Source organism: Dermacentor andersoni, unplaced genomic scaffold (genome assembly GCF_023375885.2).
Source record: "Dermacentor andersoni unplaced genomic scaffold, qqDerAnde1_hic_scaffold ctg00000039.1, whole genome shotgun sequence".
Lineage (NCBI taxonomy): Eukaryota > Metazoa > Arthropoda > Arachnida > Ixodida > Ixodidae > Dermacentor > Dermacentor andersoni.
Genome location: NW_027314752.1, coordinates 2,815,822 through 2,960,000, shown reverse-complemented (window position 1 = coordinate 2,960,000; position 144,179 = coordinate 2,815,822). Strand labels below are relative to the sequence as shown.

General features: G+C 44.9%; 2 protein-coding genes and 1 long non-coding RNA gene across 23 annotated transcripts; 2 read left to right on the top strand and 1 right to left on the bottom strand.

Annotated features, from left to right (window-relative positions):
• Positions 1 to 29,049: 29,049 nt before the first annotated feature.
• LOC126528210 (uncharacterized) lies at positions 29,050 to 61,833 on the top strand. Of its 16 annotated transcripts, none has more exons than XM_072285743.1 (6): positions 29,053 to 29,260; positions 32,771 to 33,058; positions 41,830 to 41,906; positions 43,168 to 43,219; positions 48,434 to 48,500; positions 56,126 to 57,719. In XM_072285743.1, exons 1-6 carry the CDS (start codon positions 29,222 to 29,224, stop codon positions 56,170 to 56,172), a joined length of 570 nt encoding a protein of 189 aa, XP_072141844.1. In that variant the 5' UTR covers positions 29,053 to 29,221; the 3' UTR covers positions 56,173 to 57,719. The 16 variants fall into 16 exon arrangements, 7 of the variants coding, with proteins under 7 accessions (XP_072141849.1, XP_072141846.1, XP_072141847.1 ...); XM_072285744.1 differs by lacking the exon at positions 56,126 to 57,719 and adding an exon at positions 52,028 to 52,110 and having other exon boundaries at positions 29,130 to 29,260; XR_011891307.1 differs by lacking the exons at positions 29,053 to 29,260; positions 41,830 to 41,906 and adding exons at positions 29,269 to 29,358; positions 35,337 to 35,421.
• On the bottom strand, positions 48,533 to 87,150 carry LOC129383789 (uncharacterized). Of its 6 annotated transcripts, none has more exons than XR_008611669.2 (5): positions 68,828 to 69,013; positions 58,944 to 59,126; positions 55,519 to 55,915; positions 52,074 to 52,496; positions 48,533 to 50,433 (listed from the first exon to the last, which is right to left on the bottom strand). It is a non-coding gene; the product is annotated as an uncharacterized lncRNA (long non-coding RNA). The 6 variants fall into 6 exon arrangements; XR_008611670.2 differs by lacking the exons at positions 48,533 to 50,433; positions 52,074 to 52,496 and adding exons at positions 81,176 to 81,340; positions 86,987 to 87,150 and having other exon boundaries at positions 55,469 to 55,915; positions 68,828 to 68,968; XR_011891310.1 differs by lacking the exons at positions 48,533 to 50,433; positions 52,074 to 52,496 and adding an exon at positions 86,987 to 87,143 and having other exon boundaries at positions 55,469 to 55,915; positions 68,828 to 68,968.
• A 49,379-nt stretch (positions 87,151 to 136,529) lies between these two features.
• On the top strand, positions 136,530 to 138,031 carry LOC140214367 (uncharacterized). The gene has a single exon (XM_072285740.1). The coding sequence runs from the start codon at positions 136,536 to 136,538 to the stop codon at positions 137,814 to 137,816; it is 1,281 nt and encodes a 426-aa protein (XP_072141841.1). The 5' UTR covers positions 136,530 to 136,535; the 3' UTR covers positions 137,817 to 138,031.
• Positions 138,032 to 144,179: the final 6,148 nt, after the last annotated feature.

The window sequence follows — 144,179 nt, the reverse complement described above, 5'->3', positions numbered from 1 at the left end:
CGAAGAAAAATGATGCATAGTACATTTCACATACATATTCTATGCAGAAGGTCCGAATTCTAGAAGCCACGAAATCCGTGGAATCAACGTGCGTGCTCTTGAATGAATTGCTTTTAAAGCTGAAAAAATGAATTCAGGGTTTTTGGTTGCTAACACCAAACTCTGGTGAAGATGTACACCGTAGCGGGTGAATCCGGTACTGTTTTTGCAGGCCTGGGCTACCTTGACGTGCACCTTTGCTTAGCCATATTTCTCAAATTTGCTATTCCGGAAGTGCTGACGGTTACAAATGTATTGTGCACTGCTTCATTACGGAGTGAGCAGCAAAAAAAATAAATAAATAAAGAAGTGAGACAAGAAAGACAAACAGGAAAGCGCCTGTCCTGCCCTCTTTCTTGTCTTATTTTTTTCGTGTTGCTTCAGTCTAATGAAGCCTTACCAAGAAGCTCAGATTCAGACTGCAGACCATCTTTAGGTTTATGTGTACCACTGTCCGCGAACTTGCGACGTACGCCGGGTCAAAGTGCTTCTCATGTATACCCGTACACTCTTGGTTTCCATGTTCAAGAGCATCCTACGAACCATGATATTGTCACGTGGTGGTGACGTTAAGAACACAGTAGCAATACTGTGAAAGACGAAACTAACCTTTATTGGGCGAACCTGTGCCCACAAAAACAGGCTACACTTATAGCACAACGATAGCGGCGAACACGCTCGGCGATCGTCGAAAAACTGATCAGCGGGTCAAGCGCGTCGGCTTTTATACAGCCAGTCATCGAATGTTCCAGACTAATCGTTGGGACCCGTATGCCTTCTACAAAATTCTACACCATTCGCGTCAAGCGATGAAATCATATAACACAAGGTTCGGCGACAACAGACAGCGGATAGAAGCATCCATAACTTTCCAGAAACTTCGGATACATGCAGGCGCGTCCCGCGCTGTGCGATAACATTTGTTAGGCGGCCAAACGTGGGCGCCCGATAAAGATAAGTACACGTGTCATTACCCCCCTCTTAAAAAGCATCGACCTGATGCTGCAAACAAACGAAAGTAATAAAAAAAAGAAGCACTCGTAGCAAAGAAAACAACAAAGGAAGTTCGTCAGCGTCCATAAAAGGGTTTGAGGCGCACTACGTGGACCACTTCAGATCGTGCGCGGCGTCGCTGTGAATGCGAAATGCCGTCTGGCACGACCTCATAGTCCAGTGCGCCAATACGTCTGATGACCTTGTATGGTCCGAAATAGCGTCGCAGTAGTTTCTCACTGAGTCCTCGTCGGCGTATCGGGGTCCGTACCCAAACACGGTCGCCGGGCTGGTACTCGACGAAGCGTCGTCGGAGGTTGTAGTGTCGGCTGTCGGTCCTCTGCTGGTTCTTGATCCGCAGGCGGGCGAGCTGTCGGGCTTCTTCGGCGCGCTGGAGAAAGGTAGCGACATCAAGGTTCTCCTCGTCAGTGACGTGCGGCAGCATGGCGTCGAGTGTCGTCGTCGGGTTCCTGCCGTAGACCAGCTTGAACGGCGTGATCTGTGTTGTTTCTTTCACCGCCGTGTTGTAAGCGAATGTGACGTACGGCAAGACGGCATCCCAGGTCTTGTGTTCGACGTCGACGTACATCGCTAGCATGTCGGCGAGGGTCTTATTCAGCCGCTCCGTAAGACCATTCGTCTGTGGGTGGTGGGCCGTTGTCCTCCTGTGCCTTGTCTGACTGTATTTCAGAATGGCTGGAGTGAGCTCCGCTGTAAAGGCCGTTCCTCTGTCGGTGATGAGGACTCCTGGGGCGCCATGTCGCAGCAGGATGTTTTCGACAAAGAATTTCGCCACTTCGGCTGCGCTAACTTTCGGCAATGCTTTAGTTTCAGCGAAGCGGGTGAGGTAGTCCGTCGCCACGACGATCCACTTATTTCCGGTTGTTGACGTCGGAAAGGGTCCCAGCAAGTCCATCCCGATCTGCTGGAATGGTCGGCAAGGAGGCTCGATTGGCTGTAGTAATCCGGCTGGCCTTGTCGGCGGTGTCTTGCGTCGCTGACAATCTCGACATGTTCTGACATAACGGGCGACGTCAGCGGTCAGGTGCGGCCAATAATACTTTTCTTGTATCATCGATAGTGTCCGGGAAAATCCGAGGTGTCCAGCGGTCGGATCGTCATGTAGGGCGTGCAATACTTCTGGACGAAGTCCTGACGGGACAACAAGAAGGTAGTTGGCGCGGACTGGTGAGAAGTTCTTCTTCACGAGTAGATTCTTTTGAAGCGTGAAGGAAGATAATCCGCGCCTAAATGCCCTGGGGACAACGTCGGTGTGCCCTTCCAAATATTCGACGAGGCCTTTTAGCTCCGGGTCTGCCCGTTGCTGTTCAGCGAAGTCTTCCGCGCTTATCATTCCAAGGAAGGCGTCGTCATTCTCGTCGTCTTGCGGCGGCGGGTCAATGGGGGCGCGTGATAGGCAATCGGCATCGGAGTGTTTTCGTCCGGACTTGTAGGTTACAGTGATGTCGTATTCTTGTAGTCTGAGGCTCCACCGCGCCAGTCGTCCTGAGGGATCCTTTATATTCGCTAGCCAACACAACGCGTGATGGTCACTGACGACTTTGAATGGCCTGCCATAAAGATAAGGGCGAAATTTAGCTGTAGCCCAAACGATGGCGAGGCATTCCTTTTCGGTCGTAGAATAGTTGCCTTCCGCTTTTGACAGCGACCGGCTAGCGTAAGCTATCACCTGTTCGACTCCGTTTGTCCTCTGGACTAGAACGGCACCGAGGCCTAGGCTACTGGCGTCAGTATGGATTTCTGTATCGGCGTGCTCGTCGAAGTGCGCAAGTACCGGCGGCGACTGCATGCGTCGTTTGAGTTCCTTAAATGCATCGGCCTGCGGCGTTTCCCAGTTGAACTCAACATCACACTTAGTTAGACAGGTCAACGGCTCGGCGATGCGTGAAAAGTCCTTGACAAAGCGCCTGTAGTAGGCACACATGCCAAGGAATCTACGCACTGCCTTCTTGTTGATGGGTTGCGGGAACTGTGCGATTGCAGCTGTCTTTTGCGGGTCTGGACGGACACCAGATTTGCTGATTACGTGGCCTAGGAACAGAAGCTCATCGTAAGCGAAGCGGCATTTTTCCGGCTTCAGAGTAAGCCCTGACGACTTGATGGCCTCTAGTACTGTCGCAAGCCGCTTGAGGTGATCGTCGAAATTTCCGGCGAAGACGACGACGTCATCCAAGTAAACGAGACAGGTCTGCCACTTCAATCCTGCTAATACCATGTCCATGACGCGCTGGAACGTTGCAGGCGCCGAGCACAGTCCGAATGGCATAACCTTGAACTCGTAGAGGCCGTCTGGGGTGATGAAGGCGGTCTTTTCGCGATCCCTTTCGTCGACTTCTATTTGCCAGTAGCCAGACTTGAGGTCCATCGATGAGAAGTATTTAGCATTGCAGAGCCGATCCAATGCGTCGTCTATCCGTGGGAGGGGGTATACGTCTTTCTTCGTGATTTTGTTCAATCGACGATAATCGACGCAGAAACGTAGGGTTCCGTCCTTTTGCTTCACTAGAACAACTGGAGACGCCCACGGGCTTTTCGAAGGCTGGATGATGTCGTCGCGCAGCATTTCGTCGACTTGGTGTCTTATAGCTTCGCGTTCTCGCGTCGAAACTCTGTAAGGGCTCTGGCGGAGTGGTCGAGCGCACTCTTCGGTTATTATGCGATGCTTTGCGACTGGTGTTTGTCGAATCCTCGATGACGTCGAAAAGCAGTCTTTGTATCGTCGAAGCACACTTCTGAGCTGTTGCTGCTTAATCGCGGGGAGACTTGGATTTATGTCGAAGTCTGGCTCGGGAACGACGGTCGTCGGGGTAGATGCGACAGAATCCGAGAGGACAAACGCATCGCTGGTTTCCTGAATTTCCTCGATGTATGCGATCGTCGTGCCCTTGTTGATGTGCTTGAACTCCTGGCTGAAGTTTGTCAGCAACACCTTTGTGTTTCCTCCGTGCAGTCGAGCGATCCCTCTTGCGACGCAAATTTCACGGTCGAGCAGTAGACGTCTGTCGCCTTCGATGACGCCTTCTACGTCAGCGGGTGTTTCGGTGCCGGCCGAAATGACAATGCTGGAGCGAGGCGGGATGCTCACATGATCTTCGAGCACACTCAACGCGTGGTGACTACGAGGGCTCTCCGGCGGTATCGCTTGATCTTCCGACAGTGTTATCGATTTCGACTGCAGGTCGATGACTGCGCCATGTTGATTCAGGAAGTCCATGCCGAGAATGACGTCTCGTGAACACTGTTGGAGGATAACAAAGGTGGCAGGGTAAGTCCGGTCATGAACGCGGTAATTCTTGCCGTGCAGATTCCAGTCGGCGTAATGAGGTGTCCTCCACCTTCTTCAACTGGGCGGCAATGTGTCCACTCATTACGGAGTAATCGGCCCCTGTGTCGACTAAGGCAGTGATTGCGTGGCCGTCGAGAAGTACGTCGAGGTCGGTGGTTCTTTGTCCGGCGTTGCAGTTGGGTCTTGGCGTCGGATCACGGCTGCGTCGCGTTGAACTGAAGCTGGGACGTCGCGTCGTCAAGCAGTCTTTCGTCGGTGCAGTCTTGGCTTCCTGACTTCGTCGGGACGGCGGCGTGTCGTCAGTAGGTCGTCGAGATGGCTTCTTCGTCGTCTTCGTCGGCGGCGGAGGATCTTCGTCAGAACAGCAACCGCACCTCCATCGGTTGCTGCTTTTAGTTTTCCGGATATGGGCTCGCTGACCGGCCCCGGGCTGGGCCAGTGTATGGTCGGCGCTGCGGCGAGAGGTAGCGGCCTGGTGATGGCGAACGCGACGGTCGTCGAGTGCTCCACTGAGTAGCGGCGAGGTAGTCGGCGATATCGCGAGGGCGTTCACCTTGCTGCGGGCGCGGAGCGTTGACGGCGAAACCTCGCAGTCCCATCTCCCGGTATGGGCATCGGCGATACACATGGCCGGCTTCTCCGCAGTGATAGCAGAGCGGGCGGTGGTCGGGGGCTCGCCAAATGTCCGTCTTCCTCGCGTATGTGCGCTAGGCGACGGGTGGGCGTGCTGGCGGCGGCGGCGGACGACGGAATTGCGTCGTTGCAGGGCCCTGGCGTGGTCGCGGAGGGGACCTTGACGGCGTGCGACGGCGGCGTATGTCATCTCTTCTGGCTGGGGCTGCGGTAATTGTGGTTGCAGCTCGGGAACTCCAAGCGATCGGTGCACCTCTTCTTTCACAATGTCGGCGATCGAAGCCACTTGGGGCTGCGACGAAGGCAGGACCTTGCGCAGTTCTTCGCGCACAATGACCCTGATGGTCTCCTGAAGGTCGTCGGAATCCAGTCCTTGGATAGCGTACTGCGGCGTGAGCCCCTGGCGGTTATATTGCCGGGTGCGCATCTCCAGAGTTTTCTCGATCGTCGATGCCTCTGCAGAAAACTCAGCTACGGTCTTCGGCGGGTTACGATTAAGTCCTGCGAAAAGTTCTTGCTTGACACCCCGCATCAGGAAGCGGACTTTTTTCTCCTCTGACATTTCCGGGTCGGCGTGCCGGAAAAGACGGGCCATCTCCTCCGTGAAGATCGCGATCGTCTCGTTTGGCAGCTGCACTCGGGTTTTTAGTAGTGCTTGGGCTCGCTCTTTTCGCACGACGCTTGTAAACGTTTGCAAGAAGCCGCTTCGGAACAGGTCCCACGTCGTTAAGGTGGCTTCTCGATTCTCGAACCAGGTCCTGGCGGCGTCTTCCAGTGCGAAATAGACATGCCGCAGCTTGTCGTCGCTGTCCCAACTGTTAAACGTAGCGACCCTCTCATACGTCTCGAGCCAGGTTTCCGGGTCCTCGAATGTTGATCCGCGGAACGTCGGAGGTTCCCTGGGCTGTTGCAGCACGATGGGGGACGCTGGGGCTGCCATTGGGGTTGCCTTGGCCACAATCTTCTTGGTCTTCTCAGGTAGGAGTCCGTGCTCCGGGGGCAGCTGTTGAAGACGGCGGCTTGCTCGATGCTCCGGGACTACGTTGGCGTTCTCTTTGCGGTCTGGGCTGGGATCACGGCTTGTCGGGGGCGTCCCGTACATGAACGAACTAGCACCTCCACCAGATGTCACGTGGTGGTGACGTTAAGAACACAGTAGCAATACTGTGAAAGACGAAACTAACCTTTATTGGGCGAACCTGTGCCCACAAAAACAGGCTACACTTATAGCACAACGATAGCGGCGAACACGCTCGGCGATCGTCGAAAAACTGATCAGCGGGTCAAGCGCGTCGGCTTCTATACAGCCAATCATCGAACGTTCCAGACTAATCGTTGGGACCCGTATGCCTTCTACAAAATTCTACACCATTCGTGTCAAGCGATGAAATCAGATAACACAAGGTTCGGCGACAACAGACAGCGGATAGAAGCATCGATAACTTTCCAGAAACTTCGGATACATGCAGGCGCGTCCCGCGCTGTGCGATAACATTTGTTAGGCGGCCAAACGTGGGCGCCCGATAAAGATAAGTACACGTGTCAATATCGACTCTTTTCGATGAACATGGAAACTCTGTCTTTGCAAATGCAAGGCCTGCTGTTGCAGACTGGTGCGAACCACTTCTCGCTTACAATCCGTCTCCAGCAGACAACGTCACAGCTCGACATGCAGACCACCCTTCCATCTCTTGCGATTCAGACTGTTCGTCTGAATTTTTAAGTGCTTACCAAGAACGACAATGATAGATTCCCCAATTGTGAAGCGAAAATTGCTAAACTAATAGCTTACCGTCTGCCCGCGGCGCTTGTCGGCGACCGCTTCGAAGGATCGACGAACGCCGTCTGCTAGAGCACGCGGCGCGACTGAACTGTCGGAGCCATTATCATCTGTTATTAGTCTGTTATTATCGCCTGTTATTAGAGTCATTAGCGCCTGAGGGATCTTAATGATTATAGGGAAGGGCAGAAACACTGAAAAAATTTGTTTTAATTTCTTTCAACGCACTTTGGGCGCAGTTACAATTGCTTACATGTACGAATTTCCCGTTTTTTCAGCCTCCTAACGTGTGCTGCCATGCAGCGGTGCGGACCTGAAACACCACCAATAGTGAGACGCGTTTCACACCAGCGGCCCCCGCGTCGTCGGAGCACCTGTTTTTACACCGTGATAATAACTATCGGCACTGATAACGGTTCACTATTAGCCCCAAGAACGAACTACAGGGGCGCTGCGAGCGCCGCTTGCGTGACGTCAGGGTACAGACTCGCGCCTGTCGTCTGCTGCAGTTCGGATGGTGTCGGGGCGCCTTGTCCAGTACTTTCGTTTGTTCGGCCTCGTTCCCTCTGCTTGTATACTTATGGCGGTCGTCGCAAATATATTTTTACGACGTCTTCGTTAGCGAAAATTTATTCAAAGCGCTTATTTCTGAGAAGACAATGCAGTTCTCAAAGGCAACGCTTCAGTGCCAGCCGAAGGAGCGCGCAGACCAACTCATTGCGGGTTTTTCATGCGCGGATCGACAACCGCAAAAGCATAGCATATAAGGATATAATAAAACATAAGTTATAATGCCATACCTTCCGCGGTGCAACAAGTAGGTCACAAACGCTGGCTGTATGACTTCTACAAGAGTTTCCTTGATAGTTCATGGTATAATATTGAATTTTCGCATTTCTTCGCAGAAACGCTCGGTAGTAACATGAGGACTTAACACTGCAGTTTAAATTCTACCAGCGCCACTTGCTCCTTTAACTGCTCCTAAAAATTAGGCGGTCACGTGTTTATATCAAGTGGCGGTAATTTGAAGTAAACCTAATTGAGGTTTACGCTGTTTGCAGAATACAAAAAAGGAATGTACCATATTATATATAATGAGAATTTATAAGCTATTCTTTGTCATCTGTACATGATCATCATCATGTGGGGTTCATATGGGGTTCTTCTTCATCGCCGCTTGTGGGGCTGGCTCTCGAGTGTGATCTGTGCTGTGGGCGTGGTCGGTTCGCCGTATCCTTGACGCGGAATAAACGTCGTAATAACTGCTGCGTCACAATATTGCCTTTTCCGTGCTACACGTTCAACTCACTTGAGAAATATGCTGGTGCTTGTTGCTTGAAGAATATACATGGCGAATCTGTTTGGCGAACTGACACAGGCTTCTCGGCCCGATTATTTTAGTGAAATATGCCTTTTGGACCATATGGCTGCAGCCAGAAAGAAGCCGAAGCGTCATTTATTAGAAGCATGGGACATAATGAAGCTATAACTCTCCGGTGGAGTGGAGGGTCAAAAATCAAGTGAAGTATGTAAGGCTTGTGGTTTCTTCCTTATGAAAGTCTGCTAGGTTCTCTTTTTTGTACTGACGAAGCGAAGAGTTATCCGTTTGTATAATTAAACAATGCTGGTTTGAGACATAGTGACGCAGAAGGTGCTTGAATTTTCCTTTTCTAGGCAACCTAAGCTGCGCAGTACCTCGAGAATACTTTAGCCATTGCAATTGGCACTATAAAAAACTGCTTTATGGTTTCAATTCAATGTTGCAGTGAACTAATGGGTTTCGCGAACAATTCGTGCCTCGCCATAACGTAGTCGGTTGCTACCGTCGTGTGAGGGGTGTACCATATGTACCATATGTGAGGGGTGTACCAAATGCTATTGAGGGCCTCCATGAAACATTTTATCGCTTGAAATTGATTGGCTCTTGATGTTAACTACGAGACTTGTCTTTCAGGTGATTGCTACTATGGTATTTGTGAATTAACTATGTAAATACTCTACAGGACGCGCCATCGTGTTAGCAGCCATGAGCAATGGAGGCCTGTTTCAGACAGCAATGAAAGTAGCAGCAAACTTTTCATAAGAAATGCCCACCTAACTCTTTTACGCATTAATAAAGTGGCCACATTTGAGTAGAACAACTCACCAGAGTAATAAGAATCATGACAGTTTCGCTGGGCAGTGTCTTTCCAGCACGGATAACATGTTGACGCCAATTACCAAGATTTTTCTCCCATGTAAAATGCAATATACCTCATGGCTAAGTACTAACGGAATGTTCAGTTTTTAGCGAAGCATCATACACTACTTCGCATGTTGAATTTGCAGACATTCTTTCTACGGAAAATTTATGGACAGACACGGCGTATATTTTTTGCAAGACCAGAAGACCCTTTCAACGCTGCATAGCTTGCGATATCCAAGCCGCAAACTTTCTCGACTCACGCGCTTTTGAAGGAGGAACTGGGGTTCAGGCATGGCAGCAGAAAGAAGCCGACATATCCTTCAATACGTACGGCTTGAGCCACCCATACCCCAAGCATACACGAAGGGAACGAGCGCGCGCGGCAGCCGAGCGAGCCGGATCCAGCTAAAGCCCCTCCATACGGCGGTGGCGCGTGGATGGAGGGGCTTTAGATCCAGCGAGCGGCGTCCTGGCCGTGACGTCACTCGCGAGAGGGCGCCCCTACAAATTCTCGCCGCTAATGACCGTATTCACTGCTGTAAATGGTTTATTTTCTCCATCTCCAGTAAATCAATAATGCGAATTTTTTTCAGTATTTATTTATGTACAACAACTTGAGGCTATGTATATACACTGAATAACATGGAGGAGTGTTAAGTGACTGAAGAATTAACTGCAAGAAATGTTTTGCTTGCTATAATTTATTTACATCTTGCAGCATGGATACAGAAGCACGCATACAATTAAGAAAATGTTCTCAATTCTTTCGTGTTTTCCCTCTGCAATGAATTTAAACATTTGACACATAGCCAGTGTCAGTGTCAGTGTCAGATTTATTTAAAGAAAACGAATGCCCATCTAGCTAACATGAAGTCTTCTTCTCTATATATATAGAGAGAGAAATGTAATTTCTAAGTTTCTTCCTGTGCATAACATGAATCACTACATTTAATATTTATAGGCGAATAGAATTCAAGCTTTAGGGTATGGGCGTCTTGCGCTGGAGTTTGAGGTATAGTAGCGGCGCCTGGAGGCGACGCGGGAAACGACATCTGGGTCATACCAGCTTGGGTCGTATTGAGCCCTGGCTGTGGCGAAGCACGTTTTGAGGCCGAGTTTTGCGTCGATTCGCACTGTTTTCTGCCCTGTTGCGAGTGCGAAAAGGCTCGTCACTTCTCACAGACCATGCCGACCACGCTGCGAGCTCGCCGCAGCCTATAGTTTAACGAAAACGGACTCTCCGTGTGCCGTGGGACGTAATGCTGGGAGCAGAAGGAATCGGTGACGCCGATCCGGAGAGACCTATAGCCCAGCCTCGAAAAGGCGTCACCGTCATTACTTCTGCGTCGTGGGCTGCCATGAACAAGAATTTAAGGCCTGAATCCCAACATCAGATTCTACCATTTTCCTTCAAGGCCTCACGAAGGAGGGCGTCGGGCGCGCTGCATAGCTGCAGTTCGTCGCGCTGAGTAAGCAAAACTTGGCGCCATGCTGACTGCTTCGCCTGTGTTGAAGCTTGCTTGATTATCTGTGTTCTAAATTTCGGTCTTTTGCACTACAGTCCCGACAGCAGACCGACATAGCAGCAGGCATGGCTGGTAATTCACGATTCGAGACCCGGCCACAGCGACAATTAGCAATTCGACCGATGCGAAGTGGTGAAGTGACCAGGTGCGTGCAAATGACCACAAATGGCCGGGCTGATTCGGTGACAATTCACTACCCCACTACAAACAGCACAGGTTAGAGAGTTAAATGTGCTCATACTTGACCTCAAGCCAGCATGCTGAGGCAGCGCAGCAAGGTAATATTGATTAGAGCAGATCGATGTTCGAGCGCTGTCATTAAAAGCTACATCAAGCGAGCAGCGCACGAGCTCGCGCTGCAGCGCGATTAGCACGTACGTGCGAGCTCATATGCATTGCATCAGTTATTACCAGTTACTAAAAGGGACAGATGGCCGCTACTAGAACGCAGGCATAACTACATGTTTAGCGGCATGCAGTCAATAAAGATTGCAGGAGGCCTGCCGTTTCGCGGCATGTCGAAAGACCGCTGCCGTCGCGACGCGTACGATCATGCGCTCGAGCAGTTCGTACATCGCGGCGCGTACCGTCGTGTGCTCGAGCAGTTCCGTACACATGATGTCGGCTTATCGATGCTGTGGATTCATTTATAGCAAGCATTTCCTCGCGTTTGTGCGCCTGAATCTAGCAGCGTGCAAACCTTACCTGAAGTTCCACTTCGTACGCGACTCGCTTCACTTGCGATTGACACCGCGCGAAAACTTCGCCGCTTAATTCTTGAACGGCGTACACGTATTCGGCACTGCATAATTTCTTGCCTTTACGCAGCGTGCCACCCCTGAAAAAATCTTCGGCGCCCGATATTCACTGTAGGCCGTGATACAACACAACCGAAAGTGGCGGGTCCATATTGTGAACGTGCTTTCCGAAGCAGACGACCGAGCTTCGTACGACCCATTTTAGGACAGAGGGCGCTTTTTAGCACCTTTTTCGCAGCGCCCCCTGGGCAATGCAAGAGCCCCATTGTGAGAAACTCTATGAGCCCCAGAGCCCCATCGCGTGCTCCGACGGAGTGCGGAATGTTCAGCCCACGACCTACTGAACTCCAGACCTGCACAGATCTCCCTCCTCCAGCACGCTTGGTCTAGTTCGCCCCTTATGCCGCTAGGGAAAGAACGTACGAGCAGAGTGGCGCTAGTTATAACCTGTTCGCTGTCGTCTGCTTCTGCGATCTGTTCAGCGCCTGTCTTGCCAATTCGGCAGGCACAAAGCGCTTGTATGGGCGGTAAACGAATAAAGTCACAAATATACAAAAGAAATCATATTTGTGAATGCTTTGCGTTTAAATAGTGAAACTAGAAGAGGAGGAGCGGTGCAAGAAATGTAAACAACGAGCATAGGTGGCAGCTGCAATGCTATAGATCGACGGCATAAATTTCCCTTTGTTATCCTCCGTAAGAGACGAGAAAAATTGTTTAAAAAGATTCATAGGATAATCTAGCTTTTTTTAGTTGATTACAGATAGCCTAGTGTCGTAGATGACATTAGGATTTACTGCTGTGTGCCGTAGTGAAAGGCAGATGATCTGGTAAAAGTATAGTAAAAGTATTCACGAGTAAGTCCTCCGCCCGAGATGTGCAATAGGTTGATCGATTCTGTTTCAAGGAAAGGTGAGCATATCTTGTTTTTATTGTCGTTGGATGTCTAGCTCAGTAGAAAGCTTGCAAAAAATCAAGCGATCCCAGTGCTTTAAAACGTGCTGCACTGCAAGCCTTAAATCGTGTCACGGAACTCTTTTCAAACTGTAAAGCTAGCTTTTCTGCGTGGTACGGCAGCAGCATAACGGTGGTGCTTAAGATACGTACGAAGTGAAGCTGGTGTGCATAATTCACTTTTTGAACTCACGACGCATTCACGGACAACTTTTAAGAGTTAAAATGAGTGGTAATAGTTCTGTCGTCGAACATTACGGTGGTTTCAAGTTTCTAAAGAGCGCAGAAGCGAATTTTAAAACGTGTACAATGAAACTGTTGTGTACGTTGCGAACTCTATACACAATTTGATTTACAATAATCTGCTTGAAAAAGGCAACAGGAGCGGTTATTTGACGCTATTTTAGAGAGCAGCGGACTACACGCTCCGTCATTTTTTAGGTTCGGGCAGTCAACTTTTGGAGCCAAGTGACCGTTCAAAGCCTTGTGACATCACTATCACTGTGTTAGCAAAAATTATCAACTAGACAAGCAGTTCGTCACAACACAACAGCTGCCGTACTAATTACAATGCCGCACAGCCACCCACCGCGTAGCAGACGAACAGGTTATAAAAGCGCCTCCTACGGCCGTCAGTTGAACGAAAGTGGGCGCAAGCTGCTCCCATAGAAGCCGGATATCTGTGCAGATCTGGAGTTCCAGTAGGTCGTGGTTCAGCCACCCATACCCATATGACTTAAATCACCCAATTAAACGAGACGTTCATTTGAGGGATCGCCAGTAGTTTGTGCGCAGGCGCGAGTGAAAGTGGGCGCGAGAGAGAAAATCTGGAGGCTTTTGCTCCTTGAATATATGACTCTGCCTAGGCACTACGGAGGAGGTTTAGCGCGTGTTGTATGCGTTTGGCCATTCTATGGTTTGTCCGCTAGAGTCGAGTTCTGACTGGTGTTGTATAAGTCGTGGGTCGCTTTTTTCGTCGCGACGATAGATTGGATATTTTACAGGCACTACTCCAGGAGGGCACAAGTAACCGCGCCAAACGGAGGCCTCAGGAGAGCACCTGAGGTTAAAGCAGGCGGTGCAGGCCTGATTTCAAGGAGATGTAACGGGGTGATCAAAGTTGGAATCAGGGCGGCCCGTTGGTTGAGGCCGCGGAGGCCGAAGCGTGCCAGGGGGTGTTCGCATAAAAAATTGACTATCCGCGATAGCGGACAGCCGATCTTTTACATCCCTGGCACGCGCAGGCCTCGGCAAGCCTCAACACACGGACCAGTCCGGGTTCTAGCTTTGGTGTCCCCGTTGCCGCTTTGGTGTCCTGGAGCGCCGCCAATAATGCGAAATAATAACACGTTGTTACAATTAGTTAAAAAAAAACAAGATTGAATAAATATAATTATAGTCTAGCCGCCAACTTGTGACGCTAAGTCCAGCACTACCGCGCACAGCGACTTCTGCAACACCAGTCAGAACTTTGGGTCTGAAGGTACGTCGGACCGACTTTCTCGCCCCTACGGCGCTCTTGCTGGTTCAGTCATCGTCAGCGGCGGCCTTTCAGCCACTTGCGTCCAACCGCGGTTGCTAAGGCGCTCTGGCTTCTCGATTTTCAGTATATGCGGCCTGGGCTTTACTACGGTCGCTACTGCTCCCACAGAAACATCTGTGATGTTATTTACATCGCCGTAAGGCGCGAGAAAGCTACGATCCGGCTGCTCCACCTACTTTACCACGCCGGCAGCAAGCCTTGGTTCCTTAGTCTATGAGCAAGCGTCCGAGCAATGCCGGCATGCCTAGGGACAAATGCTCAACAACACGCGCTGAGAAGCATCCTCCGTAGTACCTAGACGGAGTCATATATTTTAAAGCCCCTCCATCCACGTGCCACCGCCGCTTTCTTGGTCGGCGGTGGCGCCTGCGCACAAACGACTGGCGCTCCCTCAAATGAACGCCTCGTCTGCCTAGGCACTACGGAAGACGTTTCTTTAGCGCGTGTTGTATGCGTTTGTCCCCTAGACCTGCAGGCGATCGAGTTTACGCTCTGCCGCTGGCTGCCCGCGCGGTGAGGCAATGGGTACGGACGCACCATTTGGTGATCACTGTGTCTAAAGAGGCACCTTAGCAAAAAAAACTGATAGAAATTTCTACAAGTCTGTTAGGAATATGTTGTACAGGTCCTTCTATGAGTCTGACATATATTCCTACCTGACCCATAGAACACTTTACCAGACTGGTAGGCAGCAGATAGGTCTCATTGTGCTGCCTAAAAGACCAAATAGGATGATGTACGTATCAGTCTTTTAAACCCAGATAGAGATCATCATACAACATACAGAAATATAATTAAGGCACTGATAAAGCATGTTAGAAATAGCACACACACCGGTGCCACGCCTGAAGAGATGTTTTCAAAAATGAACTGACTATACAAACCCGAACACATTGCCTGCCACGTGAATAGATTAACAAACAGAGTTGGGATATTAGAGCATCAAATGAAAATGAACTGTGTAAACTGTTCAATTATAAAAACTTCTTGCAGCTTGTATGCAGATATATTATTCTAAACATGTTTCAACATAAATTAAAGCACACGTTTTCAAAGCACAGCCGTGTTACTTAGTATGTGAAACTACATTGGGGAAGTTGCATGAGAAAAGTATCAGTCAATTTTTGTAGCAGGTCTGCTCCAGTTCTTTTAATACAAAATTGCATTTACAAATTTTGCGAGACCGATGTGTAACATTTAATGCATATCCAAAACAGGATTACTGTTGCAATAAAGTTTATTTACAAAGGCAAAACAAAGCATTTTCAAGACTGTGGATACTAACTGCAGCTCTAACATGTCAGGCTAAGTTTGTGAATGCCATAAATTAGACACTACCAACGTGATTTCATTAAAACTTATTTCTGGGCTAGTTGGTGCATACTTGATTTGAAAATTATAACAGCGCTAACACATGCATCCACAAAGGAACAAGGACGAGGCACAAGCAACATGACTACCAACATGACTAGGGTTTATTTTACACTCCATTATCTAAACAATGAGCAAGCAACATTAGCCACATATAAACAAACACCTATAAGAGCTAGAAAAACACAGACTGAAGTACCAACATCACCATGCCCATTCGTGCTCACAGATGCTGTATAGAACGCCTCGTCTAATTGGCACATGTTTTTATCATATTTCAACTTCATATGAAGCTATTTTATCCAGACTATGCCCTTTTGCATTCGTCCCAAAAGTGTTGTGATATGTGACAGAACACAAGTGAGCTTGTGTAAAAAGAACAAACTGGCATGCCACACTGACAGGAAGCAAGGAAACAGGACAAGCATCGCTATTAGTACAAGATCTACAGCAACACATCAGAACATGACAATACAGCAATATTATTTAAGCAAAAGTGAGTACGGATCTGAGAACTTATTCAAGTAAGAACATGGATTTAGCATTATTAAAACCACATATTCACGAACAAGAACAGCCAAACATCAAGCACACATATTGCAATATCGGAAGACACAATTCTTCACTGGGTGCTAGTTCAACCACTGCACGTCGAAATTTGTAAGAGCAGCTTAACCTGTGTTGCCTTCAGCATGCAACAGCAAAGAAGACTATCAGTAACAGGCTTCATATATAGTGTTTGGAGTCTTTGATTCAAACCGTAATACACTGTTAAAATAAAATTTTAGAGTTTGCTTGTTTCATTCACAAAAAAGACAGTGTCTTGGTCATGCTGCCATAGTTAATGGATAAACTTACACCAGCTACATTGAGTCAAAGGAGAAAATAACAAAGTGAGAAAGACAGATGCATGGTGTGAAAGTGATACCGTTGTATCAAGTAGCACAACTGCTTACTTAAGGCATCATTCAGCCACATGCCTCTGCATACAGACTGATAAGCTTTACCTCTTCACCATCTGCTAGTGAAGCACTGTTTGTTCACTGTGATCACTCACTAAAAGGCAGTCACTTGGTTAAGTAGGGACCTTCGCTACGTGTAAGGACACCGACCCGAAATCATGCATAAGTCTTGTAAAATAGTGTCATGTTTTGGCTACTGCGACTGTTCATCAGCATGCAGCTGCATCCCTACTGCCAACATGCAAACCATGCAATTCCCCAAGCACTTCCTCAAGAAGAGTACAATGATGAAGAGTGGGAAATTGGGCTAGCTGGTTCATTAGGAAAACAAGAAGCTATCGCAACAAAAAATAAAAGCTCTAGAATTTTGATGGCTCTGGCTTGTTTAATATATCCAAACATCAAAAAGCTGATTCTTACAGAATGTTGCAAATTTAAGTGTGGTGCACTGTCACCAACTGCTATTTTTTAAAGCTATAACCTGTTATTACCAGATAGGTATTCATGTACCATGGCTGAAGACATACTATTCATCGTTACCATGTCTTGAGCACGGGAATAATTAGTCTCTTTCATAAAGGTTTGGTATTGTCGATACAAAAATATTGTGGTCTATTTCTAGAAACACATAAAGGTGCATAACTTCGCTGCGTGTTACGTAAACTAGTGGCTCCTCTCTTCTGACACAGACTGAAAGGTGGTTTGCATGGAGAATTTCAACAGGAAATAATTTCTGGCATTGCAGAATGATACAAGAATTCGCTCCAGTAAGAATTCTGCAAATGAGAAAAAGCAAACCTGGGAAGCTGACAAATGCACTGTTGTTAGTCTTTATAGTCCAAGTGTACTGGAGAGAGTGGAATGTTCGTCGGTTGAGGACCATTCGGTAATATTCGGTGACACTTGTTGAGTCACAGCCACGGTTGTGGACTACAGCCTGTTTTTCACTTTCATCCAAGTTCAGGCACAGCTTTCCAGTGCCAAACAAAACTGTCTGCTGACCAGCTCTCCTCTCCTGTACAGCAAGAAAACTGACTGCTTCTGGTGAAAGATGTAAACTAGCTTTAGCTGCCTGTAACTTTCAAGCAAGTACATAACATTCCAATATTTGTAAAGGAACACCATTAGCTCGGCTGGCCAGTTTCACAAGAAGTCCATTTTCGCCTTCAAATACAAATGAAGAATACAGCCAAAGAGGTCCTAGTTTAGCCACGTCATTAGGAAGAAGCAGAATTTGGTGTACATTCTATGTCATTGTACCCAATTCATACAAAGACTGTGTTCTCACAACAAACTCTGAGAGAAGATCGGATGATCTCATTATGTCATCTGAAGCGACGATGTCCAGTAGAAATATATAGATACCCTCCACAAGCAAATTGAAATGTCTGACATACTTATCTGGCAAACAGCCATGAAGGCATGGTAATGAATAATGAAGAACCCACCACTCCCATTCACTAGCTTTCCAGATTGTGAAGTCTGACAATCTTCGTGGTGTACGTGTGAACCAATTAGGTAGCTTGATTGCCAATAACCTTCTGTTTAAAGATGCTAAACTTTGTCGTGAACCAATGTAAACATCTATTCTCTTTTAAATGTGATCACATTTTTATTCTTTTTAAGCTGTTGTATTCTTATTAATCAGGAATCCGACTCCTAGTTCTCGTCTCTCCGCTAAGCCCCGGTAGCACAGGACGTGCCCGCTTTTTAGCACTGTATATGCTTCTTTTGGCCTCCTAACTTCACTTAGCCCTATTATATCCCATTTACTGCCCTCTAATTCCTCCAATAGCACTGCTAGACTCGCCTCACTAGATAACGTTCTAGCGTTACACATTGCCAGGTTCATATTCCAAAGGCAGCCTGTCTGGGTAGAGTATATATGTTGTTTAGGTTTGTTTCAATAATCTTTCGTTTGCAAATCCTGGGCTTCATATTTGATTTATATGTATTGTCTTTTGTGATAATATAAATACATTATTTCTGACTCGCTTTTTTGGCAATCGAGGAAGCTTGCTTCTCCTTGAAGCACATATTACACCTATACAACACACATAGATACTGATAGACTATAGATCTGGCAAACTAATACCAATACGCTATTACACTAATAACAAGAATACACTAGTAGACTTGTACAAGCAGAATAGCACAGATACGTGCAGAATAGAACTAAAAGAAATTTTATCAGTTTATTCTATCAGCTTTTTGCTATGGCAAGGTTCTGACTGGTATGTGTTGTACAAGTCGCGGGTCGCTTTTTTCGTCGCGACGATAGATTGGATTTTTCACAAGCACTGCTCCAGGAGGTCACATGTAACCGGCAAACGGAGGCGTCAGGCGAGCACCTAAGGTTATAGTAATTAAAGCACGCGGCGCAGGATCTCCAGGGCACCCAAGTGGTAGCGGGGGGATCAAAGTTGGAAGCAGGGCGGCCCGTGGGTTGGAGCCGCGGAGGCCGAAGCGTGCCAGGGGGTGCTCGCATAAAAAATTTGCTGACAGCCGATCTTATCCACCCTAAAGCCCCTGCATCTACGCGCCACCGCCTTAATCCACCCGTAGCATTCGCAGGCATCGGAGAGCCCCAACCCACGGACCAGTCCGGGTTCTAGCTTTGGTGCCCCTGTAGCCGTTTTGGTGTCTTGGAGGCGCCGCCAATAATGCGAAATAATGACACGTTTTTGTAAGTAGTAAAAAAAAAACGTTTGAATAAATATGATTACGTCCAGCCGCCAACATGTGATGCGAAGTTCAGCCCTACCACGTCCCGCGACTTCTGCAACACCAGTAAGAACTTTGCGTCTGAAGGTACGTCGGACAGACTTTCTCGTGCCTGCGGCGCTGGTGCTGGGTCACACGTACCGGCGGCCTTTCAGCCACTTGCGGTTCAACCGCGGTTGCTAAGGCAAATGAGAAAAAGTCCAGGCTTTCCATATATGCGGTCCGGGCTCTACTACGCTCGCTACTGCTCCCACAGAAACATCTGTGATGTTATCTACAAGGTACACCGAGCGATGCCGGCACGCCTAGGGACAAACGCCTACAACACGCAGTACCTAGGCAGAGTATGGGCAGAGTCATATGTTCAAGGAGCATAAGCCCCCAGATTTTCTCTCTCGCGCCCACTTTCACTCGCGCCTGCGCACAAGCCACTGGCGATCCCTCAAATGAACGTCTCGTCTGCAGGCGGGCGACTTTGGTTACAATGCTTTTATAGAATAAAGGACTGCTGTCGAAGGAAGCCTAGGGCCGTCATTTTTATTCCATGGGGCCGTCGTCGGGCCTCCCAGGGCCTGTTCCATTGTCAGTCCCCGTTGTCTAGCTGCCCGTGCAACCTCAACGCATCTGGAACAAAGGTGAAAGTACTTCTCGGAGTGTGTCACTTACCTATACTTTTGCCCACACTAGAATGTAGGAACAAGCGCGTTTGTGAATTCGTGCGGTATAACGTGGTCTCGAAATTTCAGATGGCGCGAAACGGTTGCTGCAGTCTTGCAGAGATCGCAAGATCATGGATTCGTGCCTTCGATGAGCACTTCTGCAGTTCTTATGCGCTGCCCCTAGCTGAAACCACAGAGTACCACCGTTTGCAATGTGCAACAGGCGTGTGTTTAGTCGCGATGGGGAAAAGGTGCCTCTTCCCGCGCCCTCACCTGTATATGCACTGAACTGTCAGTGCTGCGAATGTTTTCTCCACCTTTATCTGATTACTATAGGCTATGCGTCTTTTATGTGGATGTCACGGGATGGTTGTGATATTGTGCACAGCCGTGGTCACGCACATTGCTGCATTTCATTCCCTTAAGGCCCAACCACACGCAGTGAATCGTGCGCGCCTGGCTACGCGTCACGCGTCTGCGAGGCCGTACGCGCCTGTCCTACGCGTCTAGAGAGGGCAGACGCGCAGGAAACGCGCGCGTCAAGGAGGTCTTGATCTTGGGCGTCATTTTGAGCGTACGCGACGGAAGTGGCAGCTTGTGCACCGACGTCACGTGGGCCGCATGTACACTTCCGGCGGTTCGGAAAGGTTGTTGAAGTTTCAGAATGGTGCGGAGACGCCGGGAGTCGCTTCTGGTTTCGTGTCGATAGAGCACTGAGGCTATGGAGGCGATCAACAACGAAGCGCTGATCGCCTGCGTTGAGGCTCGACCTGCGCTTTGGTAGAAGGCGAAACACAAGCGCCACAAGAACAAGCACATGACGAGGTGGTCGTGGAACGTCACGCCCAACGCTGTCCAACAGCTAGGTGAGTGCTCGGAATTTTATACGGGCGTCATACCGGAGCAGTTTCAATCGCGATCGAGCCCGATCGGGATCAGATTTTGTGATCACGATTGCCTGTACTGCGCAATCTGCGTAGAACCGATCGTGATCAAGAAATTTGATCGCGCTCGATCGCGATCGAAAGCCTGTGCGGCACTGGTATAAGCTGCCTCTCTCATCAGCCGACTCGCAGGTGTCTAAAACGCGTTTCATCTGTGCAGGTGACGTTATCACAGCGCTGCAGAAGTGATGGAAGTCCGTGGGGAATAAATTTCTGCGCCTGGGAAGACGTTTCAGAAAGAAAAGAGCCGCGCCGTGCCAGACGACGTTCAGGACGACGTCATCTGGCTGTTTTTCGACCAGATGACGTTCCTGCGCTACTCAGTGGAGTGTAGACTGTAAGTGATCTTGAAGTTTCCATCGTAGCCGGCGTGTTACAAATGAAACACGGGATTCTAGTGCTTTCCCTTTACCACTTTGACCGGCGATGCCGCATGTTTGTATTATAGCTGGCAATGCACTGCACTTATGGGAATCGACTCAAAATTGTGCTTACACAAGTAAATCGACGCGCAGTATGCATTATATTCAGCGTTATCTAATTGGCGATAAAATACTTGTGCGGCATCGCTGCTCCGATTATCGCATATTTCGTTAAATGTGATCCGGTATGGGAGCATATAAGCAGTGCAAGGATAGCTTTGTATATTTATTTATTTAGGTACCCACAAAGCAAGTTTGGCTTTGCAGTGGGGAGCAGAGAAAGCAGAAATACAGGTACAAAATAACAAGTAAAATAGCACATAAAAACTGAACAATAAAGCATAAGACAGAAGTACAGAGAATATCACATACAATCTAGCAGGATGAATAAAAAGGGCTTGCATGATGCACACACAAAAACAAAACACAAAAGATGCAAGTAGTTTCTTTTGATTCTGTGCACTGATCCTAGAAGGCAGCGTGCAAGTCAATGGTCAGTATTTAACCGAGTATTGAATGTTGCTATATTCACGTGTGTCTTGGGCACTGCAATGAACAGCTTTAATTTTGCATTTTGTTGCTTGCCAGCAGTGTGCAAATTGGTGCTTCATCACAGACCCTCAAATATTACCTAGCTTGCTTAGGGATTCATTCAGTGTCATCATGCTGTAGGAATAAATGCACCATAGTACTGATGACATAGTCAGCTGTGTAATTGCTAATTCTTCTTTTTGTGTCTGCTCAGCAGTGTCCTTACCTATTTATCAGCCTGCAGTTATTCTGCAGATCCCAGGTGCTGTGGTTACTGGTTTAAGCGAAGCTTTCACTATGTTTGTGGAGAACGCTGTTCCTGCTTAGCAAAATTTCCAAGGAAAGACTAGATGATCCAGCTAAACACTTTCGCACTGTGCAAAAAATGATTATTGAAATTACATGCCAAAACTACAATCTAGTTACATTATTATAGTTGGTATTTGCACTACATCCAGTACTGGTCACTCGTGCAAGACAGTAGCCAGTAGTCAGCTGGGATGACAATGGTTCAACGACTGCATTAATGTCATTATGAGGCATTCAGTAAGAGCTACTTGGCAAGACAGTAGGAGCAGTGGTGGGAAAGTCCGGAGAAGAGGCAAAAAAAGCTTGGCTGTAGGAAACCTTCTGGAAGGGTTTGCTCGCTAAGATCAGCTTTACTGGGCCATAACACCCTTTACAAGGCAGACGGCAAGAAGACAAACATTATTATACGTAACTTCCTAAATACAAACAACAAATGCACTGACTACCACGTACACAGCTTCACACTGTGTTTAGACGTACATTCAGTTAAGAAAAACAGTTTAGAATGAGATGAAGTTTACAAACAAGTGAAAGGAAAACAAAGTTACAAGCCAAGAACGTTTTAAGTATAAAAACTAGAACAGGAGAGAGCCTTATGCTAAAGCAAGACCTAACAGTACTACTACTCTATGTGTAGAAAGTGCAAGCATAGGTCTTTCAACATGAAATTTATTACGTGGTTTTACTGAGTAAATGTAGTGGAATGCTTCCTGCTAATTATTTCAAAACTGAAACATTCCAAATATCATGCACTGTTTTGAGTAGAAGTAATCACTAGGCTTTAGGCATGCAGATCTCATAAGAACTGCTTAAATGCATCACAAGCAAAAACAGAAAAAGATACTAAAGCTACACTTACGCGCATGCTGAAACTGTTCATTCTGGTTGTGTAGGCAAGCCACTTTTATCCTTACAAAACTGATTCAGAGCTTTAGTGTACTCTAATACAATCACACACTAAAACAAATGTGGACGGATTTGAGCCTTCATATATTTTTGCATCCAGACTGGCACATTATTTACACATTGACAGTATGTGCAAACCTTATTATGCTCACATGCAGGATGTCCGCCAACCTACCACCAGTGCCCCCATCAAGTGAGGAGGGAAGTGCTGCAGACATCTTAACGAAAAATGTGCCAGTTTTCCGATTTGGCAACACTTGAAGTGCCATCACCGTCAAGTGAAGAGTCACAAGCACCAGCATCAACTCTGTCTTCGGCGTCGCATGAGTCTGTGGAGTCTCAGGACATTTTGGAATCTCTTGAATCACCCATGTTTCAAGAAGTTCTGGTTCCTGAGGCTTCTGAGGCACACCACAGCAGGCCACAGCCACAAGCATCACTGGCTTCAGCAGGCAGTCACAGGCTGGATACGTTGGGAAGCATTGCTTCTGAAGTGACGTCGAGAGGGAGGAAAAGGAAAAAGAAAGATGAGAGTCAGTTAATATTAGAGGAATTAGGCAATGTTTCAAGTGCAATCAAAAGATGCAAACCACAGGACGACCTCAAACTTTTGCCGTCCCTCTTCTCAAACACATGAGAGAGGTCAGTGAGGATAAGCATCTCGATATGAAAATTAAATTGATGCAAGTAGGAGAGTAATTCAAAGATTAATGTTTTTTAATGTATACTTTTTGTATAATAAAGCCAAGAGACAATGAAACAAAAGGAAATCATTGATTAATTTAATTACTTTATATCGAAATGGAAAAATAAGGAGGAAAATGAAAGTATATGAAAAGGTAGCTTCCCATTGATGAGAGACGAACCCACAACCTTTGAATTATGCTTGCATTGCTTTACCAGTAGAGCTGCAGCAATGGCTATCCCTCTGCAAACTTTCTTGAGCCTGTATGTGCATGTACTAGATCTCACCCTGGTAGTGTTAGCCAGTGTTACTCGTGCAAGAACACTCCAAGAGCCTAATCTAGTACACATAAACATTCTAAGAAATTGATGGTGGAATAGCCTCCAGCTCAACTGGTTTTCGGTTTAGCTTCCACCAGTGGCAAGTTATATTTTGTCCACTTTCATTTCCCTTCTCCTTGTGATGTCGACATTAAAAATAAAACGACAGTCATTTTCCTTTATGCTTTCTATACGTTTTCTTGTCTGTTGTTGACATACCACAGCCCCTCAGCTCTTCTTTTTTGTTCATTTTACATTGTGTTGTACCCATATTTTTGTGCAGTATTATTCAAGAATTTCATAAAGTTGATATCTGTGGGCCTGGTTGGTTGGCCATTGCTGCTGTAGAGATGTGGGAACATGTTTTAGCAACACACCTACGATAGAGAAAGAAGCACTGACTTGCAACTAAAGGTTTGTTGTTGCAAGACAGGTGTTTATCGCTTTCATCTGTCTTTGCTCATTCATGCTGTCTTGCAGCAATGAACATTTTTGAGTTCACCACCTGTGCATGTAGAGTAGAGAGATGCCTGTACATGCCTATAAATAAAAAGAAATGTAATGAACCTTCAACCAGTCCCCACTGAAAATTTTGGTTATATACTGCAAGTTGTAAAGCCTGTCGGGGCGTTCTATAGCAGCGCAAGCATTTTCAAATTGTTTTATTATTTTTACAAGAGGTAGCAGAAAGGGAAAAGTCTTGCCACCACATAGCCAGGAGGCAAGGTTCACTGCCAAAATAGACAACCTCTACCTCTCCCACAACTATCATCCACAAGCCACATTCCTTGCATTTTTTTTGTGTTCCATGGCGCAGTTCCAGAGTTGGTTTTGCATGTTCTGCATTGGATGTTTGGCCAAAGTCTTTGTACGTAATCAGTGACATTGAAGGCAGTGCGTAAATGAGACATTCATACGTATGACCCTGCTTCTCTGGCAGGAAGCAGGGCTACCTGATGGGAGCCGTGAACAGCATGTGAGCTTTAAAAAATTTCTTAAGCTGAAAAAAATGTAAGAAATTTCTGCGGCTGTCGTGCTGTTCTGCAGTTGTTTAATACTTTGCAGGCACGATCGCCACTATATGACTTACACACCACTGCAGAGTCTAGCCGCCTCAATCCCCACACAGTAAGTCAAGGCAACGTCTTTTATGTCTTACCGGGATGCCAAGTAGCTTGAATGCAAGTTGAAAAAAAATTAGTATGCATGTCTCAATTGTTTGAATACTAATTATGATGACATGATTTTTCTTGACAATGGTCTACATGGCTGTGGGGGCCCTTTTCAGGTGACATACGATCAAAATTCATTTGTGTAGGTTAGCCACCACCTTTGTTTAATACTACATGTGCAAGCATACCTCAGTGCATGTTTTACAGGTTGCGCAAGGTCAAAAGCACTGAGGTAGCTTTTGTGCGATGCCAGTCGATGGCAGTTTTTTTTAGAGTTAGCCGTAACTGTTACACTGGTGATGCAGTAAGTGGAAACTTTCAGTCTCTGTGATCATGCGATAATTTTTTTCTTGTATTTCTTTTCACGCGCATTGTCAGTACCATCATTACTATTTCTCGTTTTGTATCAGCATTTCGTGTCCCATTTTTTTATTTGTTTATGAGTTAATAAATAGTTAGTTGTGTATAATTCTGTATTCTGTGGAAAGAGAGAAATAAAGATGATTATTAATATATTATTATTATTATGTATTAGTATTTTTTATGCACGCTCATTGTCAGTCGTTTCCTTCTTTCTTTTGTTTTGCTTCAATGTTTTCTGACTCCTTCCTGATTTGGCTTCCAAAAGGCGGCGGGCAGTAATATGTAAATAAAATAAAATAAATCATACATTAAATGACAAAGAAACGGTGTTCTGTATTCCTCCAATCGCACATTATTACTCTAGGGGCAACTGTCCTTTACCAACCTCAATGCTGCAGCAAGTCGTTCTCCAGGCGCCAGGGGTTTCTCGAATGTGGTGCTGCTGTGTGAGGTCCTCTGCTAAAAAGCTCGATAGCTTGTCCAAGAGCTGCGGCACCTTGCGAAAGAACTTGTAGAAAAATCCGTGGTCATCCTGACGTATCCATTGCATCTGTAAAAAATGGTGCATTATTCCCTGGCAGCAAGACCATGCCCTGCCCACATACACGCGCAGGTGTCGGGAGCTGTACACTTTTCACTGACACACACGTATAGCCACTAGCCATCATTAATCTTACCCCCTGCTTCGTTTATGTGCTTGAATACAAACAGTGGTTCGGCAAAACAGGAGAGCCAGTCAACGGTATATTAAAATCATGCGGCCACTGCCAAGAAACTTCCGAAATTAGTCGCACAGAATTTTAACCTGCCCCCTAGGTCACAATTTAATTACATTACACTTCATATTCTACAGTCACACTTCTGAAAGAGAAAATATAGGAAATCGTATCTCGTCCACAAGCTTCATACAAGACAAGCAACACGTGTAAGAAGGTGTTCTTGAATCTATGTGCCATACTAATGGCACAAATATAACTAGCAGTCCTTAGCTTTTTGTAGGGGTGTACTAATACCGAAAAGTAGATTTAGAATCGAATCAAATGAAGAAAAAATAATGTGGATATCAAATAAAATATCGAATAGCAGAAAATGTATTACAAAACTTAATCCTTACAAATTTTGTGCAAGAGGGTGCTACACAATTTCTGTGTAAACAGTATGGTCTACTGTTAATAATGAAGGGAGCTCCAAATTAGTATTACAGACTGTCTGTTAAATAGAATCAAGCGCTTCTTCCCCTCTGAAGCTGAACAGTTAATGACCGTATGTCGTACGGCATACACGGGTTAGACAGAAGGCGGTTGAAACGTCGTGAGGTGTCGTCACCACGTATCCAATATACTATCTGTATGCTTCCGGCGGCTAATCAGCCCGATCTTCGCCTATGATTTCGCGCTTTCTGAACTACACCCTGCTCTTGTCATTCCCCCTGTTCGCGTACGTCACGTTATCGTTTCGATCGGTGCTGTCAACCTGGACGAACCTTGCACCGACGACGCGATGCTGTTCTGCGAATTGGGCGTTCGCGCGCTGCGAGTACGATCCTCGCATTACTACTTTAACCCTTTCACTTATGCGCGCACTTAAAAACGCTGATAAGTAATTGCTGTCCTAACGAAGATAAGTCCCCATGTCCAAACACTGGCTCCTAGTTCTACCACTGTAGATCATCGAAAGGAAAGAAGTTACTCACAGCCGTAAAGTCCTTCTTCTTTACGCAGTTGAAAGACTGGCCGGACCCACCAACGTCGCCGCAGAGGCCGCAGACGCTTTCTGCGCTCCCGCCGCCTTTGCAAGAGCAGCAGCAGCAAAAGCTTCTTTCTCATGTGGTACATTGCGGGGGGAGAACGCTGATGCCGGCGAAGCAAGCGGCTAAGCAAGAGCTCGGCAGCAACGTCGTGCGTGGTCGCGCGCAGATGTCAGCTGCAGTTGTGAGCGATTAAGCAGACGCTATCGCGCGTGATGTTGATAATCGATGTAGCTTTTCTTGCCATAAGGATGTATAGATACGAACAGCGTGCATTTCTCAACTTAAAAACAATGTACTAGCTCTAACATTGATAAATTAAATAAAAATGGCTAGCCATAATGAAATTAAAGATAAACTTTTCTCAAAGCCAAAGACGACCGTTTCCGCCATCGCTGGGCCGCTGGTCTGTCAGCCCTGTGCTCCGCGCAGCGAAGCGCGCACGTGTGCGCGTATCTACAGTGCTCTACATATTCTAGAGCACTGTAGCGTATCGTGTGGCTGGACGCCCTTCCCTTCATCACCCGCGTACGCGCACGCAGACGCGTACGCTTACGTGTACGCGTAGCGAGACGCGTATCCCGGGCTGCGTGTGGTTGGGCCTTTACTGTTTAATTGTGCTGACCGCTCCAGCTGAAGCGTCAGAACTTTCCATTTGTTGCTGCTCTCAGATAGTGACAGTACGTTTCCTTCATTTGAAGCTTGTTAGCAGCTCATATATGTGCGGGCTGTGGAGTTGTGTCATGCTATGTGCACGTGGTGAGCGCGCAGGTACTAACTTACCTGATGGGGCCGTGTTCTTAAACGTCCGCCTTTCGTGATAGTTTCGCCGCCGTGATAATCACTTTCAATAAATCAAGCGACCGCTTACCCGTGACGTCAGCACGCACTACCAACACGCTTTCGAACACTTAAAGGGCCCCTGAAACGGTTCGGACAAATTTTGTAGGCGCGTAGGGTACAGCTTAACTAGAACATTCGCACCACAATTTAAGTGAAGCGTTACGTATTAATGGAGCTACAAGCGATTAGAAGTTACCCTCCTCCCTAGCCATGCTTTTCCTCCTCAACTCGCTCGCCGAGCGAGCGGCGCTACGCTCCGCCTTCACTGGTACAGCGTCACGATGCGACGTCACATTGTCCACTTCCGGTTGTTTTGGAGCACGCCCCCTCCCGCGCGAGACCTCTCCGCTAGCCGCTTGGCCGTCGACCAAGAGCTATCGAAGCAGCGTGCGTTGCGAACATTCTGTCGTAGCGCCGAACGTGTCCGGTATACCAGTAACCACAGGCAAGCTGGTCATTTCGGCAAATGACTGGAGGCATAAACTCAAGCGGATGAAGGAACTTTAGCGCAGACGTACGTGAGCAGCCTGATCGGTCAGCACGGTCCAGACACTTGTTGGCGCAGCGCTTAACCAGTCAGACAAAGCGCTAATATTGCTCTAACCAAGTGTAAAACATTCTAAACATTTATAAAAACAAGGTGTTGATTACACTCCTGCGAAAAATACACACCAGCAGCAAAGAATACACTTTGTTGCTGCAGCTGTGTATGGTTGGGCTCTGTGCCACCAGGTGGCTGCACCGTGCAGACCACTCACATTTGCCCTTCTGCTCATCTCATGGCTCACCCCGTTACAGCACAGTCAAGCGGCCAGATTCTGTCCCCTTGCGCTTGCGTTTGCCCTAATACCGGACTCGCGAAATGCTATTGCGTTAGTAATCTTCCGGTGTAAAGTGACGGCCACATACGCGCAAATCCTGGCGCCGATCGGATAGCGGCAGTCCGATGCGCAGCAGCCAGTTCGTTCGTACGCTGCCTTGCAGAGGGACACGATGTCGCAGCTTGACATATTGTCAGTCGCTACGTTTGCAGTCCACAAGGCAACAAAGTCGAATCATAGTGTTCGCGAAAGGACTAAGACCGACTCTGACCGCGGAACTCTCGTGAATATGGAGTACGTTGTAACACAAGCAGACGACACTTGCTGTGGGCCGGAAGTGCTTAAGTGTACTTAAAAATTGTTGTTGTGCATTCTCTTTACGTTACTTTCTTTTCATAAAAACAAATTAACAAACATTCCAACTATTACGAAGATCATTTGTTTACCATAAAGTTGGAAAGATTATCGATCACGCGCCCTGGTCAGCCAATCGGATAGCTCGCCCCACTGACGTCGTATGGGTAATTTCGGTCATATGGCTAGACGAGACGGTCATTAGAGGAAACGCCAGTTCACGGGATTGGCCAGTCGTTTCAGCGGGTGCGAGAGAGAAAATCTGGGGGCGTTCGCGCTTGAAATTTCTCCCTTTGCCTAGGTACCACGGAGGAGCAGTTTCTTTGGTCGTTCTGTCCCTAGGCGTGCCCTGGCGTGCCGGCATTTTGCCATGTGTCGGCTGGCGATCTGTGCGTCGCGTACAAGCACGGTGCGTACAAGTTTTTCTCGTGCGTCTCCTAGGGTGTTGCTGGCGCAGTGCACTGGCGCGAACGATTGTTGTCGTTTGGTCAGTGGTCTCCCGTGAAGGCGAGTATGATATGGCGTTGCCCTGTCACTACCAGTGTCACACGTATACTTCTCATCGCGATCGGCACCGATCCGGATCGAAATTCTCGACTGTGATTGGGTCTCTCGCTCATTTTGTCCAAAGAAGGCAATCACGACCGCGAAATTCGATCAGGATCGGGCGTGATCGCGATGAGCAGTGAGCCGGAACACAAGATACACACACAGCGCACACTGTCAACAATTTCATTGCGAAAGCATTGCGACCTTTGAAGATTATAGCATGGCACTAGTCACTTGATAGATATAGCATATATTACATATATAGCAAAATATATAGCATCTTCACAGTTTTCCCTGTGTGTGCTTTTTCGTTCCTTGCTTGTGCCCCTGTCACACTGGTATCTTACCGTCCTCGCGAATTTTTCCATGCGTCGAACGCTTCGAGAGTGCTCAGTTGCGCGTTATTAAATTGCCATAATTTAAATATTAAAATACTACTAACTTGTAGCGTGGGGTCTCTTTTTCACGTTTCTGTGTCTTCATCCGCTTCCGCTGCTGCCTTAGTATGTCAAACGGCAAACTTCTGACTGCTGTTGCAGAAGTCTTGGCGTCACAAGTTGGCGGCTGGACGTAATAATATTTATATTAAGTCCAGCACGCTTAGGCCTCCGCCACTCCAATCCTACGGGCCATCCTGCTTCCAGCTTTGATCTCCCCACTACCCCTTGGGTGTCCTGGGGATCCTGCGCCGCCTGCTTTATTATAACCTCAGGTCCTCTCCTGAGGCCTCCGGTTGCATGTGCCCTCCTGGAGCAGTGCTTGTAAAAAATCCAATCTATCGTCGCGACTGCAAAAGCGACCCGCGACAACAGTCACAAAAAGCGACAACACCAGTCAGAACCTTGCCTGTCGAACCAAGTCATTCTCACCTAATTATTTAAATGATTAAGCGACTTCTGTAGGTGTCGGTCAATGTCATATTAAGCGACTGGCGAATTTGTTCCCTTTACTGGACGGATCCTGCATCTCGGCATGCATGTTGTAGCTGTGTATTCGTATAGATGTAGGAGCTCGGTGGGAGATCTATTAGTGCAGGCAGCATGCGCTAACACCATGTGGCAGATACTGCTTGATGATTTCTAGTATATCATACCCGCGCGCAGCTATCGTGTGCGCCACAGCCCTTATAAGTTATTTGGCTCAGCCATAAGTTCCAGCTTTGCTCCGACACCACGTGAGTGCTGGTTTCCCATGTCTGTCTGTCCACACAGTTCTTTAAGCTGACAATGACCGCTGTCATCATTGATTTTCATTTTTCGTTGCCAGGATCGTGATCCCCATCTTCACATTGCATTAGTACAAATAATAAGAAAACTTTGACCACTTTGATTAAAGTTCAGGTCCCTGCAATAATGTGCATTTCACTCTATATCTATACATTTCTTTTCTTGGGAGTTCTTCGAAAGTATATTTTTTTCACTAGAAGGTTGGTAACAATGGGCACCTCACCGTCATGGGCTACCAGTTTGGTGCAATGTCCCACTCATTATAAAAATCTTATAGATGGATCGTCATTTGAAGAAAACCAATTCTTTAACAGATGGTCCATTCTGCATTATGGTTCTACCTACCTGTCTTCTACAAGCTATGCATTCACATATGAAAGAACTGTATATAATGATAGTGATGAAGCGGTGTATCTGAAATAACCTTTGACATCATCACAGGAACTTGGAAACAGGTACCACATAGTGATAACTCTGATAATCATTAATCATGTCTTATACATGGCTGGACATGTTTTCGTTCGCTTCTGGCCTTCCTTGGGTCACATGATATTTTCTGTACCTCACAATGAGACCTTAAAGCATAGGCATCTAAGGCTTTCACCTTAAAACGGAAAGACGCAAAATTGATTGCTTCAATGTTGCTTCCCATGAAAATGAACTACGTGTACTTTGTTTAATTTATTCACTTGAGAAATGCACATATAATACCATCCATGTTAACATAGCAGCATAGACGGTGACTATGTGGGGGGCTCCGGGGCCCGAGCCCCCTCCGGAGATTTTCAGGGGGGGGGGGCTGAGCCCCCCACCCTGAAAATAAAATTGTAATCTTGGTCCCCCACTTGATTAATGGCTAGCGTCATTACTATTGTAGTGTTGATAGCTCAGATATGTTGAAATAATTTTTGCTCTTCAAAATGAGAAAACACATGACATTGCTGAACTGTGGCTGTTCGTCAACTCTTGATATTAAACAATAGAGAATCGTCTTACCGCCCTCAAATAGTTTGTGCGCGGTTTACAAGCTGGAACATACATTCAACTAACTTTCTCCTCAAAACTTAATAACCGCTTCTCAGAATTACAATATTGAAAATTGTTCATGGCAGAACAGCCCTTTTTGCATCATTTTGTGGAGTCTTGATAATAGCAATCCCTTGCTATTGAAAGTTGTAACATTCTTTTCATTAACATTGAAGTTCGAATGCTTTCAAGTCCTTTTAAATAAAAAAATAGGAGGCTTGGGACATTGTGGTATAGGGCCTATCCAGACATTTTTAAACTGCTAGAATAAGAAGTTAACATTCACGAATGTTTGTACTGAGAAAAAGGTACCGAGTTCGATTTATCTAAGCAGTGGTTCATACACACCTCTAACACCACCCCAGGAGGAGCCAGACACTGCCAAATTTTTTCCAATATACCCCCCCCCCTCCTTACTTTCTCCCGCACGCAAGAGGTATTCGCCAAATGCCAGTTAGGTCGGAAGAGACAAAATAGAAAGGCGTCTTTTTGCGCCTCTTGTTCATCGAGCAATGTTTCAGAAAAAATGAGGACATACAAGGCACTGTTTCCAACTAAATCTTTTATCCAAGAAAACCAATATACAGTAAACTACCACTTGAACGTCACTTAAGCAAATTATTCAGCTGTACGAACTTTTTTTGTATCCCCCATCGAAACCCCATTCAACCCAATGCAAATGCCTTTCAGTTTAACAAAATTCAGTACAGTGGCATTTCAGTTCTGTGATCATATTCTGCTACATCATCATCATCATGATTTTTATTTTTACCACTGGATACAAGGTGAAAAAGGGAGAGCCGGGAAAAAAGCCGAAATCTCTTCGGCTTGACAAAGTTCCGGTCTCCCAGACAGGCACGGAAGCGGCTGGTGTAGCAATACAATTACGCATAAAGTGTGGAAATAAGAGTTTTTTAAACACAAATACATATAGAAATTTTCATGTTATTACATGGAAACTAGTTGTAATACAGTTGTGTCAAATGACTCCCAGTATACAATTATAATCTGTTATCTTGCATATTATTATTTAACACAGACTCAGTTGCATATATCATAGTGGACTTGGAAGCACCGAACGAGTACGGATGCTGATCAAATTTTTTCTGATCGCACAGATCGTGCTGTCGAGGACCGGATTCGTCGACGCAGGGTCTGAGCATGCACTGCATCAGGCCTATCTACTGCTACCTCCGGCTGTCTGCCCTGCTGGCTTCATCGGACAAAACAAGTCGCAGGAAGCTGTACCACGTGCACTGCACTGGGACCACCTGACCAGCACGGTGACGTCGACGGAGACATCGTGGCACCCGGATAAAAGCAGCAGCCTTTTCGACGTTCCCTTCAGTGGACTTGGAAGCACCGAACGAGCACGGATGCTGATCAAATTTTTTCTGATCGCACAGGTTAGTGACCAGCATTTAGTCTCTTCAGTTAGAGACAACGGCGTAACGTTAACGGTGCTCCCAAGTCCACAATGCTGTGTTGCTATTTTGCGGGGTTGTTTTAATGTTGTCCGCTTAATGTTACTAACATCCGGAGACGAACAAAATCCAGGCCCTTACTCTCATTCAGATGAATGTTCGCAGCGGGAACTAATGAAACACATTCTAAGAGAACAAAAGGAAACGAACAAAACACTGAAACAACTGTCTTCAAATATCAAGCATGTGGAGACAATAGTTGCAGATTTGCAAGAAAGAATGACAGTTATTGAGAATGAAAGGGGATTATGGAAAGAATGCGAAGACAGGATAGTACACTGCGAGGAATCTTGTAAATCTACCATGATGCAAGTAGAATTTCTGGCATCGAAGGTCGATGATTTAGAAAATAGAAGTAGGCGGAATAACCTAGTAATTTATGGATTAAGAGAGAGCTCTGATGAAGATGTTAAAACACTTGAAGAAGAAGTGCACGGTATACTTAAGAAGATCCTAGGAATAGAAATTAACTCAATAGAACGAGTTCACAGAATTGGTACAAAGCAAAGCTAAAGGACACGCCCCGTTATTATCAGGCTATTCAACTTCGCTGAGAAAAACAAAATATTATCAAGCTGCTTCAAGGTGAAAAACACTCGGGTTTCAATATCCGAGGATTTCTCAAAGAAAGTATGCGACACACGTGCTAAATTATGGTGTTCTGCAGTAAGTGACAAGGCGAAAGGGGCAAAGGTATCTCTGTTATTTGATAAGCTAAAAATAAATGGCAACACCTTTATATGGAATGAGTGTGAGGTCAGAAGAATTGAACTATCTAAACCGAAAACTTCTGCACACGCTGGCCCAGCAGCTTGCGATGGCACGTGACAACAACGTACGAAATGTATCAGAGTGTTATCACTGAATGCGCGCAGCGTAGTCAATAAGTCCAGCCTACTTGAAAGCATAGTTGCAGCCCATCAACCGCACGTTATAGTCATCACGGAAACCTGGCTTCAGGAAAGCGTCCAGGATTCCGAAGTGTTTCCACCTTCTTATCGGCTCATACGGAAAGACAGAGAATTGCGGGGGGGGGAGGTGTAGCTGTCGCAATTAAATCTAACATAAAATTCACAGTTTTAAACAGCATACCTGACCATGAAAGCGTATGGTGTAACCTTACATTTAATGGAAAAAGCATATTTCTGGGTGGCGTATACCGACCTCCGAATGCGCCCCCTGAATACCTAGACGTTATGCATGATTACATTGCACAACACACTTATTCACGTTCCAATATTATTATCACGGGTGATTTCAATTTACCAGGAATCAATTCGTCTAATCTTTCGCACAACAGCTCCGACGCAAAAAGTGCTGAATCACTATTGTTCATGTCATTTACCTTCTCTCTAGACCAGCTAGTTTCCGAACCGACTAGAATAGCTGGTCAGTCATGTTCTGTGCTTGATCTGATGTTCGTAAGCAGTCTATTTCAAAATAACACATTAAACGTTGAAAATAGCATTTCGGACCATAAAACTATTGTATTCTCCTGTCCGATTTTAGGAAACTGTGAACGCGTTAAGCCATCGATTGCTGTTATTAGGGATTACACAAGAGCGGATGACAATGCTATCTCAGAATATTTAAACGCCTGCTTTCTGCAGGTTTCATTACTTCATGACGTAAATGAATTATGGTTATGTTTTAAGCATATTGTACACTTTTGTGAAGAAAACTACATTCCCTCCAGAAAGAAAAGAGTGAACAGAGAACATCCTTGGGTATCGCGCGAAATAATACATTTAAAACGAGAAATTAAAAGGAAGCGCAGAAAGAAAACCACACGTGACCTTCAAGATCTCGTACGCTTATTACAAGATAAGATAAACATATGGCCAAGGAGCGTTTTTTCACTGTTACTCTGCCTTCTTACACAACGAATAAACCACAAAAATCCTGCTGCTACCTATCGAGGGAGTGGCACACCGTATCGCAGATTACTGTTTCAAACGAGACGATTGTTCAGCCTGACGTCATAGCAAGCAAATTTAATGAATTTTTTCTATCTGTATTTAACAGAACTACATTATCATTTCGAGAATCCAATGCCTGAAATAGATATCGACCAACAAGGAATTCTTCGACTCTTACAAAAACTGGATGTAGAGAAACCCTGTGGCCCTGATCTTATATCAGATGCATTTTTGCAAAAACATGCAGTTTGGACGTCAAAATACTTATACGTAATTTACAGGCGATCTTTGGAAGCTTCAGTGATACCTGACGACTGGCGAAGGGCCAAAGTAATACCTGTGCACAAATCTGGCTCTAAACTCGACGTAAGTAACTATAGATCTGTTTCATTAACATGTGCATCCAGTAAATTGTTCGAACATATTATTTATAAGGCCATAATATTGCACTTAGAGAATAATAACCTACTATACAGCCGGCAACATGGATTCCGTTCAGGTCTAAGTACTATTACTCAGTTAGCTGAGTTAACCCATGATGTAGCTACCACAATAAATAACAGAAGCCAAATAGATGCCATTTTCTTAGATTTTTCAAAGGCCTTTGATGTTGTTCCTCATCCAGATCTTACTACTAAACTAATTGCCATTGGTGTACACGAGAAAACAGTATCATGGATCAAGAACTATCTCGAAAACAGAAAGCAATGCGTAGCTGTGAATGATATTACGTCTGATTACGTCAACGTTTTTTCTGGTGTTCCACAAGGCTCGGTTCTTGCGCCCCTCCTATTTCTGATCTACATCAATGATATTCGTTCATGCGTTCAGCCGCCTATTCGTCGATGATTGCGTAGTGTACGCAACAGTGAATACCAGAGAGGATCAGGTAAAACTAGATGATTCGTTAGCTGCTGTACAAAATTGGTGCAACATTTGGGGGATGAAACTGAATGCATCAAAAACTACCAGTATCTCCTTCACTCACAAGAAAAATGTGCTTCAGTTTACATACACAATAAACAATATATCACTAAGAAAATACGAGGAGGTCACATATCTCGAGGTCACTCTTACAACGAAATTAAATTGGGAAACTCATATAGATAACATATATGACAAGGCCCTAGGTAAACTACATTTCTTGAGAAGAAAACTTAGAAACACACCTCCTAGTGTTAAATTAAATGCATGCAAAACCCTCATTAGACCCTCTTTAGAGTATGCTGACATTATTTGGGCCCCGCACCAGAAGCATTTCACCGAGAAACTAGAACGCATACAGAACTTAGCATTGAGATTTATATATTCACAATATTCACGTCAAACGAGCATTACGAACCTGCGCGTCAAGGCTAACATTCAATCACTGGCTCAGCATAGAATGATTTCCAGATTAAAATTTCTATACTTACTTTATCACGGCTCCTATCGAATACCACAAGCAACATAAATTCAAGCGCCATTCAGACTTTCTGCCCGAACCAACCATAATAAATCAATACGACACCATCCCAGCCATAATAACACTCACAAGTACTCTTTATTCCCACACGCCATTTCCCATTGGAACATACTACCCTCCAGAGCCGTAAATTGCCCATCTGCCAACGCAATTATTGACAGTATTGAGAATCTGGAATTCGAATGGTGATATTACCTGTATTTCATATGCAGCCTTTGTAGATGCATTCTTATAGTAAACGCTGTTTCTCCTGCTTCCCGGGCGGCTCATTTAAACAGTGTATATATTTATTGAGTGTGTTCTTTTTTGTGTGTGCTAATGCTCTTTGTTTTGGATACACTAGTTTCACTTTATTCTTTTTTTGTACTGTATTCCATGTTGTAACCACTCATGCATGGGCCCGACGATGGCCTGCAATATTGTAAAATAAATAACTAAATAAGAATGCAAAAGCAATATATGTATACATATATATACATACACACACATACATATATAAATATAACAAATTTCACAGAAGTTTACAATAAACACAAGTTAAGTTACCATCAGGAAACATTCTTTTTTTTTTTCAGAAATTATTTTACATACTTGCAAATATATATGTGCATCTATGTTAAAAAACATAAAAAAAGAAAATCTGCATATAGGCTGCTGCTTTCGCGACAGACATCACGGCAACGTAGCCCAGGGCGTCATCACATCCTTGAATTTTAACAAACGCAAAGACGCCCTTTGCAGCATCCAGTTTACAACACGAAACCCTGCCACGTGGTTCGGGCACAATCACTGCAGCGGAAACCCGGATTCTAGGAATAGTAGTTACAAGTGTGAATGTATAAACAAAACAAAAAGCTTCTACTTAACATTGATACAAAAAAATCTTCTGGCGTCGATGCGATACCCAACACATTCCTATTCCGGTATGCCGAGTGGTGCTCTAAATTCTTATGTGTGATTTTTAATAAGTCGTTACAACTATCCGAGTTGCCTCATGACTGGAAGTTTGGAAAGATTGTTCCAGTGCCAAAAGGAGGAGACCCATCGCTGCTTTCTTCCTATCGACCCATTTCTATACTCTGCACATGTTCCAAACTTCTTGAACACATTATCTTTAAACATCTAACAGCTTATCTTGAGCTTCATGGTTTTCTTGACCCCAGGCAGCATGGATTTCGTAAAGGGCTTTCAACTACTACTCAGCTTATAGAAACCATTCATGATTTCGCAGCTATTCTGGATGAGCAAGGGCAAATTGATATTATTTTTCTAGATTTCGAGAAAGCGTTTGACCGGGTATCACATACCAAACTCATGATAAAATTGAAACCTATACTTAAAAATGAGTCCCTTCTTTCTTGGATTCAAGCATACCTTACTTCGAGACGACAAACTGTAAACATAGACGGAACACATTCACGTTCAAGACCTGTACTATCCGGAATCCCACAGGGATCAGTGCTTGGGCCCTTATTTTTCTTAATTTTCATCAATGATATTGCACAGGAATTGCCAGTTAAAATAAAATTGTTTGCTGACGACTGCGTTTTATATAAAGAAATCCGTAGTCCCGCTGACCAATCGCTGTTAAATACCTCGCTGTCTACAGTGCAATCATGGTGCAGCACATGGCAAATGAAAATCAATGCGAAAAAAACTGTAGCGATGACCGTGACGCGGAAACGACACCCTTTAAACAACCGGTATTCGATCGATGGGCAAATTTTAGACCGCGTGACAAGCTATAAATATTTGGGTGTAGTTATCAGCTCGGATTTAAAATGGAATGAGCACGTGTCATACATAGAAAAGAAAGCCATGCAGAAGCTTGGTTACTTGAGGCGTTGCTTAAGAAATTCACCCCATGAGATAAAGCTACTAGCTTACAAAACTTTCGTCCGCCCGATTCTTGAGTATGGGTCTGTCGTCTGGGATCCACATAGCGATATTAACATACAAAAGGTGGAAAAAATTCAGAGAAAGGCGATAAGGTTTGTATTCAATTCCTTCAGCCGGTATGCATCACCAAGTGCTATGCTCGAAACAGCAGAACTGGTTACCCTGCAAAAACGGCGATTTAAAGAACGATTAAAGTACATGTATCTGCTCTATCATGGAAAATTGGGCATCGACAAGGACACGTATACCGAGCCTCTAACTCGTCGATCAACTCGGTCTAGCCGCGCTAAGCAGCTTAAAGATTACTACTGCAAAACAGAAGCCTTTAGAAATTCATATTTTCCCCGAACCATTAGGGAATGGAATGCACTTCCTGCTGCGGTGGTTGCCTGCGACACCATCGAATCATTCTTAAAGCTGCTCAAAGAAATTGTGTAAATGACCGGGGTACATACCTGCCCTCCTTTCCTTTTTTTCTTTTCTTTTCGGCTTGTCCTTCCACATAGCTGAACGCACGTGTTTTCTGATGCTTCTGCCACGGCTACACATTTTTACACACTACCACATTATATTTCTCTGACAGGATGTATGTTCTGTAATCGTTTACCACGAATGGTATGCTTATATTATTCTAGTTTAGTTTTTCTGTCTCTTAAGTGTTTGTGAACTTGGCGCTAAGAGCAGTTTACATTTCCTTCTGGAATAATTTCACATTGTTAGCGCTAATTGCTACGTTTTCGCAAATGACACGCTGCTTATATTTTCAAATTCAGTGCTATTTCATTTTGCTCACGCTTCACACCTTGTACTCAGTCTTGTTCGTCATGTATGTAACCACTCCTGCTTAAGGCCTCTAACCAGAGGCTGGCAGTAATCTTGAAATAAATAAATAAATATAAAATCATCGTCATGTGGCCTTTTCAACAATGCGTCGTACTTGATAGATCCGGAGAGTCTGCTGTTCTTGAAGAGCCTTTTATCGGCAGAAGCAATGAGGTGTGCAACAAACATGGACAAAGTGTATGGAGTCTGAGCATTTCACTCTTCAAAAGTCTGCGGTACAGTTCATTTCACTGCTGAACCAGTTTTACTCATGAAACTTCACTGCCAACTGCACTGAAACTTGAAAACAAATAGTTGCAGCAAAGCAAGCATTTTATAATTTTCAGTTGAATAAAGAATTCGACTTTCGCCATTATTTTATTTATTTATTTTATTTACAATACTGCTACTCTCATTTGAGAGCGTGGCAGTTGGGCGATACAGTAGACATGTATATGAATACGCATTTAGGCAGAACAGTTAATTGAAAAAAGGAAGAAAAAAGAAAACAATTGCCCGAGGATGGTAATATAAGAAAGAAGCTGAGTTTAGAAACAAAAATGCAAGTTTTCACATGACAGTTAATTAACATGATTCTGGCAGTTAAGAACACGTAATTAACTAGTTTATACATAAAATAGGAGCGAACTGAACGATAACACTTAACGCGTGAAGAAATTTTAAAGTTATGTGAAGGGATACGCTTTAAAGCATACACTTTGAGAGCGAGAAACACGAATGGAAAAAGAAAGAACAATCTAGGCAAGCAATCAGCAGGAAATGGCAGTTATAACAATTATCTTAGGACTAGCAGTAGTACAGTAATGAAAATTTATTTTGGGAACACAGTGTACCATATGTCCACATAACGACAATCAAACAAAAATGGAAAAAGAAAACTGGGAAGTCGAAAGCAACACAATGCGAAATTTCTGACGATGACACGTGCGATGATAAATTGTTTTATTTACGCACTGCAGCTTCCACTTGTGAAGTAAATTCGGACAACGATTCGATGGCGGTTATAGCAGGATCAAGTCGGTTCCATTCAGCAATTGTAAGGGGGAAGAATGAATACTTAAACGTGTCATTGTTGCATGTGTATTCTGTTAAAGTGTGCGCATGTTTGTTACGTGTTTTTCGAGCCTCAGAAAATGAAATGTACCTGGACACATCTATCTTATAGTTATTTTTTAGAAGCTGAAACAAGAACTTCAGGCGAGCGTATTTTGCCCTGGTAGATAGCATTTGCAATCCAGACTGCGTTAGAAGATTAGTCGGTGAGTCAGTGCGTATATATTTGTTGTGAATGAACCTTATAGCCTTTCTTTGTACTGCCTCTAATTTTGTTATGTTAGTTGTTCTATGAGGAAACCAGACTGTATTTGCATATTCGAGAACCGGCCTAACGAACATTGTGTAGGCCAGTAGCTTCGTTGATGTTGTAGAGAGCTCAAGGCTTCTTTTGAGGAAGAATAGTTTGCGTAATGCACCTGCCGTGATATTTGAAATGTGTTTATCCCACCTGAGGTCTGAGGTTAATGTAGCTCCCAGGTATTTATGTTGTTCAACTTTAGTTAGTGGTATGCCGTTAATCTCATATGTAAAGTTAGATGGTCTTGTTTTCCTTGTTACGGTCATGACCACAGACTTTTTTACGTTAATTGACATCTGCCAATTAGAGCACCATATAGCTAGAGTGTTGAGGGATGTATTAAGTGCGATGTTATAGTTATAATTAGTGATTTCACTATAGATAACGCAGTCGTCGGCGAACAGTTTTATATTACAACCAATGTTAGCTGTGATGTCATTAATATAGATTATTAAGAAGAGTAATGGCCCAAGAACTGAGCCTTGGGGAACTCCGGAAGTAACGGTGACAGTGTTAGGTGGCATTTTTTCGTAGGTTACAAATTGTGAACGATTGGCTAGAAATTCTTTTATCCAGGCTGAAAGGAGCCCTTTCCCAACAACACTTTCAACTTTAGCGATTAATTTGTTATGGCATACACAATCAAATGCCTTAGATAGATCAAGTAAAATCATGTCAGTCTGGCCGCGGTGATTGATAGTATATGCAAGATCGTGGACTAGTTCTGTTAGTTGGGTTATTGTTGATAAACCACTGCGAAAACCATGTTGGTAGGGAGACAAGAAGCCAATGCTCTCTAGAAAAACCGTTATGTGCTTTAAGATTATGTGCTCTAGAAGCTTACAGGATGTACTAGTTAATGAAATGGGTCTAAAATTTGAAATTTCTGCTGTGTCGCCTGATTTATGGATAGGTATTATCTTTGCAATTTTCCAGTCGTTCGGTAGCTGTGAAGTCGTGAGTGATTTACGAAAAATTATGCCGAGGTATCTACTGCACCATTCCGCATACCTTTTCAGAAAGTCGTTAGGTATGTTGTCAGGACCGCTGCCTTTTTTAGGGTCAAGATTAAGCAGAAGATTAAGTATGCCAGCATCCGTAATGTGTAATTTGCCAATGCTTACGCCCTGTCTCGTTAGAATGGGGGGAATAATGTTATTGTCTGTAGTAAATACTGATTGAAAAAAAATGTTATATGCGTTGGCTTTCGCAGTTTCTTCCTCTGGGCTTAAGTGGGACGCTTCTCCATCATTGGTGCGAAAGTGCCTCCAGAACCTTCCGGGATTATTAGTAAGAAAGCTCGGTAACTTTACATTAAAATAATATTCTTTTGCTCGTTTGGCTGCAAGCTTGAATTCCGCGATGGCATTAGGAAGTTTCGTCACCCTGGATTCGTCTCCTCCTTTAATTTTTATTGTTCTATGCAGTCTTTTCAGACGGCGCTTTGCCTGAATAACTTCTTGGGTTATCCAGGGATTATTTTTTGGCGGCCGCTTGGTTTTAGTGGGCACGTAGTTTGTGACGCAGTAGAGGACGATAGATTTGTACTTATACTCGCCTATTATACTTTAATAGGCGAGGGAAAATGTATAAAATTATGCGCTAATAATATTATTTTTGTGGTTACCGCCTTATTTGCCTAACAGGAAAAGTTTGAAGTATGAATTATTTGCAGCCTCGCAGAGGAACAGTGGCTGGCAGCTATGAGGCCGTGGGCGGGGCTTCGCTGCATACTTAAGTTGCATCCGACTATAGTTTCGTTTTTTTAATTACCTCTAGAAGAATTATAGAGAAATATATATTTGCGGAACAATCACATTTCTTTTGGATCCCTCGTTTACTGCTCTACCAAGTGCCAAAACTGACTCTTATTGTTATTTGGGAGGTTGTGTAACGATGCGTGGCCGCCAGTCCCGTGCAACCGCATAGAGCGCAGGACGCTGCGGCTCTAGACATGCTGCACCCACCGTGAAGGTTAGAAAAAAGCCCACATAAGCACAACAGAGAAGTGGCAACATTAGGCGGTTTGACCGATAACTGTACAAGCGTCATTCAAGACACACGGAATTGCTCCCCACTTCTGGCGGCGTTTACAGTAACGAACGGCACACGCGTTATCAGCATGATAGCATTGCCTGTTACTTTCCTATCGGGAATGATAACGCGCATGCCGTTCGTTACAGGAAAGTACCGGGCTCGCCGCGTTAAAGAAAGGAAATGCGGACAAGCAGATGACGATTATCGTTGTGTGGCAAAAGGGTGTAATTATGCTTAAGAGTGTATGCTAGCCACCATGCCCTTAGTATAAACATATCTTCTCTGTAAAAAAAAAAAGTTTAACACAGTGATTTTCGTCTGGTGACAAAAAAAAAAAGTCGCTTCCAAAGATTGTGCGCATCTATAGCCAAGCCGATCCATGCCTAAAGCTTCCCAAAATGGCCGACTGCATCGTCGAAATCGTTAATACACTCTAATCGTTCACTTGATTTTTCGCTGCATTGGAAATGCAAGCGGTTAATTTCGCCGAATGAAATGTCTCGACGCTTTTCAGCGCCCGTCTCGTGCTTCTGAAAAGAGCTTGCGGTATTGGCGTGAACAGACAGGCAAGTGCACGTATTTATTCTACAGTTATTGAACAGTTACTTATCGATACATCTTGAAGTTAGCCTACAAGCTGTCGTTAAAAGTTCCGTCTTTCAGTAGACCTTGTGCAGCATACTCTCAGCTCAATACGAAATTCTTGACTGCGTTCTCGAGTTTTGTTTAACGGCAATGAGAAGGAGTTAGATAATGCACAGAGGCAATATTTTGTCTGGTCTTGCAGGAGTCCCAGGTGCTTTTTCCGCCGCGTACACTGTCGCAATCGTTACACGTCTGAGGAACCAGACTGGCGGCGCATAGGTAAAGCCGGCTGCCAGTGCAAGCCGCAGTCCCCTACATTGTCGCTATGAAGAGGAAATTTGTACGTGTACTAAGTGTACGCAACGTTTCTTTGTTTAGTATAATTTGGCGGTGCCTCCAGCATACAAAATGTGGATCCCATACTGCTCCGTCGGTTTGGGCTCGGCAATGCCTCCGCGTGGCGGGCGCGTTTAAGAGAAAGCTTTAGCTCGGGTGTTCCAATCTAAATACATGTAAACGCACTATTAGTTTTTCTCGGCAACCACTGCACCAAATTTGACGAGGTTTGTTACATTTAAAACAAAAGCTTAGAATCTAGAATTTCTGCTGGGTACACAAAAGATTTAAGCGAAACAATTGAAGCAAAGCGGGGCATGGTGCTTTCAGTGCCCAATTTTTTATAGAACATGTAGTTTTCCATTATAAAGGGGACTGTAATGCGATGTCTTTAAGTAGGGGGTTGTCTTATATTCAGAGTCGTCTTATGTTTCAATATGAACGGGAATGAAGTGTTACGCAATTCTATTAACGAAATTTACCTCTGCTGTTTAGTTTCCATATTGTGCGTAGAAGCAACAGTGCGTGCACTTACAGCTGCTCAGTTTATCTTCAATGCTGCTCTCATTTTGTAGAGTTCATCACTTGTGCATGTGCAACACATTGGCGGAGGCAATACGAACTGCATTTCTTACTAGCTGGACAAGTCAGAATGACAATGCACCTTGGAGAACAAGACTCGAATTGTGAAAGTCTGAATTAATATATTTTCATTTATATTTGGTGTTCACTTTCCAGCGCACTTTCTATCCTATTGAAGAAACATTTAGCCCCGTTTGGTCTGTTTTTTGAGGGCCTTACATCAGGCCCCCTAGCAAGCTTTAGCTTACACTGCAATTTAAAGCTTCTTGAGACCCGAATACAGCCATGGGACATAATTACTTTTCAAGCTGGTTATTATTGCCTCCAGGCATGTTACGAACATGAAAGATGTTTTTTTAATAACATAGTTTTAAATAACTGGCATCTTCTTTAAATGTCAGTCATACGTAGACAGGCTAAGAGCTGCATCTCCAACAAGTGAACATCTCATGTTCGCTATGGTAAAAACTGTATTTCATTGCCTGAACACAGAGGTGAAGATGGAGTTATGTGTAGTAGACTGTTACTTGGCTGCTGCATCCTGGATTTTCATGCATTAATGAGGAATTCAAAACAGACTTCAAGGTTGCTTCCTGCTGTTTGTGACAATGCAGAGGTCTAGATCAATTTAGTGTGAAATTTCTTGAAAGTAGATGAGAAGAATATGAGTGAACCACTTTCGACAGTTCCACATGCATTGGACTTCATATCCACGATGAATGTTTGGAGTAATGACTTCAGACTTCTGGCATTGCTTTACCGAAATAATCTTTTAAACTGGTTTATTATTAGAGGAGACAGAAGAAATTGAATGCCCTCTTACCAGACCACCATGAGGTGAGCGTGACTGCCAACAGAGACACACTCTCCCTCTGCCTTGAGTAGCATCCGCAAGCGACATTCCTTCCTCGCCTTGTCACATACTTGAGCCGAAGAACCACATCGGGTTCACGTGACTAGCACCACCCGCTTTTTTTTTTTTCTTATCCATTTTTGTTGCGTGGCACATTTTCCACCGTGGCATTGTGCATTCTGAATTGGGCGATTTACCGAAGTAATGCGTCATGGCGAGCGACACGACTGTGTTTTGCATCGCACTGTTTGTTTGTGTTGCCTTGACTCTGGCTGGGTGTGGCGCTTTCTCGAGAGGGAGGAAAGTGGCGTTTCATTTGAAATTTCAGCTGTCTGTATGACATGCACAGATTTGTCATGAATATCTGTGTCATGTGCTGTAAGGCTGTAAACTTAAGAACAGCATTAAATACATTCTCTTAGTGGTGAATGCAACGCATATTTATCTTTTGCGCACAAAGAAAATGTGAACAGTGTACAGTGCTCCCACTTCTGCGTCAGTCTGATAAAAAGGCCAACAAAGAGTCATACTGCACTAAATCAAGTATCTTGAAATTTGGAGACATACTAGGGATGCTTCTGCAGCAGACATGATTGACCAGAGAGGTTAACAATGTACAGCTGCTTGCGGTGACCAAATGCACAGCACCATCAGTTTTGTGCCATGCTATAATTCTATCAAAACCGCCTAAAATTCTTGCAGCTTTTTAAGAAAGGATTAGTGGCACATAACAGTGTGCCTTTTTTTTTCCCTGTTTTTTGAATGTATATTTTGCTCCCACATAGCTGATGTGACTCAAAGGTTTATAGTCCTGAAAGCTTGTTTGCTTTGTTATGAATGTTACCAAAAACTTACGTGTGCAAGCTTACCTCTGCCCACACTGAACGCAGACACAGTGAGTTTATTTAGTATGGAAAGCTAAAACAATGTAGTGGCTGCACTATTGTTATGAATCTGTCGTAGTGATAGATGTTGCTGATTTTATGTAGTGCTTGTTTTCATCACTCAGGATATCACCCAAAATGCTAAGAGGCAAAAAAAAAATGTATATAATGTTCACAAGATATGGTTATGGGACGAGTAGAGACTGGGTGATGGCAGCCGATTGAGGGAACGAGCTCGCCTGCGGATCTTGCAACCACAAGAGGTTCAAGTAGATTTTATCGCATTAAAGTGTAACAAGTGACTAGAAAAAAAAAAGCCTGGGCATGTCATCAAAAAATACCACTGGGAACAAAAGTCTATGGATCTACACGCACCATGAAATACCCAATTTTTTTTCTTACTTGCCATGTTGGCATACACTGGTCCACAGTAAAGTTGCAGAATGGGGCGGGCCCTCCATTTCATTCCTGCTTGACAAAGTTGAGATCTCTTAATTCCACTCTTTTTAACTCCCCAGAATGCCATGAGTTGTACCATTCCTCCAACTTTAAATGAAATTCTTACTATACTGGCTCTTTCAGTATCTACCTATAGGTCACTATCTCTGCCGTGGTACTTGCCAACAAAATGGTATTGTACTTATTGTGAAATTCTGAAGTACTGGAGACTGTTCCAATGACGAGCTTTAATTGCACCTAAACACTAAGCTTTAGTTGCCAAGAATGATTCTATTTAGCAAGAGCATGCTTGGACTATGACACAAGGATGGAGGCCAAAAAGTTACTGCCCTTCCACTGCTGCGAAGTGGGGTGCAAGCGAAACTTGGGATCTGCGGCTCTTTGTAACTCCTCACGGCGAGGGCGGCACGTCAACGTCGACCCCTTTCTCAGGTTCCCGGTGGCATCAATCAAACACTGCCTGTTCTTTGGCCAAAGGCACAACACGTGGCCTGCTCCCACTGCTATTCCTTCAACACAGCCTGCTCTTCGGCAGAACAGACCAAACGCAGCCTCCCCACCTGAACTGGTGTGGGAAACTGTGGGTGTCAGGCGAGCGAACACACCCTTTCCCTCCTCTGGAGGAAGGGGACGCCCGTGATTGGCTCATGCCTTGCGCTGCTTCTACTTACCCACCTTAAAGGCAGCGTTTGATGAACTGACAGTGGCTGAATCGCTTAGCATGGTGGTCTCGCAACCCAGAGGTCGGTGGTTCGAATCCGCAGCCTGATAAGCAATTTCTATTTTTGCGCAGCTTGGGTTTTTTCGTGCGGTAACACCGACACCAGTGAGGCAATACAAGCTTCTGTTAAAAAGGTCACAAATGGTTGCATCTTATGCCAGTTCCTGTTCATGTGGACATTCAGTGTTATTTTTCACTGTCAGAAGTATCCTTGAAGAAAAAAGGGGAGGGGGGCCAACAAAGTATCAACACTAAAGAAGCAACGTCGACGTACACGGTAGTTGAAATAAATCTATGATTAAATGTTGATTATGCTGTCATGTACGACGCACAAATTGTGAGATGGATCTGGCGAGCTTCAAGCTCACCTGTCGGCACTCTCATTGGCCTGTTGAGCATGTGTAGCGTTGGTAAAATTAGCATTTCCTCTCTTCAGCGTTGACTGCTGCATTGTGGCGTGGTGGAGCACTGCCATTACGAATCCCCTCACAAACTTATGACCTACCAAGCTGCACTAAGACCAGTGCACCAGTTTCACGTCTGTGCGCACTCAAGGATGACAGCACGCATTGCATGCAAACTCAGATGTGCATACATACAAATTCTTGATTACGTCTCTCATTGTACTGTTACACTAAGGTACGTTTTAATACTGCATAAAATTACTGCTTAATTTGCACATCACATAGCATTAATTATAAAAAATTCAGCATGTGCATAATATAGCCGGCTATAAAGAAAAAAAGTTAGAGCTCCTTCCAACATGCTATGTTTCGCAAGCTGTTCCAACAATGAAATAGATGATTATACAATGGTGGCCGCTTTTCATAAGTTAGCTTCGCTGGAATACATCTGTGTTAGTGGCAAAGCACACGAATTTGGTTTCGTGTCTTGGTGAACTGTGCAAGCTATTTCCGGCCCAAATTTCTTTTTAAAGAGTTGCACGCATTCATCATCCTATTTTAAAGTTCAATGCAGAATGAAGGTGCCTCCCTGCAATCTCCAATTATCATTCTCTTGCGCTAGCTGATGCGAACTTGTGCTTTCATATTTCATCATCTCACCTAGTTTTCTGTCATCCTTGACAGAACTTCCCTTCCCTTGGTCCACTGGTTATCTACCCTATGCATTACATGGCCTGCCCAGCTTCATTTTTTCCTCTTAATGTCTACTAGAATATTGACTATCCGCACTGCTCTCTTCCTGTCTCATTGTCATTTATCATTGTATTGCTCTTTGTACGGCCCTTAACATGTTCTCGAGATTCTTCGTTAACCTCCAGGCTTATGTGCCATACTGCATGCTTAGAAGAACAACGTGTCTACCAAGTTGACATTTTCAAATTCCCTGATTTTTTCAGGTTTCACAGAACTTTGTTTTATGTCAAGATGGGCTGACACCATGTCACCTGATGCTGTCACTCTCTGGTAAGCATGTTAAAAAAATAAAAACAATCCAGTTTGAACAGTAAGGAGTAGTGTTTATTTTATTCAAAATAGAAAACTGAAAAGAGGTGTTTGTAAAATGCACAGCTACTAAAATATCTTCGAAAGAAACTCGGTGCCCTTTTACTCTGTGAAGGATGACCAGCAAAGCTGCGTACGTGGGCCCCTTAATGGTGAACTGCACCTCTACCGTGGGTCGGCCTGGTATTGCACTACCTATGGTATTGGCGCACGTGTGGCGAGTGCTTAAAGCCTGCTTCATCTCCGCCGCAGGTTTGACTGGCATTTCACGACCTTCGGGATCAGCCCACATATGGGGAGTGCTTAATGCTTGCTTCACTTCTGCCTCGGGTTGGCCTGGTATTGCACTTTCTTCGGGATCGGCCCACCGTATGAAAAATTGTTGGTCTATGCGCGGATGCGATCTGCCAGATCCTCACCATAGACAGCTTCACTGTAAAAAAGTGGTCTAGCTCACGGCAAATAGAGCTATTTGTATCAACTGATAGCAAGCTCATTGGTATCATCCCAAACTTTGTCACATATGAGATTCTCCAAGCAACTGGAAAGTCAACCTCAACTGTCCTGACATACTCTCAGCCTGCGCATAATGCCTCAGTGTTGCATTTCACTGCTTTAAGGGGGTTATTTTGGTTTGGATGTGGGTAACCTGCATCTTAGCATCAGCCAACACTTTGCTTTTTGAGCGCAAGCTCCTTCAAAGAGGCGGCGGCACAGTTCCTTTCCTGATCATTCCTCAATGCAATGGTACTTCCTATTCTTGTCCTTGTTACGCTGCGTGTTCGCCCCATGGATGAAGCATCCTTTTGGTCAGTTGTACAGTCAGATTTTTCAGACTCCCTAAGGGCCGCTACAATGTCCGAAAAAAAAAAAATGAATGCATGTCTTTTACTGCCCTTAAGGGCCCAAATCGCCACAGGCACGTCCGAAAAAGCTCTGAAGGTCTGCCAGTACACTTATTAGGCATATAGGTGCTTGCACTCTGACAGGAGACGGCAAGTGCACGCGAGTCTTACAATATATGTACTGCATCCCATACACTTCACCGCGTAGCATCACTGTGCTGAGGCAAAGCTGCCTTTCGAGGACTAGCAATATGCAACGCGCCGTGCTTTACGAGGATTGCAGAGGCAGAGTGGGTACCTTTGCTGACAGCGGTGAATTCTTTCAGTGAAAAAGACAGCACCGAATGTCAAGAACCGTAATAGCATACGTAATAGCATAATAGCCTAGCGTTCCCGCCATGGTGATTACAGTGGCCAGTGGATCTGCGTGTGAGAGTGTCAGTTCAAGGTGGTGAGATAACACGGCGGTGTTGGCTTTGATTAATGCCATATCAAATCTGCAGTTGCAGCACATTCGGAGTGCGGATCAATGGTGAATATCTCGCCAACAGTGGGGACAAATTACTAGTGATTGAGGACCTTAACCGAAAAAGTGTTAGAGTGGGTTTGAAGATTAATATGCAGAAGACAATGTTGAATAATTCACATCGCCAGTCAGCCTCTAGAGTCTGTACAGGAGTAAGTCAGTTGCTCGTAAGGGACCCTGATCATGAAAAGGCAATTTACCTAAGAATAAAAATGGGGTGGAATGCATATGGCAGGCATTACCAAATCATGGCTGGGAGCTTACCACTGTCATTGAAAGAAAAAAAATTAAATTATGGGGTTTTACTTGCCAAAACCACTTTCTGATTATGAGGCACGCCGTAGTGGAGGACTCTGGAAATTTCGACCACCTAGGTTTCTTTAACGTGCACCTAAATCTAAGTACACGGGTGTTTTCGCATTTCGCCCCCATCGAAATGCGGCCGCCGTGGCCGGGATTCGATCCCCATCCTCGTGCTCAGCAGCCGAACACCATAGTCACTGAGCAACCACGGTGGGTGTCACTGAAAAGAAAAGTGTACAACTATTGCATTCTACTAGTGCTAACTTATGAGGCACACATTAGAATCGGGTAAATACCGTAATTAAACTTTGTGATATATGGTTCTTGCTTCAAAAGTTTCCTATGGCAAGCATAAATGGGAGTTGTCGACACGCGATCACACGTGTTGAATGCATACATTGTTTCCTAAGCATCGCCGAGCTAGACGTGCTGCCACTAAAGGGGTCGCTATTGGGTTCACCATAGGGGTCAACAGCGAGTCACTGTTCCAAGTTCAAGTTATCCTGTGAAGGCCAATTTTACAATCAAAATAAGAGATTCGGGACTGTAGAAATGTATGACTGCCGGCCAAGACCTTTGGCCAGGATTGAATTACCCGGAGTCGAATTAACAGAAGTCGACTGTACCATATGGCAGTGGACTTTGCAGCAAGAATGTATCTCCTACTACACATAGCAGAATATTGGCATGCTGCAGTGCTCAGTGGCTGCAGAACAGTACACTCCCATAAATTTGATCCCGTCTGAAAGTCCCAGCCGACACACGTGCATTTCTATAGGTCCAAACTTCGGTTATTTTGATACTAAAATAGGCTTTCACCCAATAATTCCAACTTGAGCAGTCAGCATGCATGCTGACCCCTACAGTGAAACCAATAAGCGGCCCCTTTGGTGACATACCTTAGAGGACAGTAGATGTGTGAAACAGACTTTATCTCCTGCAGGAAATGCCTATTTTCTGCCTGCCCAGGAGGAGCTTCAAGCAATAATCACAGATCAAAACGTCTGATTGTGGTATTCACCCATTTCTAATGTGCCATCTTTAACAAAACTTGGCGATTTTCGTATGCTTTACCGCATAACACGGATGTATTGCGGCGAAGCTGACTTTGGAAAATTGGTTGCAATGTGCAACACATTGGACCCTTGTCCGTTTTTTTAAAAACAAAAATTGTGTGCGCATTTGATTTCTGTTTCATTTTAGGGGCTTTTGTCCTTTCTATGCTAGTTAACACTTTGGACACACAGACAGCGGGCGTGTGTTTCACTCTGGGGCATGTTAGAATCTGTACGTAAACCATGGCAAATAAATCAGTCATGTGTGTTGGCATTTCTTCTGCATCTTCTTAAATTTGACCCACCAGATAATTCAACCTGTTTCGTCAGTCCCGTCAGAGTCGAATTAACGGAATGAAGTCAACTGCATTTTGCTTGCTGCTCAGAAGTATGAGCTTGAATAAATAACATAGCATTACAACACGTAGGACATAAAGGAGACAAATGAAGTGCTGCAACATGTGCCAACTTGCCTAAGTTAGCACTATATAAGCTTGAACCCAGATGTGCCAGCTGCATTAAGGTTGTGACAAAATGTAAAATCGCATGTGTTGGAGACTCAGTAGGTTGGCTTTCCTTCTTGAAAAAGTGTTGCAGAGTGCCTGTTAAGGATTTACTGATTGATGCTGTCAAACTGTCAACAAGGCTGCCAAAAAATTATTCTTAATACAACCATTTCATGGACACAACAAGGTAACAAATTGTTTTGTGTGTGAAGCATTAAGAGTATATTCGTGATCAAATATTGTTCTTAAAAAGTGACCTCAACGAGACAGCACACGAGACTGCACAAGATCTAACTCACCGTGTGAGCCCGGACTCCCTCTCGGCAGGATGGGCAAGCGAGTGCGATCCCCTCGTCACAACGATCTCACCCAGCATTACAAGTTAGTCAAGAGAACCATGCCGCTACCGCACAAAGCACCCAATAAAGCACAAGAAGTCACGTACAGGTGGCTTCAGACAGGCACCTACGCATGCCCGGCCTTCCTGCACAAAATCTTTCCGGACGTGCACCCTCACAATGCGTGTCACTACTGTAAGGATATAGCTAGCCTTGATCACATGCTCTGGGCTTGCCCCCTGGTGCCAGGACCACCAAGGAAGAGTGGGACCGAGCTCCACACAGCTCGGACCTTGAAGCACAGCTCTGGGCTGTCCATCGGGCCCGCGACGCGGCAGAGGGGCATGGCCTCTCTGTTCCGACGTGGGAGTGGCCCACTGCGCACTAATCGCACGTACCGACGGATGTCAAGAAATTTATTGATCCATCCATCATCAAAGCAGTTGTCAGAAAACATTCTGCAGGAAACAGCTAAAACACTATGCATTTCTCATTATAGTGATATTATGTGTGCGTGAGTTTAATAAATAGATAATTTGCAGGTGTGTGTATGGCAAATTCAGATGCTAACTTCACCAAAGTCATAAAAGCACACAGCACTCTACTTAAAAGGAATCTGAGCATTTGGCCACTGTTGTGTCACTAATGTGCACTGTCGTAGCCGTCTTCATTACCAAGCAGAAATACACCCAACAAACTATTTTTCGGACATGCATGAGAATTCGGGTACCCTTGCAACACTGCCACGTACCTCACAGAGGCAATTAATTATAAGCACAGCTGAAATTTCGGATGCTGAAATGCTTTGCCTTCAAAGTGCGGAAGGCACAACCATTGTAGAAAGTGTTGTATAATGCCGGTTTTCAAGCGTCAACTTTGCTGCAATATAGCTTGCTACGGGAAGAGGCTTATGCAATGTATCGTGGTGGAGCATACCAGCAGTGAAAAGGGGCCATTGTAAGATGGCATGATTTACATTTTTTTATTTACACACATACATACTCTCTTTTGTTACAGCACAAGCACCAAGAAGCCTGATAAGTGTTGTGGTTGGTCTACAAAATTAAGAAAAATTATGGGGTCTTACATGCCAAAACCACTTTCTGATAATGAGGCATGCCGTAGTGTGGGACTCCGGAAATTTCTACCAACTGGGGTTCTTTAACGTGCACCTACAGTAAATTTAAGTGCACGGGTGTTTTCGCCTTTTGCCCCCATTGAAATGCGGCAGCTCTGGCCGAGATTCGATCCTGCGACCTCGTGCTTAGCAGCCCAACACCACAGCCACTAAGCAACTAGGGCGGGTACAAATTAAGTTCCTTGCCTACCCAAACAAAAATGTTTGCAACATGATGTGCGTGGTATACCATCCTTGGGAAGGCAAGCTTAATTGGTTGCTATTGGCTTTGTGTCTTGCTTCACTCTTGAGCAGCACTTACTGACTGCACAGTAATAATAAGCTCCACCAAATGGCTAGATTACTTCTGTACTACTCCAAGTGTTCCAAGAAGACTTTTGGAACACGAAGTAGAAAAAAAAATTCTGCTCCTTAACTGCTCCAGAATGTCAACTTTGTGCTTGAAACCCTAAACTGTCTTGACCACCACTGAGGGGTTGATCTTCAACATCACTTATATACTTAAGATAAAATCTTGAGTAACACTTACTGGTTGTCTAAACATCTTGAAATGGTTTCACAGGTTCTAATTTAACACTTATATGCACTTTTCAAGCTTAATTGGTTGCTGTTGGCTTTGTGTCTTGCTTCACTCTTGAGCAGCACTTACTGACTGCACAGTAATAATAAGCTACACCAAATGGCTAGATTACTTCTGTACTACTCCAAGTGTTCCAAGAAGACTTTTGGAACACGAAGTAGAAAAAAAAATTCTGCTCCTTAACTGCTCCAGAATGTCAACTTTGTGCTTGAAACCCTAAACTGTCTTGACCACCACTGAGGGGTTGATCTTCAACATCACTTATATACTTAAGATAAAATCTTGAGTAACACTTACTGGTTGTCTAAACATCTTGAAATGGTTTCACAGGTTCTAATTTAACACTTATATGCACTTTTTAAAACAACAGTGAATAACGATTTCGGTAACATATTTCAGTATTCTACAGTTGATTTGGAGGATTATGCGCCATCACTGGTCTGCAATTATGGAAGTTTAGAGATAAAAAAATGGGGGCAATAATGCCTACGTTTTACACATTGTCATTGTACAGAACACAACCTATGCAACTTGCTATAAAACTGATTTATATAGTATTTGAAATTACCATAAGAGTATGTAAACAGCTGGGGTTTCATAGTTCTAGGTTCTTGTTATGTTTTAGACTAGCACCTCCCTTTAAATGGCAGTAAAAGGCATGCATTAATTTTTTTTTGGACTGCCTGATTTTCTAAATGTTTTGTTTTTGCAGTCCTCGGGGAACCACCCATCGCCACCAAGAAAAAGCACTTTTGACTGTAGCAGTAATCAGTGATTCGCCTAATTGGCAAACAGTTCAGGATGCCAAACAGCCTCTTGACAGCTGTACCTCTGACAGAAGGCACTAATACACAGTGCAATGCACTGTTTCTGCACTCTAGACTGTGGGATTCTCATCCCGTACCTTGGGTCAAAGGAACGACAATCACAAGGGCATTTATTGCACCTTTCATAAATCAATGCCTGCTAGCCGAGTTGCTATCCACAAAACATGCCGATGGGCGTGCGACAAATCGCGGAAGTCCGACTCACCGCGACCGGATAGCGAGCGAATTATGTTCGCCCCTTGCTGGATCCCAATGCCTGGTCGTTCACGCGTACGGTCACGCGAACGGTGGCTCTTTCGCACAAGGCCTCACGAGACGATCTCGCAGAAGCATGGATCGGCGCACGGGCGGCACGTTTGTGCTGCTTGCCGTCCCGAACCAAAGAGGAAACGTGTTCTCCCTTGCGCCCCCAAGTAACCCTGCCATGAGGCGGTGTTAGCAGCGCAACACTCGCGCCATCTCTCGCGTGGCCTGGGGCCCGCGGCGAAGCCGCAATGCAGGAGACGGAAGCTATGCGGGAAAAACAACATATCAGGGGACGTGTGACAGTCGCGCATCCCCGCAAGACAAATGTGATAAGAGCTGTATTATGTGACCTATTATAACTCCGTGGTGACAATACAGACAGGATATGCAGGGCATGTAGCGATGAGATCAGTAGCAATGGAATGATATCACCAGTGTACAGAGCGCTAAATTCATTCTTGCTCTGTTACTGATAATTGAGAACTCCATCAAATGAAAAATTAAGAGAAATATCGTGTGAAGGAATACTACTCATCATATCTATTGCAATTATTCTCGGACAGCATTCCCTCTTTCTTGCTTTTATTATTAATGCATTTATATAGTACTGCTCACCTGCTGTTCCATGTGTTCCATCGACACATATACGATCAGTTTCAAGCCTCTTGAAAAGCTCCTGTTGTGGTGTGGTCATGATGACTAGCATAAGATCTCTGTCATCCAAAAGGTCCTCATTTTTTTTCTCTAAGAAAATGTCACTTTTTGTCGGGTTGTCCTTGGTGTTTAATGAAGAGCAATGGGTTTTCCTTTTCACTATGCATCCTCTCAACCCAGAGTTGCATGCTCACATAGTCATTATCGTGCAGCCGCTCGGTCTTCGAGACTCTGGCATCCCTCATTATTTTGCGGAGATCCTGCTTGCTTAACAGGTTAATGCGGTGGAATGTCTCATCCACGTTGGACCGCACATTATCCAGTACTGCATCCATGGACACGCCTTCTCGCAGCTTGTCTTGAGAGAGTAGAGAAAAAGTGTATATTAGTTGAAGCATAAGTAAAAATTACCGAGCACGCAAGGAAGTGAAATGGGCACTGATGAACATTTTTAATATCATTATTTAGAATTCCTTTAATTGAATAATGAGTTACATTGACTTACAAAAACCTTTTGCAATGGTGTGTGTTAAATAGTTCAAGCTGTCGCAATTTTTGTTCTTTTTAGGTCAGCTCTTTGCAAGGACATGGTGCTATGCAGCCTTCAGCTGCTGAAGAGGCAAGATTACATTTCTGAATTACACTACACGATTACATTACATTTGAAGAGGCAAGATTACATATTTAAGTGTTTCAATGTTTGGTGTCATTGATAAACCGTCATAGGGATTATCTGCACCAGTGTTATCAGGTACGTAAGTGAAGAAATTTATTGTGTGTACCAAGTTTACAGCTAGGTTGCCAATTTCATCCTTCACTGTTGGTAACCTTGTTCGCACAAGACATTACTGAACCATTGTAAAAGCATTGCACTGGACTGGACATGTGCAGATTGTGGTTCAGATCCTACCCAGGGCAAAAATGTCTTCCACTTTTAGTTCCTTTACTAAATATTGCCATTATTATCAATTTCTATCCTACAGTTAGAACTTAATTTTCCAATTACATTCCATAGCATAAGTTATTGCCACTTCCATAGTGGCATGCCACCATAGACGGGCAAAACAGTCTGCAATCGAAAACATGTGCAGCATTTCCAGATTAACTTAAATATAAACATCACTGTTACTGACTGAATTGATGCACATAATTTGATTAATGTCAATATAAAAATTGTCAATTAAAGCTTTCAGCAATTATTTTTAATGGTTGATTTATCAGTCATTCATCCATATTTACAGAGCAGACACACCTGTGAACGTGTGCTTTGAAGGCTATGCAGTCATGTGGGTTTTTGAGTTAAAGGTATTATTTCAGTCAAGTAGAGTACTGACTGGACACTTGAAGCTGTTTTACAAGTTCATGTCTAATACCCCTGTCACACGGCAAATCTAATGTCATTTACAACGAATGACATTCGCTGATAATGCCATTTCTTTGGTGTCACACGGTAAAACGTAAGGACATTTACGAAAATGACATTTACAAACAAATCAGTTCGCCAAACTCATTCGCATTCGTTTGGAACTGAATGTGTATCCTCGACACCACGAGTTTACCAGTGTTTCGCAAACAGTACATGCTTCTTTTTTTGTTTTAACAAAAAATCACTATTCTATCCATTTTATTACCTAATTATTGCTTTAACGACATTGAAGTCCATCACATAGGTAAATACAGAAAACTACTCTCAGTCCAGTGACCAGACAGCCATCTTTAGCTTTCGCTGCAGCAGTCGTGTTGGTTCTCACCGGAGCATCGGCCGCGGCCACTTCAATTGACTTGGCATAAAAGCGTGCGCGTTTTTTCCTGTGGCACGCGCCAAGAATGAGGATATTAGAAGCTCGCATGCACATCAGAAAGGCGATGACATGCAACTGCCCTTCTCGTACCACTTTAGCAGATGTAGCGGACGCGCCTATCGTTCTCTTCGCCCTGTTGCTTGCCTTAGCTCGACTCGACTTCGTTAGCAATGTCGACAAGTTAGTAATCGAACACTACGGTTTGAAAGCAATGATCACATATTCTAGTAGAATTTAGCATACTGGAAAATAATTATTGGACAAAAGTGGGTTTGAGGCGTGTCTTTTATTTTTTTTTACTCTCGTCATTGTCATCATTTTCAAATGACATTAGTTTTCGCCGTGTGACAGGGGTATAAGCCTAATTATCGTGATCGTTTCAATCATGTTTCATTCACATAGCTGATTCATAAGCATTCAAAATATTTAGGTACCATATTTTCCAAACCATAGGTGCCACCATTTTCTTTTCATTTTCGTCCAAGCGTATTGTAGAACAGTGTAACTTATATATGCAAGACCAACATGAGACATTCTTTTTCTCCAGCAATGTACTTGCAGTTTATTTTGTCTGCTAGAATGTGCGGCTCATAAAATTTTTTTTACTGATGTTTAGTGCCCTGAAATGGGTAAGTACAACATTTTAGGATAAGTGTATAAACATGCACAATCGCATTTCACGATGCTGACCCAAGTTAAGATAGATGCATCTTATACAATGAGTTATATACACATATTTTTTCTTTGAAAGTTGTGAAAAGAGGGGGGAAAGGGGGTGACTTGTACAACAGTTCAAATTATAGTCCAGAAAATATGGCACATGGTTTGTGAGCCCTACATATAGTAGAGTAAAATACAACTTGAGCTGATGAAAGTTTCACATGGAAAGCACATCTGCTGTGGATGACCTACAGTAGTGGCGAGAGGTCGCAGTTTCATCGATGTCTGTAATACTTGCACTTCAGTTTAGTCAAAATGGCAGACATAATTATGTACAATGCACCTTAAGTAATCCCAAGTGGAAATTATTCCAGCTTACTGCTATTTTGAGACATTGAATTGCACTAGGATCATAAGTCATACCAATACAGTTAACTGAAAGCCTGAAAAATAAAACAGAAAAAGAAAAAGCCACAGTCTGCGGCGTGGCCTACAGTGCACCAGGAGGCACTACACCTTCCTGCTTGGTACATGAAGTGATGCAAACAAGTATAAAATAACTAAAGTCGTTGCCTGCAATAAGAATAGCCATATAGGTCAAATATAGGCCACTGGCTGTGCCAAGGTAGTTGTTACCGCTGTGAAATTGGAGAACGGTTCCCTTTTTTCTCTCTTTCTCTGAACCCTTCAGGCATTGATACAATGTAGCAAAATGATAAACATGTTTATGATGTCATTAACTATAATGCCCTGCAGTCAGTAAAGGTGGCCTCGAATTATGTGGAAATTATGAATTTCAAATGAATTTCATGTGCTCCAAGTTCACTGCATGGTCTGGCATGAGTATTGCCTTGTATTTGGGATGTTGAAAACTCAACAACCACTCTTTATGTATTATAAAGTAGGGCAAAAGTGGTTTCTTACCAGCAATAGCAGCTCTTTCCGACTTGGACAGAAAAACACGACCCAGTTCAAAGTCGTGGCCTCTGTGCTTGAATTGGAAAACCACATACACACCTGTGTTGTCTTCAGTCACAGCCATTGCCGCAAAACATCTTTTTCCACACTTGACACTTGAAGGCCGCTTCAGCTTTTGTTTACTTGTAGCTGTGGAAAAAGATAACCAGGTAGTTTATTCTAACTTAAGCACTGGACTTCCAACACATGCTTAGTGGTGGTTCTACTACACCATTTACACCATTTAGCTACAATTCAACTTGCCTGCAACCTAGCTACGCGAACTGCGCAAAGGTGTGGTATTTTCACGCTTTCAGGGCAACGCAGCGTTTTCAGCAGGGGTACGAGAAGACTTAAATATAAGAAACAAATAGTGAACGTGCAAGTAATTCAGTTTGAGATGGATCATCTACTAGACTTTTCAAATATTGAGTAATATTTGCAGTAATGCAATGGATTGCCCGAGGTCAAAGCATTGCATGCAGCATTTCAAGGGCACTTTGTTTGTCTCGAAACAAGAACAAATAAAACAAATCTGGGTTTTTACATGCCAATACCACGATCTGATTATCAGGCATGCCTCTCTCAGTATAAGTTTCGTCCTGGCTGTCAACACCAATCGAAGCAATTACTATATGCAATGCTAACAGGGTACGGTGACAAAAGCAGCATTCATAGCAAGCACAATGGCATGCGCTAAGACCCACTGACCACTGGAAGGCACACAGTTTGCATTGCATACATGTGTTCTTGCACGTGGTTCAGAACTGTACGGCAATTTGTGATCTTTTAAGTACAGGAACTAACTTCTGTGCACACTTGTGATAGTTGCTGACTTGTGAAAAGAGGGGCAGGTTACTTGTGCCAGGTTCAAATTATTGTCCGGAAAATATTGTATATGGTTTGTGAGCCCTGCATATAGTAGAATAATATACAAGTTAAAGTGATGAAAGCTTCACATGGAAAGCAGATCTGCTGTGATCTTGTGGACTCGTACAGCAGTGCTTCATCAGTTATCAAAAACTCGTACTAATGATCTCGGAAACAATTGCCAATTGTACCAATATATTAACACCAAGCTTCCTGTAACTGCTTGCAGCCCATATCACAATCACCAAAAGCTAATTTCATGGCACACTACCCTGACCATTGGCCCTAATCAGCACTGCTTCATCAGGTCGGTTGGGTATCAGTAACTAGAGCTACAGTTAGCTGATGAATTGACTCATATCTATTTGCAGTTGAATCGACTCATATCTATTTGCAGAGGCCAGCAAACCACCTTCTAACAAAATTGAGTGCATGGAATGGTAGCAATGTTGTTTGTGTCCACCACTGCCATCTTTGCATCCATTTGTGCTATGGCACCTCCTTCTAGACGCCGTTCATAGCCTCGCGGCAGTCTCTTGTTGAGCTTCTTGCATTGTTATCGGGTGTAATACACTTGTGCATATGTCATAGTGCATATGAAAGCACATGTGTCATTTGCAATGCACATAAGACATTCACCTTCACTTCTTTTGTTATGTGTGACAGAGCAAATTGTTCTAGTGCAGTTGTAATTTCTTGCCTCTCTGATGCCTAGGCACACAGCTGCTTTCATTAGCCCACAAAATATTTATTTATTTACAAAGGCTTTCTACCTACTCAAATGAAAGTACTTGCAACATACTGGCATGGTAGTAATTGGCTGGTTCTGGGTGTTAAAATTTTCTTAAATGTGTAAGCATTTCTATGCTTACCAAACGTCCATCACGCAAGATAAAAATGTGGGCCGATCCCAGAGATAGTGCAATACTGGGCCGACCTACGGCGGAGGTGAACAGCCTTCAAGCACCCAACAAAGTGAAAAGTGCATACAATATAGATAGAGCATGCAGCAGCGAGTGGCTTTACCTTTGTTCTGCCTGTCGCTACCACGAGATCGAAGCAGCGCTCGCAAATCTCTCAGCACACACCCCACCCTGCACCTTTCGTAGATCGCTTTCAAGATATGGGCCCGCTCTTCAAGGCAAAGCGACGAGAACACGGAGTTCAAGATATGGTCCACGCGGTGCATAATGGTTTGACGTGGATGGATAAGGCACTAAAGAGCAGTATCAGCTTATAATGATCAGAACGTCATCAGCACACCTGGCGCCGCCGTCTGCAGCAGTCCGTGTTGCTGCGACGCTGCTGTTTATACCGGTCATATTAACTTCCATAACACTCTTTTTTGTTCAAGTACCCTAAAGAGCCCAGGAGGCATAGGGGTGGGGGATGTTACGATTGGCCAGCGGGGATAGTGACCTTCTGGCTTCACTGCAATGAATCGCTTCGTGAAGCCAACAACACGCCCCCTTCGAATAGCCCTTCGGAGCCAGTAAGGCTAGACACGTTTGGCGGACAGGATTGTTAGCTGGTTCGCTGTCACCTTCAGGGACCAATTGGAGCAAGAAAACTCCTGGAAATGTTTGTTCTATGGCATTCCCCCATGTACTCTGGTAATAGTCACGGTCATGACAGATTCAGCAGCAAACTGCAGAGTCAGCTCAGGAACCAAGACATGCGAGCTTGAGTCAAGCGTGACAACACCTGTCTATGAGGCCTCACTGGTTTTGGTGTGTTCAGTAAAACAAAAGTGCAAGAGAGTGTGTGAACCTTCGCCCTCAAAGGCGGGTACTTCGACGACTTTGGACGCTTTGATTGGATGAAGGTTGGATGGCAGCTTTCCCTGGCCTAGGGATCTAGTAAGGACAGAGAGTGTTTAAGCAGACATTTTCGGCTGTTCAGTGTGCATTTCAGTCATGCTAGACTGATCAGATGTAATGTTCTCCACCCTTCATGTAGATATTGTAAATAAATCCCCTACTCCTCATTCCTCCCTTCAACAACATCCTTAGCATGAATGAGTCGGGACGATGGTATGGGCCAGGTACCCTTTTCATGGCAGACACCATCTCTTACAGGGATTACAATGAAAGGAGCAAAACATACCAAAAGTACACAACTAAACAAGAAATATGAATTGGAACAACATGAATTAGTGCAAAAAAACGACTTATTACAGGGTATATACAATGTGTGAAAAAACATAGTAATGACAAGGTTCAAGGTTCCTAAAATACTTGACTTATCACAATGAGCTGTTTTACATTACAAAACAATGGAAAAAAATTAAAGTATACATTACTAAACAGGAAAGCAAAATTGCATATTAAATAAGAACATCAAGAAATGCAACTGGAACGGAACAGCAAGAGGTAGTTCAGATTTCTAGGAACAACTTCAAATTATGTACAAATGAGTCGTGACAAATAGCGAGGAGAAGAGGTGAGTGGAAAAACGGATTAGTGTGGGTGAAGATGGGTGCGATTTTAAGTTGGTGATCAAGCCGTCAAGACACATGTCACGAGCTAGTCTGATATTTAGAGCCACGTGGGACAACCGATTGGAGTAAAGTTTATGAAAGAAGGACAATAGTGTCAGAAGCCTGCGTATATTGAGAGGAGCTAAATTAATCTAATATTCGATTTCTGTAACTAGATGTATGCGAGTAGTTTCTTGTGATGAAGCGAGCAACATTATTTTGCAGAGACTCTAGTTTGTGTTCGAGGTAGGCCTCATGTGTGGATTCCAAATCAAGAAGGCATATTCGATTTTAGAGCATACTAAGGTGGTGTAAGCCAGAAATTTGGTCTCGGAGTTAGCCGAGTGCAAATAGTGCCTTATGAAGCCAAGTGATCTGGTTGCTTTAGTAGAGTGTTCTAGTTTGCCGTTTTTACACTCGGCTAAGCAGCTGAGCGGAGCGAAAGCGTGAATGCACATGCGCCCTCCGCTTAGCTGCAAGCAGGCTGGTGGAGTCAGAAACACGGTCCGCTTACAAGCTGCCCGAGCAGAAGGTTGCTGCCATTTTTTTCTAGCAAGGGTGGTCGATGCACACACCCACTCTGGCACGTGCATCGAGGCACCTTGCCTGCCTTGCTCTTTACAAGACAGATTTGCACAGACGAAGACTTATGTCTGCTAGAAGGTGCGCATGCTGACCCATTTGAAAACCTCGCAGCGCGGGAGTATGTGATGCATGCTGTGCAACATGTTGGCATCAGAAAGGATCAGATTGGATGCAAAATGCAAGCTCGCTGGCTATCACGTGGCATTTCCCAAGATGGGGCTTTATTTTCCACTGGATAAAATGGACCAGTAATGCATTACAAGTTCACGTTTAGATGCTTTGTGGACAAATAAGCTATATGTATTCGTTTTACTTATAAAAGGTTTACTTATAAGTTTTACTTATAGGTGATTTTATTTTGTTTCATTACCCTGAATTCGGCCAAAAGGCACTGCAAATACGAAAGGAACATCAAGCGGAAAGCCAGAGAAGCCGAGATAATCTCGTGGCTGGCGGCAATGGAAAATAAACCTGCTATGAGTAACTACTGAAGAGGAAATAACAATATCGGGAAAGAAACAATCTATTATAACTCAAAGGGAAGCTTATTACTTTCTGAAATGAGCTCGGGATGCCTTAGAACACGCACTTATACAGCAAGATATAAGAAGGAAGAAGCATGTGCTTGCTGCGGTAAAGCTAGGGAAACAATAGAGCATGCTTTACTAGAATGTGAAATATCTCCCCAGCAGTAGATTTAGGCACCACTGGCCTATATACCATTAATAAAATATATCCAGAGAGGGAGATTAAGATGGACTGCAATGATTGTAATGGCATCATTGGAATCAGACATATGCTGGCGGGGTGTCCCGCGACTCTCCCCAAACTCGTTGAAGAATGGACACAGTGGGAGAAAAGGATTCAAAGCCCATTGTTTCAGGACCAACTAAGGGCAGTCCAGGGGGCCCATGATGTCGCTGAAAGGCTTGGCCTGACAGTGCCAACGTGGGAGCGGCCCGCCTTGGCTTGAGAAGTCTAGCCTCCGGACATCATTACAATAAAAGTTTTCACACACATACACCACTGGCCTGCTTGAAGCCCTTGGGTTCAGCAAGAGCAGAGGGAAAGTAAAAATGTATGCAGTAAAGATTGGTAAGCAGCGAATGGAAGATTGGTGGACAAAAAGTAGGGAAACGTCAAACAACAGAGGCTTGCAAAGACAAAGTTCACAAAGTTTGGTTATGGGAAGTCGTCGTGGGTTTTTTTTCTTTGTTAACATAGGTAGAACATTAGGCAATACAAGAGCTTCATGGCGCAACCCACACATCTTTCCAAAGGGGACACTCGTAGCACCTATCCATCCGTCCCTCTGCTCCGCTAGGCTAGACATACAACTAAAACATGCAATCAACCACCAATCCACCATGTGGCTTAGCGGGGCAACTTGGAGCGGGGTGGACCGTAATGACACTAAACTAAAACACTCTAGTGAAAATCACATCTACGCAAATGTTCCATGACAGATCGGATGACAAATGAACACCCAGATATTGTGAATACCGAGGCTACGGGCATGTTTTATAATTATGCAATTGCATAATACGGGTTTAGCTGTAGTCCCGAGTCTGATAGCTTTTGTTATATTAATGTTGATTTCCGCTTGCTTACTGCCCCACTTACGGAGATTGTCTAAGTAAGATGGAAGGTAGCAGGTGTCCTCAGGGTTAGTAGATCACGCAATCATCAGCAAATAGTCTATGAAACGCCTACCATTACTAATATCGTTAATATAATCTAAACACAAAATAGGCCTGAGCATGGAACCTTGCGGTACTCCAGATTTGACATGATTTAATGGAGACAAATGGTCATTGATGAAAACTGATTGCTACCGGTTAGTTAAAAAGATGGTAGTCCACCTACTTATCCTCACAAGTTAAGATCTGTCAGGTTATGAATAAGCCAGAATTGAGGAACCTTGTCAAAAGCCTTCGCGAAGTCTAGAGATATTACATCGATTCGATAAAAAGAATGAGTGGAGTTATGCAAGTCATTAATTCATATCAATCGTGTAAAAGTCCATGCCGACTGATAAAGAAAAAGTTATGTTCTGTAAGAAACTTCATTAGAGCAGATGAAATGATGTGTTCGAGAAGTTTGCAGCACATGCTGGTTAAAGAAATTGGTCTGTAATTTGATGGGTTAGACGAATCAACATATTTAAATATGAGAATTATGCAAGCTGCCTTCCAATCATTTGGGACGCATCCCGTGTCAATACATTGCTGAAAAAGCTTGGCTAAAATGGGACATATTGCAGGTTTGGATATCTTAAGAAGTTTAGGGCAGATGCCATCACGACCAGGAGCAGAGTTAGTTGGAAGACAATCGATACGATACAGGACTGTACTACTTCAGAAGCGATATTAATGTTGTGCATGCTTGAATGCAAAATAGGGGCCTGAAAGCTACTAGGTACAGGAGTCTCATCCGTGAAAACGGATGAAAAAAAAAAACTTTTTGAATTCAATAGCAACACGTGCCAGAGAAAGAATGTTACCATCCTTAGATAATGGTACCGTCAAGTTCGATAATTTGGGTTTCCTAAATTTTTGTGTCATTGCTAAGCATGTCTGAAATGTCATGGTTGAAAAATTTAACTTTGGCTGTTGTTGTTACGGTCCTGCATAAGTGTGCGTGCTCACGATAGGGCCTCCAATCTTCCACAGATGCTCATAGTTCAGCTCTGCAATATATAGGTTTCACATGCGTCGCAAACCAAGTGCTTTCTGTGCAGGCTGTTATATTGAATTTTGGAATATGCTTTTCTTTTTAAGTGTGATCAGCCCATTATGAAGAAAAACCCAGTTTGTGTTTATGTTGCAATGAGGGAATGACTGCAAGAAGCCGACAGAAAAGGTGGAAAGGTCACTAACAAGCCCGCTGACATTCACGCGGGTGTAATCAAATATTAATTTTTCTATTTTCATGTTTCTTTAGGGCACCTATGAATTCACAATGCAAGATATTGTGGCCACTGATACCATCCAATACATTTTCCGTAACATTATTTGGTTCTGTGGCTAGTATGAGGTCAGAGTGAATCACCATGAGTGGGAACAGAAACAATTTGATGCAAATTGAAAGTTGAGAGCATGTCAGGAAAATATTGGCATTGACGTTTTTCTTGTGCCATACAGGGGTCGGCATCAATGCCATTCAATATTGGGATAGTCGAAATCGCCGACAAGAAATATTGGTGATGTCGGGTACTTGTTCTGGACAAAACTTAAAGACTTGTTTAGATAATCCGGAAAGTAGTGGGATGAATCAAGTGGACGATAGCAGACTCCAATGACAGAGGTAGAATGTGTGGGCAGACAGAGAGCAACCCTTACAATTTTGAGGCAGGAATTAGTTTCAATAACGCAAGCTTCCAAACTAGATTTTACTGCGATTAACACACCGCCACCTCTCGATTCAGTTTTATGTTTTCTAAATAATGAAAACTGACGAGACAAGGACGATCCAAAATGTCAAATGACAACCAGGTTTCGGTGCCTAGAACGTCTACTGAACAGGATTCAAGATAAGAACAGAGGTGATCTTGGTTACGAAATAAGCTGCGGAAGTTTGACACAAGAATTGACACACATGCATCACAGCGTTCATTTTTTACATCACTGGGTTTTCACGAGGACGTGACGTTTCGGGAGGGCACTTACTTCATTAGTGGTATGGTCAAAGACAAATAGTGTTGTTTAGTAGAAGCTTGTCAAACAGAAGTTTGAACCTTTCAGCGGGCTTCTGTTTGGAACGTCCGAAATCTCGGAGTTTCTGGACTGCATCCTCATTGAAAAATCCTTATCAATCCACATGAGACGATTCAAACCTTTTTTAGTTTAAATGCATTTTTCAGTATGTGTTTTCTTTTTTAAGTTTAGGAATTTCACAATTATCAGCCAAGTATAGCCTTGTCTTTTCTGCCCTATTCTATGGGCATGTTCAATTTCACCAGCTGCAATGCCTAAATATTTAGAAACTAACTCAGTTACAAGCCCTTCTTTTTCCTGCCACGTCTGAGTCTTGCTCAATGACTGCTTTAAAGATAAGGTTGTTGTGACTCAATCTGTTACTGAGGTCGTCTACCACCAAACTTGTGTTGCAATTGTCCTGATTTTATGCTTTCCAGTTTGTCTGGGTGTCAAGCATATGAATTACCTCGTGACGCCAGAGGTTCCTTCCATTTAGGAAAGAAGTTCAGTAACATTCGTTTGGACGTCTTTTACTTTCCCTAGGATGTCTTTCTGAAATTTTCTATTACAGGCTGCCGTATCCTTGAAAATGAGTTGATAATGACATTGGGCTGCGTAGAGATGAGCAAGTGGTACAATGCTTAAGCGTACTTAAGTCCCAGAGGAGTTTCTGCATGAATTTTTCAATTGTTTATGAAGGTTTCTTACCTATTCAAAGAAAAGTGTTTGCAACATACTGACGTGGTACTAATTGGCTGCTGCTGGCTGTTGGCCTTGGTGTCTTCCTTTGCTGTTGAGCAGCATTTAGTGAGTGCACAGTAATAATGAGCTGCACCAAATGGCTACACATTACTGCTGTACTACTCGAACTATTCCAAAAGGGCCAATTTTTCTGCTCCAACGTGCACCATGACTACTTATTTCCTAGCCCAAATCCTTAACTGGCTAGGCCACCGCTGCATGCTGACACACCACCCACTGTGGGTGTGGGCTGTATTAGCCAAGTCTCAGTAAGACAAAAATAACTGTGGCACTGTTCTTTTTGAGCTTTGTTATTTAATGAAAAGGCTTTGAATTCAGGCCACCAGTGCCACAATAAAGTATTCCTATTCCAGCCGCACTACTTGTTAGAGCTGCATGCCACCTGCATTACTAGCTGGGCCAGTCACTTGAAATCGGTGGACTATAAGGTTAGAGTAGAATCAAACAGAAGACATTTTTTTGATATACTGGCTTTGGACGTCCCCAAATTTTTGGGATGGGCCTGCTATAAATTTTACGTATCCATAACATGGGAAGGTTATGACGACATGTAACCCAGGCAGGCAATGCTTTTGGAAACAAACTTTAAACTTTGCCACTCCGACAGTGGTGAATAGCGTGATCTGTTGTCATGTTGAGCAGTACTACTTGCATCTGACCGCTGGATGTATTGTGTCACTGTTCATTATTTATTACATGTGCTTATAACATGTGCTCCAAAAAGATGTTCCAATCATTGGTGCAATCTACTAATACCAGCTACTTTCGCAATGTCTCTGTAGGCATCTCTTTAAATCCTTTTATGCCTAACACGATACACGAGGACTCCCCTGCAATCACTGACACAGAAATAGTACAGTGTAGTTCTAAAACAAATGTGCTTAACTCATATTGGTGACAACAAATAGTTTAACATTGGTGCTGTCATAGGTCTGGTTTGCGATTACAGCCGATGTCTTGTGGTTGATTATAGGAGTTCTTTAACAGCAAGGTCCAGCATTGCTAGAGCTTTGTTTAAAGGGCAGCCACTTGGACAGTGGTACGCTTGGACTCGGGTGTAAGTAGTTTAATATTGATGCATAGGCTTTGAGGTGATTAGGGTTAGGCTAGTGTATACAATTTTTATTCTGTTCTATTTTCTTTCGCATCACTCGCACTTCATTCAGTGTTACTGCATAGATGGTGTGTTGAATGATAGGAAGGAAATAGAATCATATGTATAATCTTGGCCAAGATGGCCTTGGAGTATGTTTAAGCCCAACTTTAGGCACACATGATTCCCAGCTTGGGTGAGCATACTGAGATAACTGTCCAGGTTGAGGTTCATTCTGATATGCTGTTAACGCTTCTTTGAGTAATCGTATAAACATGACTGAACAAAAATCTCTGTGGTTTTTAAAAACCCATCAAAGCCAGAGACTCAGACTGGTGGTCATGATACGGGCATTTCACGATACCTTGTGAAGCATAACTTCCAGACCGGTGACAGACGAAGTAGAAATGCTTCTTTTTCAGGTGGCCGCAAGTCTCTGTACCTGTCCTTGCAATGAAGCGACTGCGTGTGTCTTTCTCCACCTTTTCCTTCTATGACTTGAAAGCTGATCAGGATAATAAAATAAAGCAAATGTTACATGTATGCAGTGTGTCAAGGGGAATCTGTTTATTGTAAGCCCACGTTGGCTGTGCAGAATATCTTATGGGGTAATTTAGAAGAAGAAAGAAGATTAAGTACCCTGGACACTTGTATGTTCAGTCTGCATTTCAGGGTGTGTAATGCACAGAACTAGCGTTACAAAGTTGAATCGTAGACATGTTGTGGAACTCAGTAGTTATGAAGAAGAGGTTCAGTGACATCTTTTCTCTTCCTGATGAGGATCAAGCATTTGTTTTTCTCAGGGCAAAATTTTAGAGCGAAGCATAATGGAATTGAAGAAAAAGAAGATATAAAAAAGTGACAAGAATGATGTTGCTTCTTGTACATTTTTAAACTATGCTTTGTTTGAGTACATTTTGCAGCTTTCATACAGAGATCAAACTCCTGCAAACACAGTATGTATAGAAACTGTAAGCTAATTTGCTTTATTAATTTGAGGTTGACACTGTGACATGGCGTCTAATTATAGCAGCACAAAGTGACTGCCATCAAAATTTTTTTCGTGAGCAACGCCAAGAACTGCATGAAATGACAACTGAAAATGACAACTCTACATCTTACAAATTTCCGTTCTGAACGAGAAAGAAAATACAGAGAATCATGCCTTATCTATAAGTTCAAGGCATTGCAACAAATAGGCATAAACATTTCAAAAGGAGCTTTATAATCTATCCGCTATGCTAAATTTCAAGCTATAGGCAACACACTTAGTTTGGTTTCTTGGCGTATCCTTCTTTTTTTCTTTCCTCTTCTTTTTCTCAGCCGGCGTGTCAGACGCCGTTGACATGCCGGCTAACACGCGTGCGTTGGCACGTGGTTGACACCATGTTTTCCTCGTGTTTTAACTGAACAATTAGTAGATTTAAATTTTTTGCACATTGGGGATTCAGGAAATATAAAACTTCGACAGGAGCTATCATTAGAACTAGTGTACAGTACTTCTAGCACTTCTTTAATCAAACAATGCAAAATTTGCGCTTTGGTTGACTCAGCTTTTACTTATTGTGTTAAGATTGATATGAAGTGCTACTTTGTTTTTTCTGCTGTGTGTACATGTTTTTAGACGCAATCCTTTCCATTGTATGGAGTTCTCGCTCACACAAAGCCATGTACTCGATTGCAGATCGACCTTAGGCAGAAGTGCAATCTCATACCTGTGCACTTGCCTCTATTCATTAGTGTGCAATACCGCGCAAGCCTGTGCATAACTATACGACGACTGTAAAGCATATGAAAGCTCCAGCACCAGTTTAAGGCACAAGATTAGACCAGATTTCTTGAACAGAAAAGCTGATTTAACACATTATTAATGTACAAGGAGGCTTGTCCATGCTACCTAACCTGACAACTATTGCTTCTAGACCCTAAAGAATGCAGTAAAAAAAAAAAAGTAGGTGCTTGCTGTAATGGGGAGAAACAAATTTTTCCTGTACCATACTATAGGTGCTTACCCATTTCCAAGTTTGCAAAGCGAGTGCTTTCCTGCATGGCATGGCCACCACTATGGCTAATATTCATGCTACCAAATCTGCATATATTGTATCGCATGGTTTACCTTACAGAAGTTGGGAACTAGAAGCAGGGTTCATACTTTGTATATTTGTTTTCTTTTTTTCATTAGTTAAAGTAAAAATAGCAAATCATTAACTTCATTCATGCTCCTCCAGTCACTTTTCTTTTATAGAATGTATTCTAGGGTTTTATGCGCTAAAACCACGATTTGATTATGAGGCATGCCATAGTGGCGCAGTCCGGATTAATTTTGACCACGAGGGGATCTTTAAAGGGACACTAAAGTGAAACAATAAATCAGTTTAGACTAATGAAGCATTGTTTGAGAACCCTGCAGGCAGTGATTTCAAAAAAATAGTTTGATTATTAGATGAGAAAATGAAGGTCCAAGTATTAGTATTTGAATTTCGCGCCGAAACCCCAGCGCCGGTATGTTAGCGTGACGTCAGGGATTCCAAAGTATGTTTTCGCATTTGGGCCGCGTTGGCTGAATAAAGGTTCCCGGAACTTGCCATGTTTAATATTTGGTTCCTTTGGAACTCAATATAGTCAATCTGTACCGCTATATATAATTAGTAGGCCCTAGAAGATGCCATCAAAATCCACGACGTCACAGCCCCCAGGTGCGGGAACTCAAGTAGGCGTCGCCACCCGTATTTCGTTCTTGCGCTTTTTCTGGCTTACCAAACGTCTTATCATTGTAACAGTGGTGTTTTTGGTGTTGTAGAACAGTAATTTACCGATGCAGAAGAAATAATTTTTCACTTTAGTGTCCCTTTAACGTGCCACACAAGCGTTTCTTGCATTTCGCTCCCATCTAAATGCGGCCGCCGCGGCGGGCACATTTTTTTAAAACTTAAATATGCGATTCCTAAAAAAGATCCATCAGCAATGATTCTGCGTTGCTTCGATTCAAAACAGCAATGATAAGCATGCAATTTAATGTATGATGGTATAAGTTGCAGCTAGTGCATGGTCAGAAAAAATGTTAAGCATGAAAGCACCATAAATGAGCACATTTCAAGCAATAAGTGAACAAGTGAATCGTTCACTCTGCAAGCCCGTAATGCAAAAATAACAGGTGCAGCGGTAATCACGCGTTGCTTTGAGAGAATAAGCAAGTGTCTTACCTGGCATTGTCAGAAAGTGATACCTCTCATATTCCGGCTCGAAGAAATGCACGCTGATATGGCGGTACTCCAGTTCTTTCAAAGTCAGGGCTACTTCACACTCGTCGCAGTTGTACTTCAGGTGAGTGATTTTGTGCACAAGTTTTATGTGCCTCTGCAGACTGCGATTGTTCGCAGTACTGACATTGTACTGATTGGTCGCAGTACTGACATTCAAAGGAAGCAACTTTCGCCATTGCGAGACCGCGAAGAGAAGCATGGTGTTTCCTAAAAACCGATTACGTAACTATGCTCAGTGCGTGCAAGCGGGCCTTTTATATCTGCGGGTGCTCTGACCATGGAGGAAAGAAAAGGCTGAGAGATGCTGACGTCACTCTTTGCGAAGCATGAGTGACGTCGGAAGGCGTGGCAGATATCCTCTCTTGTGCATATCTCTCTCCTCCGGCCCGCAACCACGCACGAACTGCGTGGGCTGCACGGGCGCGCCTGTAGCAATTCGAAAGCATCTACTATTCTGACAAAAGATGCAATCGCGATGTAACGTTGGCGAAGTCTGAGTATTCTGCCCTGGCATTGAAACAAGTTTAAAATAAACTCCTCACATTAGACCGTCATGTTGGACTCCGCAACTTTTGCGGGATTTTGTGAAAAGCAATATGGTTTATTGGTCCAGCCAACTGAAACTGTCCTGATGGCTTCTAGACCCACCATGTTGTATTAGTGGTTTTGGCGTTGCGCTGCGAAAGTGAGGTTGTGGGATCACATCTCGGTCGTGGAGGCCGCATTTCGACGGGGTTCGACGAAGTAAAAATGCAATGCCCGTGTACCGTACGTTGAATACATGTTAACGAATCCCGCGCGGTGAAAATTAATCCGCAGTTCACCGCTATGGTGTGCCTCATTATCAGTTTTCGGCTTTGGCACGTGAAGTGTCAAAATTTGAATGTTTGATTAACCGCAGGTACGGTGGCTGCCTAGTTCCTGCGTCATTTTAAATTACCTTTATCGTTCATTTCTACCTTCGTTTCCTCTGTTTGGGCTCCCTGGGGCTAGACCATAGTGGTTATGGCTAGACGCGGCGATGAAAAAATCAACGAGTCTAGAAGTTCAGGACAACATTCATTTGGGCTAGATGGTGCATACTTGATTTAGGAAGGAACAGCGCCAACGAAGACGTTCACAAGTGGGGAGAACGACACAGGACAAGCACCATGTTAAAATTGGCTCCAAGGCGCTGTCAATACAGGTTAAGAAAATGTTAGTAAGCACCGGGGCTACGCAGGATCCAATACAAATCCCTTGTCTTTGTCGATAAAACTTGTTCTCGAAAGAGATTAACGTCACATCAAGGTAAAATTCTAGCATTTTCATAAAATTATATATTGACACGCCAGAGGAGTTTTGGAACTCTACTGCACCGTTACTTTCCATAGCATCTCTGACAGAACGAAATAAGGCATCGTGGGGCACAGAGTAAAACAAGTCTTCAACATCTACTGAAAACACATAACCATTGGAAGTACATCCCTCAAGAAACCTAACAACATCTTTTGAACTCTTTGTGGCGTACGGATCTTGAACTTTAAGGGATGCAAGGTGCTTTTGAAGAAACTTGCTTAACACAATCAGCCAAGTTCCATTTTCGCTGACCGCTGTTCTGAATGGCACGGACAGTTTGTGCGTTTTGGCCGTAAAGAACATGGAAAGGGCATTGCTTTTGCTGTTACCAATGTCATTGGCCAGCGTGCTCAGATCTAATTCTTTGCACATCGCAGCCGCCTTGCCTCTCACTCGCGTCGCACTAGCTTTCAGAGGGATGAAGTTCTTTGCAATTGCTTCGCCGGCTCTTTTTTGAATCTCTTCCTCGGTGAGCACCACAAACCCACCATCCTTGTCAGCTTGAAGAAGCCGGAGTCTATTCTTCCTGAAATACGACACGACTTTTCCCATAGAATCTTTGCTAGTCAACGTGTTAGTGCTGGTCGTAGATCTTATAAGCGTATCCACACCATCCAGAAGGCATCTTTCACGGTTTTCTTCCAACGCCTTTCCTGCTATGCGCCTATTAAGCGCTAGGAACTCATGTGCTTCTATCCGTGGCTCGTGGCTGAATTTCGGACCTTTGTTCAACACATGCCTGACATCGTTGAGAAGATCAACGTCTCCGATGACCGTCACCAGCCTTTCCGGGGGCTTCTTGTCCTTCTTCAGAGAAGAGGACTGTAAACACTGGTTCAGTGTCTGAGCCCATCAAAATATATATGTATATATATATATATTATAGAGAGAGAGAGAGAGAGAAAGAACAGCGCATTAGTAACTCCCAGTTATGGATATCCATACATTTGTTCCCACGCGCAGGCATCATGTAATGAATGATTGTAGACCAAAAAATATTTCGCGTTTCTTTCCGGATAAATACATGAACATTAATAATGCCTTGGTTTTCATACTTATTAAGAAGTAAAGGAACATTACAGGTTAGCGATTGCATTAGATAAATTGTTAGCGTTTTTGGCACGAGCCATCTATCCTGGCTGTAGTCCCGACAGTGATTGTACAAGTGAAGAGACTTTGTTAGAGGAAAAAAATATGAATAGAGTAAAGGAAAGCCATACAGATCTGGCAGTTTGAAATCGCGTTAAATTTGGTGAAAAGTGGTGATGTTGTGTGGAGGTATGGAACGTTAGCAATAATTCCGACGTGCACGTTTCTGAAGAAAAAGCTTGTGTTAGTGTTCACAGTGGTGCCCCACACATGCATGCAGTAGTTAATATGAGACGCAAATAGTGCCTGGTAAATTTGTAATTTCAACTGTTCTGGAAAGAAATAATATTTTTAAGGCCGTTGTGGCTGGACCATCCCAATGAAGTGGAAAGGAGTGCGTTCGCTTTAGGAATGACATCGCAAGCCTCCAGACCAGAGACAAACAGGCTGGTATCATCCACATATAGAATGGTTGTTGCCTCGCTTTCTGCAAGGGTTCATCGAGCAATAAGGTTCCCAAAGAGCTCCAGCTGCACGGGAAGGTGCGAGGTGAAATCCGGCAACACTCATGCAGGCGGCTGTTCCCCCACTCTCCATTCCCCCCAGCCGCACTTTGCTTCGCTGCACCGCTCATTCTTGGCTCAGCAGCCGTCCGATATGGAGGTTCCCATTGTTGATCGCGCCAAGTACGAGATTTGTTCCGCAATTCGCTTTTTGCACGCCAAGGGGACTCCCCCGTATGTCTATCATGTCATTAACGTAAATGTCGAAGGGGACCTAAAATGCTGCCCTGTGGGACACCTAACAATATTGCCGTCCGAGGAAATACTATTTCCAATGACAACGCATTGCCTGCAATCAAGCAGATACGAACACAACAAAATATGTCGTTCCATGTACACCATTGGCAGTCAACTCTGTTAATAGAATCTTGTGTTGCGGACTGTGAAAAGCCTTGCTGTAGTCCGTAAATATCCGGACTACTAGGTTTCATTTTTCTAGCTTCTTGATTAACACCTGCTGAACAAGCAGTGCAGTTTCGGTAGAGCAGGTCATCAAAGCTGTTTCTCCATCGCCAGGGTTTGTGTCATGCCCTCCAACCATGATTCCTCGCTCCTTTGTGCCCTCCAGAGGGGCACGGTCATGGCCCCCCAAACAAGGGGCTTAAATCACCACAGCAATGAAATTGCAATTTTTCGCTTTTAATATGCTTTAGTGCAATACATTGCATAAGCCGCGTTTACATGAATGCGACAACGTCGCATTGCATTTATAGCGCATCACATTCATGTAAACAGCAGTAATGCGCTAGGAAGGCGCATCGCATTAGTGCGCCAGGCGAGGGTAGATTTACGGGCGCGAGTCGACTCTCGCGGAGCATGTAAACGCAGGATCGTCGCATTAGGAATGATGGGAAGGAATTGGCCACCAACATGGCGGCGGTCCCGGCTGCCCGCTTCGAATTGAATTTGGCGTTGCTTTTGTAAAATGCACTTCGTTCGCAGCAAATGATTGTGTAAACGGCTTTCGCTTAGTCTCAGGCCGCTTCGACGACAGAGTATTATGGCTAACCTTGTAGTGTTTTCGAGATCGCAGCTCGTTTCGAACGGGTCGAAGCATAACGAAAGAAACATTCGAGATGTCAGCGCTACCTATCTCTAGAGCCGGGAAATAGCCACAACGACGGCATATGGCCTCTGAGATCCGAAGATCTCGCTGGTCAACTGAAACTGTAAAAAACGTGCGCTGCTTATCGTACGCTACACTATAGCGTATAGTGTACGCTATAAGTTGCGTACGCTAAACCAAAACTGTCTATTTCTCGGCACTCAGCCACCAACGTGCACTCCGCCCACTACCGGATATACCAGTTAGACCGGAAGTCGGCTGCACTTCCCTTATGCGACACCTTGTGGCGCTTCGTTTTCGCGAGAGTTAATGCGCTACATGTAAACGGCGTCGCATCGCCTTTCCCAAATGCGCTGGGAAATGCGATGCGCCACTGTCGCATTCATGTAAACGGGGCTATAAGCTTCCCTGCTTAACTCAACTGTAATGTGGCAGAGGTGACTTTAGGAACACTTTCTAGATATGCCAAACAATATGTGCATTCTGGTCAGAACTACACCTGACTTAACATTCCGACATGTCGGCATATGGATGGCCCTTGTGCAGTTTAAGAGCACAAATACGCATGCTGGTTGTGGCTTGAGGAAATGTGATTTCTTAAACAAGTTTCAATGCCAATGCCCTAGACTGAGCTTCACCGCAATGCAGTTGTGTTATGCACTGGAGCTTCTGTAATGTATTGCGGTCCATCACTGCAGCAACGTCAGAACCAGCTTTGAATGGGTGTCATGTGAGTTATTAGATGTCTCGGTGCTCATACTGTGACAGATGATGGCACATGTGCGCATGTATAGTCGGGAACATGTGCAAGGCTGTGTTGCAGTCTCGTATATGGAGCTTGCAAGATGGGCGAAGCAAGGGCCCAAATCACTACAACCCTGCCGGAAATAGCTCTAAATCCCTGCCTGTACACTCCTTAAGGGTTTCGGTGCTTTTACCATAACCGGAGATTGCACATATTACTATATTTTCAAAACTGAGCTCATTGGAACATCTTCCTGTTCATGCTATGCACACAAAAATTAGGAATAAGGGAAAAATTATGCAGATCCCACACCCTGTGGGAATTGATGTAAGTGAAGCTCTCCATGCTGGATGCTCTGATTGACGATAATTAGCAGTGTTGACGGCTAAAGCTTAATTTCTTCAACGTTTAGGCTAACACGAGATTGGCGAATTGATGTTAAACGTTACCTTGTGGGCACCACTGCTGTTTGTCTGCGTAATAGGCGGAACACACAGGGAGAGGTGTTTGCATGAGGCATTGTTGTGGGCCATATCTTATAACCCGAGAGGGTTGAGTGTTGTCATTTCCTCATATGGCACATCGCGTTATGGCAGAAGTTTTAAACTTGAATTGGATTATGGGGCTGTACGTGCCAAAACGACACTCAGATTATGAAGCACGGCATAGTGGCAGACTCCAGATTAATTTTGACACCGTGATGTTCTTTTATGTGTCCCAAAATCTAAGTGCACATGGGTTTTCTATTTCGCCCCCGTCGAAATGTGGCTCCCGCGATTGGGATCAAATCCATGACCTCTCGCAATGCCATAGCAGCAGAGCTAATGCAGCGGGCACAGAAGTGTTGATTTGACGGTCAACCACTTCTGTAGTGTTTCCTGGACGCTGCAGTGTGCTTTAATTAATGCGGCTCTGCTTCTGCATGCCCTGTGTGAATTGCCCGCTTGACATATTTTCATTGTGTTTATTTTTTCAGAAATAGCAGCAACGTATTGTATTGTGCCTTGAACATAAGCACACCGCAACTGCTGTTGTATGTTAGTGGAGTTTCCTTGCCTTCTCATGTCACTTCCCCCATCTTATATGGGAACTGCCACTTCTCCTCCCTCTTCTTCTCTCTACAGTTCTATCTGTGTCCCCTCTCGCCTCACACATAAGCGCTGCAGTTTCTTCAGTGCTTCTGAGGGGAGTCACGGATAATTGCAGCTGTCAGGTGGCTAATGTGACAACGGCCAGGGAGCTCCAGAGGGCATTGTGCACATTCGATGCGGTGGGGTGAAAACAAGCTTCTCCCATCTCCTTTCCTCTCTTACTTGTGCCTGTCATGTATATACACACTCTGAACACCCCCCCTCCCCCCCGACGTGGTGTGTGTGACATCAGCAGCAGTCCACAGCAGCAGCTGGAGTGGGAAAGTCAAAGGAAGAGACAAAGAAAGCTTCACTTTAAAACAAAATGCGTAAAGGTTTCTATGCTTACCCAATGAGGAAACCCGTCCGTCACGTAAGATGATTGCTTTCAAGATAAGGCCCGCATGAGCGAGCGAATTGTAAGATCGGGCCTGCGCAGCCATGCCATAAGCAGCGGCCGCTGATGTACAGTTGATAATGGTTTGCATCGAGAGGAGGCAGCATCATTGACCACATCTACGTATGACGTCTACCTAACGTGACACTGTTCAATTACGTCACGTAGAACAGCACGCATTGGCCAATGCTCATCTTCCATGAAGCAGCAACATCATCCAAATGCACCATGATATAAAAGGAGTGAACAGTGCTACTACTGGCCTCTGCTTCATACTCATGCTGGTCTCAGTTTAAAATTTTGGTGTTGCAAATGCGCTTCTCCATTTCATGATTTTTTTCGTGGCGTTTCTCGCAATTATATGAAACGCAGCAGCATATGACGACAAAACAGTAGGTGATCAGTCGCAAATGCTTATGCATCATTTAGATAACTCCCACAGGATACTCTGCATGTAATTTTATCTTTTTCCACTTTCAGTATGCTTCAGCGCTATGGTATGCTTGACTGCGTAACCTTGCTATGTCCAGTGTTTGTGACCCCTTCCCACTGTTGGTATACTTCATCACAATGCTAAGTGCATGGTTGAATGCGTAACACCACTGTATTGGGATGAAGCTAACTTATGGGTCTGACATTACAGTTTTAATTTAGCATACGCAACTATAGCGTATGCTATACGCTAAAGTATATATAGCGTATGCTAAGCAGCACATTTCTTTAGGTTGAGTTGGCCTGTGAGATGTTCAGATCTTAGAGGCCATGTGCCGTCATTGCGGCTATCTCCCGACTGTAGCTATAGGTGGTGCTAACATGTCGGATGTTTCTTTCGTTAGATTTCAACTCACTCGAAACGAGAAGCGATCTCGAAAACACCACAAGGTTATCACAGTTATCATTTACAAGGTTATCATTTACACAGTCAGTTGCAAAGAACGAAGTCCATTTTACAAAAGCAACGCCAAATTCAATTCGAAGCTGGCAGCCGAGGCCGCCGCCATGTTTCACGCAAATTCCGCAAGCCACGCAAAGACACTAATGCTAAATCTGAGAAATAGTGCGCGTACGCTATACGCAATGGGTCGTTTAGCGTTCTACGCATGCGCAGTGATGACCCACTATTTTATAGCGTACGCTAAACTAAACCTGTCTATTATGCAGCACATTTTAGATGCTTGCTGGTTTTAAAGTCCGAAAGCTGAGATACAACAGCGTCGCACACTATCATGTGAGGAAAACGAACCGCTGCATGCAGCAAGTAGCGTCAGCATAAGCACTAGATTACAGTTGAACAGCTCTACAATGAAGACCACAATTAATTTGCCTGTAAAACAAAGAAACTTATGCGTCCCTGGCGGCTGATTTACGTTTATAAAACGAATTCCGCACCAGTGCCGCCACTGCCCCGCGAAGATGTCACCAGGGTAAGCTGTGCGCTAGCGCTAACAGCAGTGTATTTGAAGAGCGTGCTGATATTACTAGTTCTGTTGCCCTGCTCCAGGATTCACTCACCTCGTATGCTACTTGTTGTGATGGATCAACGGCTGACGAATGCATGGATAGGCCGCGAATGTCAACGAAGGCGACCAAAAATTTTGCAGCAAGGGAGGCTTAGGGGCACTAGACAATCAGGGGCTTTGCTTTGCATGGTTCCTGCATTTGGTTGGAGAGCAAGCTGGGAACCTCAATGGAGCATAGGGTGGCTACAGTAGAACGTGCTGTCAGGGATATTTTGCAGAGAAAATTTAGCGGTCTATTTCATTAAGTGTCTCTTGAATTCTTGTTAAAGATTTTCTTTTGTTGAAAGTGCTTAGCTATTGTGAGCAGTGAGCTGCGCAACCTTTAAAACAAAGTGACCGGCATAGCGAAGGATTTTGAAGGTGCGAGCACTTTGTTAAAAAGGCGTTTGACTACATAGATACATTCAGAGCAGTGCTTTCTACCCTTTAGCCCATGCAGAATTTGTAGGTCCTATTTGCGCCACCAGGATCTGCCGATGTACTGCAGTGAAGCCTTTAATATGTGTCCCAATGTCCAATGCTACGGAGTTCAATATATCCATTTAATGTCTGAGCAAGTTTGATGTATGAAGTTTCATATACATGTAATTCTCTTGGTGATTCACCACCTGTTATTTAAGCAGTAATTCTATTTATAATTGTTTCATATAACAAGGTTTAATTGTAATGAATTATTGCTATACGACATTCTTTCCATTACTATAACTAATACTCTCAAGCTTGGAATCTCCCAGCTTCCTCATACAGTTGGCCAATGTGACAGTGCACCTGACACAACAAGCCATGTCGTACACTTACTCTGTGCATATTCACAGCCCATGCAAGCTTGTGCTGAAAGCTTGTTGCTGCTTGCAGAGGTAAACGTTTCACTTGACTGTTGTAATGATCTCGCTGACTATGTGATGGAATAAACAGTTACTCCACAATAAAACATAGTATGAGGCCATTTTGTAAACATGAGCTTGAAGTAAAACTGTGCCATGCATCGTCGAAAAAGGAAAACAACATTACAGGGATGAGCATACTTATCGTGGGCTTGTCTCTATAGCTTTTATGTCTTGCTTTGTCCACATTATGCTGCACAGTTTTAGTTGAAGCGGTTATTGGCTGGCAGACGTCTTCCCATCATGTTACTACGAGTTTTGATGAAAGCAGTCTTGGCCAGCCTCTCTACCCCTGGTTCTCTGGCTTAGGTGCTGGTGCCTCCAGTAGTTCACATTTGAATGGGTCCAAATTAATTTTCCCTCTCAGTGAAATCATACCAACTTTCCCAGGTTACCGGGCTTCTACAATTCCTCCTAAGTTGAACTTGTTCAACAGCTTTACCGAGTACTTTAAGTAGGCAGTGTATTCTATGTCGTAGGGCAAACAGAAAATTAGCATAAGCACTCTTGCTTTCAGGCTGCCATAGACTTCGAGTTAAAAGTGCAGTCGAGATCAACATGTCCAACCTTGATCCCTCCAGCCAATGTGCCAGCCTTCCCTATGAGCCACTACTTGCGAAGGTGAACATACCTTCTTTGTTCCATGCAAAACATTTTGTTAACTGTTTCCAGGAAAAAGTAGTTCAAGCATAAATGGCCAACGCATGCTCTTCATACCAGGTTGCCATGGATAATGGAGACGATAGGAAAGTACAGGCCAGCGTCGCTGTCCCAGATCCATCCGGCAGCTTTTCTGTCACAGGTCCATGTGTCCTAACTGCTGGTCTTCAATGGGAGTTGACACTGTCTCCTTCTATAGGGGGCATTTTCTGACATGCTCTTCTGTGGGAGAATGCCCCATTCATAAAAAGAAACAACAAAGATTGGACACAAAATGGTGCAGCTCATTAAAAAAAAATTACTTGCTGGGTTCGCCACTGGGCCGTATGCGTTGGCGCTCGTGACTCGACAAAAAGCAGCCACAGCGGCACGTGCAAGCTCAGGCTTCACATAGTTTCGCGCCCATCGCAAGAGGGGCACTTCACGGCTACATTCGGATATCACCGGCGCACAAGGAGGAAGTGCAGAAACATGCACGCTTGCAGTCTCAGAGGGACGCGCATGCGTGCAAACTCGATACCATGGGTGCACAGCTAGAAGGGAAGAAAGGTAGTTTTGCCACACGCTTGCGCACCCTGTAACATTTTGTGGGCGAGTGTACATGCTAGACATGTTGTTTTTTCTTATTTTTGAAATGTGATCCTTTGGGATGTATAATACATATAATATGCATCTTAGCTTTGTTGTGCATTAAGAAGAATTTATTTTATAAATACTATATAATTATCTGAAAAGATGAATGTTTCTTTAGATTTCACACATTTCTTTTGCTACATTGTAAATGTATATCCTAATAGATTAGTGTTTCGTATGTTATACGTTTGCCGATAGGAGACTTACTGCTGCCATGCGAGGGCCTTCAGGCACATTAAAGCTGTATGTTGCAGCTTTTCGCCTGGAGGACACCCAACAAAGTAAGTTTGTTGGAAATAAAACCATTTCTGGTATGGTAAGTCGAAAATTCTATTTCAAGTCGCTGCCTCTAGACCCTTCGTGCCAACCGCCATTTTGGCAAGGCTGTGTGATGTCTGGGAATAAGGCTGCTTCGATGGATTTCAAGACCAGATAGCAGCCTTCCTTCACACACTCTGGCACCAAAAAGGGCAGCACAGGTGTCAGTGTTACTTGTGCTACAATTCCTTCACTTGTGCTATAAATAGCAGCAGCAAACTGCCAAGATGCAAAAGCAAAACAATGAATGAGGGCCATAACGTATTTCCCAGCTCCTGAAATCAGTTCCAGTTTTTGCAGTAGACAAAAGCATGGCCTTCAAGATCAGCTTCGATTACCAGTGGGAACAGTTTCCGAGGGTGCCAATTCATTTCATCAAGACTCAGTGTTGCCACACTGCTTTTGATTGAAGTGTGAGAAAAAAATATTGAAGTGAACGTTTTCTAACACATTGAATGCAGTCAAATTTTCTTTCTGTTATGCTTTCCTTTTATTTCAAAGCAAAAAAAAACAAAAATCTAAGAAAGCAAGAAGCAAAACAGAAAGAAAAATATCTCAGTATAGGGCATCATTGCACAGTGTTGTGAAACCAGATGTGCATGCCTGTGAGGGTGATGATTGGCCAAGTGTGTGCACTATACATTCAGTGATGCTACAGGCATGCACTCTGCTGTTTGCGTTTCATTTGACGCTGATAGTACATCCACACAATGTAGCCACAGGGACAAGTGAGCACTCAAGTGAAGCTTTTTGAGATCATGTTTAGTTGGATCATGCAAATAAAATGCATTAATTAATCATATGCCATGGAAGATACAAGCACAAGTACACAAATTACTGTGCATGACAGGAGTGGCTGCGAAGATGTATAAGGCTCACACAAAGGCCGGACAGCAGACAAAGGACGATGATATTTAACTAATTTCACCAGGAAAAATGACTTCGAAGTTTGTGCATTAAGTACGAAGAAAATCCAAGGATACCTAAGCACTTCTTATGAGTTGTGAATACTTTAATATCCAACTGAACGCCACTGAGCAGTCTGAGTTATGAACTCCTCGCGGGCAAGCGGACACGTTAAGACGCTTGGTACATATTGATTTAGCCTCACCGAGGCGCAGTTAGAACACACACAAGAGCTTGAGTAGACAAGGAACAGGTGGTAACACAGGCTTGCGAGAGGGAAGGTGATGTTTTGTCGTAGCAATGCACTCTCCCCTCGCGAAGTAGCGCAGCAGCAGATGTTCCCCTTCACTCGCTTTCCTCTGCTGAGACACGAGCCAGCAAGTGCAAGCTAGTGTCATGAGCGCGCCTCGAGTGCTCACATGGCGTCACAGTCAACGGGAAATTAGGCACCGTTTTGCTGCTACAGGTGCTGCCGGCTTTTTCACTGAAGGAACCATTTAACATTCTTGCATAAAAAAATATCCTGTCACTGACCACATAACAAACGGGAATAAAGAAATTCCGTTAAAAGTATTGCATCAAACCAGCTCAGAGCACGAAAGATTGACCAAAGCTGTCAGGCTTGGCTGCTGAAAATTAATGTCTTGTAGCAAGGTTTAACGAGCGAAAATGATATGCAAGAATACTCAGAATGATGCGAATGCTCAGATGCTAAGCTCTGCTCTTGTGCAGGAGCTTGGCAATGCAGCTGGCATAAATGCCAGTCTTCTGACTACTACTCTGGTTTCATGAAAAGTAGGTTATTCTGGCAACAGTATCACTGCAACATCACTGCAGTGCATTTTTACTTCACAGTGAGTAAGTACACTTTTACTTCACTGTGTCAGATAAACAAGTCGACAGACGTTTGAAGTGGTTCAACCACGATTCACAGCTGGAGAACAGGATAGCAACCATAGAATTTGGCGAGATGATTAGACAACAGGCAAAGGAGAGTGGACAAAAGTTGGAGGTGAAAGCTGTTCTGTTTGACTGTGACGAGGTGTAATGGAGTCGTCAAGCAACAGGCAATGGCGATGGTGCTTCCTAGCGTGCTGATATTGTTCTGGCTGCAAGGCACATAATGGTGATTACTGCATTTTATAGTGTCCCATTTTTCTTTAGATGACAAAGTATTTAAATTTGTGTATTGATTACATTTGCAGTGACATCCAAAATCTAGATTTGTACTTGGCAAAGACAATACTTAAAAATTAAGTTCAGTGGTTTTACATGCCAAAATCACTAAATGATGATGAGGGATGCAATAATGAGAAACTCTGGATTAATTCTGACTACCTGGGTTTAACATGCACCCAATGCAAGGCGCACAGCATTTTTTGCACTTTGCCCCGATCGAAATGTGGCCGCAAGGGCTTGGATTTGATCGCACGGCCTTGGGCTTAGCAGCCAACACCAAAGCCACAGCACCAGTAACATTAAAACAAAGCAGTGATTTGATAAAGCGTGTAAGAGCACAACGGTTTTTAAGCATTGCTTCATGCTAAGGTCTAAGTTCGGTACTGTCACACAACAACCACAATAATGAGATGAACAACGGGGGTAAAATGCTAAATTAAGCTGCAAAATTATGAAGCAAAAGCCTTTGAAGCTGTGAAGTTCTTTAGGAACTTGCAAGGTGTGGACATTTGGACATGCAAAGGATGTAGCCTTTGGAAACAACTTTCCAAGTTAATTAGTTGTTTTTTACTAAAGCAATACTTCATCACAAAGCAAATAGCTATAATTTCAGTATGCTCCAAGACTGAATGCCCTATGATGAAAATTTCTATTGCATTTCTAGCAAGTTATATGGAGCAACCAAAGGTAAGAGACATTTGATGCTAGTGTTCAATAAATTTCAGTTATTAGACAGCACTCGTCCAGTGCCCTTCCGTGTGTCTTCCATTGTTTCCGCACTGATTAGTAAGTATGATGCTAGTGACTGTAATAGAATACGCGAAGGCCAAGAAAATAGCAATGGCAATTAAGAGCTATTGCTTGAACAAAAAAAAAAAAAAAGCATAGGTGTAGTGCCAAAGCAGAAAGGAGAACATGAACGAAAAGTATGTGCAAAGTCATACATGATAAGAGAAAGCAGCAGGCAAGATGTGGTGAGCAGGGGGGTGGGGAGGAGTATTTTGTAAGAGCCCACCTAGTGGACTGTCCATTTCGGCCGCTACTGATTGGCTAGGGCTGCTCGTCTCCTCCTCTCACAGCTGAATCCAATCGGCAGTGGCCGAAATGGACAGCCCACTAGGTGTACTCTTACAGAATACCCCCCCCCCTGCCCCCCCCCCCCCCCAGGAGAAAACGATGAGATGGATTCTTGCCTAGTGAAGTGCAGCAACTGTTCTTTTTTTTTTTCCAGAGTGAACGTGAGTGAGACTGGAGATGTAATGGTGATATGAGGCTTTGATGTGGAGATAAGCTGTGGTCTGGGATGAAGCACAATTTTGGTTTCCAGCTGTGGATGTATTTCCAGGAGACCCTGCAGATAGTTTTTTTAGCAATTAATAATTCACGTATCTGGCGAAGGAAATCATTACAGTGAACATGCGGCATAAGCAATAGACAGCCAGGCACATATAGCAAAAGACAGTGCCACTGTAGAGGAATGGCGACAGGGAAGAGCAACAAAATGTGATCAAGCATGTGCAGGGAGAAGGGTACAGAAAAACTACAAGGGATCACACAAAGGAGATCAGTTTGACAGTGACGACAAGAGCAGCACTTATGAGCACAAATTTCAGAAGAAAGTAGCAAATTAATTGAGTCATCAGTTGCCAAAGAGCAAGCACTTTCTGTCACGAATGCTACTGATGCCAAGCATCAGTCCTGGCGCTGTTAAGGAAGTGAAGGCGCAGTTGTGGCAAGGGATAGCAGCAGGTGTCTCATAAAAATGGCAGTACCGGGCAGTACTGGGCTATAGTGAGCCAAGAGTACCAGCCTGTGCTTCTTGAAATCTGTCACCTATGTCGAGTTGAAATGTACTGCTAAAGTGGGTGTACGTCGGAAAGACTTTCTCGCCCGTGCGGCGCTCGTGCCGAGTTGGTGATGGCGGATTATTGATTTAATGAGCCATCTTTCGTCTCATTAAAGATGTTTTGCGTCTCTTCCCGGGCGAGGAATAGGGGCCATGTAGTGTAGACCAGGCATGCTCTCCTGGAGCAGTACCTTCGCTCGTGCACCGCTTTTTGTACGCTGCTCTCCGACTTTTAAATGGAATATTTGAATGGTCCCCTTCGATATAAATAAAGGTTCTTCAGCAAAACCATGTGCAATAAATCGGTAAGCGGGAGCCGCAGAGCTAGCGAAACGGAAGCAAAGCAGGCAAGTCGGACGTACATTTAAATTAAATTATGGGGTTTTACGTGCCAAAACCACTTTCTGATTATGAGGCACGCCGTAGTGGAGGACTCAGGAAATTTCGACCACCTGGGGTTCTTTAACATGCACGTAAACCTAAGCACACGGGTGTTTTCGCATTTCGCCCCCATCGAAATGCGGCCGCCGTGGCCGGGATCGGATGTACATTTAGACAGAGCGTTATTATAAGCTCAGGTGCTCTCGTGAGGGCTCCGTTTGCCGGTGATGTATGCCGTCCTGTCGCAGTACTGGTAAAAATCCATTATATCGTCGGGACGAAAAAAGCACCCCGCCACTTCTATAACACCAGTCGGAACACTGCGGCCGCCATCACGTTTCAGAGTGGTCTACGGCCATAAATTGCATAACGACTTTCGCTTTTCCCAGCTACAGGGTGCTAAATGTGTTTCGACATGCAGACATGCATGTTCACGCGTATCTCTTGAAGGGTGCAGTATGCACCGATAACCAACACATGATGGACACGGCGTAATGCTTTGGCATTACGCCGTGGCATTAAGTTATCCGATTGGCCCTCGATATCACAGGTTCACTGATCCCGTCGCACGTTCCGTATGTTACCAAAAAGCGCAACAAACCTACCGGCAACATCCAAGGAGACGCAGGAGGAACACTTATGCACGACGCACGGCACGCACGGCTTCGTCAAGAAAGGAGACATTGATTTGAAGGATCGCCAGCCGACACACGGCAAAATGCGCGCCTAGGGACAAACGCATACGAAACAAGCAAATCGGCTTCTCCTCCGTAGTACCTAGGCAAAGGGAGAACTTTCAGGCGCAAACGCCCCCAGATTTTCTCTCTCGCACCCGCTGAAACGACTGGCCAATCCCGTGAACTGGCGTTTCCTCTAATGACCGTCTCGTGCATATGGCTAGGGGCGGCTTAAAATTCCGCCGAGCAGTGCGCTGCGATCGGCAGCGATGTGCAGTTTTAAAACCTTGTAATAAATTACACGCTTTACGCGGAGCACTTAGATGTGTCAATTAATGATCAGAATGACCTACTCTAACGACTCAGTATGTTTGTAGAAAATCGTCAAAATCGTTTCAGGGTCCCTTTAATATTAGATTATTAGAACATGCCAATTCCCTAGATGATTCTAGAGGACAGCATCTTCCTAAGCATTGCAAGACCTGCAGGCATGACGGCAAAGTTTGTACCCCACTTTTCGGCAGGACTAAGATTGTCGGACGCGCCAGGGATAAGAAAGAGCGTGAAGCAATCGAAGCTTTAGAAATCGCGAGATTAGGGCCAGATAAATGTGTTAGTGAGGCTTCCACACATTTGTACCGCAAGGAGTTGGCGTTTCTAGGCTTGACTACATGATAGCGGCATTGGTCTTTGTGGTTGATGCGTATGCGCTCTGTCGTTGGTAGAAAAGAGGCGTTGGAGAATTAAACCAGTTAGTCTGCGCCTGTGTTGTGTAGTTCTTTCTCTGTCTTGTTCTTTTTTGCGCAGTTTTTCTTTGCTCTCATAATGTCTTACCAACTAGCCCCTCACCGTACGCTACTAGACTGATGCCTCTCTGAGCCGTTATTGCTGCTGGTGAGACAAAGGCCGAAATTCCGTGTGCTGTGGTCGCCTGTGCCTGCAAGTGAGCATCGGGCGGCGACAGTCGCGTGCCGCTTGCAAGCGACTCCATTCTGGGACCGAATTCACAAAGCTTTTTTGTCCGTAAGATCCGTTTGTCGTTGGCTGGTCGCCTTTTGTAATATGTTCGACCAGGCACGTACCCAGAGGGGGAGGGGTGCCCGGTCCCCCTACCGAAATTAAGCGGCACACCCTCCGCCCACGCCACCCCTACTCAGCCACATTATTAAAGGGCCCCTGAAACGGTTCGGACAAATTTTGTAGACGCGTAGGGTACAGCTTAAGTAGAACATTCGCACCACAATTTAAGTTAGGCGTTACGTTTTAATGTAGCTACAAGCGATTAGAAGTTACCCTCCTCCCTAGCCATGCTTTTCCTCCTCAACTCGTTCGCCGAGCGAGCGGGGCTAAGCTCCGCCTTCACTGGTGCTGCGTCACGATGCGACGTCACATCGTCCACTTCCGGTTGTTTTGGAGCCCGCCCCCGCCCGCGCGAGACCTCTCCGCTAGCCGCTTGGCCGTCGACCCCAAGCGCGAGCTATCGAAGCAGCGTGCGTTGCGAGCATTCTGTCGTAGCGCCGAACGTGTCTGGTATTCCGGTAACCACAGGCAAGCTGGTCATTTCGGCAAATGACTGGAGGCATAAACTCAAGCTGATGAAGGAACTTTAGCGTAGACGTACGTGAGCGGCCTGATCGGTCGGCACGGTCCAGCCACCTGTTAGCGCAGAGCTTAAGCCAAACAAAGCGCTAATGTTGCTCTAACCAAGTGTAAAACATTTTAAACATTTATAAAAACGTGTTGATGATTACACTCCTGCGAAAAATACACACCAGCAGCAAAGAAGAATACACTTCGTTGCTGCTACTGTGTATGGTTGAGCTCTGTGCCACCAGGTGGCTGCACCGTGCAGACCATGCCCTTCTGCTCATCTCATGGCTCATCCCGTTACGGCACAGTCAAGCGGCCAGACCCTGTCCCCTTGCGCTTGCGTTTGCCCTAATACCGGGCTCGCGAAACGCTATTGCGTTAGCAATCTTCCGGTGTAAAGTGACGGCCACAAACGCGCAAATCCTGGCGCCGATCGCATAGCGGCAGTCCGATGCGCAGCAGCCAGTTCGCTCGTACGCTGCCTTGCAGAGGGACACGATGTCACAGCTTGACATATTGCCAGTCGCTACGTTTGCAGTCCACAAGACAACAAAGACGAATCATAGTGCTCGCGAAAAGACTGAGACCGACTCTGACCGCGGAGCTTTCGTCAAAATTGAGTACGTTGTACAGAAGCTGACGACCATTGCTGTGTGCCGGAAGTGCTCAAGTGTACTGAAAAACTGTTCTTGTGCATTCTCTTTAAGTTATTTTCTTTTTACAAAAACAAAGTAACTAACATTCCAACTATTACGAGCATCATTTGTTTACCATAAAGTTGGAAAAAGTATCGATCACGCGCCCTGGTCAGCCAATCAGATAGCTCGCCCACGTGACGTCACATGGGTAATTTGCATCATATGGGTAGGGGCGGCTTAAAATTCCGCCGAGCACTGTGCTACGATCGGCAGCGATGTGCATTTTTAAAATCTTATAATAAATTACACGCTTTACGCAGAGCACTTAGATGCATCAATTAATGATCAGAAGGACCTACTCTAACGACTCAGTACGTTTGTAGAAAATCGCCAAAATCGTTTCAGGGTCCCTTTAACATCGCATGAGAGATGTGCGAGTGAAGAGCGGCTCGAGTGTATTGTTTTCGAGTGTAGTGGCCGCAGTACGTGGTCTGCACACTGACTATGGTTGGCTACGGCCGCTTTACGTAAAATAAATGCAAAAGGAAGTGTGAATTGTTTTATTTTAATGAATAAATTGTGCTATAACGCGATTACGAAGCCCAATTTAGGTGATTTATTAAACGACACGCTTTGTTTCTACGTGTGTGTGTCAGCCATCGAGCACTGCCAGAGGGGCGTCGTGTAAGCACGGTACCCTATTTTAAGAATGGGTAGAGCTGAGCAAAGACGAAAGCTGCTCTAAAACACTGCCACCGACACGTGTCACTTCCACTAGGCAACACAACACACAACACAACCAATGAGCAACAAATATTGCTGCGGAAGAACACATGTAAGACGCCACCAAAAAGAATACTTTAAGCGACCACCTCTCTTGCCTCGACTACACTCCCACCAGCAACCGAACGGCAAAAGATGTGTTTGTTTATTCAATACGTGTCCGAAGCCCCCAACGACACCATGATGTTAAAGTGACATAGTCAGGAACTGCAAGATGGCGCTAGTTATTTTCTGGTTTTGCCAAAACAGCCAACCTGCGCATGTTGTTGCCAGAGGCGTGGCCAACGCAATAGTATTGCGGAATGTGAACGTTTCAGAATATGACCCCTGCTGTCACGTATGTGTGCTTTTAAAGGCAAACCTGCATGAGTGCATGAATGAGCTCATTATACCCATGTCTGTTGCTTTCTTTGTTCATGTAACGGCATGTTTGCACACACAAAAGAAGAAAAACTTGGAGGACACTTAAGCTTTGCCTTTGAGTGGGACGCAATAGCATTAAGAAATCCCCTGACTGTTCACACTTTCCACTAACTGCAGCTTATGTAACCGTAATGTTTTCCTGGAAATGCTGGTAGCGAACGCTATGCATGAAGGTGAGCTTTCTGTATATTTTTTTTATTCCCCCCCACCCCCCGCCGCGGATGTGCGAGGCCAAGCATCATCTGGATGGTGTTGCAAGGAACTGAGCGCATCGCCCCGCTCCTACTAAGACAGTCCTCAAACGGCAGCTGGAAAAGGGGTTTCAGTTTCTGAATAACAGAATTTTATCTCGTATAGTCAAATTACAATCTGATGCTATCATGTCTCTAGGTTGTGTATAACACGTACCTTACGAATTTTATGATGTATTTTACTTTGAGAAATTCAACTAGTTCAGTAATTCTTATGCGCCACGCGGAGGGCCTGCGTGGTTCGGGATGATTTTTCTCTAATTTACAATGCTGCAGTGGAAAGACAGGATTTTTCTGCGACACGGGGCCCTTAATGCTATCGTGCCAAAAGGAGGGTGAAGAGGAGGACTTCGCGTATGGTCTGGCAGGCTCGCCCTACCCAGTACTTTAGTGCCGAGTCTTCTAAATAAACGTCTCCCACAATATAACAATATATTGACATGTGTGCCTGTTTATCTTTCTCGGGTGACCCCCTTTTTCACTGGCTAACAAATGTTAAACGTCTTTGCTCAGTGCAAGACGCACATGCATAATTTAGAACTTACGTGAATGTTATCAGTGATTCCATCTGTTGTGTGTCCTCACCGAACCTTCTATAATCAGATTGCATGTGCGACACAAATTGTGCAGTAGTTTCTGGAAACCGCGCGGGCACCAGCGATTGCACTGGAATTTTCTAAGAGTGATATATAAAAGCCGATGCGCTTGACCCGCTGATCAGATTTCACCAATTTCTGACTGTGTTTGCTGCTATCATTCTTTGAGTGTAGCCTGTTTTTGTGGGCACAAGCTCGCCCAATAAACTAGTTTCATCTTTGACAGTTTTGCTGCTGCTTTCTGCACCAACACTATTAAGTCACATCATGTGCGTAACTTGTTCATGTTCTTAAATGTTCGATTTCCGCGATAGTTTCGCTGCCGCAAGGACTAGATTACACAGGTAGTGTGTCTGCCTTAATTTTTGTCTGTGCTGTTTTCAAGATATCAGTTACGAACTACCCAGACGAACTCTACACACTTGTGATGTTTACAGCTAAAAGAACTTTTTCCCTAGTTGCGTCAGGAACGTATGTTTCACTTTGTGGCAGTTATTGGGGAAGTGCTCTAAGCCCATATCCCTGGATGTGTGTACAGTCATTTGTCTAATTTGTTTTACTGTGCTACTGCTGTCTTTACAGTTCCTCCTGATGTTAGTTGTGCCCATCAAGATCTAGCCTATCTCTGCTTCATTGACAACAAATAGCCACAAGTACTGATTGCTGCTGGTTTGCTCAATCCAGATCTGGTATGTATATCCATTTGCTCAAGGCATGCTGCTTTTTGTGATACTTGAGCTGCTCCAGTAAAGGAGGATCGAATTAAAAGTGGTTTGATTGATGTATGACACCCTATGCCTATCGAGCTATGCAGGTGGCAAGGCATGTTCAGATTAGGCCATTAAGGCTGGCCATTTATCTGTTGGAAGTTCCCGCAACGCATTAAATGCACATAAAATTGCCTAGACCAAAAAGCTTAGAATATTGTATTACACTTAATGCCTTATACCATCACAAGGGCACAGTGGAAGAACAATCCAGAAAATTTGTTTGCAGCCGTACCGGGACACTAAATCTTATCGAAATAATTATCTTGTGAACCACCAATGATTGTCCCCATCTGTGAGAAATTTCCCTGTGGCACTACTGTTGCTGCTTTCCAACTTCTGTTGTGGCTGGTGCACTATCACTTGCCAGTTGCGTCCTCAATGTTTGGCTCATTCTCATAAGGCTGTGTCTATCTGTGCAATGCAGTTGTGCCCCGAGCAATGCCTGTGAATGGCGGCGAAAGTGTTAGTATACCATAAAATCCTGAGACATGTCCCATCCCCGAAAGTTAACTCATCCTTGAATGAACTCCTGGCTTTAATTAAAGGAAGTCAAAGTTAGCCCACCTCATTTTTTCTCCTGATTTTCTCTAGATTTTACAGTAGGTTAGGTCTTGCACATAGGGAATGCCAGTCAGCCGAAACAATTGCTTAAATTGTTTCAGCATCTGAAATGGCCCTGCAGGTATGCTTAAATGTCTCAGTGTTTGAGTTGTGATTGGCAAGTGTAGGTATATGGTTCGTGTGGTGGCATATTATTGCAATTTTTCCACTTTTATGTGTAGCATTGTAGTGTACTCTGCATTTCATTCTGGCACGGACTTGTGGCTGTGATGGAATCTTCTGAAGTGAATATCTTTCCTTGGCTCTTTTGAATGTTTTCATAGTTAGTTTGTGGCCTGTGATGGTTGGTGGTCGGATTTGGCTAGGAAAACATTCATACGCTCTCTTTTTGTTCTTTCGTTCGCTTCTTATCTTTTTTTGTTAACCCACTCGTTCGTTCCTTGGAGCTATTTGCTTCCACTGACGATCATCGTCTATGGTCTCTGCACATTTTTTCTTCACACAAGTTCACACTCTAACTTGCTGAACAAGGTGCCACCAAAATACCAAGAACGTGCACTGTTGCTTGCTAACATTGTGGTAACTTTGAAGGTCAAAATGCATCCTCGATAACAATTTGTCTCATTCTTTAAAACTGATGGTAGCGCTAAAAGGACGGACGGACAGTTTTAAAGAATGCATCACCAACTAGCCCAGCACCAAGTTTTATTGTATTTGTCTCACCTCCGTTATTACAGCAACCCATTTCTCATTCTGTATAACATGGTGTCTTTATAAATCTTTTATTAAACTATCGGTTTTTATTGCAGTTAAACGCCCGAAGTCCCCCATCAACTTTTGTAAGCAGGGATTATGACAAAATGAGATTGGCTGATATCAACACAGCATGGCCTGACATTATGTTCCCATGTCGTATGTGTTTGTCCCTTCTCCTCCAACCACTCCCGCTATGTCCAGTGATATTTCTCTATATTACTGTGTCTTGTCACTGTTCGTTAAGCTAATTTTATCACAATAGTTAATCTAATTGCTTCCACGAAGCTGAAGTCTTAGTCTGTTCCCATTATGTTGCTGAATCATCTTGGTCTTCCCATTTTGTACACAGGCTACTATGTTTGCAACCTTCAAAGTTTGCAGTGCTAGCAATCCAGAATGTGGTCATTCCAGATTCTCTCTCCAGTTAATTCTACACATTTGCCTCAGCGTCCTCAGTCCGTGTTTTACACATTTTTGAATTTTATATTTGTAACAAGCATGGGACGCACCCTCGGGCATAATCTTTGTTGGCCTGCAAGGCTCGGTGACCTGCCAGGCTCGGTGGGCAAGATTGGTCACTGCACCAATAAACACAGACTAGCACAGCTGCTCGGCGGTCAGTCATCGTTCATCACCACCAGGCTGTGGAGCGTCAGAGCTACCTCGGCCTCATCAACTTCTACAGGAGTTTCTTGCCGAACCTGTCGGAGCATCTATAGCCGCTCCATCTTCTGCTTCGAGATGGTCAGTAATGGGTCTGGAAGAAGGAGCAGGACCGAGCCTTCCAGCACAGCAAGGAGCTAGTCAACAAGGCTCCAGTGCTGGTACACTTCGGTCCTGCCAAGCCTGTCGTCCTGAGCGTAGATGCGTTGCTGTACGGCGTGGGAGCTGTCCTGGCACACTGGGACAAGGATGGCCAGGAACGCCCTGTGTCGTTTCCTTCTCATCGGCTTCATGCTGCAGAGCAATGCTACAGCCAGCCGGACAAGGAAGGCCTGGCCCTCATGTTCGAGGTCGAACGCTTCCACGAGTATCTGTGGGGCCGGAAGTTTGAGGCCACCACGGACCACAAGCCGCTGCTCCGGCTGCTGAGGCCTGACAAGGCAGTTCCTGTGCAGGCATTACCTCGAGTGGTACACTGGGCCTTGAGGCTGGCAGCTTACAGTTACTAGCTGGTTTGACGTCCGGGAAGAGGACTCAGAAAGAGGACCTTAGTTTTGAAGCAATGAACGACAATCTTATGGGCATCATTAAGGAGTGTGCAATAGAAGTCAGTGGTAACTTCGTTAGACAGGATACCGGTAAGCTATCGCAGGAGACAAAAGATCTGATTAAGAAACTCCAATGTATGAAAGCCTCTAACCCTGGAGCTAGAATAAAACTGGCAGAACTTTCCAAGTTAATCAACAAGCACAAGACAGCTGACATAAGGAAGTATAATATGGATAAAATTGAACATGCTCTCAGAACGGAGGAAGCCTTAGAGCAGTGAAGAAGAAACTAGGAATAGGCAAGAATCAGATGTATGCTTTAAGAGACAAAGCCGGCAATATCATTACTAATATGGATGAGATGCTTCAAGTGGCTGAGGAGTTCTGTAGAGATTTATACAGTACCAGTGGCACCCACGACAATAATGGAAGAGGGAATAGTCTAGAGAAATTTTACATCCCACAAGTAATGCCGGAAGAAGTAAAGAAAGCCTTGGGAGCTATGCAAAGGGGAAAGGCAGCTGGGGAGGATCAGGTAACAGCAGCTTTGTTGAAGGATGGCGTGCAGATTGTTCTAGAAAAACTGGCCACCCAGTATACGCAATGACTCATGACCTCGAGCATACCAGAATGTTGTAAGAACGCCAACATAATCTTAATCCATAAGAAAGGGGGCGCCAGAGACTTGAAAAACTACAGACCGATTAGCTTACTGTCCGTTGCCTACAAAGTATTTACTAAGGTAATCACAAATAGAATCGGGAACACCTTAGACTTCTGTCAACCAAAGGACCAGGTAGGATTTCGTAAAGGCTACTCAGCAATAGACCATATTCACACTATCAGTCAGGTGATAGAGAAATGTGTGGAATATAACCAATCCTTATATATAGCTTTAATTAATTATGAGAAAGCATTTGATTCAGTAGAAACCTCAGCAGTCATTAAGGCATTACGGAATCAAGGTGTAGACGGGCCGTATGTAAAAATACTGAAAGATATCTATAGCGGCTCCACAGCCACCGTAGTCCTCCATAAAGAAAGCAACAAAATCCCAATAAAGAAGGGCATCAGGCAGGGAGATACCATCTCTCCAATGCTATTCACAGCGCGTTTACAGGAGGTATTCAGAGATCTGGATTGGGAAGAACTGGGGATAAAACGTAATGGAAAATACCTTAGTAACTTGCGATTCGCTGATGATATTGCCTTGCTTAGTAACTCAGGGGACCAATTGCAATGCATGCTCACTGAGCTGAAGAGGCAAAGCAAAAGGGTGGGCCTAAAAATTATTCTGCAGAAAACTAAAGTAATGTTTAACAGTCTCGAAAGAGGAACAGCAGTTTACGATAGGTAGCGAGGCACTGGAAGTAGTAAGGGAATACATCTACTTAGGGCAGGTAGTGACTGCAGATCCGGATCATGAGACTGAAATAATCAGAAGGATAAGAATAGGAGGGGTGTGTTTGGCAGGCATTCTCAGATCATGAACAGCAGGTTGCCAATATCCTTCAAAAGAAAAGTGTTTAATAGCTGTGTCTTACCAGTTCTCACCTACGGGGCAGAAACCTGGAGGCTTACGCAAAGGGTTCTACTTAAATTGAGGACGACACAACGAGCTATGGAAAGAAAAATTATGGGTGTAACGTTAAGGGATAAGAAAAGAGCAGATTGGGTGAGGGAACAAACGCAAGTTAATGACATCATAGTTGAAATCAAGAAAAGGAAACGGGCAGGACATTAATGAGGAGGGAAGATAACCAATGGTCATTAAGGGTTATGGACTGGATTCCAAGAGAAGGGAAGTGTAGCAGGGGAGGCAGAAAGTTAGGTGGGTGGATGAGATTAAGAAGTTTGCAGGGACAACATGGCCACAATTGGCACGTGACTGGGTTAGTCGGAGAAGTATGGGAGAGGCCTTTGCCCTGCAGTGGGTGTAGCCAGGCTGCTGATGATGATGATTGCCATCCGGGAAATGACCTGGGAGCTGCTGATGCCCTGAGCTGCCTTTCCCTGCCAGAGGTGCCCGATGCTGTTCTAGAACCTGCTGAAGTGTTCATGCTGGAGCACGCGTACCCGTAGATACTCTCCAGATCTGCGGTATTGCAGGCAACCAGCCAGGACCCAGTCCTGTCTCCGGTGGTCAAGGTGGTATCCCGTGGAGGGGAATAGCATCAGCAGGCCTATAGCCACAAGGCCGCCGAGCTGAGCTTGCAACAGGGCTGCCTACTGTGGGCTTCCAGGGTGGTGATCCGACAGAGTCCCCCAGTCCAGGGTCCTGCAGTTGCTGCACGTGGGTTATCCTGGCGTGGAAAAGACAAACATGGTGGCTCGGTCCCACGTCTGGCGGCCTGGACCAGGACATCGCTCACATGGTGCAGAGCTGCCAAGTCTGCCAGGTGCATCAGCGGGCTTCAAGTCATGTGGAAGTCACCCCCTGGCCATTCCCACAGAGACCCTGGTCCCGCCTGCATGTATATTTTGGGGGGCCCCTTCAAACGCCATTTCTTCCTGGTGGTGGTGGACACTTTTTCGAAGTGGATGGAGGTTCTAGCAGGCGCGACCATTGCGGTGTTGTGACAGGTCTTCGCCGCCCAGGGTTTGCCAGACATCGTGTCCGACAATGGACCGGCTTTCACCAGCACCTGGCCTGGCTGAAGAAGAACAGAATCCGCCGGTGATGGTTCCGCTGTACCGCCCTGCTTCGAACGGTGCAGCCAAGTGGGCGGTGCAGACCATCAAGAACAAGCTCAAGAAGAGACAGTCTAGGGAGTTCCGGATGCAGTCTGCCCGGATACTGTTTCAGTACCAGACCACGCCTCGCAATGTCACTGGCTGTGCCCCTGTGAGCTCCTGCTGGGTCGGATGGTCAAGACACCCTTGGACGTCTTGCACTGGGACTTCCAATCCACAGTGCTCCTGCAGCAGCTGAAGCAGAAGTGAAGCTGGCTGCTGACCGAGGGTGCCGTCCCGGGCCTTTGCCGGAGTCGGGAGCTCCAGTTCTCGCCAGGAACTTTCGTTCTGGCCCACCCTGGTCTGTCAGACAGGTGGTGCCTCCTGCCAGTGCCTCATCGCTACTTGTCCGCATGCCAGATGGGGCCACGTGGCACCAACACGCTGACCACGTTAGGCCTTCCCTCAGGACCTAGCTAGCACCCTTAACTGCTGCTTCAGAGTTCCGGCCCGCAGGAGGACTAGCGGCAACATCAGTGGCTTCCAGTGGAGCACCGCCCACCTCGAAGGCGGCAAGCGTTGCCAGTAGCGGTGCGGCACGCGTTGGGTCGCTGTCAAGTCTGGAACCACTCGCAAGGCCGATACTGCGGACCCTCTGGACGGAGCGAGGCTGGCTCAGGCAGCACCCGGCGTTGCCACACCTGACCCGTCAACACCGGTGCCCAGGCAAAGTACTCGACTCCGGAGGCCACCGGACCATTACTCGCCTGGATAACAGGCATCATTGACCTGACTAGGGCGGCGTCTGAACCTTGCACTTTAATGTGGACGTTTTTTTGTTGTCAACAAACAAACTGGGGGTAAGGGGTTGTAACAAGCATGTAACGCCCCCTCGAGCATAATCTTCGTTGGCCTGCCAGGCTTGGTGGGCAACATTGGTCACTGCACCAATAAACACTGACGAGCACAGCTACTCGGAGGTCAGTCATTGTTCATCACCACCACGCTGCTGAGCGTCTGTCAAACGGAGGGTGCCTCGAGCCCTCCCTCATTCACGAACCTGGGCGGATCATGATACTTGTTCAGCGCTCATTTACCTTGTATACAACATTCTTCACCTTCACTTTAGGTACCTACGAGTAAGGGCCTTTATGCTTTCGTTGCCTCCATTGTCTTTTGTCTTTGTTACTAACAAAAATTTGCCGACGACTACGATACTCCTTAATGCAAAATTTGAGCGCAGCTTTATACAGTCAAACCTTGTTAATACGTTGTCGGCAAGAAATGATGCTTAGGTACGCACTAAACGATGTACAAATTAACCGCCAATGCCAGTTTAGCGGCTACTTATCGGCCAGAAAAGAACTGACACGATTCTTTCAAACGTACACACTCAGACAGGCTTTATTTGCAGGTATGCAGCAAATCAGTGATCTCTTGCTGCCGTAGTGGCCTTGCCGCGATGACAGCACCTTCGAACTTAGTAAGGCCATGAGCCAGTTTGTCCATAAGGCCCCGCTTCCCTACGAAAGTTCACATGATGCTCAAAGCATGCACCACGTCAGATAATGAGGGGCAGTTGTCCACTTCCACATCGCCATCATCATCATCACTTTTGCTTGAAGCTGGTCGAGGTGCGATGTCAGCAACAATGTTGCCATCCGAGAACTCCGGTAATGTAACAACTTCGTCATCGACGTCTCGGAAAGTCTCAACATTCACTTGCTCCGCAGCATCACCTTGCTGCTCAAGTATCTCCGCAAGAAGGCTCACGCAGTGTTCAGTGTCTTCATCAACCTTGTCGCTGCCACCTTCATGCACAACGAATTTTGCTTGCGTGAAGCAGTTCTGCATAGTTGCAGGCAGGACCTGCATCCAGGAGTGTATAAGCAGGTCTATGGCACCCAGAAGGTCTATTGAGTAGGTCTTGTTGCTATCCATGGCAAGCACCATTCTATGCAATAGATTCTTCCAGTATATCTGCTTCACAGAGTGGATGATGCCCTCATTGAGGGGCTGGGCAAGCACTGTCGTGTTGGGCGGCAAGAACAGCAGCTTGATGCTTGCCATGTCATCTAAATTGACATGTGCCGACGCGTTGTTCAGCACGACAAGTACGTTCCTTTGCTGGGTGGCAAAACGCCAGTCTAGCTGGCGCGAGTGCTTTTCGAAAAGCTGAGCAGTCATCTATGCCTTTTTTGTTGTTTTTATAAAACACTGGATGGCCGATGGGCACCTTTGAGCACTGCGGTTTTCCGTACCTGTCGATCACCATGAGTCTCACCTTCTCAGTATCGGTCATGTTCACACCGAAGGCGACCAATATTCGATTTTTGGTGTGTTTACTGTCGTTGAAGTTTTCATTTTTAAATGGCAGTGTCTGGTAGGAAGCAAGCAGTAGAAAAGTGCTGATTCATCAAAAGCAGATGTCTGAAGCAGCGCAGGTTGCCAAGGCTTCCTGCAAACGGTCATTCTGCTAATCGAGGCCGTCTGTCTGGTTCAGCAGTCCCACTGCATACAGCTTTTCTGAGTATGTCGTGGCGGGCTTTGAATCGTGACAGCCGCCCGTTGCTGCAGGCAAAACCACTGCAGTTAAGCTGTTCCGCAAAAGTTTTCGCTTCCTCAGCCAGAAGGGGACCACTAATGAGCAAGTTCAAGTTCCGCACTTTCTTCAACCAAAGCAACACCCGAGTGCCTGATACGGCACCTCTTCAAGTTTTTCACTGTACCGCTCCTCAACTTATCTTGAGTTTCCACACGCCACACACAGTTGTCAAGGGCAAGTTCTCTTCGAGGGCAACTGCAGATTTCTTTGTTCCATTCTCAGTACTGGAAATTATTTCCTGTTTTTCTTTCACACTCAGAACATGATGCTTTGACATAATCCAGTGTTCAACTGCACCTCACGCACACGAGACAAGAAAAAGAAACAACATGACACGCCACAGCAAAGATCGTTGAACACTACAATACCACAACCGCTAACACACTGGCGGAATGAAGAAAAAGAAAATGTGCTTCTGCGCGGTTACTACTTGAACTAGATTAGATTTGACGACGACAGCAAATTTGCACCCGTACTGGCACCTTCTTTCCATTAGGATGCTAATATCGAAGGCCATTCTTTTGTGCGCTGCAATCGGCAACACCTGTATAGTGGCCATATTTTAACATCACTATCGCTGGCGGCTGTTGTGCAGGCGTCACAACTCGAGAATTGAACGTCTGCGCACATATTTTGCCAATTTTATGCCTGTGTGTGTTGAACAAGAAAGAAAATAGTACACACTAACCGTATGGTGGGCAATGAGCGGCTCCTTGCGGTGAAAAAAATCGATTTTTTTAAAATGAAATTTTCGATATCTACAGCTAATATTCCTTTAATTCACCAAGTTTCGAATGTCGTGGAAGAGTGTTTTGTCCACAATATCAATTCATAACATCACTATGAGCTGAATTCCATGCATAAACAACCCTTTTTATCGCGGCACATAGCTCTTTTTCTACGTGCACGATTGTAGCCATCTCGGTGTCGTTGGAAAGAGGAGCCTTCCTTCTTTAATTTCCCGCCATAAGTTACTCCGTTGGTTCATCGGTGACGTTGAAATCCGGGGAGAAAAAAAGTCCAAACGCACAATCCGATTTGTCGACTAGCGCACATGACCAGAAACGCATGCTGTGGTTGGCTTTACGAGGTTCCTGTCGTCTGCTCCACTCCGCAGGTGACGCGACGGCGGGTCTCATTGTTCTCAGTTGTAGGTTTGTGACAAGTGTGTAATGATGTCCAATTCACTAGGGAAGTTCGCCATGACACACAAGTTCAGCATAAAGAAGAAGCAATCGGCTTATAACTTTCAGAAGCGTTCCATTCCTTCAAAAATATCAAGAATAGTCCGCCGCCAACCACAAATGGTGCCGAAGCCATAGACAATGCGGAAGTAGGCCTAGCCAGCTCACCAACGAGTGAAATTGTTACGGACAGCGGCCGCATTCAGCGTGACAGCGCAATGTGCGGATTTGTTACAGAGGGAGATGAATGCGGAAAAAAAAACTTCAACTTCTTGCTTCAACTCCAGCAACAAAACCATAGTTGGATTCCCTCACTCGTGCCGACGATGTTGCGGCCGCACCAGTCAACGCGTAGGTAGGCTTCGCTATCATTAGTTTGGACTCCGTGAACAAAGTGATGTCATTTGTGAAGTGCAATGTATCCGGTGGTAGCGTCACAGTAGGCAAAAGTGAACGAGAATATGCCCTTGCCATAAAGATTGTTATCATGTGCGCATGCTGCGGTGATATCGTGTCGGCGTGGAGCTTGCACTGCATGAACGGCAACCAGAAGAGCAACCCGTTCGTTGTGAACGTTCTTGCCACGCGTGCGATGCAAGCCACCGGGAATCGGCGAACGGCGCTAAACGATGTTTTTGCTACGATGAACATCTCCCACCATAGTCTTCACACCAAAACATGGCAGAGATATGTGAAGAAGTTGGCACCCGCGGGGGCACTTGCTGCCGAGAAGCAGACAGCACTGTGCATGCAATTGGTTCGGGAACTGTATGACGAATTGGAGCGTGGAAATCAAATCCGGGAAACATTGCCGTGTCATACGACGGTTCCTGGACAACATGCAGCCGCTCAGCTCACATTGGCATAGGCGCCGTCATAGAGTTGTCTACGGGGCTAGTCATCGACTATGTTGTGCTCAGCAACTTCTGCACTGGTTGTGAGTGCGGACCAAGGGATAATGACTTGAGTTATAAAGCTTGGAAGGAGAGCCACGCCTCTCAGAAAAACACCTCCAAGAAGGCCGGTGAAATGGAAGTTGAAGCTGCCCTCATCCTTTTCCAGAGGTCACTGCAACCACATAACCAGAGGTACACCATCCTACTCTCGGATGGTGGCAGTCGCGCTTTTCTTGTGTTGCAGGAGGCCAGAGTGTATGGATACATTTCAATGGAAAAGGAAGACTACAAACCATGCACAGAAACGTATGGGCACAATCTTGCGAAACCTTATAACAAAGCATAAGGGACCAGGATTGGAGAGCCTTGGTGGTGAAAGCAAACTGACTACCGACCCAGTCACAAAGCTGACACGATACTATGGCTGGGCCCTGAAGACTCACAAGGGTGATGTGCAGAGAATGAAAAGGGCAATGATGGCCACTTATCACCACACAACATCAAATGATTTGGTATCAGACCACAGCTATTGTCCACTAGGACGAAGCTCGTGGTGCCGACAAAATGCAGTGAGCACTAAGGGTGAGGCAGCCCCTAAGCACCGCTACAATTTGCTTCCACATGTCTACGAAGCCCTGATACCCATTTATGAGCTGCTGTCCGATGAAAGGCTCCTTGCGCTGTGCCTACGAGGCAGTACTCAGAACATCGAGTCTCTCCACTCCCTGATTTGGGTACTGGTTCGAAAGGAACAGCATGTTCGCTGTTTACCGTGCAAGCCGCAGTCGCTGAGGCAGTGATGAAATTCAACGCTGGCTGCGAGACGAGCTCTGCAGCAATATTGAAAGAGCTGCACCTCAACCCTGGAATACCTAGCATGAAACGCATGGTGGAGAAGGACCGCCACCGAGCAGTTGCATCTGGAAAAAAGCACGAGCATTATGGACATGCAGAATGCTTTCAGAAAACGTCATTTGGGTGGCCGTAGTCAGAGTGACTGCATTTCTGGTGGTTCTTAGCCACTTTCACTGCGAAATAGTGCCCAATAAAACCTCGTAATTTTGCTAATAACTTACTGTGGCATATGCAATCAAATCCTTTCAAAAGGTCTAATAATATTATGTCAGTCTGGCTACAGTTCTTGATGTTAAATGTAAAATCATGCACAACTTCCGTAAGATCGCGACAGTTGACAATCCATGGTGGAATCTGTGCTGGTGGGGCACTAAAAAGTTGTGTGTCAAGAAAGTTTGTTAGGTGCTTAAGGATGACATGCTCGAGCATCTTGCAAGCTGTGCTAGTAAGAGATATTGGTTTATAATTAGAGGGCAATGAGGTATCTCCTGTTTTGTGTATTGGGATGATTTTCACATTTTTCCAGTCGTCCGGTAAGGATGGTTACAATAGAAATTGTCGAAATATCAGGCCCAAATATCGGCTGCACCGCTCTGCATATCTCTTTAAGAAATGGTTTGGAATGTCATCTGGTCCGCATGTTCTTTCGTTTTTCTCTTTTTTTTTAGAGTCAAGGGTGAGCAACATGTTAAGGATACCTTTGATTAAAGGATCGATGCGCAATGTTGGATTGCTACTAAAGTCTGAAAAGTTGCCCTTCATCTTTTGTGAAGTTCGAGTGAAAATAGTTATTGTATGCATTAGCGCTGTTAGTTTTTTCCTCAGGAGACAAGTCCGATAAGTAGGGCGGAAATGGTTCTAGAATCGATGAGTGCTGTTTGTCAGAAAGTTAGGCAGCATTACACGAAAATAATGTTCCTTGGCCTCTTTGGCTGTCTGTCGGAACAGTGCTACTGCGCATGCTAGTTTGCTAGTATTGGATGGGCGTGACCCATGATTTTTAATAGAGTTATGTATCCTTTCTACATGGATGACTTTCTACGTGGATGACTTCTCAAGTTGTCCATGAGCTAGTTCTTGGTGGTCACTTGTTTTTTAGCGGAACATAATTAGTTATGCAGTAGGAAACCATATTCTTAAAATGAAGCCAGACTATGTTCACATCGATTGGTGGGTCGGAGGAGGCTTGAAGGTCGTGTGCAAGGTGGGTTAACCCTTTGAGGGTTGATTTTTTTCACCATATACGACCGCCCAGGGTCGATTTTTTTATTGCAGATTCCAATTCTTCTTAGGGACTTATTTTGAAAAAAATGTACCTTAATTTTTCTAGGGAAACCGTAAAGTGAGAAAAAATATTTTGCGTTGGTGTGTATGTACTCTTCATTCATGAATAACAACAGTGAAAAAGGCAATAAACTTACAAGAATTAAAAATGTGATGCATTGTGATAGTTCAAGGCTTTGAAAAAGTGCACATGACAATATTTCACAAGACTCAAATGTTCCTGCTCTTACACTAATGTGTACATCCATAGCGTAATCGAACTGCGTAGGTGCGTGCACTCAAGAAAACTGTGTGATTGTGTGCACATCAAAAAAGCAAAACGTGTGACAAACTTCTGCTAATCTTCATCTTATTGCCAACCAGAGGCAATTAGTTCTCGCGACTCTAAAAAAAAAAAAAAGAAAGCAACGAAAATGCATGCACGGCGGCAACCTGCCTATGTGCACCCCTGTGAGCACTAAACAAGCGAGAAACAAGTGGTCACCCTTTGAGCGATTAATAACAAGATAGCCATCAGTTTTGCAAGTGCAAGAAGCCGAAACCGCCCGCGGAACAAAACCCAAACTGCCGCTCACCCGCATGCCCATGCACCAATGCACGAGCGGTATTATGTAGACGCAGGGGAGCGAACTAGCGCTAAAACAAGCCATGCAACGAAAACTGAGAGAGGGACGTGCGGGAACAAAATTCCATGTATTTCCACATAGTGGCAGCACGTGACAGAAAAGAAAAAGTTAGGAAATTGGCATGCTTTTTAAACATACAGATGGCGCCATAAATATACAGCATCAACCATTTTGAACTTGTTCGCAGCGTCGTATATTTACGTCATTGACCCTCAAAGGGTTAATGTGCTGTCGTCACCTGCCTTCTCGAAGCTGAGTACTATACATGCATTACAACACATGTTTATCGGGCAGTCTAGAGGCAACAAGCATAGCGGTATGTTGTGGTCAGAAATGCCTTCAATAATTTCTGTCTGTGCTTGGTGCCCTGAAAAATGATCACTGATTAGTATGAGATCAAGGATGTTGTTTGCGGAACCTTGCTTACACATCAGTTCTAGGATTATTTGGCAAAAATTAATGGATAACATTAGGTTCAAAAAGAATTTCTGAAGAAGATGATGTGTGATGCATAGTTACCCAGTCCACGTCCGGAAGGTTAAAGTCTTTCATAAAGATAATTCTGTAGTTGAGTTAACATATCTGTATAGAAACTCGTGAATGGCAGAAATGCTCTGATCACCTGATGAGGGGCTTCTATAGAAGCAACCCACACGAATTGTAGTATTGTTACAATGAAGCCTGCTAAACGTGCTTTCATCCATCTGGGAATATAAAACAAATGGGGGCTATAGGTATATAGGTAACGGTATATTTGGCAGCTTTATTAGTTTTTATAGCAGTCCAGATACAGCGATGATCGGTTGTGAGATTTATCTTTTTGATACTGTTATAAGTGGACTGCACTGTAATCCCTATGGCTGAAACGAACCCTCACATCTGCCTTTATACTTCTGACGATTGCTAGAAAGCACTCCCAGATCAAGGTGCAGTACACATAGTAGTGTCATGTAAATATCTGAATTTCCGAATAAGGGTGTTGAATAAAGTTAAACGTCAACATAACGAAGTAGGTAAAATCGGCAATTTGCTTCATTATATCGAAATTTTGTTGCATTGAAATTCAATATTTTATGCAAACAAGTACAGTAGCCAATCAATTTTTCTTACACGTAAAGGGGTCGCGGAATTTTCTGCCATATCGGGCAATCAAAAAATGAAATTTGATTGAGAAAACAATTAATTCTGATGATATTGGGAGTCGGCGATGAATGATACAGTTTCATGCCACAAAGACTACATCTTCACAATGGCGGTACAAATTAAGCGAAGCCAGCCATGCCTTCGTGTGCACTCCGTGGTTGCAGCTCACGGTGCAATCATGACGCTATCATGAAAAACGCTGGCAGCAGGGAGCGAATGCTTCGTCTGCCTCTCGCTCCAACAGGTCACCGAAACTCGAGATTACGCAACCCCCAGTACTAGACGTACAGGAAGACTACAGGAAGACGGCTTACATGTGCCACGCTGTCTTGGCACACCCACGTTTTGCAAACACAGGAGATGACCTCTATAGCAGGGTGCGTGGCTGCGTTTACAGCCATACACAGCCATGCTTACAGCCATACACAGCCACAGCCGAGAAGCGTGCCAGAAATTGCCGCACACGTCAACTGCCCCCTCGCTCCTCGCGTGCGCTTGATCGTATTAGTACGATCTCGCTCCCCTCTCCTTTTTTCCCGTTGCTCGCACGTCAAGGCCGCACTTGTGAAGCTACCCTCTTGTATCACCCTCGTTCGAAGTGCTCAGTGTGTGATAGGATCTTATCGCACTTTGACTTTTTACGAAACAGGACGCGGCTCCACTCTGATCGCAGTGGTTGCCCTGATTGCGCATGCGATTTCAGAGGTGAGTTTACAAGCAGCCACTTGTACAGTTGACCATCTGCATCCAGTTTCCATTTATTGTGTCGGCGTTCCTTCTTGGGCGAAGTGACATTTCATTATTTTGAAATCGTGTACAAACACACTTCATTATATTAAGGTTGTGTATACATGGTGTTCTATTGACAAGAGGTTATGAAAGGTTAAATACTTCATTATATCGAGGTTTGACTGTATTTTGCTATTTGATATTTACCTTGAAAAAAATTTTGTGGCTGACAAGCATCGGGGTTTCTTGCATGCACTAATATACACAGTTTGATTATGCCATGGGCATGGTTGCTGGTTGCTCTGCCGCTATTGAGTCGAACGGAGATTGCTCCATTGCTGACTACCACCTAAGTGCCAAATTAGAAAGGTCTATTTCCATCTATTTTTTTTTATTGTGATAAGTGTTTGTGCAAGCCTATCTGTACTCTTGAATAAACATTGCATGTTTACTTGCAGAGAATATGTTTTGTCACTTTATCGTCACTCTGAAAAATTTGAGGTAACTTTTCTCCAAAATTGGCCGCTCTAAAGATTTTAAATCTACAGTAAAAATATTCGACCCCGGGGATTCACATTTCGGGAAAACAAATGCTTTGAAAGATTAAGAGGAACAAAATGGGTGGTGCATCCATTCTTTAAAGATAATTGGCAACTTTAATGTCACTAGCAACCCTATGATTGGAGCATAATTGTATGATGAATAATATGAAATGCTCACACCTGGTACCCAAGTTGGCAACAAAGCGATTCAGTGAAGCGCAGCACGTACCCAGTACGGCTGCGAAGCACCTTAACAAGGTGGCAGTCAGACCTGTAAAGCGGCGGAGGGTGCTAAGAATGTCTGTATCTGTGCAGACTGCCCCTGCAAATTGAACCTGGCGACATTTAACATGTGAACCCTCTCAAGTGGGGCTAGCTTAGTGGGGGTCTTTGAGGTATCGGGCATTGCCCGAGATATCATTTTCCATAATGAGGTTAGAAAAACAGGAAGGTTATACAGAGCTAACGGCCATGTCCTCTGCTACAGAGATCTTCCAGATAAGAGGGAATATAGGGTAGGGTTTCTAATTCATAAGAAAACAGCAAGAAACATTAATGAATTCTACAGTATTGGCATCCGTATAAATAGTTTGTTTTTGAATAACTTTTTTTCACGGAACAATCTCTCTTACAATATTAAATTGTGGGGTTTTATGGGCCAAAACCACTTTCTGATTATGAGGCATTCCGTAGTGGAGGACTCCAAAAATTTCAACCACCTGGGGTTCTTTAACGTGCAGCTAAATCTAAGCACATGGGTGTTTTCGCATTTCGCCCCCATCGAAATGTGGCCGCCGTGGCCGGCATTCCTCTTACAATATTGTCACGCAGCTTAAGACGCACCTTTCTCTATATGCTACACTCTATGAGTTGTTCAGCATTCTATGCATGTGCACTGATGACCCGCTATGTTATAGCACACACACTGGTATAGCGTACACTAAACTAAAACTGTCTATTGTATGCGCGACACAAATTGTGTAGTACTTTCTGGAAGGCATGAAAGCACCAGTGATACAACTGGAACTTTTGACGAGTCATGTATAAAAGCCGATGCACTTGACCCACAGATGACATTTTGACGATCAGTGGGTGGTCATGCCACTATGATTGTGTTGTTTTACTGGTTTTGCTGGGCACAGGTTTACCCAGTGCATTGTGCCACTTTGGTTGTTCACCATCACTGGAACTCAACAGCATTAATAAAAATGCAGTCATCTTAACAAACTTATAACAGATATTACATTGATTACAGGTAGTACAGGCCTACTCCTCAAGCTGTAGTGATGATTATGGAGCAATAGAACAGTTTTATGAGAATGTTGAATTAGCAACCAGAAATGTCCAAAGTCATTGTACTGTTGTCATAGGTGACATTAATGCAAAAGTGGGGGGAAATTGGTGGGAGGACGGGCGACTTGCAACTATGGAATCAACTTCGGAAATAGTAGACAAGAGATTTTGGTAGAGTACACAGAGAGGAATTGCCTTCATATTATGAATACCTTCTTCCAGAAGCGCACTAACAGGAAGTTGACCTGGAAATGCCCTAATAGGTGAACAAGAAAAGAAGTAGATTTCATACTCAGTGCTGACTCTAGCATAGTGCAGGATGTAGAAGTGTTAGGTAGATTAAATGGCAGTGATCATATGTTATGAGGTCGAGGATTGTTCTCAATTTGAAGAGAGAAAGACCTAATTAGTTAAAGAGGAAACAGGCCAGCCAACCTAGACACAGTCAGGGTAAAAGTAGATGACAGGATAAGGGTAATTGGGGATAAGTGCGAGATGCCACCCAGGGTCATTGAAGAGTGGCACATACCCAGTGAACCAGCTTGGTGTCAAAAATTTTTGTTGAAGAGCTGCACATAGACTATGTTACATGGTGAATGACCCAAGTTGGGCTGGAGGTAGGTTTTGAACACACTTCCCTCAACACAGCAGCCAGATGCTCTACCTGTTTTACCATAGACCACCCAGTGACCCAAGTTGGCGGAAAACAGGTTAGGCGCGGACATACATACATACATGCAGACCTACTGCTAACAGGGTCAAGTTGTTAAAGAATGTTATTGCATTAAAAGACAGTCTATCAGGGTTACAGAATGAGTACCAAGGGAATTGATGTCCAATTGTGCACAGCAGACAACTAGGTAGTGTGACGAAGTAGAAAACTTGCAAGCACGGGATGGTATCAGCTGGCACAAGACATCAGGCAATTGGGTATCCTACGGTGGACAATAAATAGGCTGATAGCGATGAACTTAGGATCTTGCAACCACTTTCATCAGTTGGACCACACCAATAGCTTTAGCATGTATGACATGAAAAAATGTCCAAGATATGTTCTGCTGTCGTAAGCCTTCCACAGAAAAAGAGGGTGCCCTGCTTTCAAGTATTCAATGCGGAGTGTCCCTTGTAGCCCTTTAGGAATCCTGCACCGAAAGGGTTATTTTGTGTTTCATGGCTATGCATTGTAATCTGCCTCTGCATATTTTTCATTTATGTATTTACCTCTTCTCGATGTAACAGGACTGCAATCACCCCAATTATTTTGTGCAGGCCTCACAAATGCAATGAGCCTAGCTGAAAGCATCGCTGCCAAAATGGAATGCCAATGCCACGCCCTTTCCAAGGTCGTCTGTCAGGTCGAGGTTGGCATGCAGTGCAGCGTGCCTCTGGCTGACAAGTCTGTCGAGTGCTTGTTCAAAGCAACGACTGAGTCTAGGAGTGCGCAGACTACGGAGACTCTGGAGCAGTTAAGCTCTACTCCAGGTGGGCAATGACCGCCACTTCTCTTGCAAAGATTTGCTTGCTTATGTGAGTGTAGCAAATGGCCAAGTCTGCCTACCTTGATACAACTTGCTCTAGTGTGTGACATTCTGCTGTCGAGGACACGTTAGCAGGTTTGTGATCCTTGTCTGCATACTGATTGGGGCAATATGCGAAAATTCTGCTCTGCTGAGCACATTGAAGCACCTTAGATCGCATAGCTTAATCCAGAGCTCTCTTGCCCTGATGTCTGTAGCTATGGCTAAATCAGTGATAAATGTAAGAACATGATTATAGATCAATGCGGAATGTAAATCAACCTTTGTGTTTAGGGTCAACAAAATTCTTTCGTGAAGTTAACTAGAAAACACACGCTTTGTTTTATCGATATGCTCATTCATTGAGGGAGGCAGAAACTGCAGGGAAACTGTTAGGATCCTTGTTCTGGGACAGCTTTGGGTTTCGACATCCCACAGCACATCTTTGGTGATGACTAGGCAGGACAAGGCATGTGCAACACTATCATCGGGCAGTGAGCAGCATGCACTGGGCACCTGAGGTGCACCCTGGGGATCGATTCATTTTACTGGTCGGTGTCTTGACGTGACTGCTGGCCACACACTTGTTTTGGTCCTCTGCTATCGATGGTAGCTTCAGGTTTTTTTTTTTTCACGGTGTTTGCAGACTGTAGTGGCCGACGGGACCTCTTCTGTACCGCCAGTTTATCCCAGCGGATAGTTATTCCTCTTCATCACTCTTGTTGCAATGTGCTTCAAGCTCATCCACCTTTGCTGATGCGAAAAGTGAAGCCTTTTCCCTTTGCAAAATGAGACACTAGTGAGTAATTCGATTACCTTTGCAATGAATCTGCCTCCTACTTGACAAGTGAGTCAAAGTGAGGAAATTATAGCAGGTTGATGATAGAAAAAAAGGCGATCATTACCAGGCAATTGCAAAATAGCCAGTCGCTAGTGGAAGTGTAAAAAAAAAAAGAGAAATCTTGAAGCAGACAATATGAGACTACATAAACAACAAGCTGAAGATTTTGGAAGCTGCAGAGAAATCTCCTGGATCCCGACAGAAGAACGTCAGCCAAGGTGCCCACCCAGAACTTGAATTTTTTCTGATGTGGCTGAAAGCCATGATCACCCTGCAAGTGCCGGTGTCCGGTGATATTCTAAATCAAAAGGCAGAAATCCTGGCGCTCCAGATGAACATTGAGGGTTTTAAATTTTTTGATGGGTGGGTCCGAAATGTTGAGAAGAGAAGCAACTTAAGCCTTAAGAAGATGTGTTGTGAATGTGCCACTGTAGATGAGTCGTCTGTTGAAAGTTATCGTTGTGGTAGGCTACAGTGATTGGTCCAGCAGTTCATGTCCTGAGACACATATAACTGCGATGAAACCGGACTGTTTTATCAGTCTATACCTGAAGAAACCCTTGCGCTCACCGGGAACCCTTGCCATGGTGGCAAGCACAGCAAGGAACGGCTGACCTTTCTTGTCAGCAGCAACATTTCAGGAACTGAAAACCTTCCGACACTTATTATCAGTAAGTCAAAGAATCCGAGATGTTTTAAGAGAGTGCGTGTTGAAGCTCTGTATGAAGCCCTCAAGAAGGTGTGGATCAGGCAACATCTTTTCAAAATATGCATTCAAAAGCTGTAGAGAAAGTTGGACTACCAAGGACGCAGTTCTAATTACAATGGGCAACTGCATTGCGCATGGCCATGTCAAGGACCTCAAAGCTGTGCAAGCGGAATTCTTGCAGTCAAATGAAACATCACTCCTGCAGCAGATGGACCAACGGATCCGGACTCTCAAGCAGCTCACTTGGTCACGTGTGCTTAGTCGCATAGTGCTATGCATAGACAGTGGCAAGAGCTACAACATTGACTTGATTCCTGCAGGCGGCATGCTTTTAGATGCACAGAGGCTGCGACTGAGAACGCAATCCAGAGCCACGCTGGTTTCACGATCCAACATGAGATGCCGTTGTCATGCAGTGATTGCAACTCTAGTGAGCCTTATCAGTCCCCTTTATCTGCTGACCTCATCGAACATTTGCATATGGAAATGACACCCAACCGAGACGTCTGCATCAGCAAGTGTTTGGTGTGTTGCGACACCGTGTACCCGAGTGCACGAGGGTCGGACCCTCCCGCATCTAACCGTGCGTGGCTTAGCCATATCCGGGGAAAAGGGGATCCTGGGGGTTGACCCGATACTGAGTGATTGGATCTTTAAGGCCCCTTGGCGAAGGCAAGACACTTCATTGGCCTGGGCTTCATGTAGACAAGACTTCCGGACTGACCCATCCGGGGGAATCAGTAGTTGCCTTTGCCTGTCCTCCTCGCCAATCTTCATCTTTCTCTCACGCTTTCAATCTTCGCTGTCTTCTACTCACTTCGTTTTACTTCCAATTTTCCAGGCAGCAAGGGTTTACCTGGTATAGTTTATCCAAACTTAGGTCTATTATGTTATATTATAGCGGCTATGTACAGCTGGCATCTGTGTTTCCTTCGAGTCCTGTAGCATTCCCTTGTTGGACTCGATGGTGTACAGCTGGTATGGCCTCCTAAATTAAATAAATATGTATGGATCTATCCTTCCTCTGAGTGATGGATTGCCCTCTTAACATAAGAGGGTGCACCGCAGAAAATTTGAAATTTTTTTGCCACCGAAAAGAAACCGTCCCTTGATTTCATGTAATTCATATTGCAAACCCTGAAAAGACAGAATGATTTCACCTTTCATGGTTGCAAAATGTCTCACCGAATCAATTGGCCCTTGCTACGAAGTCACAGAAATAGCTAGCGGCAATCTCCTGCTTGATGTCCGCAATAAACAGCAGCATGACAAGCTCCCACATCTCGTCTTGCTCAGTAATGTGAACATCACAGTGACTCCACATCGATCCATGCACACAAGCAAAGGAGTGATTTCCGACGATGACTTGTTGAATCTGAGCGAGAAAGAGCTTCTAGAAGGCTGGAAGAAACAGAATGTCAGGATAGAAAAGAAAATCATAATCAAATGGGACAACAAAGAAATTACAACTAAATACCGTATTTACTTGCATAATGATCGCGCTCGCATAATGATCGCACCCTTGAATTTTGTCATTAAAATTCAATTTTTTAAATTTTCCGTGTAATCATTGCACCCCGAACTTGCCACAGTGATATGTCGTGTGCCAAGTCTAGCTAATAATCGAGCTTACCATCTGTCGAATGCTACGCGAACAATTCTTCCAAGACAAACCAAGCGGTCTGCACACACCAAACATCCTTAAGCAGATGCCCCATTTCATTCCTTTCATCACTTTCCGCACTTATACGACAAATAAAAGCTACAAGCAAACTTGCCTTTATTATGCGTAAGCTTTATAATGGTTGTGGTCAACAACAACAGCAAAAAAGGTGCCTTTTGATTCTTCTCGTCTGCACTAGTGGGCACGCAACAAATCGCGAGCGGAAACAATAGTAGCCACGTTTACACTGATACCTTAGAATTGTACCCTATTCATATGTCGACGCTTATAACACAGCTAAGATATTTGCCCTCCCTTAGCGGAAACATGCCGTATTAAGACAGCAGTGAAGACAAATGCCGCAGTTTCCGCAGCATGCCCGCCATGTGTTTCTATGTCACTGGCGGCTAAGCGCGCCCATTTGTTTCTGTCCTCTCAAAGTGGACATGGCTATGTTATTGCCCCAAACTTGGCCGATATTAGTGATATTATTCATTACTGATATGGAAGAAACTGTTTCAATGCATGTAATGTACTCACGAGAAAAAAAAATGCGTTTGGCATGTTCGGCTTGCTCCGCCAATCGCCATTTTTGTTTTGGTGCCCCGCACTACATACAGCAGCAGCCGCCTATTTGTTGACCCTTGTCATCCTACAGCAAACGTGGGATGAAAAAAAAACTTTTTTTCTTTTCGCGGGAAATTTAACCCACGTAATGAGCTTTGTTAATGTGTAAGCTGATCCATTGGCACGACAACATAGCACCCCACAGAAACATATTGTCCAGTTGTTTAAGCCGCTCGGTAAATAAAGTGTCATATTTTTGTGGGAATTCGTTTTTTTTTTAATGCCGGATTTTCCAGCGACAATCTGATATTGGTCGGCGACAATGAAGCGGTCACTTGCTTCATTGCAAGTGACAAAAGTAAAAAGAGCAGCTCTACATGGCCTTTGCGCTGGTTTACATGTACACAGCACATTTACTACTCATTTTTCTTGTTAAATTGAATCGATTGCTATTGAACAAGTACTTATAAAAAACAATGCATTTATCGCAACGGTTACAAACCTGGGCCGAGAATGTGGTCAAGGCAGGAAAGGTACAAAAATGCTTCATTCATTGTTTTAAATAAATACTCTTGGTTTTAAACAGAATAAAATTTATATGTCTTGGTTTTGTTTCCACAAATTTTTTTCCTTTTGACTTTTTTTTGCAAGCCTGCAATCTCGCCAGTTCGTGCAAGGCATTCCGTGCGAGTTTTCCGCCATGGTGCCCAGCGAGGTGACATCGAAATGCGATCCTTTGTTGCCGAATGAACCTTGTGTCGCCTCGATGTCCACACCACCAAGAAGCCTCAACAAGAAGAACAAGAGTGGCCACATCCTGAGTAGCGATTCACGCATCATGATGCTCCACTGCTACAAGTATTGGCGTAACAGGGAGCTTGAACGCAGCATGGAGGACACGACCAAGTTTGTCACCGAAACGCTCAGTATCGGCGAAAGCACAGTGTTCAAGGTGGGGAGGGAGGTCAAAGCGTCGCATATTTCAGGTGGCAAACTGACGACACCCTCGTGAAAGTGCCGACGAAATGCAGAGTAAAAAATATGCAGCACTAAGTATGACAGCTTCACGTTGTGCCCGCTGAGGTCATGTGTGCACGATTTCTTTCGCCGCCAATGTCCGAGCATTCGCCGCAACGAGATATTGACGGTCGAGAAGATAACTAACGAGTTCTCGAAGTGTATGGACCTCCCATCACTGAAGCGGTATACTGTACGTTGCCTGCTTGTCGAGATCGGATTCAAGCATGAGAAGAGGAGCTGCAATTCGCTGCTTATCGACCGGGATGACATCGCTGAATGGTGAAATCGCCACCTTCATGACGTGGAGCGCTACCGGGCGGTAGGCTGAAAGATCTTTTTGCTGAACGAGACATGGGTGATCACGGGACACACTGGGTTGATCGTGTGGACAGACATCGTGGTGCAGAAGCGTGGATGCCTGTGCGCTCGAGCAAATGGCCTGTCAACGGGTCTGAAAAAACCTTCTGGAAAAGGCCAGCACTTGATTGTGACGCCCATTGGCAGCGAGGATGGCTTCATTGGCAGCTGCTTGGATGTATTTCAAGGCCAAAGAAAAGAAGAAATGGATGGCAATCACTTAGAGGAATGGTTTACAGACACTCTGCAGAAGTTGCCAGCTGGTAACATCATTGTTTTGAACAATGCACCTTACCATACCCGACAAGAAGAGAAATTGCCGATGACAGCTTGGAAGAAGGAAAAAATACAGGAGTGGCTCAAAAGCAACAACATCACCTACAGTGAAAGGATGGTGAAAAACCAGCTGTTTGAGTTGGTAGCATCTGTAAAGCCACGCTTTCTGAGCTAGATCATGGACAGTGCAGCTGAAAGGGCCAGTTGCATTGTGCTCAGGCTCCCACCGTGCCACTGCAAATTTAATCCTATCGAGTTCGTGTGGGCAAAGGTGAAAAATGGCATCGCTGTGGACAACAGAGACTTCAAGCTGAGCTGTCCACGGTCGAAGACTTCCTGAGGGAAAAAATCAAGCACGTAACGGCGGAAGACTGGAGGAAGAACATTCACCACGTGATGGGCCTGGAGGCAAAGTTCAGACTTGACACATCTGGCAGTGACCACGTCCGACCCATCGTCATCCAACTAGGTGAAGATGAGGCTGAAGAAAGCTACTCCGACTGCGAGTTGTCCGGCATTGAGCCACTCGACAAAGCATAACAGCTTCTTATTAACAAAAGAACAGCCCTAGGGCTACCAAAATTTTGCCGGTGGGTTTGCAGCAGCCAACCATTCTCCCATGACCTCTCAAATAAATAAGCAGCTCATCTGGTGACATATTCCTTTTAATGGAAGCTTTTTTTTTAACGCGCACCCATTTGCCGTGACCTAAAAAAAGGAAAGTCTTTTACAGTACTGTGGACTTCATTCTTTCATACAGAAATACAACTTTCTCTCATTTGGAAGAAATAAAGATTTACTCCCAATGCACTAAAGTTGCGATAAATAAAAAAGTCGCAGTTTCGCTCGAAAGGCGAAGCATCAATTATGATAGCAAATTAGTAGACAGCTATATGAAAAGTAAGAATAGTAGTTTTATCGGCCATATAAACTTTTAAACATTCGCTTACAAACTAAATTAACAAGCGTGGTGTCATGCGTGCACAAGCAAACAAACACGCCTCACTTAATTACCACGGAAACTCTTTATCAAAACACTGGAGTGAGCAAATGCGGTAGCAGATGCGAGGGAATTGACCTTTGTGCGGTCTCTCGCCTCAATGCGAACTAAGTGATGAGAACACAACATGGTGCGCCTAGATGCGTAGACTCTTGTCTCCATCGCAGATCGCTTTCAAGATAGGGGCCGTGTGGCTGCGCCGTGCATAGCAGCCACCAGTGTAGAATGGCTCTGCTGTTTGTGCCAGGCCCGTATGCAAGTTTAGGGAACTCCGAACGCCCGTGATGAGGCCCGATTTCTGTCCATCCCCGCACACGTGATCGCTTTCCTTTTAATTATGGCATCGTGATGAACTCGGCATGTCTTTGCATTCGGCACTTCCATGCTGATAGAGCAAACGCAGAAAACTGGAAGACCGGGAAGACGGATGGTGCATTAACCTCAGCCAAATGAAGCATTGCCTAAGCACACATACTACAGCACATGGAGGAAGCTATGGCAGCTAGGCTCGAAGTGCACATGAGGCGGCCATTTTGAAATGCCAATGGTGATATGGTAACGCAGATTTAGGGTCATACTTGATTCTAATGCGCACACAATTTTTTGACCCATTTTATTGTAAAAAAGGTGCGCGTTAGATTCGAGTAAATACGGTAAATGGTGAAAGTTGCAAAAGCTCTCAGTGTGCTGCTTTGCTTGGCTTCCATTCCCTGAAAAATGTTATTGTAACGATGAAAGCGTCAGACAGGAAATGACACCCCACTGCACTATGTTATTCGTGTTGAAAATTTGTACCAGCATATTGGATGGGCAGCAAAACCGTCTGTTTACTAAGACTGGAAGCGTGAAAAATGCAACAACATAGCAAGGTGCTTGCTGTTTCACAATATGGCACCCTTTCGTGTGCACTTATGGCAAGCTGCCACATGCACTGATACATAAACATGAAATAGGTAAGAGTCAAAGTTCCTCTGCAACCCACCTGACACTTTTAAGAAAATGTATTTGTAAACCACTCTGTTTTCATAGCTGATCAATATTTGTTTTGTGCGAGTTGGTTAATCACCTTGCGGCAACAACACAAAAAGCAAGGACAGAAAACACAGCGAGTAGGCAGATTGAGAAGACGAGGTAGACCAGTGAGAAAGGCAAGCGAAAATATAATACACGAGTTCCCAAGTGAAATACTTTACAAAAAATATGTTATGGATCTATTACTTAAGTCATACACACAACTTTGACCTATTGTGGTCTTAACATGGCCGATTACTTATTTATGTATTTTTGAATGTCGTCTGTGTTGATCCTTTTCATAGCTGTAATTCAAAACTTGGCTGTGCTGAAACATCTATATACTGCACAGAATTGTGGATGTTCTTTTTTGGTGTTATTCTAATGCTGCCACAAGGAAGCGAGTTGCCGTCTCAAATGTGCTATTTGTCACCACCAGGAGGGTAGGCCTTGTCAGGCACGCACACCCTTTAGCCTCCCTCCTGATGTGACAATGTATGTTTGGATGCTGTATGTGAAAAGTGAATGTCTTAATAAACTTTCAAACTTAAAAGAAAAATCTTTTCAAGTCTGATGACCCAGGAGTGAAGCTGAGGACTCAAAGAAAGCAATTGAATAGTACTAACAGTGGTGTACCAAAAGTTCACTGTGCATAGAGGAGGCCTAATTTTGCTATCTTATTTTAAGCTAATGTGACCAAAGAACATTATGGTGATGCAACTTCTGTTATCTGTTATCTATTTCTACCATCTACCAGTTTGTAGCAAACAAACTTAATTTTCTCCTTGATACTGTGGATCTTCCTCATTTGGCATAAGTGAAGGATAAGGCTGGTGTTAATATTGTGTAGGATTTTTACTATAATTTTCCTTAGTAAACAAGAAGATGTGCTATTGGTCGCAAGCCAATTACTTTTTATGCTTCTTTGGGCAGGGAGGCATAATGAGTTCTTGCCAAAAGTTAAGCAAAAGGAGTTGTAGCAGAGCCGCCTCAACCATTGTGACAGTTGTGACTATGCTATTGGCATCCTGTCCGCACGCATTGCACACAAGTGCAAGCACCTCGGGGAGAAGCCACTTCATTGGCACTTCTACCTACAGAGGTTTTCGCACAACGCAGCTTTGAAGGGCCCCTCTCAGATCTGGTTTTCTTGAACTGACAAAAATAGTGCATACAATGCATCCTAACGAACGTGTCTCCAAAGTATTACACCACTAAGCACTGCACAAAGGGCTCAAATTTCAAACCAAACACTGTATGTCCTTCACCTCACAGGCGCCGCATTCTTAGCTGATGAGTTGGCATTAATCTCACAAGTGTGACTGCGTCAATTGCAGTGCTGCGACGTCACTCACAGTGATGCGTGACTTCGAGAATTATTTAAGGCAACTTCAGCTTTTTGTTTGATCTGTTGCTTCACTAAATGATATAACAATTAGTGAAATTATAAAACCTACAAATTGAATGGCGCGAACTCCGCGCCATCGTGGATAGGGATAGTGCTAGCGGCGCGCGAGCACGTTGACAACGATCGTCGCCGCACAGCTTTGCTCTTTCCATCTGCGGCCATCTGTTGCAGGTCAGTTCTCTCCCTCTCTCATAGACCTCCAAGGTAAAAATGCGGTGCTGCGTGTTTTTCTTTTTTATTATTTATTGCGACAGCAACTATATGGACACTCCAAGTGCATTTCTGCTGTCGGCGTTGGTGTAGACGTCACCATGAGGTTCCGTATAAAGTCCAAGGGCGATAACACCGCCGCTACGTGCCCTACGCTGTATGTGCGAGTAAATGTGTGCGAGGGGAGCCGCCCATCGTGGCTCAACCACGCCCGCACGAAAGGGACGAATGAAATGAAAGTTTATTTTCCATCTTGTAAGGTACAGATGGGGGGGGGAGTGGCGAAAAAAAAGCTGTCCAGTGGACAGCCTGACAGGTCCACCATCCCTCATTTGAGCAGAGGCAGCATCACATTCCTTCATTCATTCAAAATATACACATGTATACCGTACATACATGATATTGCACATCATATACATTACTCAAGAAGTCACGAAGAGCATCAATGGAAAAATACACATAGTATGGTCATACAAGTATTACAAAGCAATCACATACATCAGCCGGAGCTCATTGAGAGACGAAGAGAAAAGATTGAAACGAACTGAATTGTAATAGTTTAGGAGTGTGGGTAATGTATACCTCGGACACTGTTTCTCATAGCTTGACCATGGTGTCGGTATTGCCCAGTCTTTGAAGTGTCTTGTGATATAATTTGGTGCTCTAGTTTGCAGTTGGGCTAGTTTATGCAGATTAAAAATATTCTTATAGACTTTTGCCTTATAGACACGACTTAATCGATATTTGTACAGATTATACGCTGGAATTACACCGGTTTTCATGAAGACAGTCATTGTCGATGCAGTATAGAGCATTATATGTATGTCGGTGATATTTTTTCTGTAGTAAGTGAATATGCTCTAAATTGTTGGATGTCGTGTTTCCCCACACTAACTGACAATAGTTCAAGTGTGAAGAAAAAAGGGAATTATACAGCAAGAGTTTGATGCGCGTAGAAAGAATATACCTTAAGCGGCCTATGTGAAGTGAAGAGTGAATGTGAGTGAATGTGAAGAGAAAGCGCGTCATTTTCTCGCGCATGTGAGGCACCCAACGTTGTGATGCCCAAAGGGGGGTAGGGGGAGGGGGGAGTGGTTCCTTTCGGCTGCAACTGTGCATGTAGTGGCTGCGTGCGGTTGCGGCCGTATTAGGGTGTACTCTAGCCGTATCTAGTTACGTCGTATCTAGTTGCGGCGGTGGCTTGTAGCTTTGTGCGTGCTGTGTGTTCTCGACGCTCACTTTGCGTTGAAGCTATAGGCAGCACGAATGTCACCTCACTCACTGCTGTTGCCACGTTTCCTCATGCCATCGTTTTGATAGCGAATGTCCATAGTCATCAGGTGTGATGTGTTCATGTTTGCTGTGCGTGCTGACACCATGCGTAGTATTTTAGTTAGCAAGTGTACTATGAATACTTTGTATGGCTACGTCGTTTTCTCTTTCTTTGTTTCATGTTACATCTTGGAGGCTATGCTCTTTATCTACGAGGTGTTCTGCCGAGAAGCAGCACCAGGTAATGTCTATAAAACGGCAGCCGTGATGTTTGTCGGTGCTCGCAGTACCAAGAAGCATAGCCTTTGAGATTCGTGGCTATCAAAAGGAAAGCATCGCTGGGATATGTCCTTGGGTGCCACCTATGCGTATATTGAAACTCAGCAGCATGCAGCTGGTGCATCTACGAATGTACAACGGAGACCAACGTCGCAGCAGATTGCAATGTGTTTCGAGAGTGCATTCTAGAATTCGGCTCTTATTCCTACGGGAAGCATTGTGTACGGCCAGTCATGCTATGGTGCTTGCATGCATTGTGGGTCAGCGCAGTCAGCACGGCGAGCACACGGGCGGAGCCAGAGCCATCTCAACGTCGTGCGTGTAAGGCCATGTTGGCCGCGTCCTGTTACGTTGGCTGTGCTAGTGGTCCGAACTATAGACGTTCTCGCCAACATGACATAGTGTGTGCGTGTGCGCGCTCATGCTATGTTGGATTATACACACACCTTAATGGAGCATTTTTTTATCTGACTGGATAACTTGTATAACTCTGTATTGTATTGAATTGAATTTTGTATAATTCGACTTTTCGTAGCATCCCTGTGGAATTCGAATTTATGAGCTTTTACTGTATAACAAGTACATGAAACAAACAAAAAGGTAGTTGAACATAATGAATAAAAAGAAAAAAAGGACAACAATCTTATCACACCTGTGCTTTACGAAATGTGACAGTGCCATTTCACAAACAGAACCTTGGTAACTCATTCCAGCAGTCAACAACTCTCGGGAAATAACTAGGTTCAACATGTTAGTGCACGCAAAGAAAAGTTTTAGGTTGGGGGTGTTACAATGTCTTGTTGTAAAAACGTTGGCATATGCGATGACATCAGCAGATAGTCGGCAAGACGATTGAATAATTGAATGTAATGGCTTCATGGAGTCAATATGCCGCCTTGTGCATAGAACAAATGAATTAAAAGAATTCCTTGCGGACGAGGACGAAAAATCACTATTATAGCGATGACAAATGAAACAAACAGCCTTCCTTCCAGATGCATGAAGCGTACCCTAATACAGGATGAATGACTGTTTTATACATTAGTAATTCAGTGTATTTTGGAAATTTAGATTATGTTCATCTTAAGTAACCTAATTTTCTTAGTGAGTGAGTGAGTGAGTGGGTGAAAGAACTTTATTTCGGTTCAGAGAAGATGCAGGGGAGGCCCCACGCCACCCAGCTAGTCCCACATAGGGACTGCCATGCCTAGCTTGATGGCCTGATCGCAGGCACTCTGGACGGCCAGGGTTTGTTTGTTGAATTCGGAGCTGCCCAAGAGCGCAGCCCACCTGTTCTCGCTGAAGGCGGAGCCAATGGCTTCACACACACACAGCACATAGTCCAATGTTGCCGTTAGTCCACAGGCAGAGCAGTCCGCACTGTGATACCTTTAAGGGTATATAGCATGAAGAATCGCAAGCTTAGGATACGCACTGGCTTGTAAAAGTCGAAGGGTCACCGCCTGCGCCCTGCGTAAGGCAAGGTGTGGAAGGGGGAATACCCGCTTTGGCAGGTGGTAGTCTTTGGTGATTTCATTGAATGTGAGCAAGGGTTCCCCGCGGAGCAGAGGAACTGCGGAGACGGCACGGTCAGTGAGTCCTTGCGCAGCCTTGTGCGCGCCCTCGTTAGGGTTAGAGGGAGAGCCATCAATCAACCCCAAATGAGTGAGAAACCAAGTGAGAGAATGGGGAGAGGTACTTTTGATGCTTTGGAGAATGCAGAGGGCCTGAGGGGAGACCATCCCAGTTTGGTAGGCCTTAATGGCCACCTTGGAATCGCTATATATTGTCTCTCTGAGGCCATCGAGTACAGCCAATGTGATTGCTACCTGTTTGGCTACCACGGGCTTCGATGTGTGTACCATAGTGCAGCAAGTGATCCTGCAATTGGAGTCAACGATGGAGATGGCAAATACCTCTTGTTGGACATAAGCTGTGGCATCCACGAAGCTTGCCTCAATGTGGTTGTTACGGACATGCTCGAGTAGAGCTCTACCCTTGGCACGATGTCTGGCGACGTCTTGTGCAGGGTGCATATTGCGGGGAATGGGCGCGATGTGCAGTTGGGGCCTGATGGCGCTTAGAATCCACACGGTGTTGGGGCACTGGTTGGCAGTGTGGAGGCCCATCTCGTTGAGTATCTTGCGGCCCGCCAGGGTGTCGGATAGCCCGAGTATCTGTGAGTGCTCTTACGGCTTGATTATTTTTTCCAGCGTGCTGTGGACTCCGAGCTTGAGCACGTTTTCGGTGTGAGTGCTTACAGGTAAGCTGAGGGCAAGCTTAAAGACCTTTCTGATGAGGGAAATGAGCTTGCTCCTCTCTGCAACATGCCAATTATGCATGGTCACCGAGTATGAAAGGTGGCAGAGCACAAAAGCATGTATAATGTGGATGAGATTGTCTTCCTTGATTCCGTGGTGCCTGTTGATCAATTGCCTGTTGGTGAGTCTCCGGATGAGGCCGAGAGCACTCTCCCTTGGAAGTGATCTGTCTGAGTGTGGTTCCATTGGCACCGTTAGACTCGATATACATCCCCAATATTCGGAGTGAGTCCACTCTGGGCACAGGGGACCTGTCACCAATGAAAAGTCATACATATTTCGCTTTCGGACGCTGGTTTCCAATCATGATGGCCACCGCCTCTGGCTCTTTTCTTGTAGAGAGGCAGTTAAAACTTGGATGGAGAACATCTGAGCCTAGTGGGGTGGACAAAGTTCCCAGTCGCATCTATGGCGCTCTGCATAGTGTCCTCAACTTGGCTGTCGCTGCCGCTAATGCACCTGATGGTGATGTCATCTGTGTAGATGGTATGGTTAAGTCCTTGAATCTTGGAAAGTTCCTTGGAAAGTCCAATCATTGCGATGTTCAATAATGTTGGCAAGATGACTGAGCCCTGAGGTGTGCCACGTGAACTGAGGGTGATCTCTTGCGAGACGTATCCTTCAATCTTGAGCTTTACATTTATTTCTCTGGCTAAGGAAGGATCGAACGAAGGCGTAGGCCCTCTTCCCGAGCCCAAGGCCAGCAAAAGACTGGGGAATGAATTCGTCTGAGATATTCTTGAAGACCTTCTCCAGGTCTAATCCAAGGATGGCTCTGGTATCTTCTGTCCTCCGGTCGATGATCTAATGCTTTATCAGCTTTATGGCATCTTATGTTGAGAAGCTGGCTCCGAAACCAATCATATTGTGGGTGTACATATTGTTGGTCTCGATGTGCACAGTGAGCCGGTTGAGCAGGGCATGCTCTGTGACATTACCGACACAGGACGCCAGGGAAATTGATCTTAGATTGTCAATTCCTGGGGATGAGTGCCATGCAGGCCGTCTTCCATTGTGTGGGGACCTGTCCACTGCGCCAAAGTTCACTAATTCTTTCAGTGCTGAAGCCGATTGACTCATCATCGAGATTCTTGAGAATCGTGTTAGTGATGCCATCCGTCGTGATGCCATTCAGTCGAAACTTCAGCAGTCATGGAAGCATTGCGGAATCAGGGTGTAGACGAGCCGTATGTAAAAATACTGAAAGATATCTATAGCGGCTCCACAGCCACTGTAGTCCTCCATAAAGAAAGCAACAAAATCCCAATAAAGAAAGGCGTCAGACAGGGAGATACAATCTCTCCAATGCTATTCACAGCGTGTTTACAGGAGGTATTCAGAGACCTGCATTGGGAAGAATTGGGGATAAGAGTAAATGGAGAATACCTTAGTAACTTGCGCTTCGCTGATGATATTGCCTTGCTCAGTAACTCAGGGAACCAACTGCAGTGCATGCTCACTGACCTAAAGAGGCAGAGCAGAAGGGTGGGACTAAAAATTAATCTGCAGAAAACTAAAGTAATGTTTAACAGTCTCGGAAGGGAACAGCAGTTTACGATAGGAAGCGAGGCACTGGAAGTGCTAAGGGAATACATCTACTTAGGACAGGTAGTGACTGCTGATCCGGATCATGAGAGTGAAATAATCAGAAGCATAAGAATGGGCTGGGGTGCGTTTGGCAGGCATTCGCAGATCATGAACAGCAGGTTGCCATTATCCCTCAAGAGAAAAGTGTATAACAGCTGTGTCTTACCAGTACTCACATACGGGGCAGAAACCTGGAGGCTTACGAAAAGGGTTCTACTTAAATTGAGGACGACGCAACGAGCTATGGAAAGAAGAATGATAGGTGTAACGTTAAGGGATAAGGAAAGAGCAGATTGGGTGAGGGAACAAACGCGTGTTAATGACATCTTAGTTGAAATCAAGAAAAAGAAATGGACATGGGCAGGACATGTAATGAGGCGGGAAGATAACCGGTGGTCATTAAGGGTTACGGACTGGATTCCGAGGAAAGGGAAGCGTAGCAGGGGGCGACAGAAACTTAGGTGGGCAGATGAGATTAGGAAGTTTGGAGGGTCAACATGGCCACGATTAGTACATGACCGGGGTAGTTGGAGATGTATGGGAGAGGCCTTTGCCCTGCAGTGGGCGTAACCAGGCTGATGATGATGATGATGATGATGATGATGATGATGATGCCATCCGGGCCAGGGGTGGATTTGTCGTTGAGGGAGAAGAGGATCTGTCGGATCTCGGCTACAGTAAATTCCTGGTCCAACTTCGGCACCTCACACCTCGCGTAGTCTGGGAACTGGGTGGGCGCAGAGCTATCCGCGGCTGGCAGGTACTTGCCTATGAGCCTTTTTACAATCATCTCATCTGGGGTAGAACCAGTAACGAGGTGGATGGCTCACGCAAGGGATCGTCTCTGGCTGGACCTGGTGCTGCCCTCATCGAGAAGGTATTTCAGCAGACCCCAGCTCTTGCCAGATCTGAGCTGGCCCTCGGCAGATTTGCAGAGCTCCTCCCATTGTTGTTTACACAGGTTCTTGCAGTGCTCTTCGATCTCCCTGTTAACCTTGGAAACCTTGAGGTGCCTCCTGTTATGCTTCTCCCTGTTCCATCTCGTGAGGAGGGCTTGCTTGACTTCCATCAGGTGGGCCAACCTGCTGTCATCTTGTCAATGTCGAGGTCTGTGATGACCTTGTTGGCCACCGCCGCAGCATCATCCCTGATCCCTTTGCACCAGCCTTCAAAATCTGTGTCTCAGCCGTCAGTGCACGCTCAGCTCTGATATTTTAAAATCTTGATTTGAACCTGAAGTGTCCCCAATGGCCCTCTACATGAGGGGTATCTTGCAGAAAAAGACGATCTTGTGGAAAACGTCCAAGTTGATCACCTTGAATTTCCTCGTCCTTCAGTAGGCAATCGTGAGGGAGACCTCAATGACGTAGTGGTCACTTCCATGGTCTAGAGCTGTGTTGACCCACTTGACCTCTGCCACGTTCTTGATGAAAGAGAGGTCCGGGTAGTGCCCGGCATGTGGGGTTGCCTCTCCTAGTGAGGAAATCCTTATCGGTGATAACGGTCAAGTCCGCTTCCATTGCAGTTTGCCACAGCTCGCGTCCCCTGATTGTGTCATGGGTGTACCCTCATGACACATGGGTGTGGGGCATTGAAATTGCTAACAACGTCAAGGGCGCATCCACTGGCCAGGCTGACGGCCCTCTTGAGGGGAGAGTTTGCTCTCACCCTGTGATAACTGGGACTGCAGTATACGTTGAGGATAAAGAGGCTGTTCCTTTTGAGGCCCCTTCTTGGTGGGTCCATGAGGATTTCGGTCATGTCGCACTCTATGCCATCACCAAATGTGCTGAGGTCGCAGAAGAGGCAACTGTACCTTTTGTTGACTACGGTAGCAACTCTCCTACCTCATGAGTGTGAGGATGCTACTAGATAACCCGCAAGTTTGACGGGGTACCAGATGGAACTTCCTGAATAGCTATGATTTGGGGCTTAGCTGCGAAGGTTCTTAAATGTTGCTGCAGCAGCAGCAGCTTCTTGTTAGGAAACCCTCCGCACTATCCATGCCTAGGCTGAGGGAGGGTTGAGTGGTTAAGGCAGCCCTGAGAATCGCGGCCACCGTCGGTGGTGCTAGTAGATACCACTTACAATACCAGTTTTAACAATATATCTGTTATAAATATAAAAAGCTGCTTCACTGCCAACTTTTGTGTGTTTTCTATGGGGAAATAACCCGCTAATTACAATGTACCCAAGCTGCATTATCGGTTATAGCGATGAAGTCTGGCTGTTGGGTGTCCATACCAAAAGGTAATGAAATGCGAAATCCTTGAAAATAAAAAAAAGTAAACTACGAGCCGTTGCACGATCGCCCGCCACCCCAACTGTCACTGTGCGCTTCTCTCCATGAGCGATGCATCCCAGTCCCGCATGCATCTCTCGTGTTGCCCTTCCACCCCTCCAAACAGGAATGCGCTGCGCCCACAGCTCTCTGCACCGTGCCACCCTCCGAAACACGAATGGACCACGCCAGCTGCGCTGATGGCACTGCTTCCAGATTGCTCACTCAGCCCTCACAGTTGGTTCATTATTCTATGGCTCTCATTCTGCGCAATTCTGCTAACGGATTAAGTCGCCCGTGCTTGTCTTTGTTCTTTGCTTCGAAGTCGTTCCTGGCCACGTTGTTTTTCAGCCTCGTTTGACTTGCTGTCAAAAAAGAACATGGCTGATCCACTCGCTGATCATTGGCAATGCACAACATTGCTGGTGAAAAGAAATTATACTGGTATAGATTTGGAAACAAAGTGCTGCAAACCAATGAGGCGATCGTCACAAACGTGATGGCCATGATGGCAGCTCTGACGTGGTAGGGCAGGCTGCCTCAACATTGTCCCCGCGGGAGGTCCTGTAGATCATTCAGTCCCTCTAGGGCTTGTTTTCGCGAGGGACCTTCTGCTTCACTACGTGGAGCTCCTGGATGCCTTAGAGAAGAATGTCGGCAAGTTTCACATAAAGCAAGCAAGGCTGACGGACATGCGGTTTTCTTGTGCAAGCCAGTGAAAAGTACGTGGCGATATGCTTGTGGCGATCTCGCTCCAGCGTTTCTTCTGGGTTTCTCAAGCTGAGATGCTTCTATGGCAACCTTCCTGCATTTTTTAAAAGGCGCCTTTTGGGGCAACTAAAGTGATGCCTCTGCGGAGCTTGTATGTCACTTGCTGCCCGTGACCTTTCTTTGCAGTTGTTATGGCAGTGCCATTCTTGAACACTGATAGCTGCGGCTTGTTAACAACATGCGATCAGAGCGTGCAGGAAGCAAAGTTAAACAGTTAAACGAGTTAACACAATCAGAAGCTGGATGGAGGAACGTGGTGGGGAGATGAACTGGCCTCCCCGCCATTATAGTTTTCTCGGAACAGCTATGCCATCCCCCATATGGATTTTTTTTATGCAACCCGATTATAACAATTAGCGATTATAACAATGGAATTTTTGTGGCACTTGAATATTATTATAAGTGGGCTCGACTGTATTGTGCTGTAGCCTGCGAAGGAGCCAGCCTGGGTTCTCTCCTGGCAACGACGTCCTCAACTTGGCTTATGCGCTCACTGAGTGCACCTAAGCCCATTTTGGGGTGCACTATAGCTTTTTGGACCTTTACCAAGCTAGCCTGCACGCTGGTGAAAGCATTCTTGAGTTCCGAGAGTAATTTTATAGTCGCATCTTCCTGTCTATTCTCTGCTGCTCAACGCGTGGGCGGGCTAGACCCATGGGATGCCTCGGAGGTATCCATGGGGACAGGGACCAGGGTGGGTTACGTCGAGGAGGGTGGAAGCGCAAGCTTCCTAATCTTCGCCATCTCCGCAGCTAGCCTGCTTATTTCTTGCCTAACTTGCGTGTTTTCTTTCCTCAACTGCTCGTTAGCTCATTTTAAATCCTTGAGCTCATTCGCATGGTGCGAATCACAAGGCAGGTCATCGCCTCTGAGGGCCTCACGTCCCCCTTGGACCTTGTCAGCCCGAGAGGATGTTGGCTTTGTCTTGCTTCTGAGGGTGGTGGGCGTGTGGGAGCGGGACCTGGTCCGCCGCAACATGTCGTGCCTCGGCCTGGAGCTGGAGCAAAGCCGAAAACCAGAGCATCCCCGGGGACATGCCTGTCCTCTGGACCCAGGGCGGGAGCCGTATCGTCTCCTAGAGGTGCAATGGCCCCTGTGCCCGGAACAACTGCTCAGGTGGCCCCTGGAATGGGAGTGTCCTCTGCACTGAGCGCCCGGTGTGGACAAACGATGGAACTTGTCCACGCTGTATGCGGAGGGCCACTGAGGGGATGGTGGCGTGGCACCGACCATTTTGATGCTCTCACTGTGACAACGATGCATGGGATCCTGAACTTTTGAGCGCAGTCTTTACTAGCCGTGAAATGCTGGCCACCAGAGTTTACACTTGGGGGTACACTCATGCTGCTTGTCGGGGCTAGGGGCACCACAGCCACGGCAAATCGCATCACGGGGAGTGGAGCACATGGCGCGATGGCCGAGGTGGCCGCATCTATAACACACTTCACGATTTGCTTGCTGTAGAGCGAGCACTGTATGAGTAACGGTCCATACTTGACGAAGTTCGGTACACGATGCCCATCGAATGCGACAATGACCTTGCTGGTTTGGGCTATTCTCTTGGCTGCCAAGGTGAGTGCATTATTCGTGTTGATAATCTTGGCATCGATAATGTTAGGGCCATTGTAAAGGAGGATGTTGCGGATTACCCCCTTGGATGTGGAGTTTGGGGCCATCTCTTAGGCACTCAGCTCATGTACCTTGCCCGAGATGAGTATCAGCCATATCCCAACGTAGCGGCTCACATTCTCGCGCTTGGGAGTACTGGCAGCCACATTAATTTGCTGTAGATTCGGGCACAGAGTATCTTGGCATAGGTCTTCCTGGCTGATGCCAGTGGCGGCGAGTATTGCCTCTGCCACCATAATCGCGCCAATCTTCGAGATATTGATTCCACCTCACACTCCTGATCGCAATCTTGATATCATCTCGAGGAAGTGAGGGCATCCAGGGCATCCTTCCTGCTCGTAGCGCCTTGGATTTTAGTGCAGCACCGCCTGGTTTGCCACGGCATGCTCCCGGCTGTGGCAATGGCACATTAGGGTCATCCATGTGCGTTTTGGCACCAACTCTTCTGGCCCCCACAGACTGTCAAGCTTGATCCTAAGTAACCTCTTCCGGCGAGGTATCCTCCCCCCACCACTTGATACTCCATCTTGAGTAATAAATTAAGCATACCAGGCCTCCAAAAGGCCAGCTGCAGGCAAAAGTAAGCCTAGGGTTAGCGAGGGCGCCACCTCTCAGGAGAAGAAAATGACAGTAAATTCGTGGGAAATCCACTCACTGTGGTCAAATATGGTATCGATAGAATCCTGATGCCTTCACAGATCCGATGCAAACAATTGTTTTTGAGCACTCGGTAAAAAAACGCTAGAAAAGTTGGTGTAAAGTGAGAGCTGATGCAAGCGAGAGTTCCCTACCCAATATGGGGGGGCTGTGACCACTGCATGTTGTGTGTGAAGATAATTCTAAGGTATTTGTACACCTGTGCCTGAAGAACTATTGTGTTGTTGAAAGCGTACACATGCTGTGAAGGAAAATAGCTGTTCCTAAATGATACTACTACGGTTTCGTGAAAGTTGATGCGCATCTGCCAGTCCGTACACCTGGTGCAAAATCGGTTGAAGGAATCGTGAAGTAAGGCGTGATCACTAGAAGAAGTGACCTGGTATAGGAAGCAGTCATTGGCATAAAGACAGGCATTTCACTTAATATTGCTGGGAGGTCATTTATAAATAGTAAAAATAACAAAGGTCCTAGAACAGAGCCCTGTGGAACACCTGATGTTACATTTACAGTTGAGGACGAAGTGGAAATAAATGAAATGAATTGAGAGTGAGAATTAAGGACGCCAGCTATCCAGTCAATCAGTCGAGGATTATTTCAAATTATGTTTAGTTGACTTAGTAGCTTGTTGTGTATAACCGTGTCGAAGCTTTGGAAAAGTGTACAAATAACGCATCAATTTGATTGCCAATATCAAGGTTTTTAGTAATGTCATGTGAAAATTTAACCAGTTGTGTTGTGCTCAGACCACGACAAAATCCATGTTGTATGTTAGAGAGAAGGTTATTCGATTCAAGGTACTTTGTTATATGCTTCTGTATGATATGCTCCAGTAGCTTACCAGAATTGGAGGTAAGCGATATAGGTCTATAGTTAGAAAAAAATTGCTTTTCACCAGATTTATGCAAATGCAGGACTCTGGCTAGCTTCAAGGACTGATACACGATGCCTAAGTCAAGGACTTGGGAAAGATGACCGCTAAGTAACATGACCACCAGAGAGAGTATCTTACCAGAAAGCTGTTTTGAATATTGTCTGGACCACTGCATTTCTTTGTGTCTAAATTGAGAATCAAGTTTCTGGTGCTGTTTTCACTGATTACCACATCGCTGATAGAGAGCACAGGATTATTATTCGTGAACAGTGGGAAAGAGTTGTTGTCATGCGTGACCACTGATTAGAATTAGACATTAAAAGCATTAGCTATGTCGGAGGGGTCTGAAACAGCCATGCCATCTAATTTAAAGGAAACTGCAGCAGTTTTAGTTGGTGCGATAGAAGTCAAGAATTTGTGCAGGTGAGAGTGTAATAATCCTGGTAGTTCAGTTTGAAAATAAAGGTTTTTATCTCTCTGCATTTTGATACACACTTCTTCCTTAGCAGTGTTAAAGCGGATGATACTGTCAGGATTACATGCCTTTTTCAGTCGGCGCAGACGACGAACACAATGTGATGTTTGCAGTATGCAGCAATTGTTTCATGGTGTCTTCGGATTTCTCTTTTCAGTCTTCAGGGGAACGAAATTATCAATGCACAGTTTTACGGAGCGCTCAAATGCATAGACTAATGTGTCATTACAATGTAGACCAAGTACTTGGAAGGAATAAAAGTTAGAATATAAAGTGTCTGTTATAGATGTTTCATTAGCATGAATGAAGTTGAAAAACTGTGTAATATTAGACTGCAGTTTAATAGGGAAGGAAAACGTGCACAGTTTTGTGGTCAGAAATGCCATTGATTATATTGCACTGAAAGCCAGTTTGGACAAGCTGACAACTGAGAAAAACCAGGTCTAGGAGAGAATTATTGCGGATTGGAGCTTGTACGATTGAGTAAGACAAAGAGATAATGAAAGAGAAGGAAGTTCTGTACAAATAGAAAGGTCACGACCAGTGCAACTCTGGGCTCACCAGTCAATACCCGGTGCACTAAGATCCCCCATGAACACAAAGTCCGAGGTGCCGAAGTCGTGTTCCTGCATGAACATGCTTAGTCTCTGTAAACTTCTAATGAGGAACTGGGCACACGACAGCATACACCAATAATTATAGGCAGTTTGTTTAAATAGAACTTATGCCAAGCAACTTGAACATTAGGTGTGTCAGGGAACATAGAAAATTTTAGTTCTGAGTGAATAAGCAGTGCAAGACCACAACCTTTGCCACTTGATTGGTCATTCCATATTGCTACTAGCTGAGTGGGCTAAATTCAAACACGCCATTATGCAGCCAGGTCTCTGTTATGGCCACTACATGGGGAGAGTATGACGTAACAAGAGCAAATAAAGGTATAAACTTGTTAACAGTACTTCTGACCTTGAAATACAAAATACTTAGATTACCAATACTTGGCAGAAGTCAACAAGAAGTCGCTTCGGCTTTAGAAACAAAGGGTGTTGTAGGAACATGACAACAATTGCGCTTTAAACTGGCTGTGCCGCGAGTGTCCCATGTGTAGTGCGCGTCATCAGTGTAGGCGTGGTCATAGCGTAGTTTTACTCTGGATCCATTATCAGAGGAACTTGCATTTGTGTCCCACAGTTTCTTTTCTAAGGCTCGGACATCTGGTGATAAGTCTTCAGTGATGTATAAACCAGACCTTTTCAGTTTTGTAAAATTTTATTAACTCGAATTTTTTCCTTAAACTAAAAAACTTTCATTATGATGGGACATGGTCGCCCTTCTTTTGATCTGCCTACACAATGACAGTGCTCAATATCTGGACGTTTTATCTGAAGATGCTCTGTTATGACCTGTGTTTCAGTACGCAGTAAAGAGACAGTATTTCTATCACGTGTTTCTGGTAAACAATGCAAAAGAGTATTGTTCCGGCGTGAGCAGTTTTTGATATCATAAAGTGAGTTTAGTGACTAATTCCCTAAGTGAGACAATTTCGGATTTAAGCGTGTCATACACATCATTACAATCAACAGCTGTTGTAGAAGATTCGAGCGAAGGTACACGTGTTTCAAGGACTTCCAAGTGCAAACTAAAAGATTCCTTAAAGGGCCCCTCACAAGGTCTGCCCATTTGGAGCTAACAAGCGCAGAGCATACAATCTGCGCCACCGATCGAGTTTGCAAAGAATTGCATCACTACGCGTTGCAGAAAGGCCTGAAATTTCAATCCGAACACCATTTCCCTCTTCACTCGGGCAAATCCACTCGGAGACGGTAAAATAGTCGGGCTCTTGCGAATGCGTAATCGTGTCTGCAGTGTGACATCGCTTGTGGTGACACGTGACTTTGAGAATGATTCAAGACATCTGTTATCTGTGTGATCTGTTGCTTGCATTGACGAATTGAAGTTTAGAGAAGTAATAAAACACAAATGGAATGTCTGCGTGTTTTTTGTTCTGCTTCGCACCAAAGCAAGAGAGATGCACTTCCACTTTGTCTGCTTGTTCCTACGGTCGTGTGGTCACGTGCTCAGGTACCGAAACTATGCCATTTTCTACCGTGTTCTAGCGCATGATCACGCTCTGCAATCAGCTTGTTCTGCCCCAGTATTCGTGTAGCGCTGAATTATACCGCTAGTCATGTTTCCTTGCGCACAGCACGCAAGATCGTGCGCGGCGTGAACGAGACAACAACTCGCACGTGACGCGGTCAGGAAATGCGTGGTGCAGGAAAAAAAAAAGAGATGAGAAAAAGAAGTATGCGTCACGCGATCCTTGAGGTCTGGTATGGGAGAACGCAGGGAAGGAATTTCGCTTGCAAGGGCTAGACAGGGCAAGTGGAAAGAGCGTCTTGCTTGGCGGTGGAACCCGCCTACTGAAATCGGGTTCACGGCACTGAAATATTTCATCTCGGCTATTAATGAGCCAACTTGACATTTTTTTTTATGGCTGAACGCTCCCTAGAGGACACGTAACAACTTCCAGCATATATCCAAAACTTGCTGTGGTGCCTGGTGAGGGGACTTTTAATATTGGCAGTGTCACATGCAATTTGTTTCTGACCAGCCAACAACTGTGCAAAAAGATTAGCGATCTCTGGAGGTAAACTCGAGCAGTGACTGCTACTTGTAGTAGTGTTATTAATCTCACTTTGATGTATTTGCTGAAGGCACCCTGCTAGGTCCATGGTTAAGTACAACGTCCCCACTCAAGAGAAGGCTCTCGTAACAGTGCAAAATACGAAAACAGCAAGCAACAACACTGTTCGGGCAAAACGGAAGCAACAAAAGACAGTCATCGGCACTGTAGCTATAGGCACCTTGAATATAACTACCTGCGTAAAAAACAGGCAGCTATTTAGCAAAATTCCAGTGTCGCTGTTCTTCCCACTGAAGGAAGGCGCCGTTGCGAAGACATTTATAGCATCCGGTTTAGATGTCGCTGACCACAGGTTATCGGTGACTGGTCAAAGTACGATGACATCGGTCAAAAGTGAAGCTCGCGAGAGGCATCAGGGAAAGCCCCATAGGCACACTATCGACTACATCCACATGTCACAGAAACGGAAGCACAGAAGGTAAAGCAGCATTGCCGCAAAAGAATCCATGGAAGCATCCAAAAAGCTGCTTGAAAAACAGGCAGTGATTACTAACTTTATGTTGTTAGTGGGTGAAGCTCAGTCCCCAAGAAAAGGATAAATAAGTACATGTATCAATACCATTAATGAGGTGTTCTCGCATTGAACACCTGAGCAGAGCACGTGGAGTAGAGTGCATGTCAAATTGTTTCACCTTGTACAAAACTTCAGCTGAAAATGTCATTCTTTGTTAAGCCTGTAAGGACAGCACTGAGAAGAGCCCAGATTAGCAAGTAGTCTTCTCGGGCAAAGAAGGGCTAGATCACTCGTAAAGAAGTTACCGTATTTTGGTGTGTATAAACCACGCACAAAATTTTAACAATTTCACAGTAGGGTCAGGGCCAGGGTGCGGATCGCAGGAACTTCAGTTTGAGGTCTGGCTTCATGACAGCACAGCGTGTGTTGCCACAAAGCCACACTTCAGGGCAAGGTTCTGGACTAATCAAACTTTCATTATCTCCTGGGGAAGTCCACTGTCTTCCCACGCCTGTGTGTCGAAACTCCGTTCTCCTCTTCTTCATTTTCGGTCATTCTCCTACTCTGTATGCATCGCCATCTTGCATTTAGCAGTTAGCGAACAGTGTAAACAGTGCCAGCAAAGTAGAACTTTGATCACGATAAGCTGTGATCAGTGGCCCAGCGGCGCCTTTAAAAACAGTGGGACCGAGTCACTGGCTGAAGATAAAACATGGGCAAGTCGTTTATCTCCAAATGGATACTGTATTTATAACTGTCCGAGGGTTGTATGCAGTTGTTTCTGTGGGTTATACGTGCTATTTTTTTTTTTAAGGACAAGCTTTCTTTGCCTCTTCCTTCAAGTTTTCCCACTGCTGCTGCTGCTACTACTGTTTTTTGGCACACTGCATCTGGGGTGGTTCAGAGTGGGCGTATGCCTGACAGGAGCGAGGCAGAGAGGAAAGGCGACACAAGAAACTCGTTTCGACGCCACCGTGTCGAATGTGAACAATGCCCTTTGCAGTTCCCTGGGCGTTGCCACATTAGCCTCTTAGCAGCTGTAATTATCCGTGATCCCCCTCAAAAGCATTGCAGAGATTACACTGCTTATCTTTCTACTAATGTGCGAGTCCAGAGGGAAGTTAGACAGAATGGTATAGCAGAGGGGGGAGAAGAGGCAGTTCTCATGCAAGGGGGAGGAGCAAGAGCGGACGTGAGAAGGTTAAATTTTTTCTTTCTGGCCTATTCTGAAAATGTGAAACGTTCCAGCGCACAAATAAACACGGGTGAGCACAGAAAGACAACAAGAACACCTGTTCTTGTTGTCCTTCTCTACTCGGCCATGTTTTTTTGTGCTCTGGGACGATGCTTCATAATGCTATTCACAACCAACTAGCCCAGCCATCCACGCTTAGCGTTTTCTAAAAGAGGGTGCGGGTTTTGCATGTCGGTGGGTTATACGGGGGAAAATAGGCTATTTTCTAGCTGGCTCCTTGCACTCTGAACTTACGTAAACGTTGCCAAAGTTCAGCATGCAATCAAGAAAAAACCCACTGATTAAATCTCTGAGATAATTTTGTTGTGCCAGCGAATTGTAACAAGTTTTGCAAGTAGTGCCAAATCTGGCTTCTGATCCTCGAGTGCTCATTTAGGACGAGAGAGCGAGCTCAATCAAAGTATTTTTAAACTGTTCTGTAAGGGTCGTAAAAATCCATGAAAGTCTTCAAACACTCCATTCACTTTGTCATTTTTCGCCTTTCTAAAAAATAATTTTTTATTGGTGGACTTCACAAACAGGGTCACGAAGTATTCAGGTGCAGAAATATTGGGTAGATTAAAAAGGACCATTAGGAGTTCTTGGTTTCATCATACTTGAAATGACCCTGAAGACTTCCCAAATAAACAAAAAAGGAAAATAAAGCTTGCCAGTAAATTTGGCTTCTGTGTTGTGTTTTGGCATTACATATTAACTTTTGCTTACTTTTGTTTTATTTGTGCAGCACTTGGGCCTTCTATCTCTCCATCAACTGCCAAATGTGACAACTCAAAGCAAGGATGCCTCCACCAATGTCACTTATGTGACTATACGACTGATAAACTGTCTCATCTGGAAACACATGCCAGCACCCACACCGGCGAGAAGCAATTTCAGTGCCCTTCATGCTCTCGGAGTTTTTCAGAGAAGTGCAACCTTAGGAGACACATGCACATCCATACAGGCGAGAAGCCATATCAGTGCCCTTCATGTTCTTACAGCTGCTCACGAAAGGGCAGCCTTATGACACACCTGCGCATCCACACAGGCGAGAAGCCTTTTCAGTGCCCTTCATGCTCTCGGAGCTTCTCAGGAAAAAGCCACCTGACAGAGCACCTGCGCACCCACACAGGCGAGAAGCCATTTAAGTGCCCTTCATGTCTTCAAAGCTTTTCACAAAAGGCCAGCCTGAAAGCCCACCTACGCACCCACACAGGCGAGAAGCCATATCAGTGCCATTCATGCTCTCAAAGCTTTGCACAAATGGGCAACCTTTTGAAACACCTGTCCACCCACACAGGCGAGAAGCCATTTCAATGTCCTTCGTGCTCTCGGAGCTTCTCACAAAAGGCCCACCTGAAAGTCCACCTGCGCACCCACACAGGCGAGAAGCCTTTTCAGTGCCCCTCATGCTCTTGGAGCTTCTCACGAAAGACCTATCTAACTCAGCACCTGCGCACCCACACAGGTGAGAAGCCATATCAGTGTCCTTCATGCCATCAGAGCTTCACACATAAGTCCAACCTGATATCCCACCTGCGCACACACACAGGCCAGAAGCCATATCAGTGCCCTTCATGCTCTCACAGTTGCTCACAAAAGAGCAACCTTATGGAACACATGCGCACCCACACAGGTGAGAAGCCATTTCAGTGCCCTTTTTGCCCTCAGAGCTTCTCACAAAAGACCCACCTGCAAGGCCATGTGCGAACCCACACAGGCGAGAAGCCATTTGAGTGCCCTTCATGCTCTCAGAGCTTCTCACATAAGACCTACCTCAAAACCCACCTGCGCACTCACACAGGTGAAAAGCCATTTCAGTGCCCTTCGTGCTTTCGGAGCTTCTCACGTAAGGCCTACCTGAAAGAGCACATGGGCACCCACACAGGTGAGAAGCCATTTCAATGCCCTACATGCCTTCAGCGCTTCTTACGAAAGGCCAGCCTGAAATCCCACCTGCGCACCCACACAGGTGAAAAGCCATATCAGTGCCCTTTATGCCTCCAGAGCTTCTCGTTGAAGAGTGCCATGAAGGTGCATGAGCGCATTCATACGGGTGACCGGCCATACAGTTGCACCGTCTGCTCTAGGTCTTTTAAGCAGTCTCATCACTTAAGTAGACATATGAAAGCACAGCACCATGATACTGTAGGGGAGGTCGACAACCATGTTGAACTGGAGCCAATTAAAAATCTACAGGCGTGTAGCATGCTAGATAGCAGCAGGTAACACAATTGTCTCCATGTGCTCTTGAAGGGACACTGCAGCAAATATTAAGCCAAGCGAAAGGGATAGATTAGTGCTTGAGAATCTCTTTAAGGCATCAATATTATCGCCAACAGAGCCTTAATAATTGAAAAACTAAAGAAAATGCTGGACATGATTGACTCTGCCAGGACATTCAAGTACATGCCCAATGACGAAAGCACTCCTCACTTAAATTATGTCACTAGTACTCAACCACTAATTGCAAAAAACATTGTTGTATTGTATTATAAGGCAAAATAAAATGCTACTTCTCCAGTTCTATTTTATCTTCAGAAAAAAAGAACTCATTGAAATTACCCTTGACAACGATGCAGGCAGTTGAAAGGGTTTGCTTTTGCTCTACTCTGCACCACCCACACTTTAGCGTTTCAGCAGTTTCGTTATCGCGCAGTGCTGGACTGGTTTTGCTGGTTCACGAAATCTGCACAAACTGCAAGTAGCAGCGAATTCAACGTCCATGTTATGTCGTGGGATGCCCAAACGGTTCACAACATTTGACCAAAAAGCAGCTGCTGCGGCGAATCCACTGCTCTGTCTTGGCTCGGTGCTGCCGCCATTTATCGAATGCCGTTTACCTCACTGATGGCAGCTTCGGGCGGTGATGGCATATGCAATGGCACCACTCCCCCGGTTGTGTGGCGGGAGATTTGAGTTTCTAAAAGGGCATTTGTGCGGACCCTTAAGATGCAATTTTCTCAGATGTAAACTAAGTCCTTTCTTGGCATGGAACAAGTGTTGTGATGTTTTTGGAATGGTGTTTAAGCAGTCCACGTCGAGTTATTATTTGCCTTTAGTGTCTAAACCACTTTTTTTTGGGGTTACCATATTTCCTCTAGATCTCTTCGCAGCATGTCATAGTACATAGAGCAAAAGAAATTATGAAAACTGACCCACACAATGCCGTTACAACTGAGCAAAAACATAAATATACAGTTTCACCTCTACGTAATGACAGGAAAATCAATAATTTGCTTTGTTAAATTGCGGCTTTTCATTACGCGAAAAGTATTCAATGTTCAACCTTATCTAACAAATTACTGCTTGCATGCCCCTATAAACTATGTATGTTCATTGTAATAATTATTATTACACTACAGATGTCTGAGTGATCTGCTTTCTAAGCTCTGTATTTTTTTTCCCCTGTATTCTCTTTTGGTACATACGAACTTATTCTGTTTGACCCATTCATGTATTTGTTGCCTCTAGGTTTTCGTATACGTGGTTCATCCTGGAGACTTCTGATCTTATTCTATTTGCGCTCTTTTTTTACAGATTGGTAGTTTTTTAGAGGAATTGATTGTTCAATAAGTTAGCTTTCCACTGTTTGTTTTATCAGAGCACCAAATAAATGCCTGTGTTTAATGAGTATTCATTGGCTGTTCGGGTGTATTTTAGTACTTGAAGCATGTGGTATCGTGATGTTAGCATTTTATTGTATCGGGGGGGGGGGGCGTCAAGGGAAGTTGAGTGATGGCAGTTGGAATTTCATTATCAGCACAGAAGTCACTTGTTATAACCAATACACATGAGTAATTCAAATCTAGAGTCAAATGTCAAGTGCCCCATGCTTAATTCATTCCTACATATTATTTCAACCAATGTATCAGCATTTCAAGAAGCACTAGTGTGACATATATCTGTAGAAGTATTTGTGTAAAATTTACGTTTCAAATGGAGCATACAATGACACCAGCACTTCATAATAAATTTGTGTGCAGAAGGCAACAAATTAGGCCAATCCTGTTTTTGGACATTTGTAAAGGTTCTTTATGAATCACAGTTGTGCCAGTATCTCTTAAGGAATTTCCTCACCAACAAAGTTGTGCACAGGACACATTCTTCAGAAAATAAATCCAAGAATTAGCTGTTTTGATTAAGGGTGTGCGAATATTTTATGCTTTCGAATAAGCACTTCATAAATAGAAGTATTTTCTAATAGCCTTTGAACACCTAAAGGGACCCTGAAATGATATTGACGATTTTGTGCAAACTTATTGAGTTGTTAGGATGAGTTCTTGTCAATGCCGCATCTAAATGCTCCACATGAAGTGCGCAATTTATTATGAGGTTTTAAAAAATGTACATTTCTACCGATTGCAGCACGCCACTCGGCTAAGTTTTCAGTTGCCCCTGACCAGGTGACACAAGGTGACCATATGAGGCTAGTAGAGCGAGCTGTCTCATTCGCTGCCTAGGGCGCATCATAGATAATCTTTCCAACTTTATGGCGAACAAATCTTGTTTGAAATAGTTGGAATGTTAAATTTTTCTATAAAAAAGAAAATAGCAAGGATAATGCACAAAGACAATTTCATCACTAGACTCGGGACTTCTGGCACACAGCAAGTGTCATCTACTTGTGTTACAACGTCCTCTGTGTTGACAAGAGCTCTGTGGTCAGTGTTGGTCTCTATCTTTCTTTTTGCGAACACCATGGTTCGCCCTTGTTACATTGTGGGCTGCAAACTGGCAATATGTCAAGCTGTGACATCGACTCCTTGTGCAAGGCAGCAGATGAGCTTAGTGGCTGCAGTGCATGTGACTGTCGGGATCCAATCTGCACAAGAATCTATGCATTTGCGGATGTTACTTCCCGCAGGAGCATTGCTACCATAATAGAGACCTTTAGCGTATTCGTGTAAATGAAAGTGCAAGTGCACTGGGCATCTGTGTTTATGGGATGAATGGAGGCACAAATGTGAAAGGACTGCGTGGTGCAGTCACCTGGTGGCACAGAGCTCAACCAAACAGGAATAATACAGCAGTAACGAAGTGCATTCTATTTTGCTGCTTGTGTAAATTTTTGGCACGAGTGTAATCATGAAGACATTGTTTTTCTAAATGTTTAAAATTTTACACTTGGTTAGAGCAGTATCAGCTCTTTGGCTGATTAAGCTCTGCGTCACCAGGTGGCTGAACCATGCACACCGATCAGACCGCTCAGGTATGTCTATGCTAAAGCTCCTCCATCACAGCAATAGTAATAGGGAAGGGCTGTAGCTCATGCCTTCATCTATCCGTCAAAATGCCCAGCTTGCCTGTGGTTACCGAAATACCGGACACGCTCGACGCTGCAACCGAATGCTCGCAACGCATGCTGCTTCGATAGCTCTTGCTTGAAATCGACTGCCAGGCGGCTGGCAGAGAGGTTGGTGGGGCTTGGCACGCTGGCTCCATGACAACTGGAAGTAGATGACACGACGTTGCATCATGATGCAGAGCCAGTGAAAATGGAGCTTAGACCTCATCACTCGGCAAACAAGTTGAGAAAATGCATTGCTATGGAGGATGGCAACTTGTACTCGTCCACAGCTCTCTTAATATGAAACGCTTCATACAAATTGTGGTGCAAATGTTTTACTGTAGCTCCACCCTTTGTGTTTACAAAACTTCTCCAAACCGTTTCGGGACCCTTTAAAACATTATGTATGCACCCTGTTCAAACTCTTGGGCGTAGTATAGGCATAAAATATGAGAGTGTGCATAGTAGAGGCTGCATACATTTCTCAGGGAGCTAGACTTTCCTGGCTACACAGGGATCATTTCCACTCTCCGAAGAGCCCTTTATGTACGAGCATTTGGTCCTTATGCTCCCATTTGTGCTTTTAGTAAAGAGTCCTTCATAACGTGTGATGGAACAGCAGGAACTTGCAACTGTTATGAACACCACTGTGTGCACATTGTTTTATACATATTTTGATCATAACTGTTTATTTTTGAAAAACTACTTGAACCATATTCTGCTTCTGGCATTATTTGATTCGTATTCCATTCAATCTGAAAAATTAATTTTGCGCACCACTAGTTTAGGTCTATATTCAGCAACAATGTACCTACATGTAAAAGTAAACATGTGAGACTTTTTGCCAAGTTCCACTCCTAAGGATTACCTCTAAATCCACTCAGCTTCAGACTTTGGCACGTTACAGCCATGTGAAGAGGTACCTGCACCAATTGACCATATCAATGCAGGTTCTTCTTTCAAAGAGTCGTAACTGGTGAACTCTAATGGCAATTGTTTATCCATATAGTTCAGCCATGTAGGTATCTATGTATTACATAAAACCTGAACTGGGAATATGCATATATGTGCAGCATGCTGCATGACATTCTGTTACAAAAGCGTTACCGTATGCTCGGATACGTTGAGCTGCCGGAGTAACTCGTAGCATGTTTCAACATAATGTGACAAACTATTTCGTTGTGTTTTAACAATGTAATGAAACAATTGAGAACACCGATATAACCTGACACATGACACTGACGTCACCATATCACAGTCAAGTAGGGTACCAGTTATGTAGGTGCACATTGAGGAAATATTAATTAACAAGTTCTTTAGTTATATTAAGGTATAGCTGAGGCCAGCTGTGTTGAAGGTTGTAGGGACATTTTTGTTAATCAGTTTGGTTTGTAGCACTTATTATAATGGCCATGACCATGTGATGTTCCTTGATGTAACAGCTCAACGGCGAAGTACTTGTTTATTCATTTTGCCTACAAAATGCTCTAGTGCACTGTAAAATACTCATTAGGGATAAACTGTGAATGTTGTGTGTCTCACTAAGGCATGTTCTCCATGTAAATCGCTGCCTAGTTGAACATCCTTGTGCATGAAAAGAGTATTATATGTACACAAGGAAAAATAATTACATATTGTTTTTCTGAGTTCTGTTTGTCTTGAATTCTTGGGAAGTCCTGTTTGGTTAAATAACACCATTCTGTGGATGCGTTGTTTAGTTGGAGGGAAGCTACATTTCCGAGGCGTTTAGAATATAAGCAGTGTGAATACACTTGTAAATGAACTTGCTTGTTCGTTTTGCTGGAATATTCTCATTCTGCCATGAGTGATCCTTTTGCCTACAAATCTGTACAGGCAAAACTACATTACGTTATGTTCGTTGAAATAGATAATTTTTTCATGTGCAGGCTCTCTTCACGATAAGTGACACATTGAAGCCCTCGTAGGTCACTTCCGATTCCCTTAAGATTTGTGCTAGCATATATGCCTTTTTAAGGGAATGCATTTATTTAGGACAGGTAGTGACTGCGGATCCGGATCATGAGAGTGAAATAATCAGAATAAGAATGGGCTGGGGTGCGTTTGGCAGGCATTCTCAGATCATGAACAGCAGGTTGTCATTATCCCTCAAGAGAAAGTGTATAACAGCTGTGTCTTACCAGTACTCACGTACGGGGCAGAAACCTGGAGGCTTACGAAAAGGGTTCTACTTAAATTGAGGACGACGCAACGAGCTATGGAAAGAAGAATTATAGGTGTAACATAAGGGATAAGAAAAGAGCAGATTGGGGGAGGGAACAAACGCGAGTTAATGACAGCTTAGTTGAAATCAAGAAAAAGAAATGGGCATAAGCAGGACATGTAATGAGGGAGGATAACCGATGGTCATTAAGGGTTATGGACTGGATTCCAAAGGAAGGGAAGCGTAGTAGGGGGCGGCAGAAAGTTAGGTGGGCGGATGAGTTAAGAAGTTTGCAGGGACAACATGGCCACCATTAGTACATGACCGGGGTAGTTGGAGAAATATGGGAGAGGCCTTTGCCCTGCAGTAAGCATAACCAGGCGGCGGCGGCGGCGGCGGCGGCTGCTGCTGCTGCTGCTGCTGCTGCTGCTGCCGCCGCCGCCGCCGCCGCCGCCGCCGCCGCTGCTGCTGCTGCTGCTGCTGCTGCTGCTGCTGCTGCTGCCGCCGCTGCTGCTGCCGCTGCTGCCGCTGCCGCTGCTGCTGCTGCTTTTCCGCTTTTCCATAGTTCCTATCCCTTCCTTTCCCACTTTTTTGTTTGCGCACAGACTTAAGAGATCATTAACGCTGACGGAGAATCGAATCGAATCGGGATAAGAGGGGGTGTTGCTGCACACCCAATGTGCAGAGAAGCTGACATGTCTCTGGAGAAGGATGCCTCTGTACCTGCCTTAGCATTGCTGCCATGTCCGGGTTTGGCCTCCTTTACATGCAGTTGAATGTTTCATCCTTACTTTTGAGGGCCATTTGTCTTGATGAGATATGTACGATGATATATGGACTATTCCTTTTTTGCTCTGCATAATATGCCGCACAGTCGGACCATGTGGCGGCCACCCTAGTCACAGCGCGCCATTAACGGTGTGCTCACACAAACGGAAGCGTCAGGTGCTCAAAAGCCTGTAGTATTTTTTTGCGAAGGAACGTTGCATGGCACTCGCGTTCCGGAATGGTTTTTTATGTATCATTCACATGGCTAAACATAAGTGCCCGCATCGCCTTGAATATAGGAGTGTTCCTCGTCCACAACAAAATGCTTTTTTTATTTTTTGGTTGCCATGGG

Bases quoted from the DNA above. Each gene is read 5' to 3' on its own strand.
- LOC126528210 (XM_072285741.1), top strand. From the start codon at position 29,222: ATGTGTCGGCTGGCGATCTGTGCGTCGCGTACAAGCACG. The intron at 29,261-32,770 runs GTGCGTACAAGT...CTGATCGCACAG, and splicing joins GTGCGTCGCGTACAAGCACG to ATCGTGCTGTCGAGGACCGG. The intron at 33,059-43,167 runs GTTAGTGACCAG...GACGCTTTTCAG, and splicing joins AATTTTTTCTGATCGCACAG to CGCCCGTCTCGTGCTTCTGA.
- LOC140214367 (XM_072285740.1), top strand. From the start codon at position 136,536: ATGCACATCCATACAGGCGAGAAGCCATATCAGTGCCCTTCATGTTCT.